Here is a 144,179-nt window from a genome sequence, read left to right on the forward strand (position 1 = left end):
TGAGCTATTGCTGTGGAAAATTAGTTTGCTTATTTGATGGAGGTAATTTGGACATTCTGAATTCTCCCTCTGTGTACCCAAACAGGCGCTGGAATATGGCCACGAGGGGTTTTTCACAGTATCTTCCTTGCAGTGTTAATGTAAGCCCACTTGTGACAATAAAGATTATTTTTAAAAAAGCATTGTGGAATGTCTGTGGCACTGCAGCCATGTTCTCTCGCTACTGGAATCACTGATCTCCAATATCCATGTTTTTCTCCCCATGATCAACCCAACACTATTACCATATCAGACAAGATGACAGTAGCATCACCTTCAAAGCAGGCTTTCCTGCTACTTTGCATACAGTGGCTGAACAGGATTTGAGCCACTTTGAAAACCAGTCTTGCACCTTGCAGCTGTTTTAGCCTTGAAAGCCCTGCTCGGTCAGCTAAGGTTTCTCCACCCCCCATTGGTTTAGGTTCCATGTGTATTTGGCTAATTTCCACTATAAATTACCCTGATATTGAAATTTGGGCAGCTACAGATGTTTTTCTGTAATTTCAAAGTCAAGATGTACCCAAAAAACATATTTTCATATGACCATATTTTCATCCCTAACTTGTGGAATACCATTGAGTAGTCACAAAGAAAAATATTTAGGCTTATTTGTCAGCCCTTTCATTATTTCTAAATATTCTCAACCTCAGAGCAGAGAGACACAAAATAGCATGGCTTCCCACAAAAGATTTCAATGATAAATTATTAATCAGCTAAATAAATTGATGTTTACTTGACGTGGTGACCTAGAAAATAATTATGACAGAAAACAGTGGTAGAATTCTTTTGAATTGCCAACTCACATCGGAAGCTTCTTAATGTTAATTTGCAAAATGACATGCAAACCTTCTCATTAACAAGAACTACACAATAACAAGAGTAACTGTCCCCGACTCCCAATAATTGGATATGGCATGGCAACAAAACCTTTTCATTTTTTGTAGTGATCTCTGGAGTTAATTTCTAATGTTAATTAATGGAAAGTGCACTGGTTTAGACTAAGCTGTTACTAAATTACGATACAAATGGTAGCCAGAGAAAATAATCTGCAATTATCATAATTTCTTTGAATTCTGCTTCCATTTTCCAGCAATTAACCTGTAATAACTTAAATGTCACAGATTTATGTTAAACATGCCTGAAATACAATTTAAATTGACATTTAAACTCTGACTGCAAACCTTTTGTCACTAATAGAGGTTGGGGTTCTGTTACGACACAGTGGGCAGATTCTCCATCCCGCCACATTGTTGTCTGGTGCGGTTCACCCCCCGCTGGCAGCCGGCCGCTGGGATTTCCTATTGTGGGCACCCCACGCCATTGGGAAATCCGCGATCATGATTACGCTGCCGGCGAAACAAAAGATCTCGCCGAAGGAGAATTCAGCCCAGAGTTTTAGTGGGTTAGGTTATGTTTTGCTGCGATATTTGGAGATGTCACACTTCCTTGATCCCTGAGTGAGATCAATAGATGATGGGTCGGATTCTCCATTCTTGAGACCAAGTTTTGACGCCGGAGCAGGATTCGGGGGCTTCAACAGCAGCAAAACTGCCGCCGCACCTGGACCAATTTACCGACTGTTAATCCCGCCACGGTTCCCACCTACTCCAGCTCAGGGATTTGATGGGACCTTGTGATGGATGTAGTGAGCCACCTACGGCTACTGTATATACTCACTGTTGTTGCTGTTACTGTTGCTGTTGAATTGTTGTGTTGATACTGATGTTGGCTCCGCCCCTCTGAGGAGGTATATAACCGGCCAATCTGAGACTGTCTCTCATTGCGGGAGAAGCTACAGGTTGTTACACATCTAGTTGATTAAAGCCACTGTTTTTGGTGCAAACTGTCTCGACTGAATTGATGGTCATCAATTTAATCAACTAATTTTTGTTTTCACAATAGACGCCGCTCTGAAACCCGATCGTCTTGAACTCGACCCGCAGGCAGCTGAAGCTACTGCTATCTTCGAGCATTGGCTCAGTTGCTTCGAGGCCTACCTCATCTCCTCAGCCGCCGTGATCTCCCCGGTACTCAAACAGCGTCTTCTCAACGCCCGGGTGAGCCACAGGATTTTTAGGCTAATCAGGGACGCGGCCTCGTACACGGAGGCAGTGGTGCTGCTCAAAGGACAGTTTGTGAGGCCAGTGAACGAGGTACTCACTTGATACCTCCTGACCACGCGCCGTCAGCGGCAGGGTGAGTCGCTGGCTGAATATCTGCGCAAAATGAGGGTACTCGTCCGGAGTTGTAACTGTCAGCTGGTCACGGCAGTACAGCACGCAGAGCTGTTGATCCGAAACACCTATGTGGCAGGAGTCAGGTCCAGCTACATTCGGCAACGGCTTCTCGGGAAAGGGTCCCTTGACCTCGAGGAGATGGTGAAACTAGCTACCTCGCTGGAAGTGGCCTTCCAGAGTAGGGAGGCCTTTCCATCCGACCACGCGGCATCCTCGGGGGCGTTGGAGGCGCAGCCATTGCCCGACCCGGGCGTGCCCCCTACCTGCACCGCGCGGCAGCCTGCCAGCTCCGGAGGGCCATATTGTTACTTCTGCGGGCAGAGCCAGCACACCAGGCAGCGTTGCTCAGCTCAAAACACGAACTGCAACGAGTGTGGCAAGAAAGGGCACTTTGCTAAGGTATGCCTAGGCCGACCTAAAGTCCAAAAATCAAAAGCCTGCCAGGCCCGGCCTGACGCTCACAGACCCCGCAGCGTGGCATCGTGCCTGCCCTCTTATAACGCGTTGTCCGCCTCGTGTGATCAGTGGGGGCAGCCATCTTGGTCGCTATCTTCGACGCTGCCCGCCACGTGTAACCGGTGGGGGCGCCATTTTGGCCGACATCCTTGATGCCGCCCGCCACGTGCATCTCATCGGGGCCGCCATGTCGGGACCATCCCGCCATTCCTGCTACCAGTCGCCCGCAACTCGGCTTGATTCAGCTCGACCAGTCCCGGCCTTATCACCTTCAAAACTCCATGATGACCGTCCGACTCAATGGACAGGAGACGTCGTGCCTCTTTGACTCCGGGAGCACAGATAGCTTTGTCCACCTGGATATGGTAAGGCGCTGTTCCCTCTGGGTCCTCCCCATCTCACAAACCATCTTCCTTGCTTCTGGATCACACTCCGTGCAGATTCGGGGGTATTGCATCACTAACCTTGCGATACAGGGCATCGAGTACACCGATTTCAAGCTTTACGTCCTCCCCCATCTCTGCGCCCCGCTGCTACTAGGTTTAGACTTTCAATGCAACCTCCGAAGCCTGACCTTAAAGTTCGGGGGGCCCCTGCCCCCTCTCAACATCTGCAGCCTCACAACCCTGAAGGTCGCCCCTTCCTCACTCTTCGCAATCCTCAACCAGACTGTAAGGTCGTCGCCACTCGGAGCAGATGGTACAGTGCTCAAGACAAGGCCTTCATCACGTCAGAGGTCCAGCGGCAGCTGAAGGAAGGGATCATTGAGGCCAGTAACAGCCCCTGGAGAGCACAAGTGGTGGTTGTCAGGACCGGGGAGAAGAACCGGTCGGTAGTTGACTACAGTCAGGTGATGAACCGGTACACGCTGCTTGATGCGTACCCTCTCCCCCGCATATCTGACATGGTCAATCAGGTTGCGCAGTATCGAGTCTTCTCTACAGTAGACTTGAAGGCCGCGTACCACCAGCTCCCTATCTGGCGGGAGGACCACCAAGACACTGCCTTTGAGGCAGATGGCCGTCTCTTCCATTTCCTCAGGGTCCCCTTCGGCGTCACCAACGGGGTTTCGGTCTTCCAACGAACGATGGACCGAATGGTCAACCAGTACGGGCTGCGGGACACGTTCCCGTACTTGAAGAATGTCACCATCTGCGGCCATGACCTGCAGGACCACGACGCCAACCTTCAAAAATTCCTCCGCACCGCCCAACTCCTTAATTTGACATGTAATAAGGGGAAATGCGTTTTCCGCACAACCCGGCTAGCTATCCTCGGCTATGACGTGGAAAATGGAGTCCTAGGGCCTGACCCCGACCGCATGCGCCCCCTCCTGCAGCTCCCCCCTTCCCCACTGCCCCAAGGCCCTGAAGAGATGCCTGGGGTTCTTTTCCTACTATGCCCAGTGGGTCCCCAATTACACGGACAAGGCCTGCCCACTTATTAAGTCCACCACTTTTCCCCTGATGGCTGAGGCCCGCCTAGCCTTCATCCGTATAAGAACCGACATTGCCAAGGCCACGATGCATGCTGTGGACGAATCCATCCCGTTCCAAGTGGAGCGCCATGCGCCAGACTTTGCCTTGGCAGCCACTCTTAACCAGGCAGGGAGGCCTGTCGCCTTTTTTCCCCGTACCCTCCATGCCTCCAAAATGCGTCACTCCTCTGTCTAAAAGGAGGCGCAAGCCATTGTGGAAACTGTGCGACACTGGAGGCATTACCTGGCCGGCAGGAGATTCACTCTCCTCACAGACCAACGGTCGGTTGCCTTCATGTTTAACAACACACAGCGGGGCAAAATTAAGAACGACAAGATTTTGCGGTGGAGGATCGAGCTCTCCACCTATAATTACGACATCTTGTATCGTCCTGGGAAGCTCAATGAGCCCCCAGATGCCCTGTCCCGCGGTATCTACGCCAATGCGCAAATAGATCGGTTACGGGCTATCTACAATGACCTCTGTCATCCGGGGGTCACCCGGCTTCTCCACTTCGTCAAGGCCCGCAACCTGCCCTACTCCACTGAGGAGGTCAGGGCCATGACCAGGGAGTGCAAACCGCACTTCTATCGGTCAGACAAGGCCCACCTGGTGGGCCCTTCCCGCCCCTTCGAACCCCTCGCCATGGATTTTAAAGAACCCCTCCCCTCCACTGAACGTAACGTGTACTTTCTCAATGTTGTTGATGAATACTCACGTTTTCCCTTTGCCATCCCATGCCCCCACATGACTTCTGCTACTGTCATCAAGGCCCTGTGCAGCATCTTCACCCTGTTTGGTTTCCCTACCTGCATACATAATGATCGGGGCACCTCTTTTATGAGTGATGAGCTGTGTCAGTACCTGCTCAGTAAGGGCATCGCCTCGAGCAGGACTATCAGCTACAACACCCTGGGAAACGGGCAGGTGGAGAGGGAGAATGCTACGGTCTGGAAGGCCGTCCTTCTGGCCCTGCGGTCTAGAAGTCTCCCAGTCTCCCACTGGCAGGTGGTCCTCCCTGATGCGCTCCACTCCATCCGGTCGCTCTTGGGTACTGCAACTAATGAGACCCCTCACGACCGGCTATTTGTCTTTCCCAGGACGTCGATCTCCAGGGTCTCGCTTCCAACCTGGCTAACAAAACCTGGGCCTGTCCTCCTCCAGAAACATGTGAGGAGCCATGAGGCAGACCCTCTGGTCGAGAGGGTCCAGCTCCCCCACGCGAGCCCTCAGTATGCTTACGTGGCACACTGTGACGGATGGCAGGACACAGCCTCCCTCCGGGATCTGGCTCTCCCGGGTACCCCCGCGCCCACCATCACTGCGCCTCTTCCGTCTACCTCCCCATCTACACCAACATCCCTCCCTGGGTCCATTAGCTCCGCCCCTGCACTGTCACCCTGTCCGGACCCTGTTGTGAGGACGACATGCTCCTGGAACCGAAGGCCTCGACACCTGTGCCCACACCGCAGCCGGAGCTGCGGCGTTCGCAGCGGACGATATGCGTTCCTGTGAGACTTAACCTATGAGCCCGCTTCACCCCAGCCGGACTTTTTTTTTTCTTAACAGGGGATGAATGTGGTGAGCCACGTATGGCTATTGTATTCACTCACTGTTGTTCTATTATTACTATTGTCATCGACATCCACTATTGTATATACTTACTGTTGTTGCTGTTACTGTTGCTGTTGAATTGTTATGTTGATACTGCTGTTGGCTCCGCCTTTGGCTCCGCCCCTCCGAGGAGGTATATAACCAGCCGATCTGAGACAGGGAAGAGGAGGTTGGCGCAGGGAGGGTAAGGGGGGAGTGGGGGTAGCTGTGAGGGTGGGATGAGATGTCCATGCCCCAGAACAGTCCCCCCAGTTGGTGAACCTGGAGGTAATCAGAGCATCCCGTGCGCACACTTTGTGTACCGTCCCGTATCTGCCCGGGCCATATGTCCTGCCTATCTTCAGACTCAACTGCATCCTCCTCATCGGACAAGCACTGACGTTCATCATAGAACATAGAACATACAGTGCAGAAGGAGGCCATTCGGCCCATCGAGTCTGCACCGAGCTAATTAAGCCCTCACTTCCACCCTATCCCCGTAACCCACTACCCCTCTTAACATTTTTGGTCACTAAGGGCAATTTAGAATGGCCAATCCACCTAACCTGCACATCTTTGGACTGTGGGAGGAAACCAGAGCACCGTCCTTCTCCTCCAGCACGTCGCTTCTCTGCTGCGCGATGTTGTAGAGGATGCAGCAGCCACCACGATGTGGGAGACTCTCCCGGTGCAAATCTGGACGGTCCTCCAGAGCAGTCCATCCACCTGAAGCACATTGTCAGGATGCCAAAGCACTGCTCGATTACACCCCTGGTCACGGCATGGGCATCGTTGTAGCAGGTCTTGCTGTCAGTCTGTGGCCTCTGGATAGTCCTCATCAGCCACAACCACAGTGGATAAAGTCTGTCGGCCACGAGGCAACCCCCTGGGGCGTGCCTAAAAGAAGCCAGGAACTGTTGAGTGTACCGGGATAAAGGCGTCGTACACACAGCTCAGGTATCGGACGTAGATGATCATGATGTGCATCAGATGGTCATAAACCAACTGCACGTTCATCGAGTGAACCCCTTTCGGTTTGTGTAGAGTGGCCTGTCATCTGCAAGTGCTCGTAGGGGGACAAGCATCCCATCGATCACCCCCTGGACCTGGGGCATCTTGGGGATTGCAGCAAACCCTGCTGCTCGAGCACCCTGGTGGGCCTGGTCCACATTGAAATAAATGTATTGTGCTGACTGGGCATGTAGGGCCTCCGTGACGGCGTAGATGCGCCTGTGCACCGAGCTCTGTGAGATTCCAGACAGGTCCCCACTTGGCACCTGGAAGGGCCCTGTGGCGTAGATGTTCAGGGCAACCGGCTCCTTAATGTGCAATCCCCCATTCCCGCGGTGTCAGATGTGCTATGATCCGTCAAATATGTTGCACTGTCCTCCTGATCAGCCAGAATCTTCCACAACATGCCTGGTCCGGCAGGTCCTCGAATGACAGGTGCTGCCGGTGCACATGAGGTCTCATGCGATCCTCCCTTTGCACCTTAATCCCAGCCAAGCTCATCTCAAAACTCCAAAACCTCGGACTTAGCGCCTCCCTCTGCAACTGGATCCTCAACTTCCTGACCCATAGACCACAATCAGTAAGAATAAACAACACCTGCTCCATGATTGTCCGCAATACTGGGGCCCCACAAGGCTGCGTACTTAGCCCCCACTATACTTCCTATACACACATGACTGCATGGCAAAATTTGGCTCCCACTCCATCTGCAAGTTTGCTGACGACACATTAGTAGTGGGTCGGATCTTGAACAACAATGAGTCAGAATACAGGAGGGAGATACACAACCCAGAGCAGTGGTGTAACAACACCAATCTCTCCCTCAACGTCAGCAAAACTAAAGAGCTGGAAGCAAAGTATTGTATACACTCCTGTCTGCATCAATGGTGCCGAGGTCCTAGTCCACTCACGTCGACGCTACCACCAAGAAAGCACAACAGCGCCTATGCTTTCTCTGGAAACTAAGGAAATTTGGCATGTCCACATTGACTCTTCCCAATTTTTACAGATGCACCATAGAAAGCATCCTATCGGGCTGCATCACAGCCTGGTATGGCAACTGCTCAGCCCAAGACCGTAAGAAACTACAGAGAGTCGTGAACACTGCCCAGTCCATCACGTGAACCTGGCTCCCATCCATTAACTCTGTCTACACCTCCCACTGCCTGGGAAAAGTGGGCAGCATAATCAAAGACCCCTCCCACCCGACTTACTCACTCTTCCAACTTCTTCCATCTAAGTGGTTAGCACAACCGCCTCACGGCACTGAGGTCCCAGGTTCGATCCCTGCTCTGGGTCACTGTCCGTGTGGGGTTTGCACATTCTCCCCGTGTCTGCGTGGGTTTCGCCCCCACAACCCAAAAATGTGCAGAGTAGGTGGATTGGCCACGCTAAATTGCCCCTTAATTGGAAAAAATAATTGGGTAATCTAAATTTATAAAAAAAAAACTTCTTTCATCGGGCAGGAGATTCAGAAGTCTGAGAACACGCACAAACAGACTCAAAAACAGCTTCTTCCCCACTGTTACCAGACTCCTCAACGACCCTCTTATGGACTGACCTGATTGATACTACACTCCTGTATGCTTCACCTGATGCCGGTGTTATGTAGTTACATTGTGTATTTATGTTTGCCCTATGTATTTTCTTTTCATGTACGGAATGATCTGTCTCAGCTGTACGCAGAACCAAAGAACAATAAACAAATCCAAATCCAATCCAGCTCCTTCTCGGCTGGTTGGGCGGCCGGCTCTTCATCCTCCCTGGCTGCGTCCTGTTCCTCTGGGACAGGCTCAGCTGCTTTATGGTCCTCCTCCTTGAGCAGCTCCAGCTCGTACAGCTGTAAGATATTCCCCAGGATGCGGCGACTAGAAGGAAGGCCACCATTGCTGGTTGCATTCCAATATCCATTTTTTGCAGCGGGAGAAAGGTCAATATGTTATGATGCGCACCCCATGCCCAACCAGGTCCAACCGGCTACACGATGGCACCGGATGACAGTGCGGACCCTGGCCCATCTCCTCCCTTAACCCCTCCCCCAATTCCACACTCTGGGCCACCTTGGTGCTCGGCACGGTGGGGGCCTCTGGTCCTCACGCCTCACGCCTATCCTGGTGCCCAGGGTATCATTGGCAGGCGCTGCCCTTGCCAGCGGTACACTCTGCAGCCCCCATCTGGCACCCCCCTGTAGGGGCTACTGAGTCCGTTGCCCTTGGGTGGGCCACGTGATGCCCCACCGGTGGGTGGCGGCCGGTTGCGGGGGTGTACGGCAGAGAGTGGGGTGCAGGGGTTGCTGGGGTGGGGATATCCATATGGCCTGTATCATTCTACACAACCACGGGCCAAGGTGGGTGGTCAGTATGGTGCACAACAAGGTGGCTGCCTTGTAGGCTGCGGCAATGGTAGTCCGTGCCTGGACACTCTGGTCCCTTGGGGGGTCACCTTGGCCCAACAGCCTGTCCGCTGGGCACCTCCCATCATCCCCCCCGCCCACCCATCACCTCCCTCCACAGCCCTGGCTTGGGCGATCCCCGCAGCCAGCCCGGCCAGTGCCAGCACCGGCAGGCCACAGTCGGGCTTCTGTGTGTCCTCCCTCCTCTCTCCTTCATCAGCCACGGCGCCTGTTTCCCCATTTCTAAAAGCACAAGTAATCCCCGCCATTGGGAATTCTCCCTGGCGGAGGCAGAACATGGCGGAGGCCCCGGAGAGTATTGGGTCAGGCCCATTAATGATATCCAAATGGTGTTTACTGTACGTGCAGAATGGAACGCATTGACGCCGCTGTCGAGGCCCTGGAGGATTCCGATTTGGCGTGAAACCGGCGCCAGCCACGATTTTGGCATCAAGACCGATTTTCCGCCAATCACCTTTCCCAATTTTGGCGTCGCCCGACGGAGTATCCCGCCCAGTATATCAGCAGTTTTCTCACTGGAAATAGTCGGAGCTTCTGTCTCCTGGTTTATCTTCATTTCGGGTTTTCTTTTTTAATGGGTGCACTGGTCCCTCTATTGCTCATTAACTGGACTGAGTCAGTGGTCCGAATCCACAATGGATTAAAGCACGCCCTATAGTTTTGCTGTTTCGTTAATTGTTCTGCCTTGGATTGCAGAACATCAGATAGGGCTTCATCAAACACAGCCGCCACAATGTGGCCTTGGATAAATGAATCCTTCAGAACCCAATTATCGTAATTATCAGCCAAATAACCAATACAGTTCACGGCTTCCTGAGCTGCCTGGTAAACCTTACCAGTTCTATAATAATGATCCTCCAAAGACTGAAATACAAATTGAGGGCCTTAATAACCTCTTCTTCGGTTGCTGTGCCCTCATTAACACCTGTTCTATTAATTCGTTTTGAAACGTATTTTTATTAAAATTTTTAACATGTCGCAAAACAAAAGCATTATACCCCTTAATGCAATAAACCCTGTGCCAATTGGCAATGGCAACACCCCTTCCCCACTCCAACTCACGCCCCTGGAGAAGACACCATAAGATACTCGCTTTTCCCCAAATTCAATTTATGGCCTGAAATGCCCCAAATCTCTGAAGCAGACCCATTATTTTCCCCACTGAAGAGCTTGGGTCTGAAATATATACAGCAGATCAACCCGTGTACAGAGAAATCCTGTGCTCTACCCCACTCACTATCCCTTTCCATAAATCCGAGCACCTCAGTGCAATGGCCGAGGGCTTTATTGCCTATGTGAACAGAAGGGGGGGGGGGGGGGACATGGGACATTTTTGCCTCATTCCCTGATGCAGTGGAAAGTACCCTGAATTCATATCATTCATTCACACACACGCCATCGGGTACCAGGTCCTATTAAAATGGTGTCTGCACTGCTGCCAATGGAATAGAGGAGTGCAATGACCTGTTCTTTTTCAGCATACTGTGCCATCCCCAAAGCAGTCCAGTACCTGTTGAATCTGCAATTCTAGCTTTGTGCGTGTCCCAACGTCATTGTGTACTGACATAATATTTTGGTCAGCGAGCGGCGTGAGATTTGGAAGTGAGCCCGCTAACAATTAAGCAAACAATTTAGCCTATTAAGGGGCCAATTGAACAGAATTGTATGTGGCCCATCTGTTTTTATGATTGGCAGAGGGGCCGATCGGCCAGGTGACCTTTTCCGTTTTGCTTCGACCTCAGTCCAGGGCGGGATCAGATGTCATGTGCGAAAAGAATCAGGCCTCGGAAAATCAGACGGACAATGGTTAAAAATAGAATAATGGCTAAAATTATTATAATATTTAAGTAACCAACTTGTTTCCCACAAAGAAATTGATTGGCCAAATCTTGTGCCATCTCCATTAAAACTGGGAGCGTACGGGTTCAAGGCAGGTTAGATTCCCCTTTTAGATTTCTTGTATTTTAACTTCTGACACCACACCAGCTTGATGTAATTCAGAGCCAAAATTCAGCTCATAACATACAAAAGCAAGGAGATGCGAAATGTTATTTCAGTTGCGGTTCAAGTATTGAGCACAGTTTCGGGCAGCCCATTATAGAAAGGATATAAAAATAACCCTCACCTGAATTAGAATATCCCACTTGGCCTGCTGTGGGGTGTAGCCTCCACCTACTAGCTGTGGAATTCTGTTGTTGGAGCAGAGTCCATGGCCGGGGTTCTCCGAGCCCGCGCCGCATCGGAGAATCGCTGATGACGCCGAAAATTCCCGCCATGCTGCTCCAATGCCGGGTCGCAATTCTCCGACGACTGGAGAATCAGCTCCAGTTGCGCGTGGCGTCGGCCGGGGGCTGTTGAAAGATGATTGCCAACTAGTCCCCGGTTTCTTGCAGATGGAATTCAGCTTCCTGAGAAGTGCCATCCAAGACACCACAGAGACATCCAAGGAATGCTCAACCTTGGACTGTTCAGCTGCACATCTTAATGACCCTGTGCATCTGGAGGAGCAAGCTTCAGCTACTTGTTTTCTGTGAACTGCTGGAGTATTATTCCATTCTGGTGCTATCCCGGTTAACTCTCTCCATCTCAGTTACTGGCACTCACCATGAATTAGCATTCACCGCTTCCTAATAATGCTTTCTTTGTCTCAGCTTCCATTTTTACAAATTACGCTTTTGTGAACGGACACTTTTTTTCCCTGCAATTGTTAAAAGGCAATATGTTGTGGAGATGTCAAATATATTAGCCATAGGCCCATCTATTTCTTAATTAATTTGACCTTGTTCATTGGATTCGAGGATGTGCCCAGACGACTGCAGGTGTCCTGCACATACTTAATTTATTTGGTCTTTATAGAATGGCTGACTAATCCAGACACGGTACAGTTGCTTGTACATTCCTAAGAAAAAAATATTAGATCCATATGCCATCTCCTGTCTTGAATGGCGAAAACCGCTGCAAAGAATTAATTCAGCAAGCTCCCAATTTAAAGAATATTGCAGTTCTTGGGAAATTAATTTAAACAGTTTTTCTTGCCATGCACAGCTTCACTAAAGGGCTTATATTAAAGTACGGGAGATATAGTACTGCTAGTATTTCCTCCTCTAATACTCCTGGAAAAAAAACCAGTAGGATGTGCTGACTATATATTTGGAGCTACTAATTTTTCGGAAAGGCACATCAGCTATTGTCGACATCAGTATTGATTTTCTCAACATTCGGCTTGATTTGTTTTCTGGGTTTGGTACATGTTGGAAAACATTGCAGCTCTCTTCCGGCAGAACCAAGTGTTGTTCTCTGTTTAATCTTGCGAAAGCCTAGGAGCCAGATAGTATTAAAGTTTCTTCTCTTTGTACAAAGGGTCTTTGTGTACCAACTATAATGCTGACTTTATTTTACCTTCCACGGGTGGCTTACCAGGAGAAAATGGGCCCTGTAGGTTTTTTTTAGTTGTGACTAAGGAGCTCGACTTGCTCACATTTCAACCAGACAGACATGTTGACTATTAACAACTCACTGAGCTGCATTATCCATGTGGCTTTGGAGAAGTTAGTGAGTCAACATGACCAGCTCTCCAAATCTTCAGTCAAAGAGAGTGAGCAGCGGTAATTGAGAAGTTTAATTTGCTTCTGGGAGATCGTCGGGGGATAAAAATGCTCTGGTTGACCTGTAAAAGGTTCAGTACTGTCAGAGGTTCTATCACCGCTATGAATTGTCATAATTTGTGCACCCATGGCAGTGCTCAAAGAACCAGAATTTATGGCAAAATCTATGTTCATATATCAAATATTCCTGGGGGAAATACAAAGGAAAAGGACAAAAGGCACAAAAAGTGTGCAAGGTGAGAAATGCACCTTTGACTGATCAAAAAAAAAACAACAAATATTAAAATAAAATAAGCCAGACAACATATTCAGCGTCCTCCACAGTGTTTACGCTCACACATAGGATATGTGCAAATCATTTATTTTTTTCTAACATTTTGTAAGTGTCTGAGTCCGCATCTATTTTCCTCTCAGTCTTTTCCGGACCCTAAAACAAGTCTGACTGAGAGGCTAGACAGCTGATCATCTGGAGCCATACACCAGGGAGCATGTGGCATTCCCCAATAGCTCCCCCATTCCTTTTCCACCTGCTCTGCTGGCGGCGGAGCCCTCCTGCAGCACGTAAATGTTGTTCTTGCACGCAGACATTTAAATGTAGCTTGTAAAGCCAATGTTATAGCAGCATACATTAGACTATAGGGTTTAACCTGGATTTGGTTATCACCATACAATTTCTTTAAACCTTCCTGTTCCCGGAAACCAACAGCATCGAAATGGAAAGCAAACACCAGAAACTGCTGGAAGTACTCTGTAGGTCTAGTAGCACGTGTGCAAAGGGAAATGGAGCTACGTTTTCAATCCTGTTCTGAGAAAGGCCACACAGACTTGAAACATTCTGTGCTGGATTCTCCGCTACCGGGATTCTCCGTTGTGCCAGCAGCGCACCACACCCGGGGATTTCCCGAGGGCGTGGGGTTGCCCACAATGGGAATCTCCATTGGCCTGCTGCCGAGACAGAGGGCGCGATTCTCCGCAAATGCGGAGAGTCGTGAAGGCTGCCGTGAAACTGGCCGTGTTTCACGGCAGCCTCCGCGCCCCCTCCCGGGACCCGATTCTGGTCCCAGGTCGGGGCTAGCAGCGAGGCCCCGTGAACCTTGGCATCGCAGGCTTAGCGAACTTCGCTAAGCCCGCGCGCCAAGGTTAACGGCGGCTGACGCAAACGATGATGTCAGCCGTGCATGCGCGGATTGGACGGCTCCAATCCGCGCATGCACGGATGACGTCATCACGCATATGCGTGAAACCCGCGCATGCGCGGGCCGGTATGCCCCTCAGCCGCCCCGCGGACTGATCCAGCGGAGCGGCGGAGGAACAAAGAGTGCGCGGGGTTCGGACCCGCTGCCCACCGATCGCGGGCCCATGCCACCCTTGGCACGGCCGTGGTGTGGCCGTGCCAATCGGTGGCATGGTTCTCCAGTTTTCACGAACTGCGATAGCAGGTGTGTTGGAGTTCGTGAAAATGGCCGTAAAGGCCTGGGAAATCGGCCCATCGGATAGGGGAGAATCGCTGTTCGCCGTAAAAAAACGGCGAGCAGCGATTCGTGTCGTGGGGAGGCCGTGGGGGGGGGGGGGGGGGAGAATAGCGGGAGGTCGTGAAAAATGTCGGGAAGGCCCTCCCGCTATTCTCTGACCCATTGTGGGGGGGGGGGGGCGAAGGATCGCGCCAAGAGAATCCCACTGCCGGTGGGGGCGCGCTGACGGAGAATCCTGCCCTCTGTTTCTCTCTCGAGGAGAGAGACCTGCTGGACCTGCTAAGTATTTCTAGAGTTTTTTTCTTTTTTATATCAGATTTCCAGCATTTGCCATACTTTGCTCAGAATGATCGACATTATCCTAGCTCTACCAGCCTTACATATTGAAATACACCCTCTGATCTCCTGATTACAGGCCCTTTCTGTGCTCCATCGTTGGTGTCAGAACCTTCAACAATCTTGGTTATTCACTCGAGAATACTTTCCCAAAGCATCTTTGCCTCTGATCTCTTCCCCCTACTTTGAAAACCTTTTTACAAATCTGTCTCTTAAATAATACCTATGTCCACCCTCCTCAATACTTTTATTACTGCCCTGTCCATTTTAACATCTGTGAATTACTTTGCAACATTTCCCACAGTAAAGATTCTATATAAATGCAAATTGTTGCCCTGAGGCATGTCATTGTTACAGTTTACTGTAGCTTAGAGTTTTTCAAACTTTTTTCCCAGGATCCACTATTACCAACTGGTACCCACACAGGCCGACCTTCGCGACCCACACCGGCAGACCATTGCGATCCACACCGGCAGACCATTGCGATCCACACCGGCAGACCATTGCGATCCACACCGGCAGACCATTGCGATCCACACCGGCAGACCATTGCGATCCGCACCGGCAGACCATTGCGATCCACACCGGCAGACCATTGCGATCCACACCGGCAGACCATTGCGATCCACACCGGCAGACCATTGCGATCTGCACCAGCAGACCATTGCGATCCACACCGGCAGACCATTGCGATCTGCACCGGCAGACCATTGCAATCCACACCGGCAGACCTTTGCAATCCACACCGGCAGACCTTCATGACCCACGCCGGCAGATCTTCATGACCCACGCCGGCAGATCTTCATGACCCACGCCGGCAGATCTTCATGACCCACGCCGGCAGATCTTCATGACCCACGCCGGCAGATCTTCATGACCCACGCCGGCAGATCTTCATGACCCACGCCGGCAGATCTTCATGATCCACGCCGGCAGATCTTCATGACCCACGCCGGCAGATCTTCATGACCCACGCCGGCAGATCTTCATGATCCACGCCGGCAGATCTTCATGACCCACACCGGCAGATCTTCATGACCCACGCCGGCAGATCTTCATGACCCACACCGGCAGATCTTCATGACCTACGCCGGCAGACCTTCGCGATCCATAGCATCCAACCTTCGAGACACAACATTTTTGCTTCCCTTTAATGCGACAGGTGAGCCTGCTTGGTCCTCATGATCCCTCTTGCTTCGTTATTCATTGTTACGTTTCTGCTATGGACTTATCAAAACTGTTTTAATTTTAACTCAATGGTAACTTGTAAAATGAAAACCTGGTTAGCTCTATGTTTATACAAACATAAGACTTAGGAGCAGCAGTAGGCCATTTGCCCCTTTGAGCCATGTAATGAGATCATGGCTGATCTGTTTGTGAGCGTGGCTAATCTGTGAGCTATGATTTAGCTGTGTAGCTGTGATCATGGCTGATCTAGCTGAGATCCAGCTGTGATCTAGCTGTGATCCACTGTGATCCAGCTGTGTTCTAGCTGTGATCTAGCTGTGTTCTAGCTGTGTGGTGGTATGATTAGCATAGCTGCCTGCCATTGGTGCAGAACACCGGCTTACCATTGGCCCTGGTCGGTCATGTGCCTCTCGACCGGTTGGTTGAGACCAGTCATGTGACGGCTCCCCGATTGGTCGAGAGGCTGAGTTAACCCCACCTCCAGGGCGGGGTATAAATACCCAGTACTCCCGACGGTCGTCCATATACTGTAATCGACCGCAGGGCTAACATCTAGCTGATTAAAGCCATACTTTTGTCCAGCAACTCATCTCTCGTCCAATTGATGGTACATCATTGTGTTCTAGCTGTGATCTAGCTGTGTTCTAGCTGTGATCTAGCTGATCTAGCTGTGATTCAGCTGTGATCTAGCTGTGTTCTAGCTGTGTTCTAACTGATCTAGCTGTGATCTAGCTGTGATCTAGCTGTGTTCTAGCTGTGTTCTAGTTGTGATCTAGCTGTGTTCTAGCTGTGTTCTAACTGATCTAGCTGTGATCTAGCTATGTTCTAGTTGTGATCTAGCTGTGTTCTAGCTGTGTTCTAACTGATCTAGCTGTGATCTAGCTGTGATCTAGCTGTGTTCTAGTTGTGATCTAGCTGTGATCTAGCTGTGTTCTAGCTGTGATCTAGCTGTGATCGAGCTGTGTTCTAGCTATGATCTAGCTGTGATCTAGCTGTGATCTAGCTGTGTTCTAGATGTGATCTAGCTGTGTTCTAGCTGTGATCTAGATGTGATCTAGCTGTGTTCTAGCTGTTATCTAGCTGATCTAGCTGTGATCTAGCTGTGTTCTAGCTGTGATCTCGCTGTGATTTAGCTGTGTCCTAGCTGTTATCTAGCTGATCTAGCTGTGATCTAGCTGTGTTCTAGCTGTGATCTAGCTGTGTTCCAGCTGTGAGCTAGCTGTGTTCTAGCTGTGATCTAGCTGTGTTCTAGCTGTGATCTAGCTGTGATTCAGCTGTGATCTAGCTGTGTTACAGCTGTGATCTAACTGTGATCTAGCTGTGATCTAGCTGTGACCTCGCTGTGATATAGTTGTGGTCTGAACTCCACTTTCCTGCCTGCCTCCATAACCCAAGTCCCTTGTTTATCAGAAATCTGACTCACTCTGTCTTCCATCACCCTGCCTCCTTTGTTTTCTGGGGAAGCCAATTCCACATTCTGTTTTTAAAATAACCTTCATTGTCACAAGTAACTTACATTAACACTGCAATGAAGTTACAGCGAAAATCCCCTCGTCGCCACACTCCGACGCCTGTTTGGGTAGATGGAGGGAGAATTCAGAATGTCCAAATTACCTATCAAGCATGTCTTTCGGGACTTGTGGGGGGAAACCGGAACACCCAGAGGTAAGCCACGCAGACACAGGGAGAACCTGCAGACTCCGCGCAGACAGTGACCCAAAATGGGACCCTGGTACTGTGAAGCAACAGTGCTAACCACTGTGATACAGTGCCTCCCGTACTAATGACCTTCTGAGTGAAAACAATTCTCCCCCTCCATCTTAAAGGGAGCACTCTTATTTGTAAACTGTGTCCCCAGGTTCTTGTCTCCATCATGAATGGAAACATCTTTCCAGTTACCGTCCTTGTCAAGTCCCCTCAAGTTTTTAAATGTTTCAATAAGATCACCTCTTATTCTTATAAACTCTAATAGGCCCAATCTGTTAAACCTTTCTTCATAGGATATGCTTTGTTCAATATATTCATTTATATAAGGGCCGGGATTCTCCCCCACCCAGCGGAGCGGGGGGACCCGGAGCCAAGGAATGGCGGGAAGCACTCCGGAATCCTCCACACCTTCAGGGGCTAGGCCCGCCCCGGAGTGGTTTGCGCCCCGCCAGCCGGCGGGGAAGGGGCTTGGCGCCACGCCAACCGGCGCCGAAGGACCTCCGCCGGCCGGCGTGAGTTGGCGCATGCTCAGGAGAGCCGGCGTGTGCTGGCGTCATCCCCGCGCATGCACAGAGGGCTTCCTTTCCGCACCGGCAATGGCAGACTGATACAGCCACCGATGCGGAAAAATATAGTGCCCCCACAGCACAGGCCCGCCCGCAGATCGGTGGGCCCCGATCGCAGGCCAGGTCATCGTGGGGGCAGTTCATGCACCCCCCCAAGAACCCCGGAGGCTGCCCGCGTTTCTGGTCCTGTCGGTAAGGACCTACTCTAATTTACGCCGGCAGGACTGGCAAAAACCGGGCAGTCACTCGGCCCATCGCGGGCCGCAGAACCGCCGGGGGGGGGGGGGGGCTGCTGCCAACGGTCCCCGAACAGCGCGGTGCGATTCCCGCCCCCGCCAAATCCTCGGCGCCAGAGAATTCGGCTGCCGGCGGGGACGCCGACCCCCGGCGATCCTCCGACCCGGCGGGGGCATCAGAGAATCCCACCCAAGATCTGTACAAATATACCTACTGTAAGGATAAAGATTTCCTCCCTGATTTATTCTCATTCTCTCTGCTGTGACAGTGACCACAAATCAATATTACTGGTTGTGAGTCACTGGGAATGTGAAGAACATTTAAAAATGCAAGATCATGTCTATTACTGTGCTGTTGTGTAATGTAAATAATGGTACTGGGCTGCACGAGAATTTGAATTCAGTTAAAGTAAACCCTGAAAGTGATAAGCTACGATCATACAAGAGACGATGAGATAAATCCTCCCATCCTGCCGGAGGTTGGGTTGGTGGCAGGAGGGAGCAGAGAGTCTAGCAGGAGCAAAAAGTCAGAAACCTGCCAGAATACAATCACGTTACAATTCTTCCAATGGCGGGTCGATCTTCTCGCTGGCTGGTGGCATAACATCATTTGCAATAACTTGCATCTCATGAATGCTCATTAAAACAGCTGTCCACTGGAATCCCGTCAGACCTTCTAATCTTGCTTCACGCCAGTGGGAAATCACGTAGGTCTGAAACCCAATTGGTAGAGTGGCGTAAATGAGGCAGCGTAAATGAGGCAATCTTCATTTTGCCAGAGACATTGAGGTAAATGCAATGCTGCCATAATACAGCATTGCTCCTGATGTGGATACCAATCTGCCGGGGCAGACTGGTTCCTGCCTCCATCTCTATGCTGAACTGGTTTCATGGACCCTGCTGTGTCACCGAGTTGGATCAGTACTGTGCCTGGGTACTACTGTAAAGGATCCCTTTCCTCCCAGTTCCAAACACCAACGCCTGCCTAGAGAGCACTGTGCTGTGGGACTCATGCAGCCACGGCAACAAAGAATCTGATGTTCGACCAGGGTACAGTACGAGGTGAGGGGAGTGGAGGGGGGACGGGGTACGTGGGGGAGGGGTGGTGGTGTTGTGGCCTGACAAAGACAAGCAAAGACCAGGGAGGCAATGTGGAAGGAGGGTTGTGCAAGGAGGGGGATGAGGGAAGGGAAAACACGAGGGGGCTAATGTACAAGGAGGGATGTGGGGGAGGGGCAAAGTCTCACTATGACAGGCAGAGGGGCAAGGAGGTGGATAAAGAGGACAAACATTGGAAGGTGGGGGGTAGACTGAGGAGAGGGAATCAGAGATCAACATGCCTGCATGAAACACAAACAGGGGGTCAAAGGACTAGCACATGTATTACTGGAAGGGGATGAACACAGACTGCAGATTATGAGGTGGATTATAAGGTGGATTATGTTGGTCTGGCACATTCGGGATGGTTTGCACAAACCCTAAACAGGCTGGGGCTACAGTGCTTTATGAAAGTTACTGTTGTCCATAGCCCTCTTTAGAAATGGGAACTAAGTCCAGACTTCTGTTTACGATCAGGGCTGGCATACAGGAGTCACAGAGTACAGACATTCCTGCTGTGAGATGGAACGGAGTCATAGATGATAGGCAGTCCAGTGGCTATGTGAACCTCACAGTCTGGAGTCAGAGAAAGGAGACAGTGCAGAAGAGGAGTGGGCATGCAGCAGGAGCAATCATTGGAAGCATAGTGCACCCTAGTGATATGCCATCAATAAACACACGACGAGTGAAGGAACATAACTGAGGCTTTCATACACTAAACAGCAAGCCTCCTGGCCTCTGGTCCCGAACTGGATCGGAGGCGGAGACTAGCCACCTTTATACATGAGCCCGAGGGGAGGAGCCACAGGCGGAGCCAACCAGGACAAGCCTAGGCATGTGACAACGCAATACAATGCAATACAATGGTTTACCACATTCACCCCCTGTTAAAAAAAAGAGTCCAGCGGGGGTGAAGTTGTCTTATAGGTCAAGTCTGTCAGGGGCCTTGACCTTCCGCTGTGATCGCCTCAGTCCCGGTGTGGTGTGGGCACCGGTGTCGAGACCTGCGCGTCTGGGAGCGTGTTGTCCTCTTCTTCACCCAGTTGTTGAGTCGTTGGAGGGGGGTGGGGGGCGGTGTATGGGCGGAGGTGGTGGTGATGGTCGCCGGTGGGCCTGTGGGTGCCAGTTCTTGAGGTAGGTGGGTAGAGGTGGGGGTAGATGCATTGGCATGGAGGAGCAGGATCTTCTCAACAACGTGGTCTGATTTATGGCTCCTTGCATGCTTCCGGAGGAGGACGGGCCCTGCGACTGTCAACCAGGATGGGTGCGAGACCCCGGAGGTGGGCTTCCTGGCAAAAGCAAACATACGTTCGTGAGGAATCTCATTGGTGGCAGTGCACAGGAGCGACCGGATGGAGTGGAGCGCATCGGAGAGGAACTCCTGCCAGCGGGAGACCGGGAGACTTCTAGACCGTAGGGCCAGGAGGACGGCCTTCCAGACCGTCGCGTTCTCCCTCTCCACCTGTCCGTTTCCCCAGGGGCTGTAGCTTGTCGTCCTGCTGGAGGCGATGCCCCTGCTGAGCAGGAACTGACGCAACTCGTCGCTCATGAAGGAGAATCCCCGATCACTATGGATGTAGGTGGGGTACCCGAACAAGACTGTGCAGGGCCTTGATAACGGAGGCAGAGGTCATGTCAGGGCACGGGATGGCAAAGGGAAATCTTGAGTATTCGTCAACGATGTTGAGGAAGTACACGTTACGATCCGTGGAGGGGCCCTTTGAAATTGATGCTTAGGTGCTCAAAGGGGCGAGAAGCCTTTACCAGGTGTGCTCTGTCTGGCCGATAGAAATGCGGTTTGCACTCCGCGCAGACCTGGCAGTCCCTGGTCACGGTCCTGACCTCCTCAATGGAGTAAGGCAGGTTGCGAGCCTTGATGAAGTGAAAAAAACGGGTGACCCCCGGGTGACAAAGGTGATTGCGGAGAGCCCGGAGTCGGTCTACTTGTGCGCTGGCACATGTATCACGGGATAGGGCATCTGGGGGCTCATTGAGCTTCCCAGGTCGATACAAGATATCGTAGTTGTAGGTGGAGAGCTCGATCATCCACCTCAGAAGCTTGTCATTCTTGATCTTGCCCCGTTGTGTCTTATTGAACATGAAGGCAACCGACCGTTGGTCAGTGAGGAGAGTGAATCGCCTGCCGGCCAGGTAATGCCTCCAATGTCGCACAGCTTCTACGATGGCTTGGGCATCCTTTTCGATGGACGAGTGTCGAATTTCAGAGGCATGGAGGGTACGGGAGAAGAAAATCACGGGCCTGCCTGCCTGGTTGAGGGTAGCAGCCAGAACAAAGTCCGACGCATCGCTCTCCACCTGGAATGGAATGGACTCGTCCACAGCGTGCATCGCGGCTTTAGCAATATCTGCCTTGATGCGATTGAAGGCCAGTCGGGCCCCAGCCATCAGGGGAGAAATGGAGGATTTGATAAGTGGACGGGCCTTGTCTGCATAATTGGGGACCCACTGGGCATAGTACAAGAAGAATCCCATGCATCTCTTCAGGGCCTTGGGGCAGTGGGGGAGGGGGAGTTCCAGGAGGGGACGCATGCGGTCGGGGTCGGGCCGTAGGACTGGGTGTTCCACGACGTAGCCGAGGATGGCTAGGCAGGTTGTGCGGAAAACGCATTTTTCCTTATTGTAGATGAGGTTCAGGAGTTTAGCGGTGTGGAGGGCATGCCGGAGGTTTTCATCATGGTCCTACTGGTCATTGCCACTGATAGTGACATTGTCTAAGTACGGGAAAGTGTCCCGCAGCCCGTACTGGTCAACCATTCGGTCCATTTCCCTTTGGAAGACCGAGACGCCGTTGGTGACGCCAAAGGAGACCCTGAGGAAGTGGTAGAGGCGGCCATCTGCCTCGAAGGCTGTGTATTGGCGGTCCTCCGGGCGGATAGGGAGCTGGTGGTACGCGGACAACTGTGGAGAAGACTCGATAATACGCAATCTGGTTGACCATGTCAGATATGCGGGGGAGGGGGTACGCATCGAGCTGCGTGTACCGGTTGATGGTCTGACTGTAGTCAATAACTATCCGATGCTTCGCCCAGTCTTGACGACCACCACTTGGGCTCTCCAGGGGACTGGTACTAACCTCAATGATCCCCTCTTGCAGGAGTCACTGGACCTCTGACCTGATGAAGGCCTTGTCCTGAGCACTGTAGCGTCTGCTTCTGGTAGCGACGGGCTTACAGTCCGGGGTGAGGTTTGCGAAGAGCGAGGGTGGGGTGACCTTAAGGGTCACGAGGCTACAGACGGTGAGGGGGTACAGGGGTCCACCGAACTTTAAATTAAGGCTTTGGAAGTGGCATTGGAAGTCGAGCCCCAGTAATAAGGCAGCGTAGAGATGGGGAAGGACGTAGAGTTTGATGTTAGCTCTACGCCTTGTACAGTAAGGGTCGCGACGCAGTACCCCCGGATTTCTACTTCATGGGATCCGGAAGCCAGGGAGATTTTCTGGGTCGCGGGTAAAATTGGGAGGTAGCAGCACCTTACTGTATCTGGGTGTACAAAGCAGTCTGTGCTCCCGGAGTCGAAAAGACAGGCCGTCTCGTGCCCATTGATCTGGATGGTCATCGTAGACTTCGTGAGGTGATGAGGCTGAGCATGATGGAGGCAAACTTCGGAAGGCGGTTAGTAGGCCGGTTGGAGGTAGCGGCGGCCAGCGTACGGTCAGGTGAACCTGGCTCCCGGGAGGCTGCAGAGTGGTCCCAAGATGGCGGCCCCCATGAGTTGCGCGTGGCGGGAGGCATTGGCGATGGCGTCCAAAATGGCGGGCCCCGTGGGTCGCACGTGGCGGGTGGAGAGCACACTTGCGTTAAAGGTGGCGGCCCCATGGTCACATGTGGCGGCCGAAATGGAAGATAGCGGCGTAGATGTCAGTGCCTACGGGAGGCACATGGCAGGTGGCGTGGCAGCTGGGGGCGGCCCCGACAGGCAGCAGGCAGCACTGCTGGGCCTAGAGGTTGTTGGAGGAGGTCGGGCCTGGCAGGCTTTTGCAAAGTGGCCCTTCCTCCCACACCCATTGCAAGTCGCGTTCCATGCAGGGCAGCGTTGTTTGGGGTGATTACCGTGGCCGCAAAAGTAGCACCTCGGGCTTCCGGCGTTGGCGGGCTGCTGCGCGGCACAGGCTTGCGTCGCACCAGGGTTGGATGATGGCGGCACCCACAAGGTCCACGAGGGTGCCGCGTGGTCGGAGGTATAGGCCTCCAGGTTCTGGGAGGCCACTTCCAGCGAGTTGGAGAGTTGCACTGTCTCTGGGAGGCTGAGTGTACCCCTTTCTAGTAATCGCTGGCGGATATAGTTTGATTTCATGCCTGCGACATAAGTGTCCCTGATCAGCAGCTCTGCGTGCTGGGTAACCAATACCGCCCAGTAGTCACAGTTCCGGCAGAGTACCCGCAGAGCACACAGGAATTCTGCTAGTGATTCCCCAGAGCGTTGTCGTCTCGTGTCAACGGGGTGCCTAGCATACACCTTGTTAACAGACTTCACATCTTGTCCCTTCAGCAGCATTATTGCCTCCGCATACGAGGGGACGTCCCTGATGAGAAGAAAGACTTGCGGGCTCACCCGTGCCTGGAGGATCTGCTGCTTCTGGAGGTCTGTGAAGTCTTCGGTGAAGGATGCGAGGTTCGCTTCGAAGCGGCTTAGCCAGTGCTTAAATATTTCCGTCGCGTCGGCTGCCTGTGGGTCCAGCTCCAGGTGATCAGGCTTGAGTGATGAGTTCATCTTAGTTTAGTGTATTAAGTTGATATGCCATCAATAAACACATGACGAGTGATGAATGTAACTGAGGCTTTAATACACTAAACAGCAAGCCTCCTTGCCTCTGATCCCGAACTGGATCGGAGGCGGAGACTAGCCAATTTTATACATAAGCCCAAGGGGAGGAGCCACAGGCGGAGCCAGTGGGACAATCCCAGGCATTTAACAACACAATACAATGCAATACAGTGGTTTACCACACCTAGCTGCAGGGTGGGGAATGGGCTGTGTGCTCCACAGGAACAACGCACAGCTTAGTGTGCAGGGCTGTCCTACAGTCAATGTCCCTGTGTGCGTCAGGCTCAGTACTGGACGGCAGAGGGTATGGTGATGGTCACAGGGGGAATCTGCAGCCCGTAGATAGAGAACACCTAATACAGGGGTGGGGGTAGAGCGGGTATGTGAAGCTGTCAGAGGGAGGGAACGCTTGTAAAGAATGGAGCACACAGTCTCCAGAAGGGATGGGTACAGATCTACGTGAGACATGAGAGCCTAGCAGGTGATGGGTTGCTGGGGGAGCGTCCACTACCCAGTTACAGGATCCAGTATTGGTGGAGGAAGTTGGAGAATAACAGGTTTCATCTCTGCCTGACTCCAGGTAAATCAGAGGCCTGCGGACAGTGAGGCATGCAGAGTTGAGCTCTGTCCTGTAATACAGGTGAAGCATCACTATCTCAATGCACAGACAAAATGGCGTCTTCCAAAATCGAAAATAAGGCCATAAGACCAAACGATGTAAAACCGAATTTGGCCAGTCGCCCCATCGAACCTGCTCCGCCATTTAATGAGATCATGACTGATCTGATTTGATAACTATCAACTCCACTTTCCCACCTTATACCCATAATGCTTGGTCCCTCGCTGATTAGAAATCTGACCATCGCAGCCTTGGACATGATTAATGATCCTGACTCTACAGCTCTCTGCGGTAAAGGATTCCACAGATTGACTACCCTCTGAGAGAAGGAATTCTTCCTCATTTATGCCTTAAATGGGCAGTTGTGAATGGGAGGGATATAATGAAGTGTGGGAGGGCCACTAAGCTGGCCTCTGAAGCTCCATCTTGAAATGCATACTCACTTGTTGGTACTGCAACAATAGACAGGGCCCAGGTCAATTACACAGGGCTCAGAGCCCGTTGGCCAGGAAGCAAAAGCAAGCAGATTTCTAAATTTGCACTTTGTGGTGAATCATAATCCTAGTAATTCACATTGTTTTATATGTGTTGTGTCTTTGTAAGCTCGGTATACGAGCAGTTGCGCGGCTCTGCCCATAGGGGAGAAGAGGAGTTTGTACTGGGCTCCACATTTGGCTCCGCCCATGGATCCGCCCATGGATCCGTCCATGGCTCCTCCCACTAACCGGAAGTATAAAGATCTGCAGTTATGAGCCTGCTGCCAGTTCATCCCGTCGCAGGCAGGCTCAGTTGTAAGACTATTAAAACCACTGTTCACTTCCAATCACGTGTCTTGTGAATTGATGGTCACATCACACTTTGAAACGGATAGGCACGACTAAAATGCCTCACGTCAAATTTGAAAAAGCTACATTGTGGAAGACAGGAATGCAGCTTTGGAGAGTGAAGGCTATAGTGAAATGGCACAGCTGCATCAATTCCGCCACCCCATCAGTGAAGGGGAGTCATAGGTTAATAATTAATGTCATTTGTGCAGCACAGTGGTGCAGTGGTTAGCACAGCTGCCTCACGGTGCCGAAGTCCCAGGTTCAATCCCGGCTCTGGGTCACTGTCCGTGTGGAGTTTGCACATTCTCCCCGTGTCTGCGTGGGTTTCACCCCCACAACCCAAAGATGTGCAGGGTAGGTGGATTGACCATGCTAAATTGCCCCTTAGTTGGAAAAAATGAATTGGGCACACTAAATTATAAAAAAACAACTAATGTCATTTATCAGTGACCAATCAGATTTCATTCATCACCATGAGCAACCAAAAGCTCACAATTATGCCAAGTCAATCAATGAGCAGAGGTCAGAGCCATAAGGTACCATGGAGAACACTGCAATCTAAGGTGCCAACGTCTCCCATAGGTCAAAAGCAAATTACTGTAGATGCTGGAATCTGAAACGAAAGGGAAAATGCTGGAAAACCTCAGCAAGTCTGGCAGCATTTGTAGGGAGAGAAAAGAGCTAATGTTTCAAGTCCGATGACTCTTTGTCAAATCGGACTCGAAACGTTAGCTCTTTTCTCTCCCATAGGTCTGTCACACATTTGTTTTCAGCACCGTTTAACCCACTCTCGTCTTCAACATCCCTTTTCAGAGAAAGTGAGAATGGATCCACTGGTCTCCGGGGAATTTATACAAATCCTCATTCAAGGCAGCGGGCGAAGGAGGCAAAGGTGTCTGCAGGTGCAGCTTCAGTAGAAGGCACTGCATGCGGAATGAGGTCAGGGGGGAGCATGAGCATCAACAGGATGCTGAGCAGCAGGGATGAGTGGCAACACAGAAGGTCTATAATCTATGAGTCTTTCTATAAATAAGCGAGAGGCAGTGCAAAGCAAGGCTGCGATCATCCAGAGATCTGGTTAGCCACATTTATTACATGCATTGAAAAGGTCTGAAGTTATGTGGAGTTGGAGGCTTCCCCCTACCAGTGGTTCTGTCAGTACCTCTGGGTATTCAGGGGCACCTCAGGGGCTGGTTTAGCTCACTCGGCTAAATCGCTGGCTTTTAAAGCAGACCAAGGCAGGCCAGCAGCACGGTTCAATTCCCGTACCAGCCTCCCCAGACAGGCGCCGGAATGTGGCGACTAGGGGCTTTTCACAGTCACTTCATTGAAGCCTACTCGTGACAATTTTCATTTCATTTCCAGGGAGCAACTAGGGACTTGTGCAGCATTTCACAGAGAACTGTAGAGGCTGGGACTTGAAGCATAGTCAAGACAGAGATAGACAGATTTTTAATCATTAAGGGAATGGACAGTTATGGGAATAAGGTGGGATGGTGGGGTTGAAGATTATCATATCAGATCATTCATGGTTTAACTGAATATCGGAGCGGACTCAGCGGGCGGAATGGACGACTTCTGCTCCTATATCTGATGGTCTTATGGCTATGCAGAGTGATGAGGCACTACTAGAGGGTGAACTAGAGGAGGAGGAGCCCTCCTCAGAAGATAAAGATGCTGGTAGACCTGGGGTATCCTGAGGGTCAACATGAGCACCCTGAGGAGGGGCGACGAGAGAGGCGAGCCCATAATACCTTCATGGCTGAAAGATTCCAAGAGGAGTAAAACAAATCCGATCACCAGGAGACATCTACCCTACCCTTCCACGCCGTTTTGTGACTTCTGATGGAATCGTCGAACCATTGTCGAGAGGACAGGCCCTGCATTCGTACTTGGCTCTTAAGAGCTCATGATTCACTAGGGTCAGGTTTTAGCTGTGGACATCAATGTGCTCACGCTGTCAACTAAGCTCAGCAAGGAAGAAGAGCGATGTGAGTATGGGCTAGATGTTTCCCACGCCATGTAAAGATGCAAATACTGCCATGATGGAAATACGGACCAGCGTCGGCCCCTCATGCTGAAGCGCAATTCGTTGGGAACTATTGATTATGAAACATAGAGGTGCAGAGGGACACATATCTGATGAATCCTCCTCAGCTATTGCTATCCCTTGAGGACTAAGGATCAAGTACTCACTCCTAATAAAGAATTACTTATCTCTGACAACACACAAGTACCCGGTACCAAGTGGCACAGGGGTTGATATCACATGAATGTTAATCTTAACAGGGGACACGCTGAATGTCAGAAAGTTTAAAACTCGGAAGAAGAGGATTGCAAAGATCCAAACCAAAACGCTTTCATCTGACCAATTCATTTGCAGACCCATGAAACGGTTTTTAAAAAAATGCAATTTGAGTGAGAGAGCACCATGACCCTGAGGTGACATCAAAACTTTTTAACTTTCTTAACCTTACCACTATGTCACTGGACTAGTATACCAGAGTCCCAGAGTGCTGCTCTGGGGACCCAGGTTCCACACAGCCCCCGACATCCACAGCAAGGGCACAGGCAACCTGTTGACTGCTATATCCGAATGCCTGTGGTGACGTGGCGGATGTCCTGTGGTTGAATGAGCCTGGGAGGAGCTTGGCCTCATTAAGGTCTCCTGCAAAGGGAGAAGCGCCCTCGGCGGCTTGCGCTGCTGCAGTTGGTGCAGGAATAGGTAGACGGTACTCTGAACAGATGAACAGCTTTGGAGTGGCCCCCGGGGTGCCTGGCTGATGCTCATCCTCCCTGTGGGTGTCAGAGGGCCCACGCCTGACTCCTGCAGGAGATGGGGAACCTGGAGAGGGGGTCAAGGTACCTCAACCCCGTGTGGCCCATATCCTGATGGTGCCCACCAGAGTGTGTGGCCATGGAATGCAGGGCCAAGCACAAATCCAGCAGGACGTCCTGGCCCAAGGTCTCCATGGTGGTTGCCAATCTTCCTATGGTGGCCTTGAGGCTCTCACATGTCAGAGCCAGAACATTAGACAGAATGTCGAGGGACTCCTCCATCGTGCACTCCACTCTAATGATTGATTGTCGAAGCTCTGCCCAATATTCCACTGCCTCCCTTTCCATCTCCACCAGTGAGCTGACAGCCACTTCCAGAGGCACATTGTCTGGCTGGGACTGATCTGGTGGCTGGTCTCCAGCATCTGTGTGAGTGTTGGCGATCTAGGCTGCCCATGACTTCGAGAAGGTGACCAAACAGGTGGATGAGGGTAAAGCAGTTGATGTGGTGTATATGGATTTCAGTAAAGCGTTTGATAAGGTTCCCCACGGTAGGCTATTGCAGAAAATACAGAGGCATGGGATTCAGGGTGATTTAGCAGTTTGGATCAGAAATTGGCTAGCTGATAGAAGACAAAGAGTGGTGGTTGATGGGAAATGCTCTGACTGGTGTCCAGTTACTAGTGGTGTGCCACAAGGATCTGTTTTGGGGCCGTTGCTGTTTGTCATTTTTATAAATGACCTGGAGGAGGGCGTAGAAGGATGGGTGAGTAAATTTGCAGATGACACTAAAGTCGGTGGAGTTGTGGACAGTGCAGAAGGATGTTACAAGTTACAGAGGGACATAGATAAGCTGCAGAGCTGGGCTGACAGGTGGAAAATGGATTTTAATGCAGAAAAGTGTGAGGTGATTCATTTTGGAAGGAATAACAGAAAGGCAGAGTACTGGGCTAATGGTAAGATTCTTGGTAGTGTGGACGAGCAGAGAGATCTCGGTGTCCATGTCCATAGATCCCTGAAAGTTGCCACCCAGGTTGAGAGGGTTGTTAAGAAGGCGTACGGTGTGTTAGCTTTTATTGGTAGAAGAATTGAGTTTCGGAGCCATGAGGTCATGTTGCAGTTGTACAAAACTCTGCTGCGGCCGCATTTGGAGTATTGTGTGCAGTTCTGGTCGCCACATTATAGGAAGGATGTGGAAGCATTGGAAAGGGTACAGAGGAGATTTACAAGAATGTTGCCTGGTATGGAGGGAAGATCATATGAGGAAAGGCTGAAGGACTTGAGGCTGTTTTCGTTAGAGAGAAGAAGGTTAAGATGTGACTTAATTGAGGCATACAAGATGATCAGAGGATTAGATAGGGTGGACAGTGAGAGCCTTTTTCCTCAGATGGTGATGTCCAGCACGAGGGGACATAGCTTTAAATTGAGGGGAGGTAGATATAGGACAGATGTCAGAGGTAGGTTCTTTACTCAGAGAGTAGTAAGGGTGTGGAATGCCCTGCCTGCAACAGTAGTGGACTTGCCAACACTAAACGCATTAAAATGGTCATTGGATAGGCATATGGACGAAAAGGGAATAGTGTAGAGGGACTTTAGAGGGGTTTCACAGGACGGCGCAACATCGTGGGCCGAAGGGCCTGTACTGCGCTGTAATGTTCTATGACTGCTGCGAGGATGTGTCAGTGAGATGTTCTCCAGACATTGAACCTGAGTCTAACCTTGGGTTTTGCCCCACCGAGGTGTGAGTCTGCGCTGGTAGAGGGTGTGGGTGAGTATTGTGATGGTTCTGCCTGAACCCCCTCATCCTCAGACATGCTCCAGGGACTCAGAGAACTGCTGGGCTGGCTGCTGCCCATGGTCTGCTGGTGCCTGAGAAATACAAAAGGATAGCATTAGTTCTTGAGCTGAAGTTTGTTCAGAGTACGCTGCACTCAGTGTGAACTGCAGGATTGAGTGAAGTGATGAGATTGCGATCCGTATCAGATTATAGGGGAGGCCAAGCTCTGCATTACTACAGGAGCGATCCCAGCCCAGTCCTCGCTGGAGAGCTCTGCAGCAGCCTCCTCAAACTCGGTGAGGCCGATGATCTTGCTGTCCTTGCCCTGTCTGGGCTCGCTCTCACTGGTTGTGCGCAGGTTTGGCCCGTATAGAGACAAAATAAAGAGATGTGATCAGAGGGGATGGAGCAGAGTTGGGTGTGGCACACAGAAGGGAAAGAGTGGTTGGATTATGAGCAACTAGACAGATGTGATGGTGATGTTGTGAAAGTCTTGTTGCGAGAGTAAGCGTTGTTTTATTTCCCCGTGACTAAAGGTGTGAGACCTGTGAAGAGAGTAGCCGTCTGAACACATGGTGCCACGCTGAGAATTTGACAGTAGAGGCAGCTGGGAGAGGGCTTACCCTGGCGGGGTGGATGACATCATTGATCTACTTGCTGCACTGGGTGGCGCTTCGTGGGCGGGTGGGAGTCGCGCTGACTTCCTGGACAACGGCCCCCCAGGCCGGAGAGGTGAGCTTAGTGTGCTTTCCCGAGTCATCCCTTAAGTAGGGGACATGCCTGTGTGGCCAGACACTCCGGATGAAGGCCTCGAGGTCTCTGGTGCTGAAATTTTCTACGGTTTGGAGAAGACAGGTGGGCTGGAGAAAGTACTATGAGTGTAATGGACTGGTATTTAAATATGGCACTGGCAGACGAATCAACTGCCAGCCTGCCGGGTGATTCAGAGTGGGTCTCCTTTGTGCATAATTAATAAGGTTCCATGCGCAGTATCTGGGCCTGGATTCTCCCCTACCCGGTGGGGAGGGGAGTCCCGGCGTGTTGGAATGGTGTGAACCACTCCGGCGTCAGGCCGCCCCAAAGGTGCGGAGGTCTCCGCACCTTTAGGGGCCAAGCCCTCACATTGAGTTGCTGGAGTGGTTCCCGCTCCGCCGTCTGGTGTGAACGGCCTTTGGCACCACGCCAGCCGGGGCTGAAAGGACTTCCGTGCATGCGCCGGAGCGTCAGGGGCTGCTGGCGTCATTCCGGCGCATGCGCAGGGGAGGGGGTCACTTCCGCCTCCGCCATGCTGACGACCATGGCGAAAGCGGAAGAAAAATGTGCCCCCACGGCACAGGCCCGCCCGCCGATCGGTGGGCCCCGATTGCAGGCCAGGCCACTGTGGGGGCACCACCCGGGGTTAGATCGCCCCCCCCACGCCCCCCCCCCCCCTCCAGGACCCCGGCGCCCGCCCGCACCGCCAATCCCGCCGGTAAGGTAGTGGTTTAATCCACGACGGCGGGAGAGGCTTGTCAGCGGCGGGACTTCGGCACATCGCGGGCCGGAGAATCGCCACGGGGGGGGGGGCCACCGACTGGCGCGGCGCGATACCCGCCCCCACTGAATCTCGGGGGGGGGGGGGGGGGGGTGGAGAATTCGGGACATGGCTGGGTGGGATTGACGCGGGGGGTCGGAGAATCCCGCCCCTGGTGCGGGATCCCATGTTTCTGGCCAGTGGGAAATGTGCAGTTGGAAATATGGAGAATTCTGCCCCATAGAAAAACCCAATTGTGTTATTACCCAATCTGTCCTGGGTGTGACTCCAGTTCCACATCAATGTACTTGATTCTTAATTTCACTGTATGAAAAACGATAGAACCATTAATGTGGTAAAATGCCACAAATAAATTGCAAAGAGCATTTTACAACAAAATTTGACACTGAACAACATAAAGTGATCGGGCAAATGACAGAGGTAGGTTCTGAGAAGTAATTTAAAGGGGAGCAGAAAGATTCAAGACGGGAACGCCAGAGCTTAGGACCTTGACAATAGAAAGCGTGGCCCTCAGTAGTGGACAGTTAAAGATGGGATGCTCAAGAGGCCCGAATTAGAGGAGTGCAGATCAATGTTTCCTTTGAGTTGTGTGACCCAAAAGTCCCCACACAGGCTGCACACAAGATGGCCCTCATGAACCCCTGTGTGTGTGTGTGGCTGCACCAAAGAAAGGTAAAGACATGGACACTTGACCAAATCATAGTGCAGAAGGAGGCCATTCAGCCCATTGATTCTGCACCGGCCCTTGGAAAGAGCACCCCACTTAAGTCGACGCTCACCCATCAACTCAGAAAAATATTTCTTGGAAGTTTGATGCAAACACCTTGGAATGTTGTGGGGCTAGAGAGTTCTACCAAGGTCAATGAGGGATTTGAAGCCAAGGATACAAATTCTAAGATTGAGGTACGGTCAACCAGGAACCTATCTAGGGAAGTGAATATGGGGGTGATTGGTGAAAGGAACTTGATACATGTTGGTTCACGGGCAGCAAAGTTCTGGACCACATCAAGAGGATAGAATGTGGGAGCTGGCCAGGAACATGTTGGAATAGTCAAGTCTAGAAGTAACAAATGTGTAGGTGAAGGTTTCAGCATCACATAGGCTAAGGCAGAGTCAGGTGCTGTTACAGAGGGGGAAAGAGATTGTCGTACTGACGGCGCAGATTTGGTTGAAAGTTCATCGTGTCGTCCAATTTCACAGCACGTTCAGCCTCTTGGGTAATTGCCAAGGAGAGAAATGGTGTGTGTGGCTATGGGCCAAAGGCCATTGCTTCAATCTTCCCAGTATTGAGCAGGAGGACATTTCTGCTCATCCAGGATCCGATATCAGACAAGCAGTGTGAACATTTATAGATAGTGGAGTGTTCAAGTGGTGGTGAGGTGGAGCTTGGATACCGTTTCTGGGGGCGGCAAGTAGTTGAGAAATAGGAGGGAACCAAGGATGGGTCTTTGGGGGCATCAGAGGTAATGGAGGGGGGAGTGGGAAGAGAGGAACTTGCAGCTGGGTGACGGAGGGAAGTTGTTGGAGGAGGATGGTGTGGTCGGCTGTGCCGAAGGTTTGAGGCCAGTCGAGGAGGATGAGGAGGGTAGATTTACCTTGGTCGCTGTCACACTGGATGCCATTTGTGATTCCGGTGCGAGGCCTTTCAGGACTGTGGCAGGGGCAGCGACCTGATTGGAGAGATTCAAACTTGGAATAGCAAATCACGCCACAGCAGCTCAAGTAAATATCAAACCACCACCTCCTCTGGGCAACCCGGGATGGGAAAAAAGTGCCAGTATTGCCAGTAACACCTACAAAATCGAGAACCAATATTAAAAAAAAACCCCTCAAACCCTCTAACAGCGTTAAAGATTGTTGGCAGACAATATAAATCAGTTTCTGCGATTTTGCTGAAGTCATCTATCAATTTTAAATGGAGCAAATGCATTCACTTAAAGAATTAAGCTACCTTGGCTGATGTAAAAATCAGTTAACAGTTCTGAAAAGTTTCAGGCCCGTGTGGCTGATTTATGGTAATATTTGTGGAAAGAATGCGTGAGAAACAGCAGATAGTTTGGTGATCATGGCAAACTGGGACATTTCTTTCACTATAATTCATAAATGCCGCAGGCAGGATTGAAAGAGGATGTGTAAATGGTCAGTTATTCTGTTTATTCTATGGGTGTGTGTGTGAGGCTTCTGGCGCAAACCTCAAATAGCTCTTTAAATAAATTCTGGGACATCTCAAGCTGTTGTTGACTCAAGTGTTATTTCAGACATATGAATTATCATTTTCTAAAACGTATTTACACATGTGGCACATAAACAGTCTAATGCAGCAAGATCACAGGTCTTGGCTGCATATATCATTGTGGTTTCTTTACAGAAGGAGGTCAGTGGTATGTACGGAGACTTTTGAAGGCAAGAATCCCACCCCACATACAGACAGCATTCATTCCTCTTTGACGCAGTGTTATAATGGCTGACCTGAACCTCACAGTTAACAGAGTGACAAACCAAACTCTTTAATATTTCTGCTGCCCTGCTGCCTTTAAGGGACGGTGGGTTAAGTACCAAATGGAAAAAGGAACTGAAGGATATGTTGATAGGATGAGACGACAGAAGACGAGGGAAGGCTTATTTGAGCATAAACACTGGCATCCACTTTTTGGGGTGAATAGTCTGTTTCTGTGCTGTCATTTCAATGTGATTCTATGTAAATTAGCAAGTTAAATTCCAACGGTTGTGGTCTGACTAAAAAGGGGAGGGCGGGGGAGGGGTGGGCGGCTTGCCTCCCCCAGGAAGCAAAGCCAGTTTGCCCCCTCGTACCCAAAACATGCTCGGCGGGGCATGTAAAATATTGCCCCATATCTGTAGCAGCAGGGCCCTGAATTTGTTCGATTTCCCAACCAAGCACTTTTTCACAACTTTCCTGGGCGAGTTCATTTTCATCTGAAGTGGAGTAAATTCTGGTGTTTAAGTGTAGCAAGCAGCTGAGGTCATGAGAAAATACCATGCAGAAGCATCCCAGCTTATGTACAGACAAGGGAGCAACTCAGGTTGGGTAATTAATGCTGACCTTGTCCACAACTCAAACTCAAAAATGCAGGGAGTCCTTTACATTTGATTCATTGAGGATGTCTTCGCCCTTGATCCGACGTGCCTCTTTTCCTGAACTGGGAGCAGACTCGCAGGCCAGCTGTTAGGAAATTTGGACATTCTGAATTCTCCCTCCGTGTACCCGGAACATGCGCCGGAAATGTGGCAAATAGAGGGCAGGATTCCCCATGCCGCGCCGTTTGGGAGAATTGCCTTTCCCGCTGGATTTTTGCGTGACACCGGTCCTACGCCGTTCTGCCATTCTACCAACCGGCGAGAACGGCGTTATCGGGTTCGGTGCCGTGCTGGCTGACGATGCGGGGGGGAGGAGTTGACCAGCCGGCGTTTTCGGCAGCAGTATGTTGTGCCGTCCATGGCTGGGGCTGGTAGGGGGGGGGGGGTTTGGGAAGGGTGCCATTATGCTTGGGGCGGGGGGGAGAACGAGGGCGTGGGGAAGGGTGCAGTCATGCTCGGGGGGGGGGGGGTGGGAGGAGGGGGGGGGGGGGGAGGGTGCCACCATACTCGGGAGGGGGAGGTGTTCGGAGCAGGGGGATCCATGTTCCAGGGGTGGTGGAGGAGGGGTGGGGGAAGGGTGATGCCATGCTCGGGGGTAGGGGGGGGATTCGGGGCAGGGGGCCTCCATGTTCCGGGGAGAGGGTTTTCCGCGGGGGCGACATGCCAGCTGGCCTGCCATGGCAGGGTGGTGGCGAAGCCACGCCCGCAAGTTGAGGTCATGCTGATGGGAAAAGGCCACTGGTGCTGCCATCCCGCGCGACTACACGCCTTGACCTTGGGTGCGCCCAACAGCACCCCCCCCCCCCCCCCCATCTCTGGGAAGTGTCAAGGCGACACACATGCCAGTCCCCGTGAGGGCATGGCCAGCCCCATGAGGCCTCGATAGTACCGTCACCGCATGTCCTTTGAGGACCTGCCAGACAGGGCTTGCAGGAGGAAACTCAGGATGAGCCGGGAAACCATCACCCATATCTGCCACCTCATGGCACACCTGGCACCACGTGGAACGGGGAGTTGACATGCTATCCCGGTGGCCGTGAAGATGTTAGTTACCCTCAACTTCTATGCGACGGGGTAGTTCCAGGTGCCGAGCGGGGACCGGTCCGGTATCTCCCAGGAATCGGTGGACTGGTGCATCCGAGCAATCACCGACGCCCTGTATGCAATCGCGGACCGGTACATCCAGTTCCCAGAGGACCGAGCCCACCAGGAAGCCCGGGCAGCGGGATTCGCCTCCGTGGTCAGGATACCAATGGTCCAGGGGGCAATTGATGGGATGCACGTCACCGTGCGTCCACCATCAGAGAACAGAAAGGGGACCTACTCCATGAACATTCAGGTGGCCTGCGACCACCACATGAAGATCATGCACGTGTGCGCCTAGTACCCGGCAGTGTGCATGATGCCTTTATACTGGCACAATCTTTCATCCCTGCCATGTTCGAGGGACACCCCCCCCCGGCTGAGGGGCTGGTTGCTGGGCGACAGGGGTTACCCGTTGCAGTCGTGGCTGATGACCTCTATACGGAGGCCACAGACCAACGCAGAGACCCGCTACAATGAGGCCCATGCAGCATCCAGGGGTGTGGTCAAGAGGTGCTTTGGCCTCTTGAAGATGCACTTCAGGTGCCTGGACTGCTCTGGAGGGGCCCTCCAGTACCATTCAGAGAGGGTCGTGCGCATCGTTGTTGTCTGCTGCGTCCTGCACAACATAGCCCAGCAGAGGGGCGATGTCCTGGAGGAGGAGCAGGCGGAGGCACAGGGGGAGCCCGATGAGGGCGATGCATCTCTACATGAGGAAGAGGAGGAGGAGGATGGGGGGGGGGGGGGGGGGGGGGCACAGGGGCGACTAGGGGCTTTTCACAGTAACTTCATTTGAAGCCTACTTGTGACAATAAGCGATTTTCATTCATTTCACAGACGCGACATGGGGGCTGGAAATGCCGGGATGGTGCACGACGCCATCGGCTTGGCGAACGAGCACGTGAGGCGTTTATCACTGCATGTTTCACCAACTAGGGGGGAGGGCCTTGCTGAGCTCTGCCCAGACGCACCACCCATCCCCCCCCCCCCCCACCTCCCGCACCATCCAAAAACCCTAGCTCCCAAACCACCACACGCACAGCACCCTACACCTGCGGCACAACGGGATGGTCTCACACAATTGCTTGTGGAAGCGGGTGTGATCAGTGCCATGTTGAATGATAATAACCCGCTCTGCGATGAGCTGTGAGCTCCGGATCATTAGACAATGTCTGATTCATGGCCACAGCTACACCCTCCACCTGGGTGGTCCCTGTGTGCGTCACGGACACTCAATCATATGGCCGTGTGGGGTAGCTGGCGTCGGTGTTCCGAAGACGACGCGGGGTTGGGGAGGTGGGAACACACACCCGGCCTCACCGTTGCATCGACCTTCGACCCCAGTGCCACTTGGTCCCCTTCACGACCCCCTCAGGCACTGGACATAGCACAGAAGCATCTACGTTTGGTGTAACAGTGACTTTAATCGTGACATTCACATAGAAGTGCCCTAGCCCCTATAACTAAGCTGTGCCCTGCACTCGTGCCAATTTACTATGTGTCAAATGTCTTTGCCTTACTGGCCCACCACTACGCCCAGATGCTACAGCAGGAGTGGAGGCGGACTGCTGAGACTCCTGACCTGCGACTTGCTCCCCGTCGGTGCGCGTTTCCTGGGGTCTCCTGGATTGAGCTGTGGACCGATGGACGTTGTCTCCAGCCCATGTGAGGGGCCCTGTCTGGTCTGTCCAACATCTGTTTGGCCGTCCTCTGTGCGTACTGTCCTGGCTCTCCATCCTCTGTCCGTCACTGTCCTGAATCCCCGTCCTCTGTCCGTCAGTGTCCTGGCTGTCCGTCCTCTCTTCATCCGTTTCATGGCCGTCAGTGTCCTGACTGTCCGTCCTCTGTTCATCACTGTCATTTGTGTCGGTCCTCTGTGCGTCCGTTTCCTGTGCCTCGGTTTTGGATGAGGCCCTCGTGTCCGTCTTCCTTCCCCTCCCTGAGGTGCGTCCCTGTGGGTGGCTGGACGTGGCCCTGGACGGCGGTGGCTTGTTTGAGATGTGCCGGGATGATCGCGGCTGGCCCTGAAATACACAATAAAGCATGTATCGTTAGACACGCGGAGTCGGGTGTGAGGGGGTGGAGGGGGCAGTGTGAGGGGGTGGAGTGTTGGGGATGGGTTAAAGGGTGGAGGGGGCACTGTGTGGGGGTGCAGTGTGAGGGGGGGAGGTGAGGGGCTGAGGGAGTGTAGTCAGGCAGGGAAGTCTCACTTGGTGCTGTGCCTCCGATCTGGCATGGCGCTACCTCCCGGGTGGCGGCTTCCCCAGCGAGGTCCAGAGCCGTCTGCTCATGAACGGTGAGGGGGTGCAGAACAGGTGATCCCCCTTCGTTTCTTTCACGCTCAAGATGGTTGTGGGCTGTCTTATCCTGTAGGAGGGTGAAAGCATCAGAGTTAGGCGGTCAGCAGCAATACGGGCAGATGTTGGCAACATTATGGCTGGGGGGGGGGGCACTGGGCACCACGCCACGGCACCTCGCAAGGGCGGTGTGGTGCCCATGTAGGTCGGGTGGAATGTGCTCCCCCCACCTCCTGCGTGGGCGGGGGAGGGGGGGGGGGCACGACACATGGTTGGGAGGGGAGGGAGGGGTGAGGTGTGGCACGGGGAAACTCTCAGAGTACTTCCCCTGGCTGCCCTTGTGAGGTCGTGGAGCGTCTTGCGGCACTGCTCTCCAGTACGTGGGGTGTGCCCCACAGCACTAACGGCGATGCCCACATCACTCCGGTTACGCCTGACTGTGCTGGCCGGGTGCCGGTGGCCATGTCATGGGCACAGGATCTCCCTCCGCTCTTCCACTGCGTCCAACAGTGTCTCGAGGTCATGGTCCCAGAACCTGGGTGTGGCATGGTGGGGTGCGGCTATCTCTCCTGTGTCAGGGCCTGTGTGCGGATCGCGCACATAAACTGACGCGGCGCCACATCATCCAGGCGTCGTGCGCTGACGACGCCGCTCTGATACCACGCCCACCGCGTTTCTCGTGGCGTCGCTGCTGGCCCCTTTTCGGGGCCTGAATCAATGCTGCCGGCGGCCCATTCGCATCGTTGTGAAATGCGACGCCATTCGCGACGGCACGGACACTCTGACGCGGCATCGGAGAATCCCGCCCGGGGCTGTTTACAGTAACTTCATTGCAGCGTTAATGTAAGCCGACTTGTGACAATAAAGGTTATTTTTATATATGGGTCTAACGTCCCGAGAGGGCAGTAGTGTTTTAAAGACGAGATATTTCTGGACACAAGGTCACTGTGTGGGGCTTGAGTGGGCTGCCATTAAAAAGATTGTGTCCAGCACATTGATGGTTGTTGCTCAAAATACACGAGACTTCAAGCTTTTCTATTACTGGATAGTGCTGAAAGCTTATGGTGGTGAGGAGATTCAGAGCTCAAGACCTTGACCAGGTGCCACACATGAAATGCTGAACCATTCTTTCACCTTTGGAAGTCAGAAAGCATTTACGAGAGATTCTTCCGAGGACAAATGCTGCAATCACTGGAAGGTCTAACAAGACACAAACCAACCCTTTCTTGATGGTTCAGATATAGCAGAAGGGACCACCAGTATTCTGTTAAAGTTGGCAGGTACAATATGGTGATATCTTTAACTTTGTGTAGTTTGGTGTCTAGCCCGAAAATAGTTGTCAGGAAACCATGTCAAATATTACACAGAATGTGACTATGTGTAAATTGGCCCAGAATCTGGGTTCTGGGAGAAATATTTTTGAAATCTGTCTCAATACTTTCACTTTTGTTTAATACTGTTTATTTGCAACAGGCTTGTTGTCTTTGGCATTAATTGGAATGTAAATAAGCCATTTTATCACTATTTTCTGCCCAGGCATATGTAAGGTATTTGCAAATTGATTTCTATGCAATCTCAATGACATTTCGGGAACCCGTAAAATTAAAAAGCTTGAGGGTGGCAGTTAAATGTCAGTTGTCAAGGTGTACAGATATTCAAACAAATGTCTAAACAACTGGTGATTCAGATTTTAAACAAGAATGCGCCGTATTCAGGTACCTGGAATCATCTCCAGTGTGCAAGGTTGCAGATATTATTTATTTTTCCAATAGATCTACAGTCCGTGATTGCTTTAGCCTTGACTCATGGAAAAGGGGACAAAGAACCATAACCCTTCACAGTCTCCAGACCTGACTTACTCAGACATTATACTCACTATGAAATATTTCCAAACGTGTGTAGTTGAAGAATGCCATTTTATTTTCATCAAAAGGGATGTGTGCGCTTGAATCCGTTTGAAATGCATAAATTTCTGAATTTACACAAAATCGCTTGGAATTAGAATTGGTTGCTTTGATCTTTAACACGGCAGTCTTTCAGCCTGTATAGGCTCAGATTTCATCCAACTCAGCTTTGCACCAAAACTATGGGTTTTGCATTTATGTCTCAAATAAAAGTAGTGGCGAGGAAACAATAATCAAAAGCCACGAAAACCATTTGCGTTTGAAATATTGTATTTGGATAATGTCACTTCTCCCAGCATACAGCTTCTTATTTAAATAAAATTGCATATTAATTTGGGGGGGAGGGGTCCAAATCATGGATTTTATAACTCTGTATTGACTTCTTTCTTTGGTAAGTTCAAGCGTAGCTCACTTAACACAAGATGGTGCTAAAGTTAAAACATGGATATATTTCAACTGATAATCTAGCCTGCCCAATAATGTTTGTTTTTGACCAGATGTCAAAAGAGCGTTCAGTGTCAGCCTAGCTGATCAATAACAAAATCAAAAACATGACTAAGAGTCAAGTTAAAGATTAGATTATAGGGTGATTCTATGACCTGACATTTTCAGCAGTGATGCATGTCTGGCTGGTTTAGCTCAGTTGGTCGGACAGCTGGTTCATGCTGTAGAGCAGGAACCAACAGCATGTATTCAATTCCTGTACTGGCCGACATTACCCATGCAGGTACCCTGCTTTCTCAACCTTGCCCCTCACCTGAGGTGTGGTGACCCTCAGGTTAGATCACCACCAGTTGGTTCTGCCCCTTAAATGGGACTTTACTTTATATCAAAGTTATGGAGTATGCGACACAAGAGTTTCTGCGTATTAATTTTATTCCACCATTAAGTGCAAACCTGTGATTTGGACGTGATCCTTGCAGATAACATCCACCACTGACTGTGATGAATTGTGGAAATTTCAACAACCTAATTTATATAGCATCTTTCTCATGATTGGCAGTGGACACTGGACAACAAGTAGGAAGTCTGAGTGAATGAGATTATTAGGAATGAGAGCCTGCAGGCGGTGAGGTGGTAGGGTATGGAGAGGGCAGACATGCCTGGCTCTGCCATGCCAACTCCTTTACCATGTGTTCCCATATTGGGGGCAACCCTTGCTCCTGCCTGTCTGCTCCACCGACCACCCACAACTCCCACTGACCGCAGAGGCTTCTGGTCTTGCGGCTTAAGGCTATTGCTCATAGGGAAGGGTGGGGTGCGGGGAGGTGGGCATGTCTGGGGGATAGGGCATGGGATTGGTGGTTGGCCCCCATCACGAAACAAAGAGCCAGAGGCATCATACTGGTTGTGGTGAGGGTATTTTACTGTTCCTCCTCCACATGTGCACCAGGTCCTGTTCGCCTGTGAGTTGGACAGTCTGCCGAGGCCCTCAGCCATGGCCGTCACCAACTGCGCGACATCTTGGACACTTTCACTCATGGTGCTGATATAGTGCACCAGGCTCTCCACTGTGGTTGCCACCCGAGCCCTGTTATCCTCGTGCCACGCATTTCCAGCGGCATCACCTGCGCTCATAGCCTCTGAGACTCCTCCAATTGGCTATGGACCTGCTGGAGTGTCGCTGACATCTCCCTCTGAATGTCCCGGCTGCTCCCTGATGTCTCCATCAGCTTCGAGAAATCTGTTCCACTGACTGGGACCCAGCTGGGTTGTGGGATCCAGCAGCCCTCTGACTCTTGTCTCGCTGGGGGTGTCCCTGACTCCACCTGATGTGTATCAGCGGCAGTGTGGTGCTCACTAGATTGTGCCCCAGAAGCCACTAAAGTTTTCCACCGAGTTGCATGTATCTGCATTGGTGGAAGTGGAGATGGCAGCTGTGATGCATCAACTATGGTATGCTCGGAGCTCTCCTCCGATGTAGTCTCATGGGAGACAGGGAAGGGGACCACCCAGGATGGGCCGGCGCAGTCGATTCACAGAATCATAGAATCTACAGTGCAGAAGGAGGACATTCGGCCCATCAAGTCTGCACCATCCCTTGGAAAGAGCACCCCACTTAATTCCACATCTCCACCCTATCTTCGTAACTCAGTAACCCCACCTAACCTTTTGGGCACTAGGGGGCAGTCTAGCATGGCCAATCCACCTAACCTGCATATCTTTGGGCTGTGGGTGGTGCCGGAGCACCCAGTCACGGGGAGAATGTGCAAACTCCACACAGACATCACTCGAGGCAGGAATTGAACCCCGGTCCCTGGCGCAGTGAACCGCAGTGCTAACCACTGTGCCACCATGTCGCCCGGTTGAAGGATCTGCGAGAGGAAGAACACGTGGTCAGTGGGCAGGATGGGTCAGTCTGTATGGCAAAAACAACTCACATGTGACAGTCCCTCTGGTGGAGCCCACAGGATCCTCACCTCTGGGGTGAGAACAAACCTCCCACCAACCTCTGCATTGGTGATCGCTCTGTCCGCAGCCATTCCGTAACATCCAGGGCCCATTCCTCGAATGTCATGAGAATTCTTGTGTCTGCCATCCCTCTGCTAATCTGGTCCCTTTCCTGGTCATCTTCGGAGAGCTTCTCCTGTGGAGATGCAGAGAGGGCATCATTAGTCACACGCGTGGGTCAGTGCTGGGGGCGGTGGTGAAGGGAGGGTTGGGGTGATGGGAGGGGTGTGTGAATGGTATGAATGGTGTATTGGGAGGGCAGGTGGAGGTTTGGGGGGGGGTTTCTGGTCGTGTTGGGGGTTCCAAATGTTCCGGGGGGGGGGGGGGGGGGGGGGGGGGAAGGGGGGGGGGTGCGGTTGTTGGTGTCAACTCACTCTCGCTGCCGGTGTAGGCCGTTGACCTTCTTGCGACACTGGAGACCAGTCCTCCTGGTCATACTGCCCGAGCTAATGGCCGCTGCCACTTTGTCCCAGGCAGCACTGGCTGCACTGCGGCTCACCGTCCGGGAACGTCAGGGAAACAGGACATCCCTCCTGACCTCCACTGCATTTCGGGACCTCCCCAGGTCTGCATCCCCGAATTGTGGGGCCAGTCATTGTGGCGCCATGGCTGCGAGCTGAGTGTGGTTGGCTATGCAAGTGCTGTTTAAGTGTTGCTCGACCTTGTTTTCTCAATAGGTGTAATGGTAGCACAGTGGTTAGCACTGTGGTTTCACAGCACCGAGGTCCTAGGTTCAATTTCCCGCTTAGGTCACTGCCTGTGTGGAGTCAGCACGTTCTCCCCGTGTCTACGTGGGTTTCCTCCGGGTGCTCCTGTTTCCTCCCACAAGTCCCAAAAGACGTTAGGTGAATCGGGCATTCTGAATTCCCTCTGTGTACCCGAACAGGCGCTGGAATGTGGCGACTAGGGGCTTTTCATAGTAACTTCATTGCAGTGTTAATGTAAGCCTGCTTGTGACACAATAAAGATGATTATTAGCGGGGTGCTGGCGAGCGCGGTCCCGGCGAATCGGCTGTCGAGCCTTCATTTGCGACATGAAGCCCCATGGGGCCTCGTTATTTGGGCCAAGTAATGTTGACTAACGCTCCCGATCTCGCCGGGCCGAGTGTCGGGAAGCTCGCACTTAGAAATCTTTCCGGAGAATCGCGTACTACAATTTCAATGGGAAACGAAAAAACCTTACAGGGAAATGGTTTAAATTGTGGCAATGCCAAGTTCCTACCCCAATACTAATGGATGTCCAGGAGAACCACCGCAGTTATTTTTATTCTTTCAGCGGATGTGGGCTTTGCTGCCTAGGTCAGCATTTCTATTCCCCAGCCCTAATTATCCCACATCAGCTTTGGACCGTTCTTGACCCTGCTGGACCTTCTTCATGATGTCCAGAATGACCAAGCTGAACTGCGTCCAGAGGCATGATCCTTGAGTAGGTCAGCTGGTGCCACCCCCATGGTTGCATGCAGTGTGTTCCTGTAGCTGACCATTTGGGTTTCCCACGTTCTGTTGGTCAGCTTCATCATCCCCCTCTTAAATTTTTGGCCCGTTGGTTCAGCCAGTCCATTTGAGGCCCGGTGATATGGGTGGAGCCCGTTCACGGCCACAAATGACTCGAACTCCACAATAGTGAAAGCGGCTCCGTTATCGGAGATCAGTATCTTCGGATACCATGTGTGCTGAAGGTGTAGCGCAGGCGATCCACCGTCGACCCTGCAGTCATTGACTGCATTCTGTGGATGGTGAGCCACTTCGAGAGTGCATCTACAATGATTAGGAACATCGATCCCCGAAAAGAAAGATAAAGTCTATGAGATGGTCTGCCCGGCCATTCCCAAAGGTGCAATAGCGCCGCTCATGGAGCTTTCTGGTGCTCCTGGCATGGCCCACTTTTGGGCCAGCTTCTCTGTATCTGTGTTGATGCCCAGCCACCAGAAGTAACTGTGGGCGAGCATCTTCATCTTGGACACCCTAGGTGTTTGTTGTGGAGATCCTGTAGCAAGGTGGCTTGCCCACCTTTTAGGACAACCACACTGGTCCCCCAAAGGATGACGCTGTCCTCCAGGTTGAGCTCTGGAATTTTGGAGGTGTACGACTTCAAATAGTCTGGTAACGCCCTGTGCTGTGCCTCATACAGCATTATGTGGCAGACCCAGGACAACTGTGGGTCCGTCTGAGTCCAACCCTTTATTCGGGCTGATGCCATTGATGATGAGTCCATAAAGTGGAGCGCAACAACCGCCTCCGTTGCGGAGGGGGACGTCGGTGGCCTTGTGAAGAGGGGGATGTGGCCTAACGCATCCACATGCGGGATCTTTGCGCCAGGGTCATGTTCCAGGCTGTACTCATATGCCTGCCCGCAGCGTTAGGGCCCAATGCTGGATCCTGGCAGATGCGATTAGGGGGAATTGTTCTGTCTTCTTTCAATAAGCCCAATAATGGTTGATGGTCAGTGTAGACCATGAAAGTGCGCTGCTGGTTTAGCACAGTGGACTAAACAGCTGGCTTGTAATGCAGAACAAGGCAGCAGTGCGGGTTTAATTCCCGTACCGGCCTCCCCGAACAGGCGCCGGAATGTGGCAACTAGGGGCTTTTCACAGTAACTTCATTGAAGCCTACTTGCGACAATAAGCAATTATTATTATTATTTAAACTTTTTGATGGAATTTACAGAGTCCAAAGACGACCGCCAACCCTTCCTTTTCAATCTGCTCATAATTGCACAGTGTTCAACTCTACCTCCACGTGAGCAAGGCTCAGCCTGACGCAACTAAAAGTGGTACATAGAGCCCACTTAACGAGAAACCGTATGAGTAGGTTCTTCCCGGAGGTGGAGGACAGATGTGAGAGGTGCCAAAGAGGCCCGGCCAACCACGCCCACATGTTCTGGTCTTGCCCCAGACTTGTGGAGTACTGGACAGCCTTCTTCGAGGCTATGTCCAAAGTGGTGGGGGTGAGGGTGGAGCCATGCCCGATACTGGCGGTCTTCGGGGTTTCAGACCAGCCAGATCTATTCCTGGGGAGGAGGGCGGACGCCCTTGCCTTTGCCTCCCTGATCGCCCGCCGTAGAATCCTGTTTGGCTGGCAGTCAGCAGCACCGCCCAGAGCTGCAGACTGGCTGTCCGACCTCTCGGATTCTCTCCAAATGGAGAAAATCAAATTCGCCATCCGAGGGTCGGACGACGGCTTCCACAGAATGTGGGAGCCATTCATGCAATTGTTCCGGGACCTGTTTGTGGCCAACGTACAAGAGGAAGAATAGTCGGGGGAAGGTAGCCGGCGGGGGGGGGGGGGTGGGGGGGGGGCTACGGGCTCGTTACAGGGGTTTGATGGCTAGCTAAGGCCCAAACCAAACTAAATAAATGCCAATAACCATGTTGGGGAATGTAAAATATGTATGCCGGCGAAAAGGGGGAGGCCACAGTTATTACTACGAAGATGCTCACCTGTAAATATATATGTTAATTTTTGCGTGTTCTTTTTTTTTCTCTCTCTAACAATTTGTAATTTGTTCAATATAAAACATGAAAACTGAATAAAAAACATTTATAAAAAAAAATAATTGCGCAGTGTCGGCGAGCGTGCAAGATGAGAATGGAAGAGATCGTTCTGATCCATCGGCCATGCAGTGGGTGAGGACTGCACCCACCCCATAAGGGGACGCATCAACAGCAGTGCCTTTGTAGTTTGGAGGACGACAGCTACCGTTTACCGCGTCGAATGCCCACTGTTAAAACGGTGTCCAGACTCACGGTTGACCCTTCTTTAGCAAGAGGTGGAGGGGACTGAGGAGGGTTGCCAGGTTCGGGATGAATTTCCCGTAATAATTCGCTAATCCGAGGACAGAGCGTAGTTTTGCGTGGCTGCCGGGGAGGGGGGCCTGTTTGATCATCCGCAGCTTGTCGTCTACCAGGTGCTACTCAGCACCCAAATAAATGACTTTGGGGTATGAAAAATACATTTATCCCACTGGAGGTGAACGCCCATCTGCTCAAAACGCTGGAGGACACCGGCCAGGTTCACCAGATGTTCCTGCTCAGATACCCTGGTGATAAGGACTTCGCCCAAGTAGATAGCCAACCTAAGTAACCCCCGCAGGATGTTCTCCATCACACGCTGGAAAATAGTACATGTGGACGAAACCCCAAATGGCAACCGGGTATATTTGTATAAACCCCTGTGGGTGTTCACAGTGATGGCATGGCAGCGGTCTTGGTGCAGTATTAACTGTAGATATACATGAATCATGTCCAGTTTTGTGAACGTTCATCCTCCACTCAGCTTTGCATAGAGGTCTTCGATACGGGAGTGGGGTATCTGTTCAAATGGGAAAATTGGTTCATTGTCACCTCATCGTCCCCACAGAGATGCACAGAACCATCTGATTTGAGTACTGGCACAACCGGGCGGCCCTTGGCAAATTGTCTGGGGTAGCCTTTTGGCCGCAATGTGTATGGGACTGGGTGGGCGTGGAGGTAATGAGGCAGTGCCTGTGGGTTTATGTTAATTTGGGCCCCTTCGATTGCCGCCAGTCCCTCTGCGAAGATCTTAGGGATCCTGGCCAGGACCCCCTCGGGGCCATATGGGTTCATGCAGCATACCTTCTGTCACCCGAGTTTCAAATGGCACAGACAGTCCCCACCCAGGAAATGTGGTCCCCCACTACAGACTACCACCAATGGCAGGTCAGCGGATAGGTGCCTATAAGTCACCGGTACCTGGGCAGTGCTCTCAACGTCTGTCTGGGTACACCTGCTCTGTGGATTTGTCTCTGTGCTCTACGGTTGCTCTGTGGTGACGGAGCCCATCTTTTGGGCGGGCATCCCACTGTAGGGTCTGCTGGTCCTTGGGCCAGGACGGATCATGGCGCCTTCTTCCAGAGTGCCTTAGATTCAATACCACCATCCCTTGAAGTTCTTGGACTCCCAGCTCCACGCTCTCGCGGGAGACGGCAATCTCAATTGCCCGCTTCAAAGTCAGCTGGGTTTCGGTCAGCAACTTTCTCAGTGTAGCGGCATCCTGTATGCCGCAGACAAAACAGTCATGTAGGAATTCGCACAGGGTAGGCTTGAACATGCAAGTCCCAGCAGTCTTCCTTAAACACGCCAAAAAATAGCTGTTTGATTCACCTTGGGCTTGGGTGGCCATGTGGAAGCAGAATCGGTGAACGATGAGTGGCGGTTTTGGATTTAAGTGGTTTTCTACCAAGGCTACCAAAGCTGCAAAAGATCGGGAGTCAGGCACGTCCAGGTGTGTCAAGCTTTTGATAAATGCATAAGTTGGCCCACCAACCGGCATTAGTCGGGTTGCAGTCTGCTGCTGATCTCCAATTATGGCGTTGGTCCAAAGAAAATATTGCATACGCTCTACATATTGAGTCCAATCATCTTAATCACATTGAAGGTCTCTAGCTTTCCTCTATGAGTCATTTCAGTGGATTGAGGTAAGGCTTCTTGCAGCCTAGATGAAGTGGTCCGCATGTGGAACACACGGTGCCAGTATCAACATCACTTCAGCCTCGTCGCCACTGTAAAATCCAACGGGCGAGAAGTACTCATAGGAAACACGATAGAATACAATGAAAGAGATTTGTTAAGATGCACTACTAAACTCCCATGCCCTGAAGGGTTGTCCTCTCTGACTTGCACCCAGGCCGGGGTTTTTACATTGTGGAGCCTTCCCTGATAAGGGGGAAGCTCTGCCCCAATTACCGGGGCGGGGGGGGGGGGGGGGGGAGGGTTCATACTCGTTACGAGTTAATGGGAATGGGATGGTGCACACTGCCTTACTTCCAGGGGGTCATTACATCAAACTTCTTCATTTACAAATAGACTAGCCCATCAAAACATGGGAATCTGGAGCTGCCGAGCTCCGTTGCCTTTATGGCCTGTCATTTTGGTTTTGTTTCAGTCTGAGGAACATTTTCATATTTTGAGCAGGAAAAGTAATTTCATTGGCTGTTTCCTGATTGCTGGAAAGAGTTGCTGTCAGAATCTTTCCATAGTCCCAGTGATATAGCTTATTTTGATTGGAGAATGACATAGTTGGCAGGCAGGACCACCTAAATGTACAACACCTTCTGACAAGCAGAGTGTCAAGGGACCCTTCAGGGACCCACAACTACGACAAAGCCCCCTTCTGAAGTCAGGTGTAACTCCACTCCTCCCCACCCACCTTAAGGTCTGGTCGCCAACGGACCTCTCTCCCTCACGCCAGGCCCTCCCCCCGATTGCCCCCTTCATGTTCCCCGCCAAACAAACTCTGAGGCCTCGCCACCTTCCCGGCCAGATCAGCAGCAGCAGCTGCAGGCCACCCTGTGCTATATTGATAACCTGGCTATGTTTTTACATTTGAGAGAGGGTGCTTCAAAATGGAGGTGCCCTCTCTTTTCCTTGCCTGAACGCATGCCAAGCTGGAGGACCTCCTCTTGGTCCTCCAACTTTGAGATGCTGCCTGCCTTCCACAATTGAATGACAAGCCTGTCCTGTAGCTAATCCGGGGAAGGTCTCTGGCCGGTAACTGGTTTCCCACACACTGCAGGTTTTGGCCGCCAGTTGACCCCGACCCTGGCGACCTGACCCAAAAGGCTAAATTCGGCTGGATATTTGTGGGGCAGGCAATTTATTAGCACTATCTGGGCACTCAGGGAAGGTCTAGCACATTGATGTTGATAAATATCTTTGACCTCTGTCTTTGAAAACAAGACTTCTTAAGAATCCACACAGGCACCCGTTGTCAGTCAGACATCAGAACATTTGCAAAAGAAGTCAATGGAATTCCTGTCCTGCAATAAGGAAGTTTAAATTTTTCCATTCAGTAAAGGACACACTGATATAGTGTGGCATTTGCACTCTTTTATATTTGTGATGATACATGGATTGCAGCTAAAGTGATTGTGCCAGGTAACTTTTGTCAGATTGTTTTTGCCGGCTGTGGAATAAAGCAGTTTACCAATCAAACCCACTGATGCCTCACCTGGTGTTAACTTGTCCACCTTCAGGAAGATTAAGGATTACATTAAAAAAAAAAATCTGTATTGTCACAAGTTGACTTACATTAACTCTGCAATGATGTTACTGTGAAATGCCCCATTCGCCACATTCCGGTGCCTGTTCGGGTACACAGAGGGAGAATTCAGAATGTCCAATTCACCTAACAGCACGTCTTTCGGGACTTGTGGGAGGAAACTGGAGCACCCGGAGGAAACTCACGCAGACACGGGGAGAACGCGCAGACTCCGCACAGACAGTGACCCAAGCCGGGAATCGAACCTGGGACCCTGGCACTGTGAAGCCACAGTGCTAACCACTGTGCTACCGTGCTGCCCATATATGCTCAGTAAATGGAAATCTGATTGAGTTTCCTTTCTCTCTAAGGACAAGTGGGACCTATTTCCTTTTTTTGGATATTATAATTTATTTCAATAGTCAATAGAAAGTAGAACTATATTATATGTCTGTGTGTGTCATTGACACAATGATTCCAAAATCCCAGTCAGTTGAGCATGTAAAACTGATGTTAATCTCCCATGCTAATCTCAGTTGGTCCACTATTTGTAGCATTAGGCAGCAGGGTTACTCCAGTGACAAACTCATTGCTCGCACCACCTTGTATTTAAATAGTGTCTATAAACAGAGTAAGACATCCCAAGATATGTTCAGCAATAGATTTGTTGCTTAAAGTTCTTGGTGCTAATTCTCTGTTGCACTCCCATTTCCCAGACATCAGGAAGAAGAATCTCTGAGGCTTCCACAAATCCACGGCCACCAGATGAGTTTTTTTATTTGTGTTTTGACAGTGGTCTAATCATCAGTCCGGAAAGGCTCCACTGTCCACCTGTGCTCGCCCCCTTCCATTCACCTGACAATGACCAACCCCAGATGGACTGTAAGCCGGGAACTGGCAAGTTGCCTTTTGGGGAATGATTGGTGTTGACAGTATACTGGTCCGATCCAGGTGACACAAGAAATCCACTATTGTGTGTTCCCCTCACCCATCGGTTTAGGTGCCAGCAGTGTTGCCCCAAAAAAGGCTATGGGTGGATTTCCAGAACTTTAGCTCCTGTCCTTCATCTAATGTTTGTCTGTGTGCAGTGGAGTTGGAGCAAATTGGAAGTGGAGGTGATGTCTGCTGCTGTGACACTGCACCATTCCCAGCCACCATACAACCACACAGCTGCAACATCCTACATGAACCTGCCGCCTTTCCTGCCTGAAGTCAGTCTGTGAGCAGGGAGGCCAGTTTGCAGAAGAATGTCTGAGCCTGACACGTACTGGCCATTGCAAAACAGAGGAGGCAAATGGATCCTCCCACTTTCCCCTGTTACAGATCATCTGTGCTGAAATCTACATTCATGCCTTTACCTCTCCGCTTGCCTGTTCCAATGCTCTCCTGTGTGGTCTTCTACATTTTACCTTTCATTAACCTGAAGTGATTCAAAACACTGCTGCCTGAGTTTCAACTCGCACCAAATCCGCTTCACCTATCGCAGACCTACGTTGGCTGCTGGCTAAGGTTCCCCATCCTCATTTTAAAATTCCTCCATGTTATTATCCCTCTCTTTATATTTCCTCCAGCCCTTCAAGATATCTGTGCTCCTCGACTTCTAGCCTCCTGTGCAATGTCGATTTTAACTGCTCCGCCATTGCTCAACTTTCAATTGTCTGGGCCACAAGCTCTGGAATTCCTTCCCTGCATCTCTCCACTATTCAAACTCACTTTCCTCCTTTAAAACACTCTTGAAGAACTACGGGCTGGATTCTCCATTTTCGGGACTATGTCCCCACGCCGTCGTGAAAGCTGGCGTCGAAGGGACACAGATTCATGGTTCTGCAGGGGGCTAACCGGCAGCGATCGCTGCCAAATGCTCCCCCCGCACTTCTGGGTCAGAGGCCGCTCATGCGAACGGCGGTGCCTCCAGCGGCCGTGCTGTACTCCATGGCGGACTCAGCCCATAGTCCTGGACCGTGGAAATAGTGCCCCGCATCGGCCACTTACCCGACCCGGACCGCCCGCACAAAATAACCCAAGTCCCGAATGAGGCCACCCTGCCCTTCGATTGGCCCTTCCCCGACTGTGGCGGCCATGGACTGAGTCTGCAGCCACCTCATGGGTACCTCGAATGGTGGGACCATGAGTGGTCCACGCCGTCGGGAATTTGGCTGGTTGGAGATGAAGAATAGTGGGCCTCAGCCAACTTTCGGGAGGTGGAGGATCGCGGAACTGGCACCGGTCCAGATTTCGTGGGGGAAAATGGATTCTCCGCCCCGGCGCCGAATGCGATTTCGGCTTCAGGCTGCGGAGAATCCAGCCCTGCGTCTTTGACCAAATATTTAGCAATTCTACATAATACCTATGGTAGGCCCTGCTGCCACTGTGTGATGGTGGTGGAGGGTGTGTATGCGACTCAATGTCGTACTTTGTTTCATAATGAGCTTGTGAAGCATCTTGGGATTGTGTAGTAAGTTAAAGATGCTAAATTAATATAAGTTGTTGTCATTGTTGTTGGATGTTGAAAATGGTCTGTATGGCAGAACTGAATGGTACTGCCTGAAACTTGTGGCTTTGGTGACGTTTTGGACCATGTAATAAGAAACCACATTGTATGTGGTCTGAAGGGAATGTCAAAACTGAGGAAACTACTGGTAGAAGCCAAACAGAAATAAGCTGGAGCTCTCAAAATAGAACCTGGGATGGAGACTGCTGCCAGGCACGTTAGCGAATTACATGCCACTAAGTTGAACAACTCCAGAGTAAACAGAATCACCCAACCATGTAAGAGCTGTGGCAAAAATAATCATCATCCGGATGTCTTTCACGAAGGTCAGATGCTATAACTACATGAAATCTGACCACTGAAAGTCCTCAATCTGGAAAGCTGTACATTTTATTTCATTCATTCATGGGATGTGGGCATCGCTGGCTAGGCTAGCATTATTGCCCATCCCTAATTGCCGTGTGCAGGCAATGGTGAGTCGCCTTCTTGAACTGCGGCAGTCCATGTGGTGTAGGTACATCCACAATGCTGTCAGGAAGGGAGTTCCAGGATTCTGATCCAGTAAAAGTGAACCAACGGCGATATATTCCCAAGTCAGAATGGTGAGTGGCTTGGAGGGGAACTTGCAAATGATATTTGTGGAGCCTCCTCCTTCATTGAGTTATTTAATTGTCCACCTCCATTCACTGCTAGATAAATGTATACCACAATAACTTCTGGATACAGAGGACTGCAGAGCTTAGCTCTGATCGGTTGGTTGTGGGATCTCTTCACTCTGTCACTTGCTGCTTCTGCTGCTTGGCATGCAAGCAGGCGTATGTTGTAGCTTCACCAGGTTGACACCTCATTTTTAGGTATGCGTAAGCTGTTTTCCTGGCCTGTCCTCCTACACTCTTCAGTGAGCCAGAGTTGAGTCCCTGGCTTGGTGGTAATGACACAGAGGGGATATGCTTGGCTATGAGTTTCCAGATTGTGGTTGCATACAATTCTGCTGCTGATGATCCATATCACCTTGTGGTTGCCCAGTGTTGCGTTGCTAGATGTGTATGAAATCTATCCTATTTAGCATGGTAGTAGTGCCACAATACAATCAATGCTTAACCTGAAGATGGTGCAGTAGTCACTCCTCCCGACTCTGTCATGGACAGATGCATCTGCAGCAGGCACGTTGGTGAGGTTGAGGTATGTTTTTCACTCTTGCCACCTGTCACAGACCCAGTTATGTCCTTTATTACTCAGCCAACTCGGTCAGTAGTGGTGCTACTGAGCCACTCTTGGTGATGGTAATTGAAGCTCCCCCATCCAGAGCATATTCTGCGGCCTTACTGCAAGTGGAGGAGTACTGATTCATCAGTTGAGGGAGGGGGCTGCACATGATAATCAGCAGGTGGTTTGATCCGATGCCATGAGACTTCATGTGTTCTGGAGTCAATGTTGAGGACTTCCAGGGTAACTACCTCCCGACTATATAACCACTGCACCAGCACCTCTGTTGGGTCTGACCTGCCCATGGGACATACCCAGGGAAAGTGATGATGGTAGGATATTGTCTGTAATGTATGATTCAGTGAGTATGACAATGTCAGGCTCTTGCCTGACTAATCTCCCAATATTTAACACTGGGCCGCACATGTTAATAAGGAGGACTTGGCCAGGTCAACATGGCTGACTTTGTCCTTTCTGGTGCCCAGGTAGTGGTCTGTAGGTTTCATTTCTTTTAGACCTTTTACAACTGCCTGATTTGGAAGGCTAGTTGGACAATGGTTTCATGGTCATCATTAGACTTTTAATTCCAGATGTTTTTTACTGAATTGAAATTTCATCAGATGCTGCGGTGGGATTTGAACCCTGGATCCACAGATCATTACCCTGCGTCTCTGAGTTACTAGTCCAGTGACAATGCCACAACACCACCAGCTCCCATTAATCTAGATGCTGCTGGGTTGAAGCCAGGAGGATGAAAATAAAGCTGAAAGCCAAGGAATCAATCGAATCACTCTATCCCACCTGCGCCCTAAAATATACAGCATCCATTACACTAAATCCAATGAGAGACTTGAGGAAGAGGATGGACCACATGATGGTAAGGATGAAGAAACAATGCATTTTATTGTATATTCCATTACAAGAAATGGGAAGAATAAAATAGTGATTCCCATCTGGATAGAGGGTATAACAGGTGAATTGTAACTAACAATAGGTATTATTTGATCTTGAAATATATGAAGGAATGTTTTAGTATAAATTGCTTTACAAAAAACCATTTTGCCTGGAAAATTATTCTGTATCTCCATTGTCAGTCCTCAGAAAATAGAAATCCAAGTGAAATTTGAAAAAAGATGAATCATTTGTTTACAAATTAAGAACAAAGCTTTCTCTCTGATGAGAGACTGAAGCTGCATAGCCTAAAACTGAACTGGGTCAGTATTCAGTAGTTCATTGCTCTCTGACACATGTGTGTCTGTTTTTAGCTGGCCAAGTTATCCATCTCCGGGGCTGTATCCCAGTGTCAGTGGTGGGCAGAGGGTTGACCAAGGCACTGTGAAAGTTCATATCTGACGCCATGAGTCAGCCTACTTTCTGGCCCTTCTACTGTATTCTTCTTGGAATCAAGGGCCAGTGTGTGCCAGAGGACCAGGGATTCATACTTCCATTATATTCCAGGAATATTTAATGGATTGAATCAACTGTAAAGTTGTATTGGCTGTGCCAGTTGGAGACAGGTTTGATGCTTCTTTCAATAATCCTGGAAGGAAACACTGCTGTCAGTCAGTGTGTTATTTTGCATGTTCTGCGATTTCCGTAGAGCCCGATAACTGTTAAAAATGAAATTCAACCTTGTAGTTAATAGCGGGAAAGGATGACACAAGATGATTACAAGACTTCCACTGAAATTGTGGCCAGCCCACCCCTCACATCCATCAAACAGAGCACCGCGGCAGGTTGCAACAGTGGTAACAGGTGTTTAATGAGAACGAATATATACAAATTTGTGCCCTAGCCCCAGTAACTAAATTGTTCCCTGCAGCCGCGCCAATTTAAGTAGTGTCTAACTTCCTGACCTTACAGGCCCAAATGTCTACGTCTAGGTGGTTTCCCCAGACGGTACAGCAGGAGTGGAGGCGGCATGCTGTGATTCCTGCCCTGCTACCTGGCGAATGTCTTCTGGGCCGACTGGGCCTGGATAGGCCAGGCTGCTGCTAGGCTGTCCTGGGTACAGTGATGTCACCCTGTTATGCCCACTGCCCACCAGATGCGCCAGGGACAAGGTGGTGGGGGGGGGGGGAGTCCCAGGTACTGCGGTGTGCCGACATCTACCCTGCGGGAGTCAACAGCACGGGCCCCATCACCTCCACCTCCCTCGGGGTGCCCAATGGCCCCGGGCTACTCCATGGAATGGGGGTGGGGTGTGAGGGGAGCTAACACCTGAGGATTCCCCGCCACCTGGCGCTGCCAGTCCTGGAGGACAACTCTTGTCTCGACCAAGGTCTGCACACTCATGGCCATGGAGCTCAGGGAGTGGGCCATTGCCGCCTGCAACTGTACCACCACCTTCTGGGTTTGTGTCACATCAGCCAGTGACTGCACCATCTCCCTCTTGGACTGAGCCACCTCCCTCTGTGTCTGTGCCACGTTGGCCAGTGCCTGGGCAATGTCACCGATATTCCCAGCCATGGCCTGCTGTGACTGGGCCAGGCTGAGGAGTGCCACTGTGATTCCAGGTGGCTCTGGGACATGGTCGCTTGTGAGGCGGCAACCCTGTCCTGGGCCATCGGCCACCGCCTGCACAGAGTGCCCCAGGCCTTGAACATGCTGATCCATAGTGAAAACCGTCATCCCCAATGCCTCCACCGTGGACAGCACCTGTGCGGTGTAGGCCTGGATGGCACGCATTGACGGCACCACTTCCTCCCGCTGCACATGGTTGGACTTCTCCAACTGCACACGCAGGTGCTAGATGTTCGCTGTCAACCCCTCATGCAGTCCCTGGCTCTGCGACAGCATATCCACTATGGATGGGCCTGTTCATCCCACAAGCACGAGGCCCATCTGGAGGGCAGCTGGTTCCTCAGGTCAGCCTGCCCTCCGACCGTTCATCCCCTCGGGTGTTCCTACCTCCACCTGCTGTACCGGAGCAGATGTATGGTGTGCACCAGATAATGTCCCAGGAGCCTCGTCACTAACACGTCCAACCGAGGTGAGTGTCTCTGGGATGGTGGTGGGGGTTGGAGGCAGCTTTGATGGAAAATCACTGTCATCCTCTGGAACGAGTGCCTCCGGCTGTGACATTGATTGGGGGTTGGGGACACCTGATGGACCCGCCCCATCTCCAGCAGGTCTTGTAAGACACAAGACAAGACGCATGATGAGACCGCGGGCCGAGGGGGAGTGGGGGTGGGTGTATGGGTGAGGCTGGAACATCCAAAGGAGACACCAATCAGAGGTCTGCTGGATCCCAGGACTCAGCTGGGTCCCAGTCAGATGCCAAGTAGTCAACTGTGAAATAACCAGTTAAGTGTTCTCATTTCCACTTTTTCATTGCAGAAAGCTCTTAACTGAGTTTGATGTGGTCCAGGAGCTGTCAATCATAGCTAAATGTTTATCAACATTGTGTTTAGTTTCACAGCTGACTACTTAAATAATAATGATCTTTATTCGTGTCACAAATAGGTTTACATTAATGCTGCAATGAAGTTACTGTGAAAAAGCCACCCAAGTGTAAAAGGAGATGAGTTAAACAATGCAGACAGCTGGAGGTGTGTGTAAGTTGGTCTATCACAGCCTAGTATAAGCAATTTGGCAGAGATATGAATGAAAGACTTGCAGATCAAAGATATGAGGGGATTTAAACCCAGCTGGCTGGTTTCCGCGTTCCAGGAATTTACACCTGCCCTGCCTCTGCGTGAGCCAGCAGGTATATTGTACAGTTAAGTTTCAAAGCTGTGATTTTTTTTTTCACTGCCTCTGACTGGACTGCTCTCTAGCTTCCAGGCAGAGGTCTCTCTTATGGGGGGTCTCTGGTGGGTATCTCTCTAATTGGGGGTTTCTCTGGTGGGATTCTCTATAATTGCGGTGTCACTGGTGCGTGTCTCTCTCAGGGGATGTCTCGGATGGGGGTCTCTGGTGGATGGGCAGCACGGTAGCACAAGTTGATAGCACTGTGGCTTCACAGCACCAGGTTCCCAGGTTTGATTCCCCGCTGGGTCACTGTCTGCGCGGAGTCTGCACATTCTCCCCGTGTGTGCGTGGGTTTCCTCCGGGTGTTCTGGTTTCCTCCCAAAGTCCAAAGATGTGCAGGTTAGGTGGATTAGCCATGCTAAATTGTCCTTAGTGTCCAAAAAAAAAAGGTTAGGAGGGGTTATCGGGTTACAGGGATAGGGTGAAAGTGAGGGCTTAAGTAGGTCGGTACAGACTCAATGGGCCAAATGGCCTCGTTCTGCATTGTATGCTCTATGTCGCTCATATTGGGCATCCATGGTGGGGGTCTCTGTATTTGCGGTTTCTCTGGTGCGGGTCTCTCTCAGGGGGCGTCTCGGATGGGGGTCTCATAAAGGGGGCCTTTGGTAGGTGGGGTGTCAGAATTGCAATGCGGGGGGCCCAGCAGCCTGACCTCACTATCAGACCATCTGCTGAAAATGGCAGCCCAATATTGGGATTCACGATACAATCCCTCGCAATTCCCGCCATGCATAAATTTGCATGGCAAAAGATTGCGAATCGCTTCTGGATTTGCTATCACAGCACGAGCAAAATGCAGTTGCGATTTATCTTCGACATGGGAACATAGCTTCCCAAATGGGGAATTCTGGCCTGGAACTCTTCACTTTCTATTCTAATGAAGAAGTTTATCATGTTCCCCAAAGGAGCCCACACAGGATTATTAATTAGCCCCTTCTCATTGCATAATACCAAATCCAGAATAGCATGTTCCCTCGTTGGTTGCTCAACATACCTGTCTAACAAACCATCTCATACACAATCCAGGAATTCATCCGCCAATTTGGTTTGCCCAACCTATATGCAGATTGAAGTCACCATGATCACTGTAGCACCCTTGTTGTATGCATATGTAATTTCCTGTTTAATGCCATCCCTTACCTTACCACTGCTGTTTGGAGGTTGAGAGGCAAATCCCACAAATGTTTTCCACCCTTTGTTGCTTTTTGATATTCACGATGAAACTTTTCAAACTTATTTATGATCTGAAAGACCTTTATAAAATCACCTTTCAAGTACCTCCTTTGTTGACAGAAAAGCCAAGTATCTGACATATATACATATGCTTACACAAATGGTGACAGTAGTCTTATGAATAATAGGAGCTTGAAATCTATAGCAGTATCACTATTAATACCATAAATTTAAAGTTTACGATGCAGATCTAGTGTTTCCTGGAGCAGTAAAAAGGCAGGACATAGGAAACATACTGACGAGGCATTTCTTTAGAGGCCAACCCACTCATAAATCAGGCCTTTGACCTCTGGCCTTGTGGTCCTTCTCTGCATTACTTTGAACGTTTTAATGTCTCTCTAATTTCTCAATAGCTAAAATTGCACTTAATCCGCACACGGTGGGGAGGCAGATTTGAATGTTGAATTTGAGTGTTAGCGTAAAATGACTGATAGCGATTTGGAAAAATGTTTTACATTCCTCAGTACCTTCATTTCCTTTGACTTAAATGAAAATAGAAATGAAAATCAGGAGACAAAGAAAATGAGCTGCCGATTCTTGGGAAACCCCATCGACCAGCCGGCGAAACGGAGAATCCCAAAGGCGAGCCACCCATAATACTTGCCTCGAGTTGGCACTTCTTCAAAGAAATCAAATAGGTTGGTCATGCTAGATTGTGTTGTCTTGTGACAATAAATATTGACACACAAATAAGCCTCACGTTTACTCTTGTTAATTAATTCCTTCATTTTACATGGGATTGAAGTAATTATAATAGATCTATATTTGTCTCTACCCATTTTTACATCTATTTTGAATTTGAGTACCATGTTATCTTCTTTTAATCTGCCTTTTCCACCTTGATGTCCACTGACTCCTTCTGATTAGCAATGTCTCCAGATACATCCTTGCAGGTTTCTACTGCATGAAGTTTGGTAAATGCCATCCAACCATTATTTTAAGTCCTTTTCAATTTACCTAGAGCTTCCATCTCATTACAAAACATTTTACCCACATTTCTATCTTGGGTGTTTCCCTCATGTATGCGCACTGTTCTGTTCCTATTTAAATATTAGTTCTCCTGGCTTGCTCAGTTTTGACAAAGGGCCCACAAGTCAGAACAGTAATTTATGTTTCCTGTTCCACGGATGCTGATTGGCCAGCTGTTTGCTTCCAGCACTTTCTGCTATTGTTTCAAATTTCCTCAGATATTAATCTCTTTTCATAAAAAGAATCATTTCTCGCCTCTACACTGTCCATCAGAAAGAAGAAACATTTCCCCCCGCCCTCCCCAACAACCACTGTTGTCACTTGTCAGATCAACGTTTACTGCCCTCATCAATTTAAGTTATCACACAGGCATGTCTAGATTTAATTGGTATTTATAGTAAGCATTCCTGTTGCAGGACAAAGGTTAGTCAGGAGAACAAAACAATTTATCCTCGTGACTCTTCAGCTGAAGCAGCCAAGTCTGTCTTGCGTGGATTTCTGAGTTGCTCTAATTGGCTTTCCTATTGACCTGGGCAGAATCAACTGTATGATAATAGACCCTTGGAGAATGAAACCATTTATTGTAATTTCGAATGGTTTCACTCAGTTAAAACGTGTTGGGCGAGATTCTCCCAAAACGGGAGAAATCGTAAAGCTGCCGTAAAACCCGGGCGGGTTATACGGCAGCGCGCCCCTTCCCGACGGGGGACCGATTCTGGTCCCCGGTCGGGGCTAGCAGCCCGACGCCGTAGGCTCCGGCAAGACGGGCTTAACGAAAATCGTTAAGCCCGCTTACCGGAGTTAGCGCCGGCTGACGCGTCATATGACGTCAGCCGCGCATGCGCAGTTTGGAAGACTCCAACCCGCGCATGCGCGGGTGACGTCATCGCGTTTTTGCGCGAAACCCGCGCATGCGCGGGCCGGGTTGCCCCTCAGCCGCCCCGCGAATGGATACTGCGGGGCGGCGGAAGGACAAGTAGTGCGCGGGCATCGGGCCCGCTGCCCGCGATCGGGCCCATGGCACCCTTGGCACGGCCGTGGTACTGCCGTGCCAATCGGTGCCATGGTTATAAAAAGCGAGTTAGTGACGCCGTTTTTACGAACGGCAAGACCAGGTGTGTTTGCCGTTCGTGAAAACGGCGGAAAGGGCTGGGACTTCGGCCCATCTAACAGCTGAGAATCGCTGCCGGCCGTAAAAAAACGGCGGCAGCGATTCGGGTCGTGACTTCGGCGGGGGGGGGTGGGAGAATAGCGGGAGGGCGGCAAAAATGTCGGGAAGGCCCTCCCGCTATTCTCCCACCCGTCGTGGGGGGCGGAGAATTTCGCCCGTTGTTTGTGATAGTGAATGCAGAATTACCGATCCGGGTGCCAAGTTTTCTGAATCATGGCAGGAAACTTACATTTGTCTGGAGTGGCACCAACCTGAGAAATGTTACAATCAACAACTAAATTCAGTCTGGTCTAAGGGTAATCAAAGACCATTTAGAGGGGCAGCACGGTGGCATAGTAGGTTAGCCCTGATGCCTCACGGCGCCGAGGTCCCAGGTTTGATCCCGGCTCTGGGTCACTGTCCGTGTGGAGTTTGCACATTCTCCCCATGTTTGCGTGGGTTTCACCCCCACAACCCAAAGATGTGCAGGGTAGGTGAGTTGGTCACGCTAAATTGCCCCTTAATTGGAAAAAATGAATTGGGTATACTAAATTTAAAAAAAAGAGACCATTTCGAGGACCTTATGAGGGAACTGTGATCCATATCATGATTGTGATTTTCTTTGTGATATGCCGGGACAGATAAGTTGAATAATGGGGTTTGATTTAAAATGCCAGTACTCCAAAAGAAAATAAATCTAATAGTATACATTATTTTGCCCCATTACAGATTAAGACGTTTAACGTGATGAAGATGCATTTCACATGCCTTGCTAATCGGGGTGATATGTTGTACAGCCGTCAGTACATAAGCCTTCATTTTAGCAGCAAAATACATTTTGTAGTACTAATTTCCTCCGCTATCTTCTTTGAAATAGAAGCAGATTTTAAAGCAAAGAATCACAGTGAATTTGCGAGGACATGAAGATGGGGCAGATGACTTTGAGCCTACGGAGCTTCTGGCCGAATCAGAAATATCAGAGCCAATCTGAGTAGAAAGTAACTTATTTGCCAGATTTGACAATCTCGCAGGTTTCGATGTTCCTTAACAAACGTAATATTAAACTAACTCCCAACGTTGAAATTCTGAGGCCTATTATATTAAAATAATGCCCACTTCCTCTTTCTCAAGGGCAACTAAAAGTTGGCAACAAATGGCGCCTAGCTCATATGCCAAGAATTAAAGTAACTAACTGAGGAGTCAATTTTGACACTTCATTCTTGCTGAGAACAAGGTTGGAGGCAGTAACTTACTCTGTTCTTGCCCTGACCTGGCCAATTGCAATTTTAATTTGCAGGAGGCGAAGACACCCCACCTAAAGCCAACATATATGAGAAATAGGAGATATGACAGGGGGTATGTATATGCTTGGGAAGAACAGGAGACATGAATAGATTTCTCGGTTTGTTGCAGATTAGCTGATAGAGAGTGCTGGCTATGATTGCTCAATAACTCCATTATTGTTGTATCATGTTTGTAGTAATCCATGGAAGGCAGGAGTTCCATCACCACGCAATATTTATTTACAATAACGATATTACAGGAGCAGCTACAAACAGTGCTGCTAGCAGTCCAGTCAACTTAAGGCTGGCTCACAAAGCCTACACGGGTGATTATATGGGCCCCCTCAATGAGCTATCATTGAGGGAGCTCATACTCCAATTGGCCAACCAATAAAGCCAATTGGAGTTCATTACAATGTTACTGCCATGGTGCTCGAAGACAAAATCTCTGCACTTGATTTCTCTCATCTGGCATTTCTTATGTTTCTATGCGGGTGTAGTCCTTCTTTAAATATCCATGTGGAGATGTCAGCACGGGACTGGGGTGGGCACAGTAAGAAATCTCACAGCACCAGGTTAAAGTCCAACAGGTTTATTTGAAATCACAAGCTTGGAAAATATTCAGACTGGAATCCAATGATATCAACGGGGTTTGACTATCATTTATACTCAGATGCTTCAGCAGGTGAGCAGTGGTAACTCCAACAGCCGCCACAGGGATTGTGTCTCCTCTGACCCGGGCATCTAGCTCTAACCCTGCCCAACCACCCCCATTACCCCAATTCCCCAAGTCTCCTGCTAAGGCCCTCTGATCCATTTACAATGAGCTGAGGGCTGTTTCTCTGGGTCCTTGGAGTTGGCCTCCAAGTAACTTAACTTTAATAACCAGGCTATTGCTTTCAAGCTCATTCAGTTGGGGAGCTGGAAAACGAATGCAAATGAAGTCTGTCTGCTAAAATCAGCTAGTCCTCCCAGTGTCTGTGCCTGGATGGGCCATCCAGTTGCTAAGCCATGCTCTTATCTGGGAATAAAACTCAACCATTATGTATTAATGTGGTGCACCTTAGACTGGGGAATCCACACTAAAGTCCGAGTCTCAGGTGACATTCACACTTGGCTTTTTAAGGGGGGGGGGGGGGGGGGGGCAGGTTGTCAGCGTTGGCCAGATCATGAGACACAGTACGGAACTGAAGCAAAAGCTCCCAGCCAATGGACAGGGGGGGGGGCGAAATTCAGCAGGGAGTTGATAAACTTCCAGTTTAAGTTGCACACTTCAGTTACCTTTACAGCTTGCTCATAAAGTGAGTTTTGGCAGAAAGTGTCAACACATTCATTGCTGCCTGGTCGTTCTCTCAGTTGGAGGTCAAGGCACAGAACTTGGGAGGCTATGGAAGGAAAAGAGGATAAAAATACATTTGAAGAAAGTTCAAAAACCACAATGTAATTTACTTAACAAATATACAGAGCAGACAGGGCATTGTACTGTTACAGTAAAAAAAAAAATCACAAGTATTTTTTTTAAACAGCAAAACCTTCCTGTGACTGAGTTCACCCTCCTGAGGACCAGAAGTTGTTTATTGTGGAATCAAACCAGAAAGTGCACCATAGCTCGGAATGGGAGGGATCAAAGGGTAAAGGTGTGCACTTCACATGAAGACAACACCTGGCGCCCTTTAATGAAGCAGGTTTCATAGAGTTTCATAGAATTTACAGTGCAGAAGGAGGCCATTCGGCCCATCGAGCCTGCAGCGGCCCCTACAAAGAGCAACCTACTCAAGCCCACATATCTACCCTATCCCCGCAACCCCCACTTAGCCTTTTTGGACACTAAGGGCAATTTATCATGGCCAATCCACCTAGCCCGCTCATCTTTGGACTGTGGGATGAAACCGGAGTACCCGGAGGAAACCCACACAGACACGGGGAGGACGTGCAGACTCCGCACAGACAGTGATTCATCCGGGAATTGAACCTGGGACCCTTGAGTTGTGAAACAATTGTGCTAACCACTATGCTACCATGCTGCCCACAGATCATACGATTCAGAATTTGATTTTGTTAGACCGGTAATAACTGATGTGATGCTGTGTTTAATTTACAAGCAGTGGATATCATTTGTTTTTAGATGTCTGATTTGCAGATTAAAAATCCTTCTCCTAGCATTTACAGCTCTGAATGTGAAGACGTTCTCCTTGGTCTCCCTGGCCTGGTTTTTCTCCCTTCCTCTTATAAGTGAGGTGGAGGGACCTTGATCATGAAACTAGAGTGGAAGGCCTGCATAGAGGACTGAAGGAATCCCAGCCCGGGTTCTCTGCACATCTCATGGTCTTTCTCAGCTGGTAAATGCTGCCAGAATAATGACAGGGGACACTGGATGTGTGTAGCAGGACAGTCACCAATTGAAGACAGATTATTGTTTAAGATCCGATCCACAGAATCTTACCTCCACAGATTCACCATCCTCTGGCTGAAGAAACTCCTTCTTAACTCAGTTTTAAAGCACCATCTCTTCAATCTGAGGCTGTGCCCTCAGTTTCTAGCCTCTCCTACAATTGGAAAGATCTTTTCCACATCCACTTTATCCAGGCCTCTCAGTATCCTGTAAGTTTCAATAAGATCCCCCCTCTTCCTTCTAAACTCCATCAAGTATAGGCCCAGAGTCCTCAACCGTTCTTCATACAACAAGCCCTTCATTCCAGGGATCATTCTTGTGAACCTCCTCTGGACCCTTTCCAAGGCTGGCACATCCTTCCTTAGGTACAAAGCCCAAAACTGCTCACAATACGCCCAATGGGCTCTAACCAGAGCCTTATACAGCCTCAGCAGTACATCCCTGCACTTGTATTCTAGCCCTCTCGACATGAATGCTAACATTACATTTGCCTTCCTAACTGTCGACAGAACCTGCATGTTAACCTTAAGAAAATCATGAACTAAGATTCCTAAGTCCCTTTATGCTTCAGATTTCTGATGCCTTTCCCAATTTAGAAACTAGTCTAGGCTTCTATTCTTCCTACCAAAGTGCATAACCACACACATTTCCACATTGTATTTCATCTGCCACTTCTTTGCCCACTCTCTCAGCCTGTCCCAGTCCTTCTGCAGCCTCCCCGCTTCTTCAACACTACCTGTCCCTCTACATACCCATGTATCGTAAGAAGTCTTACACCAGGTTAAAGTCCAACAGGTTTGTTTCAAATCACTAGCTTTTAGAGCACTGCTCCTTCATCAGGTGAATGAAGAGGTAGGTTCCAGAAACATATATATAGACAAAGTCAAAGTTGCAAAGACGATATTTTGAATGCGAGTCTTTGCAGGTAATTAAGTCATTACAGGTCCAAACAGAGCAACTGGAGAGACGGATAATCACAGGTTAAAGAGGTGTGAATTGTCTCAAGCTAGGACAGTCAGGAGGATTTTGCAAGCCCAGGCCAGATGGTGAGGGGGTGAATGTAAAGCGATGTGAATCCAAGGGGCGGAATTCTCCGCAGGGGGCCGAATTCGTGAAGGCCGTCGTGAACTCGGCCGAGGTTCACGACGGCCTTGGAGCCGGCTCCCCGCACCTAATTCACCCCCACCAGGGGGGCTAGGAGTGGGCCTCCGTCTTTCTCGGCAGCGACCTCGTCACGCCGAGAATATGAAGTCATCCGCGCATGCGCGGGTTGCCGGTTCCAACCCGCGTATGCGCGGTGGCCGTCTTTCTCCTCAGCCGTCCGGCAAGACGTGGCGGCTTGATCTTGCCGGGCGGCGGAGGGGAAAGAGTGCGTCTGATTTGGACGCTGACCCGACGATCGGTGGGCACCGATCGTGGGCCTGTCCCCTCCCGAGCACAGTCGTGGTGCTCCCGTCCCAATCGAGCCCCTAGATGCCCCAAACGGGCATCTGATGCCCGTTTCACGAATGCAGCAACCAGGTGTGTTTGCCGCCGTCGTGAAACGGGCGTGAAGGGCCGGCTGCTCGCCCCATCGGGCTCGGAGAATCGCCGTTCGCCGTGAAAAATGGCGAGCGGCAATATTTCCGAGCCCGGGGGGGGGGGGGGGAGAGTCGCGGGGGGTGCCAGGGGGGCGTAAAAAATGACGGTGGGCCCTCCCGCGATTCTCCCAGGCTGCGTGGGGAGCGGAGAATCGCACCCAAGGTCTCGGTTGAGGCTCATGCGTTATGTACTCTGGGATAACACAGGCTGCAACCGGATGCAGCTTTGACCAAAAGATACTCCAGACCTTGAAGTTCTATATGTGTTCAACTCTCTGCCATCCTAAGTGTGGTTACTCTGTCTGACTGGACCAGACCAGCTATTAGCCACGTGCTGGAGGTGTGATACTGTACATACACCTGGACTCAGTGGAAAGAGGTGGAGTGTGAGTGCCTCATGCCTTTTATAGTGAGATACCACCCCTGAATGTCCTGCCTGCTCATTGGCCATGTCCTGTTCTCTGTGTTCATTAGCTGCCTGTCTGTATATCATTATCTGCATGTTTGCATATCATGACAGAGGCCGTACTCATGTGTGTGGAACTTGGCTAGAAGTTTCTGCTCGGAGATTCTGTGTTGTCCCTCGTTCTGAAGGCTGCCTTGGAGAACGCTTACCCGAAGATCAGAGGCTGAATGCCTTTGACTGCTGAAGCGAACATTCCTGCCTGGCGATTGTCACGCAATATCCGTTCATCCATTGTTGCAGCGTCTGCATGGTATCGCCAATGTACCTGTGCATCATCTGCAAACTTTTTAAGAATAAATTTAGAGTACCCAATTATTTATTTATTTTCCAATTAAGGAGCAATTTAGCGTGGCCAATCCACCGAACCTGCACATCTTTGGGTTGTGGGGGTGAAACCCATGCAGACATGGGGAAAATGTGCAAAGTCCACACAGACAGTGATCCAGAGCCGGGATTGAACCTGGGTCCTCAGCGCTCTAGGCAGCAATGCTAACCACTGTTCCACGTGCCGCCCTCATCATCTGCAAACTTAGCAATAGTGCTTTCAGTTCCTTCTTCCAGATTGTTAATGTATATCTTGAATAGTTGTAGTCCCATCACTGACCCCTTGTGGAACCATTGTTCACTGGCTGCATTGTTCATTGTGAATAGCACAATCGCTTCACAGTTCCAGTGTCCCAGGTTCAATTCCGGCTTGGGTCACTGTCTGTGTGGAGTCTGCACATCCTCCCCGTTTGTGCGTGGGTTTCCTCCGGGTGCTCCGGTTTCCTCCCACAGTCCAAAGATGTGCAGGTTAGGTGAATTGGCCATGATAAATTGCCCTTAGTGTCTGAAATTGTCCTTAGTGTTGGGTGGGGTTACTGGTTTATGGGGATAGGGTGGAGGTGTTGACCTTGGGTAGGGTGCTCTTTCCAAGAGCCGGTGCAGACTCGATGGGCCGAATGGCCTCCTTCTGCACTGTAAATTCTATGAAATCTATGAAATCTTGAAAAAGACCTCTTTATCCTCACTCTCTACTTTCTGCTAGTCAGCTAACCCTCTATCCATGTCAGTACCTTGCCCCTGACATCACGGGTTCTTACCTTATTTAGCATCCACCTGCATGGCACCTTATCAAAGGACTTCTAGAAATCCAAATAGATCACATCCACTGGCTCTCCTTTGTCTAGCTTCCGTGTTACTTCTTCAGCGAATTCTAACAGATTTATCAGGCATGACATCCACTGGACAAAGATGTGCTGACTCCACCATTTCCGGCACTGCCACCCAGGCTCACCGGCCAAGGAACCTGGGTAGCATCGGAAGGGCCAGGGTACCACCCGGCCCAGAGCCCGACCACCTGGGGGTCTCAGCTGGCCTGGGAGATCGCCCCCGGTGCCATTACATCTGGTCCACATTTGTATGTACAGTGCTACATGGTGCCATGGTGAGGTCTCCGAGGTGCAGGCATTCATTCTCGGGCACAGATATATTTAAGAGAGCCTAACTGCTCACTTAAATGTGTAAACCTGCATATCGCCCAGTGAGAGCAGGATCAAGAGCACGAGATCTCGCAATATCTCGCTCGATCTCATGAAGAGTTCTGAGTGTCGTAAATCTTGCAAGATGCTTCTCGTGAGATTTAATGACCTCATCGTGCCACTGGGTTGGGCGCGATGAGGCAGTTGGATCACACCCACACCCTTGGATATTTAGATCACAGCCCTGATCCCCTTGCAGCCACTCCTCTGTGATGCCTACAACATCGTTCCTGCCAATTTCAATGTGCGCTACAAGCTCATTTACCTTGTTTCATATACTGCACCCCTTTTGGTACAACACCCTCAGTCCTGCATTGACCAGTCCCCTTCTCATAGTTGTCCCCTTATCTGCTTTGCCTGAAGTTAGATTCCTGCCGCTTTCCAATCTCTCTGTTCTGGAAACGTTACTCACCTCTCCTGAGCCCTTGGCCCCTTTAACTCGTTTAAAGTTCTCATCATTAACCTGCACTCTTACCTTCTTTAACTTTCATTTTCTAATTTTTCATGCAACTGAACCCTCCACCCCACTATTTAGTTGAAAGCCCTATGGCCCTATGACCCTTCATGTCTGTTTTCCAAGCTATGCCCCCAAACAATCCTGAATGCTATAGTGACAGTAAGAATTGTAAATAAACATTTTTTAAAAAGTCATTCATTGATAGCTTACCACTTTCTCAAAAAACTCCTCCTTACTGCAGACCAAAGTGTCAGTAATCCAGAACCCTTAAGTACCAGTAGCAGAAATTGCAAGCGCTTTAATCCTTTCTATCTTGTGTAAATAAACATTGTGAAGTTGACAGAAATGACCAGAGAGCAGGGGCTGTCAAAAAGGCTCAGGCCTTTCTTCGGGCTAATAAATCTTTGGGTTCTCAGGCACACCTCATGATGTATTCTTTGCTGAGACTTTAGTGTTCGCTGCTTCTATCCAGTGATAATGGGTGAATTGGCATGGAATTGCCGTAGCATGGCATGGGGCATGAGCAGCCAGAGGAATTATTTGGAGTGGAAGGGCGCATACCTTGGCCTCTGTGGCACGAGGTCAACCTTTTGAACTCAGCCTTCAAAGGCTTTCCTCATTCAGATTCTAGTTCATGACACCTCTGAGGGGACCGTGAACCCTGACTCTTTGGAAAAACTGGCCCAACTCCATGAAAATTGTGGCGACTCGGACATGCCTATCCCTGCAATGAAGTAGGCGAGGTCAGGAGTGCAGGCTGTGTGCTCGCACCTCAAATGAGTCTGCACCCTGAAAATGCATTCCCGAAAATCGAAACACCAGGATCGGGACCTGTTTACCATTTTTTTTTTCCTTTTTAAAATAAATTTAGTGTACCTAATTTATTTATTTTTCAATTAAAGGGGCAATTTAGCGTGGCCAATCTACCTACGATGCACATCTTTGAGATTGTGGGGGTGAGACCCATGCAGACATGGCGGGGGGGGGGGGGGGGTGGTGGGATGTGCATGGGGGGGGGGGAATGGGGAAGAAAGAGGGGTTTGAGGAAATGGGATTTGGACACAAGGTTGGGAGGGACGAAGTGGGAGGGTGTGGTGTGCTCAACAAAGGACACAGCCCCACCTTTTAATTAGTTGTGTTTAAAAATAGAGTTCTATCATTTTATGAGGGCCACGAAGAATCCAGCACAAGTTTGTCGAGTCAAACAGTAAGTAACTTTATTTACAACAACATACACGCACCAGCAGTTCACTACTGGTTCCCTATCTAGCCGGCACCACGCTGGCCAGCTCTATCATAACTGCAAAGCTAACGATTGTCCTGCACCCCTCCCCATCATCATTGGGGGAGCTCATAATCCCACAGAACCATGGGGTAAATAATTGTCCCCAGCCAATAGGATTCGGGCAGGTTATAACATAGCTCTAGCCCACCGATGCATGCCAACCAATTTATGGCATGGACAGCTTAATATTTGGGTCAATTGGCTTGTTAACGAGCTGAAATGTCCAAAAATTATTTGTTTAAAGATGGTGGGCGGGTGGCTGATCTCGGCATCCGCCTGCCTAATATTTTATTAGGACCGGGACAGGGGCGGGTGGCAAGGCATTGGCCTAACCAACCAACATATTTTATGTACCTCTCCACCCCTTATAACATGCCCAGTGGTAGGCAGTAAAATCCAGCCTGTTGTCTTTATTGATATCTACCAATAGTTCTTTTACTATTAAAGGATGATCTGATACCCTGTGTAACTGGAAGCAGAGTAACATAAGTTGTTTATAAATCATTACAAATACATTTTAAAAAATTACCTGATGGGATTTACCTAGTAGACTGTATCTGGTCCCCTAGTGGTGTAGCTGTACACAAATCTCTCTGTTGTCTTGTAGTTCTGGAAGCGTAAACAGGTTTAGTGGGCTAATCCTTGGCAGTCTTGGCTGACCACAGCCTGGAAATGGTCTATGAATTTATTGGATGTATCTTTTATGTTCCCATAGCAAATTTCTCTCTTCACAATTTTAACTAAGGCTTTATCCAGTTTATTTTGGATGGACTGGGTTACCCATTAAAACATTGCGAGCAGGAATTCGAAATAGCACATTTAGCTGAATGTACCATATAGTCACTGCTGCTGTTGAGTAACGAGGTAAAGCATTTGCAGAAACTTTGATCACTAAATTAATTTGTACATCTATAAATGATTGCTTGTATGACGGAAGGAAAAATTATTTATCAGAACAGTTGAAGCAAGTAGGTGTTTTCAGGCAATAATCTAGAAGAAATATTGGCCAGTGCCGACATTCAATGCTTGTTGGGTGTGTATATGCAAGATAATGTAGATACTCATGTATATGACTCACCTTTGTACATTCTGAAATGGTTGTTAAATGCAGGACATGCTTGTGCTTCCCCAACGTTTTAGTCCTACTGGGTGGATGGTCCTGCCAATGTTTGCTTTGAAGGTCAGCAAATTTCTGGCAATCTCTTTCCCTTCAGAAGTTCGCTTCAGGCAATTCTACTGTTCCTCTTTCATCCTTCAATATTTTGCCACATTGAGGAGACCACACCCAATTTTAAAACTGCAGCGTACCCGATTTGGCAGGGTGAATGCTTAGCTTTGACCCAATGATCTATAGCTTTCTGTCATGTGTTGCCTGTCTGTATTATTAAGATATTTGTTTCCTCATAGTTTAACTTTCATGAACCCCCGCTTTACTCTTCACTGGTTATTTTCAATGCCTTGTCGAATAATTAAAGAATGCAGACAGCAAAGGCCTTTGCCCAAATGGTTGGGTTTGGGAGAGGTAAATACATTACTCTAAACCATATAGAACTGGAAGATTTAAAGCTTGGGCTATGCTGTGCTTTGATCTAAGCTCGATTATGAAGCAATAAGTTTGGCCTCATTTCAGGTGTAGGGAAGACCCTCGCTCTTAGCCATATTTTCCCGGCCTTGGTGCAGGTGTATGAGCATAGATGTTGGATGGGGGACACAATGTGGTTTGACTGCATTGCCCCCATTTGGTAAAACAACCTGCTAATGCTCATTATTTAGGCCCAGACATGAAGAATAGCCACTTCGACAAGTGAGTACCAGCAAAGCTGAAACACTACCCTCGAATAAATACCATTATTTCTAGAAAGGGCGAGAGAATTATAATAATAATAATCTTTATTGTCACAGTTAGACTTACATTAACACTGCAATGAAGTTACTGTGAAAAGCCCTAGTCGCCACATTCCGGCGCCTGATTGGGTACACAGGGAGAATTCAGAATGTCGAAAGTACCTAACAGCATGGGCGAGATTCTCCGCAAATGCGGAGAATCGTAAAGGCTGCCATGGGACAGGCCGTGACCCACGGCAGCCTTCACGCCCACTTCTGGGGCCAATTCTCCCCCCCCGGGCGCGGTTAGGAGCACGGCCCCGTGCGTCACGGCGGCGCGGCCTTGATGACGGTCGTCAAGGCCGCACGTCAAGCGTCACGCTGGGTGATGCGGCCAATGACGTCAGCCGCGCATGCGCAGGTTGGACAACGCCAACCCGCGCACGCGCAGTTGGTGTCTTTTCCCTCAGCCGCACCGCAAGACATGGCGGCTTGATCTTGTGGGGCGGTGGAGGGAAAAGAGGCCCGCGATCGGTAGGCACCGATCGTGGGCCTATGCCCCCCTCGGCACGGCCGTGGTACTGCTGTGCCAATCGGGCCCCCAGATGCCCCAAACGGGCATCTGGCGCCCATTTCATGAGGGCAGCGAGCAGGTGTGTTTGCTGCCGTGTTGAAACGGGCATGAAGGCCCGGCCGCTCGGCCCATCGGCCTCGGAGAATCGCCGCTCGCCGTAAAAAACGGCGAGCGCCGATTCGTGGCGTGGGACGGGCGTGGGGGGGGGTAGAATAGCGGGAGGGCGTGAAAAATGTTGGGAGGCCCTCCCGCTATTCTCCCACCTGGCGTGGGGGGGTGGAAAATCGCGCGCCACATCTTTCGGGACTTGCGAGAGGAAACCGGGCACCCGGAGGAATCCCACGCAAACACGGGGAGAACCTGCAGACTCCGCACAGACAGTGACCTAAGCCAAAATCAAACCTGGGAGCCTGGCGCTGTGAAGCAACAGTGCTATCTACTGTGCTACCGTGCTGCCCAATTTAAGGTGTTGTGGAAGTTGTAAAGAGCGAGGAGAGCTTGATACTTTGAGGATATTCCTGTCTATTTTAATATCAGCAGTCATGATACAGTTGATTTTCTGACTCCCAGCAGTAACCTTTGGCCTCCAAGTGCTCATATTAGAAATTTGAGCTCAGATGGTGGTGCAAGTTCATTTTAGAACATATGCCCCCTGAAAATGACCCCTCATATCTGGCACACTGCTGGATTTTGTATTATTTTCTTAAATATTAGTAAAGTCCACTGTGGTTTGTTAATTTATTATTTTATTTTATTAGTGATGAACTGTTGTCACCATTTTGAGGGTTGGGTGCGGCCATGATACTGGATTGTAATCCGGAAAATGTGAGTTCATATCCCACCATTGCAATTTGAGAATTTAAATTATTACAAACCCAGACCAGACTCCAAAAACGTGACGAGGATACTGGACCTAAAGCCCAATATTTTAGTTTATTTGTAAGACTGTATGTAAAGAATGATTCGCTCCAGGACGGATTGCACGAAGAAATAGGGCTTGGTTATTTCTAAAACAAAATACAATATTGAACATTTTAACTTTATACCCAAAAAGAAACAACTTATAATTACCCCTTAGCCACTACTACTCAATTTTCCATTAAACAACAAGAAAATATACATGCAGCTCTCAATCTATCTTAATATGGAAGAATTGTGGACTCAGCATCAGGCAGATAGGGCAGCACGGTAGCACAGTGGCTAGCACTGCAGCTTCACAGCGCCAGGGTCCCAGGTTCGATTCCTGGCTACGTCACTGTCTGTGCGGAGTCTGCACGTTCTCTCTGTGTCTGTATGGGTTTCCTCCGGGTGCTCCGGTTTCCTCCCAGTAGTCCAGAAAGACATGCAGTTAGGTAATTTGGACATTCTGAATTCTCCCTCGGTGTACCCGAACAGGCACCGGAATGTGGTAACCAGGGGCTTTTCACAGTAACTTCATTGCAGCGTTAATGTAAGCCTACTTGTGACAGTAAAGATTATTATTTATTATCAAAAACTGTTCCCTAAATTTTTTCAAAATATTTCTCTGAAGCTTTTCAAACTGCACCACCCAGAAATGGGCTAATGGACTCATCTCCACAAGCTGAAAAACAAATTATCTCTGAAGGCTGTGAAGCACATTGGGCGAGATTCTCCCAAAACGGGAGAAATCGTAAAGCTGGCGTAAAACCCGGGCGGGTTTTACGGCAGCGCGCCCCTTCCCGACCGGGGACCGATTCTGGTCCCCGGTCGGGGCTAGCAGCCCGACGCCGTAGGCTCCGGCAAGACGGGCTTAACGAAAATCGTTAAGCCCGCTTGCCGGAGTTAGCGCCGGCTGACGCGTCATATGACGTCAGCCGCGCATGCGCAGTTTGGAAGACTCCAACCCGCGTATGCGCGGGTGACGTCATCGCGTTTTTGCGCGAAACCCGCGCATGCGCGGGCCGGGTTGCCCCTCACCCGCCCCGCGAATGGATACTGCGGGGCGGCGGAAGGACAAGTAGTGGGCGGGCATCGGGCCCGCTGCCCGCGATCGGTGCCCACCGATCGCGGGCCCATGGCACCCTTGGCACGGCCGTACCACGGCCGTGCCAATCGGTGCCATGGTTATTAATAGCGAGTTAGTCACGCCGTTTTTACGAACGGCAAGACCAGGTGTGTTTGCCGTTCGTAAAAACGGCGTAAAGGGCTGGGACTTCGGCCCATCTAACAGCTGAGAATCGCTGCCGGCCGTAAAAAAACGGCGGCAGCGATTCGGGTCGGGACTTCGGCGGGGGGGGGGGGAGAATAGCGGGAGGATGGCAAAAATGTCGGGAAGGCCCTCCCGCTATTCTCCCACCCGTCGTGGGGGGGGCGGAGAATTTCGCCCATTAACTCCCCAGGGACTTTCCAAGTCAAACTACAGTCCATTAGCCCAGACTGAAAAACATATTATTTTGCCAATTTTACCTTCTTGCTGCTAAAAGCACCCAAGCCCTGCAAAACAGAATTCTTAAAAAGAAAAACATGACCACTACAGTCAAACGCACTCTCACCCCAGGCTTTTAATCCTTGAATTGCCCAAAACTTTGAATCCAATATCCCTAAAGTCTTCCAGCCGTCACAAAATGCAGTTTAAAAAATCTGGAAATAAAAAGCTGATATCATTAAAAGTGTCGTGAATCTGTCAGGGTGCCATAAAGCATAATGGTCTGGGATTTTGTTCCAGAGCTCCGATCCTGGCTCTGGGCTGAATTCCAGGTTAGGGACCCAGAAAACCAGCAGCTTGACCCCAGAGATGATTTTCAAGGATGTGACCAATTAAGTGCTGACGGTGTAAGTGGATTAAAGAGAGAGCAGCTCAAAGGAACCTTCAGGAGTTCATTCGAAAAATAAAAATGGGACATTGCTGTCAGAGCATCATTGCTGAAGTGGAACTCTTCCACAAGTCTTTGTAGCTGTCATCGTCTTGCAATCGAGGGGGGGGGGGGAGGGGAGAGGGGGGGGGGGGGGGGGAGGTGGTGGTTAAGAATGATAGAGGAGCACCGGCCCTCACCCTGGTCCGCCACTGAGAATCCACCTCAATCCTTCGGCCACAACAAGAGGACCGATTGGAAAATTCTGGTTGGTGCCAGCACGGTGGCCCTTTATGGAGCTTGAGTGGCTGTATACCTGCCACTTCTGGGATTGTAGGTATCTCGCCCCCTCACCCCTATAAACACATTTTTGAAAATGATTCCCGGCTGGGAGAATGCCGGAAATCCAGTCAGTATGTGACCCCCAATACCTGGATATAGATATGAGGTGAGGTACTCTGGCCTCCCCATGGCATGTTTCTCAGTGGTGGGAGATGGCCTCCATTGGCTGGTGGTGGGAATTTCTCATCCCACCGCTGTCAATTGGATTTCCCATTGAATCCACCCCACACCGGCGGGAAACCCATGGCGGGGATGCACTATCGGCGGGACCGGAGAATCCCGTTGGCACGAACAGCTGGAAGATCTCGCCGGTGACCTTTCACAACATGCCCTCCTCATCCTCTCTCTTCTGCCAATTGCTCCTTCTCTCTAGTGCTTTCCTTGCTGTTCCTCCTTGTGCCCGAGCCCTGAAGGCAAGGTGAAAGATCAATAAAATCTTACTGAGTCCACATAAAGTGAACTTTCAGGATTGACAAAACACACAAAAAAAAATCCATGAATTCAGCTACCAACCTGAAGCGATAAACCAGCAATTAACCTGGCAGTACTTTTTGTAATACAGTGAGCTGTATTCACTGCCTGAAAGGGTGGTGTGAGCAATCCTAAAATGAAATTGGACACATCTTTGAAAAATAAACATTTTCAGGCTAAATGAACAAGGGAGTATCCTCGTTGGTTAACTTTATTTAATTGTTGGCACATGCACAAAGGGCCAAGATGCCTCCTTTTGAGCTGTGCCAGTCTCTGACATTGCTAATCTCTTTAAGTGTCTGTGGTGATAGGCCTACTGCTAGGAGTGTGTTTGGGCTGTAGTGAACGACGAATTGAGCCATTCCAAAGTGAAAAACAGGGCCTGTAAGAAACTTGGGACCCTAATTTGATAATACATTCTGACTTTTAAATAAGATCAAAAGTCCACAACCGATGACAGGCACCCAGCTTTTCCAATGTGGTGGATTCTGTACTTCTGTCTGGATAACTGCAGAACTTTGGAGCATTAGCAGCCCAGTGAGTTCTCAACAAATGGGCCCTGCAGAGTTGAATTCTATGCCATTGTTCGTACTGATTTTTATACTTTCTCTATTCTAATATATCCCCTTATAGAATCACTACAGTGCAGAAGGAGGCCATTTGCCCCATCGAGTCTGCACTGACCCTCCGAAAAGAGCGCTTTACCTAGGCCCACACCCCCACCCTGTAAATCCTCCTAATCATTTTGACACTAAGGGCAATTTAGCATGACCAATCCACCTAAACTGCACGGGCGGTATTCTCCGCGGCCCCAAAAATCGCGGAGGCCGTCGTGAACTCGGCCGAGGTTCACGACGGCCTCGGGGCCCGCTCCTGCACCTAATTCCTAATTCACCCCCCACCCCCCCCCGGGGGGGGGGGGCTAGGAGCAGGCCCCTATCGTTCCCGGCCGCGACCTCGGCTGCCGGAAATGACGCCCGAGCGGCGCTTCGCGGATTACATCAGCGCGCAGACAACACGAACCCGCGCATGCACGGTGCCGTCTTTCTCCACCGCCGCTCGGCAAGACGTGGCTGCTTGATCTTGCCGGGCGGCGGAGGGGAAAGAGTGCGTCCGTTTTGGACGCAGGCCCGACGATCGGTGGGCACCGATCACGGGCCTGTCCCCTCCGGAGCACAGTCGCGGTGCTCCCGTCCCAATCGGGCCCCTCGATGCCCCAAACGGGTATCCGGCGCCCGTTTCACGAATGCAGCGACCAGGTGTGGGTCGGCCGGCCGCTCGGCCCATCGGGTTCGGGGAATCGCCGTTCGCCATGAAAAACGGCGAGCGGCTATTTTTCCAAGCCTGGGGGGGGGGGGGGGGGGGGGGGGGGTGGAGAATCGCTAGGGGCGCCAGGGGGCATATAAAATGTCGTGAGGTCCTCCCACGATTCTCCCACGCCACGTGGGGAGCGGAGAATTCCGCCCCACATCTTTGGACTGTGGGAGGAAACCGGAGCACCCAGAGGGAACCCACCCGGACACGGGAGAACGTGCAGACTCGGAACAGACAGTGACCCAAGGTCAGAATCATGTCCAAGTCTCTGGCGCTGTAAGGCAGCAGTGCTAATCACTGAGCCACCCATAATATATCATCGACATTCTATCATACATGGTAATACAAATTATGTCATGTCAATCAGCACGTTACCATGACTAGAGAACAACATTAAGAACAAAAGTAACCATTGATTCTATGGAAACAAATTTGGAACCGACCTAACCATTGACCGTGAATCGAAAAATGAATCTGAAACAATTAACATCTTCGGAGAATTGAAACGGAGAGTTGAAACTGAGGGCTGTTGTTTTTGGAACCAACATCAAATGCTTAAAATTAACTTGGACATTTGTTCTTCTTCTGTGACACACCCTGTTATGGGAAGGCAGTCTAAAATTTGTTTTTTTAATGAATAAGCCTATTTTTAAATAGTTGCTGACAAGAAGCTAAGAAAGTTGTGGGTACTAAACAATTATTAAATGAGCAATATTGTGTACCATCACTTAGTGGGAATATGAAGACAACTAATTAGGCTGAACCCATTTCTTCCAGCATGTATTTCTCCTGTAGCCAATGAAACACTTCACTGGTATAAATTACAAGTAGCCAGATTCTCCGTACCTGAAAGTGTTAATGCCGGGGCAGGATTAGTGAACTTCTACAACGGCAAAAATGGTGCCACACCTGGACCAATTCAAGACCGTTGAGGGGAAAGCACCGGTGCCACAGAGAAGACAATCCATTCCAATGAGAAACGGCGCCATATTCACCGGATTCGGAATTAACACTCAGGAGGCTGACAAGCTGCAGCCGCGTATACACACTTCACTCCCCACACACACCAACCCAGCCAACAAGATGGCAGTGAGGAGAGTGGCACCCAGATTTGCGGACGCTGAACTGGAGACGATACTGGACGCCTTGGAGGAGAGACAGGCGACTTTGTACCCAGGAAGGAGGCTGCCAGCCACCGCCATTCGCTGGGCCTGGATGCAGGTGCAGAGGCCGTGGGCAACACCGTCTGGACCAGCCAGCAGTGCCAGAAAAAACTGCACAACCTCATCAGGGAGGCCAGGATGAGTAGGCAACACAGTGCCCCTGGAACTAACCCCTTTCCCACACACCCGTAACCCCCCCCCCCCCCCCCCCCCCCCACACCCATTGGACGGCCGAACCCCCACCCTGAGGTACATGGTTGGAGGGCCCGAGGAAAGGGCAGACCTGGGGCAGAGGTCGGCCTCAAGCGAGGAAGTAAAACCCCACTGAGTTGCGGTTCCCTCTGGCAGGTGTGTCACCCAGCCACCCCAACCCACCACCACCATCACACCCACGACCATCCTCACACCAACTCCACCTACATCATCCCCTCCCTACCAACACCACCCCTACGCCCATTCCCCACACTCCACCACCACCCTCACTACCCCCCCCCCCCCCCCCCCCCCCCCCCACCGGCCCGTGATGCAATGATGGGACTTTTCTTGTGCCTTGCAGGAGCTGCTGATGATGGGTGAGCCCTTCTGGTGTCCCTCGATCCCTACCCAAGCCACAGCTGGAACCCTGTGTGTTGTCCAGCGACAAGGACGTGAACGACACGGATGAAGCCATCGACCCACATCCAGAAATACCCAGGAGTTTGAGTACCGAGGCAGCTTGTGACATTGGGCACAGGTGTTTAATATGAACGGGGATGCTATAGGATCTAACCCCTGAAGCTTCCCCCGTCACCTGGCGCTGCCAGTCCTGGAGGCCCACTGTCATCTCGACCAGGGTCTGCATGCTCGCTGCTATGGAGCACAGGGACTGGACCACAGCATACTGCAACTATGCCACCACTGGGTCTGTGCCACATCAGCCTGTGACTGCGCTATCTCCCTCTGGGACTGGGCCACCTCCCGCTGGGAATGTGTCATGTCGGCCAGCACCTGGGCAATTCTGCCGACGCTCTCAGCCAAGGCCTGCTGTGACTGGGCCTCGCTCAGGAGCGCCACTGCAATTTCCAGGTGGCTCTAGGACATGGCTGCTTGTGATAGGTCTTCCCTGTCCCAGGCCTTGGCCACTGCCTGCACAGAGTGCCCCAGGTCTTGGTCATCTTGACCCGTGGCCGAAACCTTCGCCCCCAAGACTTCCACTGCTGTTTTCACCCGTGCGGTGTTGGTCTCATGCCCCCCTCCCCACCGCAGCCATCCCTGGGTTTTGGTGGGACTATGTGATGGAATGGCCATGGGTCGGATCCGCTGCTACTGCCAACCCAGGGCCGCACCCTGGTCGCGGCATAGGCACCATTGTATCAAATCACCGCATCGGTCTGTGGCCTCCGGATAGGCGTCATCAGCCACGACCGCAGAGGATAATCCCTGGCATCCAGGAGTCAACCCCCCAGCTGGGTGCCAAGGTGAGGCATGGTGCACACTGCCCCGGTATCAGGCACCGACGTGCATTATGTGCAGCTGATGGTCAGACACCAGCTGCACGTTCATCGAGTGGAACACCTTTTGGTTTGTGAAGACTGGTCTGTCATCTTTAAGTGTTCGTAGGATGACATGCATCCCATCGATCACCCCCTGGACCCAGGGCCTGTCGGCGATGACAGCAAACCCCACTGCCCGGGCATCCTGGTGGGCTCTTTCCACATTGAAATGGATGGATTGTGCTGAATGGGCACATAGGGTCCTCATGACGGTGCGGATGCACCTCTGCATTGAGATCTGTGAGATTACAGGCATGTCTCCACTCAGCTCCTGGAAGGACCCCGTGGCGTAAAGGTTCAGGGCGACTGTCACCTTGACGGTCACCGGGAGCAGTTAGCCTCCCCCATTCCCCCGCTGTGCCAGGTGTGCCATGATCCGGCAGATATTTTGCACTGTTCCCCTGCTCATCTGGAGTCTTCGACAGCATGCCCGGTCCGGCAGGTCCTTGAATGACAGGTGCTGCCGGTACACACGAGGACTCATGCGGCGCTTCCTTGGCACCTCCTCGGCCTGTTGGGCGGCTGGTACTCCACCCTCACCGGCTGCTTCCTATTCCTATGGGGCAGGCTCCACTATTGCAGGGTCATCCTCCTCGAACAGCTCCAGATCGTACAGCCGTAGGGCATCCCCCAGGGCTGCAGTCTACGTGGTATAGGTACCCCTACTGTGCTATTGGGGTGGAAGTTCCAGGGCTTTGACCCAGTGACAGTGAAGGAATGGTGATATATTTCCAAGTCAGGATAGTGACTGATTTGGAGGGGAACTTCCAAATATTCCCAGATATCTGCTACCCTTGCTTTCTGGATGGTAGTGGTCGTGGGTTTGGAAAGTGCTGTCCACGGACGTTTGATGAATCGCTGCAGTGCATCTTGTAGATGGTACAAACAGCTGCTACTGTTCATCAGTGGGGGAAGGATTCAATGTTTTGTGAAAGAAGGAGCAATCAAGCGGGCTGCTGTATGCTTAGTGGTTGGACTAACAGCAACACTTCATGGTACACGTGCAATAGGGTGGCCCCAGTGGACATCCAATTTTAGGTCGGACAGTCCAGTTTTTAGTTGACCTGTTACTTGGTCTGTCATATCCTGTATTTTGACCTGCAGTCCACTTACTTGAGTTAAGCACCGGCAGAAACTTCCATGGATTCCCAGCCCTCCTGCAGCAGCCTTAATGCAATGAGATGCAGGAGTTGGGTATGTTTTGATACTCTGTTCCCCCCCCCCCCACGCGGATGGCCGTTGTCTGTCACAATGGCGCGGAATCTCCAAATGGGGTGATGTTACTGCGAATATGATAACATCATACCGGTTTACATAGAATTTACAGTGCAGAAGGAGGCCATTCAGCCCATCGAGCCTGCACCGGCTCTTGGAAAGAGCAACCCACCCAAGGTCAACACCTCCACCCCATCCCCATAACACAGTAACCCCACCCAACATTAAGGGCAATTTTGGACACTAAGGACAATTTATCATGGCCAATCCACCTAACCTGCACATCTTTGGACTGTGGGAGGAAACCGGAGCACCTGGAGGAAACCCACGCACACACGGGGAGGATGTGCAGACTCTGCACAGACAGCGACCCAAGCCGGAATCGAACCTGGGACCCTGGAGCTGTGAAGCCACAGTGCTAACCACTTGTGCTACCGTGCTGCCCACAAGAGAAGGGGGAGGGGTCTATGTGCACAAATCATTGAAGGTGGCAGAGAAGTCGAGAAAGTGGTTAATAAAGCATAAAGGAGACTGGGCTTTGAGTGCAAAAGAAAAAGAGTTTTGATGCCCCTGTGGAAACATTGGGTCTGCCTCAACCAGAGTATTACATCCAATTTTAGTCACCGCACTTTAGGAACGGTGTGAAGGTATTAGAAAGGGTGCGGAAAAGACGCTGGAGATTAGTTCCAGGGATAAAGGAATTTAGGTATGTGGATAACGTGGCAAAATTGGGCTTGTTCTCCTTAATGAAGGGAAGTTGAGACTAGATTTGATAGAGGTATTGAAAATCATGAGGGGTCTAGAGAGAGTAGGCTAGGAGAAATAGCTTCCATGAGCAGAGAGGTTGAGAAGCAGAAGATACGGATAGAGCCAAAGGCGACAGGAGGAAACACCTTTTGCAGTGTGTGGTTAGGGTCTGGAATGCACAGCCTGAGAGAGTGGTGGAGGAAGATTCAATCACAATTTCAAAAGTGAATTGAATAGTTATCTGAAGAAAGTGGGATCAGCTGAGGTAATACAGAAAGTCCAGATGGACATGGCCACGCAGATACGATGGGCTGAAAGGCCTCTTTTTGTGCTGTTAAACTCTATGAGTCTGACAAAAACGCTCTACAACTGGGGCATCACTTCCATCCTTCGATATATCAACCCCACACTTTCCATTAGCTTCCCATTTTTCTCTCTCAATCTCTTGTACAATTACTTGTACAATTTTATGCATATAACCTGGACTTCCATTTGTCTTTTTATGGCCTCTTCTGTCAGCACAGCCAACTACACAGTTATATATTTCTGTATTGTTACATCTGTCTGTGGCTCCCCTCTATTTATGAGTCCACCACTTTAGACTGGTCTTTTCCCCAAAATGTTCTCCTTCACACTTCCCTTTACTGAATGCATAGGACCTCATAGATACATTCAGTAACTTCTTGGGTTTTTGGAACACAGGTTCGGTCACCTATCACATTGTTGCCAGTCATCCATGGGAAATTCTGATCTGCAAATGAGGCTTCAGACTGCTTTGGAGGGAAATGCCCTGTAAATTACCTGTTATATTCTCAAAACGGTTTCATCCCATATGTGCCCAACAGTAATGAGACAGAAGTTAAACTGGATACTGGGGAATCTAAACTAATTAAAGCCAGGGAGGTTTATTTGAAAAGAACATTCCTTACCAGAGATAAAATGGCCGGCATTAAGTACTATCTTGTTAGTGAGACAATATGTCATGTCCTATCTGTGTTTGTGTAGGATCCTCTGTTTAAGGAAGGTTGAATAGGAATTGAGCAAAAAATGAAAGTAAGAAAAGGGAATAAAGAGCATGATAGTGATTGCTCGTTAGTTTTGACATCTTCCAGAATCCCTATTTGACAATTAGAAATGATTGAAAGCAAAAGAATTGAATTCTTCAGACGTACATGCATCATCCAAATTGGTCAATTACACGGAAAGGCTTTCTTTCTTTGAATTTTGGAGAGAGTTTGGTACATCTCTCAACTGATTCCCTTTATCTCCTTCAGATGTTTCCCTTTGTTAGCTGGACACAGATCCACTTTGATTTTCTCCTCCAGTCGTAATCTTTACCAGATGGGTAACTTTCCAAGTGCAAGGTATATTCAACACAGATAACAAGAGATTTTCTAAATGAAACTGTACCGCTGTATCTGTCAGCGAGAGAGACAGAGATAAGTGTGTGATTTAACTGCATATGCACCTTACTTGAGGTAAAAATGAAGCCAACAGCTATCTCAGATAGAGTCACTCCCGCATAAGGTGGAATCAGTCACAACAAAGGACCAGAGTTGAACGAAAAGTATAAATCAACACGAAGCATGTGGGGGGGGGGGGGGGGGGGGGGGGGGGGAGGGAAGTGGGAGGGTCGGTCTGGTCCCCAATATGTACCAACCACCGATTTGCCCCGGGGAAGATGGACGGCGGGTTTTTGAGTGTGGCGGAGGGCGGGGGTGGGAAGGATGGGCGACTTGTTCCTGGAAGGGAGCTTTGCGAACATGAGGGCGCTGGAGGAGAAGTTCAGGCTGGCGAGGGCGAATTACTTTCGGTACTTGCAAGTGCGGGATTTCATATGTGGACAGGTCCCGTCCTTTCCACGGCTTCCACCAAGGGGGATCCAGGACAGGGTAGTTTTCAGGGGCGAGGTGGGACAGGGGAGAGTCTCGGATATTTATAACGAGCTTATGGGAGCAGAGGACACAGGGACCGAGGAACTGAAACTGAAGTGGGAGGAGGAGCTTGGTGGGGAGTTGGAGGGAGGCGTATGGGCAGACGCTCTGAGGAGGGTAAATGCAACCCCAACATGTGCCAGGCTCGGCCTGATTCAGTTAAAGGTAGTTCGCTGGGCCCACATGACGGTGGCCTGGATGAGCAAATTCTTTGGGCTGGAGGACAAGTGCGCTAGATGTGGGGGAGGACCAGCGAACCATGTCCACATGTTGTGGACGTGTCCAAAACTTAGGGGATACTGGCAGGGATTTGCGGACGTCATATCCCGGGTACTGAAAACAAAGATGGCGATGAGTCCAGAGGTGGCGATTTTTGGGGGCCGGAGGACCTGGGAGTCCAGGAGGGGATAGAGGCCGATGTTGTGGCCTTTGCTTCCCTGATAGCCCGGCGACGAATACTGTTGGCCTGGAGAGACTCAAAGACCTCAAGGACCGAAGTATGGCTGTCGGACATGGCAAGCTTTCTCGGCTTGGAAAAAAATCAAGTTTGCCTTACGAGGATCACTATCGGGGTTCGCCCGGAGGTGACAACCATTCATCGACTTCTTCGCGGGGAACTGATCGTCAGCGGGGGGGGGGGTAGAATAGTGCAGAGTAGGGGGGAAGGATATGCGAGTCTATTTGCGAGAAAGGAACTGTTATTTGCACCATGTTTTTGTAATTGGTATTTGCTCACTAATGTATTGTTACTGTTTACAATGCCAAAAAATACCTCAATAAAATTGTCTTTTAGAAAAAAAGAAATCTAAGGATTTCATCCTAATTTAATATCATCACTTTTCATGGGTCTCAGATGATGATGTTACATATAATTGACAATAATCATGTTAATGCTGAATTATGGTGACGCTGCTGCATTACTTTTATAACCCCTGATTCATTTTGTTAAGTAACCTCACCTATTAAATATTTTGGTATTCAAATTTCTGGATTATTCTGTTTGTAACTATTTATATATGCGAATTGATTGCAAGATCAATGTTTAAATTTAGGTAGTGATAACTGTAATCTCATAGTTAATGTATAATTGTCAGCGCATGCCATGTTTTTTTTAAATTAAGAGCAACCAATTATTTTTATTTACATATATAAATGATTTGGAAGAGAATGTAGGAGGCATGGCTATTAAGTTTGCTGATGACACCAAGATTGGTGGCATAGTGGAAAGTGAAGAAAGTTATATAAGATTGCAACAGGATCTTGACCAATTGGGCCAGTGGGCAGATGAATGGCAGATGGAGTTTAAATTGGATAAATGTCAGGTGGTGCATTTTGGTAGATCAAATCAGGACAGGACCTTGTCAGTTAATGGTAGGGAGTTGGGGAGAGTTACAGAACAAAGAGATCTAGACGTACAGGTTCTTAGCTCCTTGAAGGTGGAGTTGCAGGTGGACAGGGTGGTGAAGAAGGCATTCAGCATGCAAGGTTTGATTGGTCAGAATATTGAATACAGGAGTTGGGATGCCTTGTTGAAGTGTAAAAGACATTAGTAAGTTCTGGTCACTCTATTATAGGAAGGATATTGTTAAACTGGAAAGAGTGCAGAAGAGATTTACGAGGATGCTACCAGGACTTGATGGTCTGAGCTATTAGGAGAGGCTGGATAGGCTGGGAATTTTTTTCCTGGAGTGTAGGAGGATTAGGGGTGAACTTATAGAGGTCTATAAAATAATGAGGGGCATAGATAAGATAGATAGTTAACATTTTTTCCCAAGGGTAGAGGAGTCTAGAACTAGAGGGCATAGGTTTGAGGTGAGAGGGGAGAGATACAAGAGAGACCAGAGGGGAAATTTCCTCACACAGAGGGTGGTGAGCATCTGGAACGGGATGCCAGCGGCAGTGATAGAGGCGGGTACAATTTTTTCCTTTTAAAAAAAGTTAGACAGTTACAAGGGCAGGGTGGGTATAGAGGGATATGGGCCAAATGCGGGCAAATAGGACGAGCCTAGTGATAGAAACTGAGCAACATGGACAAGCTGGGCCAAAGGGCCTGTTTCCATGCTGCAAACATCTATGACTCTATGACAATTAAGGGGCAATTTCATAGAATTTACAGTGCAGAAGGAGGCCATTCGGCCCATCGAGTCTGCACCAGCTGTTGGAAAGAGCACCCCATCCAAAGTCAGCACCTCCACTCTATCCCCATAACCCAGTAACCCCACCCAACACTAAGGGCAATTTTGGACACTAAGGGGAATTTATCATGGCCAATCCACCTAACCTGCACATCTTTGGACTGTGGGAGGAAACAGGAGCACCCGGAGGAAACCTACGCAAACACGGGAAGGATGTGCAGACTCCGCACAGACAGTGATCCGAGCCGGAATTTAGCGTGGCCAATTCACCTACCATCCATATCTTTGGGTTGTGGGGGCGAAACCCACGCAAACACGGGGAGAATGTGGTGCAAACTCCACACGGACAGTGACCCAGGGCCAGGATCGAACCTGGGACCTCGGCGCTGTACGTTTGCAGTGAGTGCATGCCATGTGGTCTGACTTCTTCGTTCATCGTTTACTCATTCATTCAATAACTTTTGTGTGTCATAACTGAGGGCTGGTGAGGTAAGTTCAGGTAAGTTCCATCTTAACTAGACGATGAAGGCAATTTGGTTAGTTAAATTTAGGCAGCACTTACCTCCAGGTTTAAGTTGGACTGGAAACCTTGGGTGGTGAATTTGTGAGGGGTTAGACTGAGGGGTTAAGGATTTGTCTGGTTCTTTTACTTCTAATTGTTGAGATTACTTTAGAGTTTGCTCACTTGGGTCAATATACAGAATATTGTCTAATGCTTCTTATATGCTCAAGCTAGAGTACAGAAAATAAGTAAATTAGCATATTTTTAACTTGATTATATTAACCATCATGTCCTGCCTTGAGTAGTAAACTTGCTGATGGAAGAAAGTTTTTAAAGTTAAACTTGCAGAATTGTGATAAGGCAGTGAAACTAAACAAAGGCTATTAGAAATAGTGCAGGCTAAGAAGAGACACTCGTGTTTGGGTAGATCTTGGAGACTTAGATAGGATGGAGCCTCGCGGTCTAGCATTCATTCTATAAACATCTTTATCTGGAAGGTTGAGAACTGCAACTTCACATGATGAAAATTTACTGAAAGGAAGCTGAAAAAAAAATGGACAACTTTTTAAATTTGTTCGAACCCAGTGGTTTAACCAAAAATCTCAGGATAAGATTGGTTACTGTGATTTTAAAAGAAGCTTGAGGAGGCCTTGTGGCACAGTGGGAGCGTCCTTCTCACCAGACCAGAAGCTCCAAGTTCGAGTCCAGCGCTAACACTTGTTTGGTCATGGAAGGAGTGTTCGTAACGCGGGTTAACAGGCTGATAATCAGCTCAGGAATCCTTCCAGTGTGGGTGTAGAGATATGCTGAATAAAAAATAGAAGCTTCATAAGACAATATGGCCTGTCAATATAGTAACCCAGGTCCGTCTCAAGAGAGGAGTAAGCGTTTGAACACACTGGTGACATTTTCTGCAGTCGTGCAGTTGCAATACATCAGCGTGAAGGAAAAAGTCAGCCAAGTGTTGGAAGGAGAATCGACACTCACCAGGGGCTGCACACTTTGGCTAAAAAAAAACTTGACTGGAAACACGATCTGAGCATTCCGATGCCAAATATTGGTGAAGCATTAATTTGCTGTAATGAAGCAGTGTTTTTTTACCTTGTTTTAAGAACATAAGAACTAGGAGCAGTAGTAGGCCATCTGGCTCCGCCATTCAATGAGATCATGGCTGATCTTTTGTGGACCCAGCTCCACTTTCCGGCCCGAATACCATAACCCTTAATCCTTTTATTGTTCAAAATATTTTCTCTTATTTCCCAAACTATTAAATCAGCAATTATTTTTGGAGATCATGGGTGGGATTCACCATTTCTGAAACTTAGGGCGGGATTCTCCAGCTACTAGCTGCGTGTTACTCGGCGGCACGCCTTTGCCGGCAGCTGGATTCCCCGTTCTTGCAACCTGCCGATCGGATTTTCAATTGTGGCCACCCCACGCTGCCAGGAAACCAGCGGGCGTGGATGTGCTACCAGTGGAACGGAGAAACCAGCTGGCGGAGAATTCCGCCCTAAGTATTCACGCGGGACTGAATCGGTGGATTTGTACGACAACTAAATTGGCGGTGGCGACGGAGCAATTAATGAGCTGTAAATGGGCTAGCACCGGCGTTGCGTGATTCGAATGAAAACCGGTGCCTGATTCGCCGGGTCGGGACTGACACTCGAGAGGCTGACAAGCTGCAGCCACATATTAGCACTTCACTCCCCACACACGCTCATCCCGAACCAACAAGATGGCAGCACAGTGAGCAACACCCCGGTTTGCGGACACAGAGCTTGAGACTTTGCTGGACGCCGTGGGGGAGAGGTGGGCCACTCTGTTCCCCAGGGTGGGAAGGAGGTTGCCACTTGCCACTGTACACTGGGCCTGGGCGCAGGTGGTAGAGGCTGTGAGTGTCCTGGGCCCCACCACCAGGACTGGACAGCAGTGCATGAAGAAGCTGGGTTGGCTAGGGTGAGTAGGCAGTGCTGAGTCTCTGACATCAACCTCCATCCCACACACCTCTAACCCTCCCCTACCTGGAGGGTGACCGAACCCCACCCGCCAGCAGTATGCACATTCCCCATCTTGCACTACATGTGGGTTTGAGTGGGGTGATCATTGCTCGGCACAACGTCGAGGGCCGAAGGGTCTGTTCTGTGCTGTACTGTTCTATGTTCTATGTTCTATGCCAGCACCCATACTGCCTGCCATGGCTGGGTGCCTTGTTCACAAAGGCCACCAGCTGCCCACCTCCTGTGCTGCCTATGTCCGATGTCTAATACTGTGAATTTTCTGTCTCCACCCCTCAGAACAAAATATTTGTACTCGGCTTTGCTTTGTTGCCCATTATTTTGTTTATGCCTTTCCACAGCCGACGAGAGTCTGTGTCCTTAGTCTGTGACTCTAGCTTAGTCTGGTATTATCTCTTGGCTTCCCTGATGGCTTTGCGGAGGTCGTACCTGGATTTCTTGTACAGGTCAGGGTCGCCAGCCTTAAACGTCCCAGACCTGGGCTGGGATTCTCCCTTCCGGGGACTAAGTCCCCACACCGGTGAGAAAGCGGGCGCCAACGACTCCGGCATCAATGGTCCCCCCAAGGTGAGAAATTCTCACATGTCCAGGGGTCTAGGTGGATGTTGGAGGGGTTGGTGCTGCTCCAACCAGCGCTGAAGGGACTGCACGAGTTCACGCATGAGCGGAACGGAAGTCATGATCTCGCGCATGCGCGGAACCGGCTGTCGTATTTTGGCTTACGCACGGGGGGGGTTCTCTTCTCCGCGCCGGCCATGGCGGAGCCCTACAGGGGCCTGCGTGGCAGGAAGAAGTGCCCCCACGGAACAGGCCCACTCCGATCGCGGGCCAGGCCACAGTGGGGGTCCTCCCGGGGTCGGATCCCTATGTGCCCCCCACCGCCCCCCCGAGGACTGCTCCTGCCGACTTACCTGCCAGGTCCCATCGTGCAGGCCCATCCCACCCTGGCGGGACTGGACAAAAACTGACAGCCCATCGGGGCCCGGAGAATTGCCGGGGGGGCTGCCAACAGCCACCGACTGGCGTGGCATGACTCCTGCCCCTGCGCGAAATACGGCGCTGGAGAATACGGCAGCTGGTGTCGGGGTGGCGGGGCGGGATTCGTGCCCCCCCCCCCGGGAATTCTCCAACCCGGCGGGGGGGGGTCAGAGAATCCCGGCTCTGGTCTTCAGTAGGGAGTAAATCTCCCTCCACTTGCAGAACGTACATACTATCTTCTTTGGCATGCAATCTTCTACACACTTGCTGATGAAGTCTGTGACGGTGGTGGCATACTCGATTAGGTTGGCCGCTGAGTTCCTGAATATGGACCAGTCCACTGACTCCAAGCAGTCACGTAGGAGTTCTTTTGTTGCCTTTGACCAGCATTGCACAACCTTCTTAACAGGATTTTCTAACTTAAGTTTCTGCTTGAATGACGGGAAGAGCACTGTCTTATGGTCCAATTTTCTGAAGTGCGGTCAGGGGATGGATCGGTAGGCATCCTTGATGTTTGTGTAGCGGTGGTTGAGGATGTTGGTGCCCCTGGTAGGACAGGAGATGTGTAGGTGGAAGTTTGGCAGTACTTCCTCGGGTTGACCGAGGAGAGAGCAGTCACCAGGTTGGCCTGTGGCAGAGGTGAGGATCCACTGCTCCTTCACCCAAATAACCTGTCTCAAGTGTGTCGTTCATGTCAGACAAAATGATCCTTCCCTCTCACTGACCACACATGTCCATGTTCTTGCAGGATCTCCATCTGATCTGGTGTTGTACCACAACCCCTCCGCCGCCACCTAATAGAACACCTTGGAGGAGAGCTCCGAGGAGACCACCGATGAGGTGTCACAGCTGTCACCCCACCGTCCACCAATGCAGAGACACACATCTTGGTGGGCGACAGTAGTGGACAGGCTTTTGGGGCACAACAATGGTGAGCACGACATAGTTCTTATGCACACAAGATGGAGGCAGGAACATCCAAAGGAGGCAGCAGTGGGAGGTCTGCTGGGTCCCAGTATTCAGATGCTGAGCCTGTGAACAAGGTTCTCCCAGAGCTGATGTAGATGCTAGGACACGGACATGAGATTCAGGAGGGGATGTCAGCGACATTCTGGCAAGTCCACAGCCAATTGGAGGAGTCCCAAAGGCTACGGGCACAGGTGATGATGTCAACACCGCTAGGGTGGCGACTGCAGTGGAAAACTGGGAGGACGATGTCCGCATCTTGAGTGGTGGTGTCCGAGACATGGCTCAGTCTGTGATGACCGTGGCTGAGGGCCTCAACATCATATCCCAGTTGCTGACGGGCATGTCCCAGATGCAGGTGGACATTGCTGAGGCACTCCAGAGCGTGGCCCAGTCACTGAGGACCATTGCTGAGGGTGTCAACACCATGGTGCAGACAATAGGAAGCAGCCACAGCTGGCAGAATCAGATGACTGAGGCCTCTGGAGTGAGCCCCAGCTGCCCCTCCATCCCACGGAAGCCCCCAGGCCTTATGGGCACTGTCGGGGGGAGGGGGGTGGGGGGGAGGAAATGCTGGAGGTAATTCCGAGGTCACCAACCAAGGAAACAAAGCCGATCTCAGGTTCGTTTGAATCTAACACCTGCGCATCTCAAGGGCAACAGGCAGAACAGGATGGCGTGGCGACGCTTGAGACACCGGCAAATTGGCTGGGGCCCTCTGGCTCCAGGGCTGCAGAGGATATCTGCCAAGGGCATCAAAGGCCACAAGGTGTGAAAAGCAGCAGGTTGGCTCCACCTCTGATGTGCATCCTGGGGACACACCTAGAGGTAGCAGTAGACCGCGTAAGAACAAAAAAATTGAGAATCACCGATTGAGCATTGGGGGGGGGGGGGGGGGGGGTCACTATCTGTAGCCAGTGGAAATGGAAATGTCAACATCAATGGTGCCAAGGTGGAGATGGTTGATAGCTTCAAATTCCGAGCTGTGCACATCATCAACAATCTATCCTGGTCCACTCATGTCGACGCTACTACCAAGAAAGCACAGCAGCGCCTATATTTCCTCAGAAAACTAAGGAAATTCGGCATGTCCACATTGACTCTTACCAATTTTTACAGATGCACCAGAGAAAGCATCCTATCTTGCTGCATCATAGCCTGGTGTGGCAAGTGCTCGACCCAAGACCGTAAGAAACTCATGTCTGAAGGAGAGACATGAACACAGCCCAGTCCATCACAAAAACCCATGAATCCGCCTCCAATCCATTGACTATGTCTGTACCTCCCGCTGCCTTGGGAAAGTGAGCTTCCATAATAAGACCACTCCCAACTGAGCTATTCTCTTTTCCTACCCTTTCCGTCAGGCAGGAGATATAAAAGTCTGAGAACACGAACTAACAAGTTCAAAAACAGCTTCCTCCCCACTGTTACCAGACTTCTGAATGACCCTCTTATGGACTGAACTGGTCTCTCCACGCATCTTCTCTACTGAGTAGTACTACACTTTGTATGCCTCAACTGATGTCTGTGTCTATGTATTTACATTGTGTATTTATCGTTTGTCCTATGTTTTTTTCATATATGGAACGATTTGTCTGGACTGTACACAGAACAATACTTTTCACTGTTCCTCAGTGTGGTGATATGCATCACTGTAAATAAACAAGGGGTTAATGTAAATGCATGTAGACTAGCTAGACACGAGAGGGAACACTAGAGACATGACACACAGACACTCAACCAATAGGTCAGTAAGATAGGACACGACCAATGGGCATTCAAGACACACACAGAGGTGACACTACCACAGGAAGGCATTACACCAACCCATATATAAGGACACAGCACACATGATCTTCCTCTTTCCAGTGGAGACACTTAGTGAGTACAGAGAGGGTTGATTTGAAACACATCACACCCACCACGTGGTTTGTAGCAGACTGGTTCGTCAGCCTGAGTAGCTATAGCAGGATTAACAGGAGAGTCGAATGCAAGTAGGAGAATCGCTAACAGTTTAATAAATGTGTTAAAGCTATCTCCAAGTCTGAACCTTCCTTTGTCAGAGTGCACATCAAGGAAGCAGCTTATGCTTCGTCAAGAGCGTAACTAAACACTCAGTACATGTGACAATAAATCAACTCAAAATGTCAAATTTCACGATTAAAACATGTTATACCTGATACATGTGAAGCCTCTGTCAAGTTAATCTTCACAGTGGGCCTGCCTGCACCCCCACCTCATTTTGCCCTCTGCTCCCCCCAACCCCACCCCGCCTGGCCACAGTGGTCCAAGATCAAACACCTCTGATGCAGACCCCGTTCAGAGGATGGTGTGAGCGTGTTGTCAGCAGAAAGACAGGAGCCTGACTTTGACATAAACTGAGCAGCACCAGAGCTCTCTTCGCAGTCGGTTATCATCACTGTCCTGCTTTGTATATTGACCCGCTGACAGTGCTGACGCAGGCCTGCAATCAATGGGAGATGTAACACAGCCCCTTGGAGGGTGGAACAGGGTGCTCAGGGAAGGGGTGATGTGGCGGAGGTGGGGAATGGATGGGAGGGGGAAGGGGAAATTAGGAAATGTTGGGAGAGGGTCAAATAATGGAAATGGGGGGAATCGGGAAAAGGGAGGAAGAGAGGGCAGCACGGTGGCTCAGTGGTTAGCACTGCAGCCTCGTGGCGCTGAGGTCCCAGGTTCGGTTCCGGCTCTGGGCCACTGTCCGTGTGGAGTTTGCACATTCTCCCCATGTTTTCATGGGTTTCACCCCCACAACCCAAAAGATGTGCAGGGTAGGTGGATTGGCCACGCTGACTTGCCCCTTAATTGGAAAAATGAATTTTTTCATTATTCACTATTTTCATTTTTCATCTTAAATTTTTAAAAAAAGGGAGGAGGGCGGAAGGTGGGAAAAGGGGGTGGGGAATTAGGGAAAGGAGGGAAATGGGGGAGAGGGGTGAGAGAAGGAGGGAAATTGGGGAGAGGAAGGAATGGGGTAGGGGTCATTGAAGAGGGAAGGCTGAATTAGGAAGGAGGGAGGGAAATTGTGGGGGGTGAGGTGAGCTGACAGACAACAGCATCATCCTATGATAATCTGGTGAGGATGAGGGCCTCCATGGTCCTCCGGGGATGTCGGCCCTTTGCCTCTGCCTATCCTCCACCCTCCGGCTCTTCCTGTGGCTCCTCCCTGGGCTCGCCCTCCAGCCCTTCCTGGTCCACCTTATCCTCCTCCTCGATAATAAATGCAGGAAATTAGAAATTACATTTCTCTTGTAAAATTTCATTTGCTTTTGATGATTCAGCCAACGATGATGCAGGTTGTATTGATTTACATCCACCTCCCCTTCCCCCACCTCCAGCCGCTCAGGGTGGGGATCTAGTAGTTCCAGAGAAACTGCTGGAAGCCCTCTATCAATATTCAAATCAGCCTGACTCGGGGCAGAACAGGTTGGAACCTTTGTGCAGTTCCAACAGAAGCACCGTTCCATCAGAAAGTCCGGGCGCGATTTACCGCCCTCATTGCACCCGGCTTGGTGTCATGAAGCTTGCAAGGGGCCTCACGCGAGATTGGCGATGCTCAAGATGTCTCGCGTGATTCAACCGAACCTTGCGAGATTCCCACGCTGGATGAGATCCAGTTCAGCATATTTAAATAATCCATTAAGTTCACTTAAATATGCATGCATCGGATTCTCTGGCCCCCCGGGAACTAGCGGCCTCCCCAGTGAGACCTCAACCAGGTGCCATTTGACTGATCCACACAAATGTACACCAGGCGTAATAACACCTGGGGAGGTTTCCCAGGCCATTGGAGACACTTGGGTGCTCGGGCTTGCCCTCTGGCACTGGGCACCTTGGCACTGCCACTCTCCAACTTGGCACTGCCACCCTCACAGCTTGGCACTGCCACCCTGCTACTTATAGGGTGCTGTGGTGTCAAGTTGCCAGGGTGGCACTGCCAAGGGTCAGGTCTGAGGGGGGGCCATGTCCATAAAAGGGGGGAAGGGGGCTATAAAGGGTGGGGGGAAGGTTGAAGGGCAGGTACGAAGGTGTCTCATAAAGGTTGGGGGGGGGGTTGAATGGTGGGGACTGAAAAGGGAGGGGTCCAGAAGGAGGGGTGGGGAGGCCTGAAATTGGGGTGTCCTTCACTTGGGGGGGGGCGCGGTAATGCCCTGTGTGCGGTGGTGGGGGGGGGGGGGTGACATTACCCTTGGGTGGGGGTGTGGGAGACCCTTGAGCATATTCAGAGATCAGGCCTCACCTTCAAAATGGCGACCCAATCTCTGAGGAGCCGGTCTGGCCGGTGAGTTCAGCACCAGTGATGAAAATATTTCTCAGGGCATGATTTAATGGAAATGAAACAGAATCCTGGGTCGAACACATTTTGCCGGGTGTTTCCCGGGACGGAAAGCGCCCAGAACGACCCCGTGGGACTCTGCTTCATTTCTGGGCTCCGGCAAGGAATGCCCCGCTGAGTGCACTTAGTCGCGTTTCCTGCATTGATGAACACCGCTCCCAGTGCAGGAAGAGATTGGGGCTCCTTTTAATGTTTCGCCCCAATCTCTATACCCCCCCCCCCCCACCACAGCCCGCCATACCCCCCAGTGCCCCAACAAGGAGATCATCAAGCCGCCTGCACCCCACCTCATAGGGGAAGGGCACCCCCCAGGCCCGATCTCCGGTATGGGCAATTTGCCAGCGGGATACCCTGGCAGTGCCCCTGCCACCCTGGCAATTCGAGCCAAGCACCCTAACACCAAGAGGGTTGTACCCAGGTGGCACTGCCAGAGTGCCAGGCTGGCAGTGCCACAGTGCCCGGATGTCATCTGGGGTGCCAGGGTACCACCCTGTCCAGGGCTCAGCCACCCAGGGGCCTCAGATTGCCTGAGAAACTCCCGAGAGCCAGTATGCCTGGTCCACACCTGTAGAAAGCAGTGTTAAAAGGTGCCCGCTCAGGTTCTCCGAGGTGAGGCTATTCGATCCCAGGCGCTGGGTATATCCGGCACAGACATATTTAAGTGAGACAACTGCTCACTTGAATATACCAATCTGGGTTCTGACCTCAATGGTCGGGATCCAAGTCACGACGCCTCATGAGATCTTGTTAGATCTCGTGAGGCACAACGAAGCCAGTAAATCTCGCGACAGGCCGCTCGCGAGATTCATCGGCCTCGCCGCATCCCGAGTCGGGTGAGGCTGATAAATCGCACCCTAAATGTGGGCTAGACGGGGGAGAAACTCTTCAAGACCCCAAAAAATGACTACGTGTGAGTAAATACTGGTGTGGTCCTCACCCAAAAAGCTAGCGGGAAACACCCCGTCAAGCTTGCCCAAGATGACACTTTTTGGTTAAGTCGCGCCCTCCATCCATTGAACTTAACGTACCTCCATTTGTATTCTTTATGTACAAGTACATCCATTGCACCTGGTCTAAGTGCATCACTGCTCGTTTTGAACCGACAGTTTTTGTTCTGTTCGAGCAGAGACTCGCAATAAATCAAAATGGAGATCAATTTAATTACAAAACAATGGTTGCCATGGGATTTAATGCAGCATCAATGGGAGAAGGCATTCCGCACACAAGCACTCAGGTTGCTGTTAACATCCAAAGATCAACTTTAAAAACGGGACTGCAATACTTAAAAATGTACATCAGATGTTGCATAACAATTACCAAATGGAAAATAAAGGCATTACCTCTGGGATGACTCTGCTTATCTAAGAATCTGTTTTTGAGATTATGTCAAGCACTGTATGGAAACAATTGAATGCGTAGCTCTGAGACTATTCAGAAGGAAATGTTTTGAATGGCACCTTTTCAGCCATTTGTATACTGAGTCCGCAGTGCAGTTTGGTGACAGGCAAAATATTCGCCTGGAACATTGTGAATGTTTTCTTTCAATTTTCCACTCTCCAACCATGAGACTAGTTCTGATCAAGATAAATAGTGCAAGGGTAATTTTAATGAGTAAAAATGGAACTTAATTGGCATTGCTGGAAGTAGCATCCTTAATCTTATGTTTGCTGCACAATAACCAACCAATTACAAAAATACCAAATGAAAAGTATAATTTTGAACAGTATGTGAATCAGAACCCCGGGAATCCTTCATTAGAATCTCGCTTCCAAAAGATTTTAGTGCCTGGCTGCTTTTCCACAGACCTGCTGTGTGACTGATGAGTCACAAGGAATGAGTTTATACCGGCTATATAAACAGTGTAATGAATATTATTACCAGTAGTACAATGGAACGTGCCTAATTGGAACCGCTTGACTGAAGCTCAGAAATTGCGATGCAGCAGGGATTTCCGTAAAGTGGGAAGTAACAAAAGCCGCAAAATTCTAGGCCGAGCAGATGCATAACTAACTTGATTTGCGTCAACTTCAAATCACATCTTGCAGCAAAGGTGAATGGTCCAACACATTTAAAATTATATCTAGAATTGTGAGCACGTATAACATTTAAAAATGAAAGAAAAATGATTGCGTCTTTTTTTTAGCATTGTGAAGAATTCTGTGATTTATCTTTGGTGGCGATCAGAAGTCATCCATTTTGTACTTTCCCTTTATCAAAATAACTTTTTACTTGCTAAATTGACATAGAATGCGCACTGCATATTATGTCCCTCTTTAACTTGGCAACTTCCAGCTCTGGCACACCTCCACTTAAATCTACAGCTACCTCTTTGACTGATCGCTTCAGAAAGTGTGATGAATGGTATCGGTAACTGCTGTAACTGTACCTTGTCTTTAATACATTGGCCCTTTAAGACCGAGCTTGGAACCCTGGGGGACTCCGCCCCCAGGAAACATTATATAAGGTGATGCTCACTGGTCAGCATGCTGTGACCACACTTCTCGGCAGCAGTCCGGCTCTCTGGTAATTAAAGCCTTTGAATTACCAATCTTCTCTCCTGTGTTGTAATTGAGGGTATCTCAATTTAATTACCAGACACATCAAGATGGACAGCGCTCTAAAGCCGGAGAAACTCAACCTAGACGCTCGGTCGCCGGAGGCCCCAGAAATTCTTAAGTATTGGCTCCGGTGTTTTGAGGCCTATCTAAACTCCTCAGAGACTGAAGTCGATGGCGCTCGCAAGCTGAGCTTACTACATGCCCGGGTGGGCCACCGACTCTCCTCCATGATCGAGAACTCTATGACATACAAAACTGCGGTCGATATACTAAAGAAACGCTTCGTAAAGCCGATTAATGAGGTACACGCCAGACATTTGCTCTCGACCTGCAGCCAGCGCTCCAGGGAAACTCTAGACGAATATGTGGAGAGACTCACTGCGCTCGCGAGGAACTGCAATCATAAAGAAGTGACGGCAGAAGTCCACATGAACTTACATATTCGTGATGCCTTTGTGTCCGGTATCAGGTCCTCGTACATCCGGCAGCGGCTCCTAGAAGATGGGCAAAGGATCTCCAAGGCACGGTAACCCTCGTCTCTAGAAACGGCCCACCGTAACCTCCGTACATACTCCACGGACCTTGCGTACCCCTCTCGATCCCCTCCAGACTCGGCCACGCTACAGGCCTGCGCCGCGCGGCGATCTGCTCACTTCGGGGGTTCCCCATGCTATTTCTGTGGGCAAGGCCAGCACCCACGTCAGCGTTGCCCGGCCCACTCCGCGATATGCAACGACTGGGGGAAGAAGGGGCACTTCGCTAAAGTCTGCCTGGCTGGGCCCAAAGGCCGCAAACAAAAGCCTCACCAGGCCCAGAAATCAAGCTCCTGTCCTCACATGCCCCGCAATGCGGCCGCGCGGCGGCCGGACACGCCTACTTCCGACGCGTCATCGACCTCGTGCGAGTCATGGGGCGGCCATCTTGGCGGCAGCCATCTTCGAATCCCGACACGTGCGAACGACGGCGGTGGACATTTTGTGACTCCAGGCGGCCATTTTGTGAGTCCGACTTAACCAAGGACTCTGACTACCCGCAACTAGGAGCGATCACGCTCGATCAATCGCAGCCAAAGCACCTGCAGAACTCAATGATGCGGGTACAAATCAACGGCCACAACACTCCCTGCCTATTCGACTCCAGACTACCCGGGCCCTCAACCTCACATATAACAAAGAGAAATGCGTGTTCCACACAACCCGGCTAGCCATCCTCGGCTACGTTGTGGAAAACGGGGTCCTAGGCCCAGACTCCGACCGCATGCGTCCCCTTAAGGAGCTCCCCCGTAGCCTCAAGGGACTCAAACGGTGCTTGGGGCTTTTCTCCTATTACGCCCAGTGGGTCCCCAGATATGCGGACAAAGCCTGCCCACTCATTAAGACCACGGTTTTTCCCTTGACGGCTGAGGCCCAGTCGGCTTTCAGCCGTATCAAGACCGACATCATCAAGGCCGCCATGCACGCGGTGGACGAAGCCATTCCCTTCCAGGTAGAAAGCGACGCATCAGACGTCGCCCTGGCTGCTACCCTCAACCAGGCTGGCAGACCAGTAGCGTTCTTCTCCCGAACCCTCACCGCCTCGAAAATTCGGCACTCTGCAGTCGAGAAGGAGGCACAAGCCATAGTGGAGGCCGTGCGGCACTGGAGGCACTACCTAGCCGGTAGGAGGTTCACCCTCATCACCGACCAATGGTCGGTCGCCTTTATGTTCGATAACGCACAACGGGGCAAAATAAAGAACGACAAGATTCTGAGGTGGAGGATAGAGCTCTCCACCTATACGTACGATATTAAATATCGCCCGGGGAAGCTCAACAAGTCCCCAGATGCCCTGTCTTGCGGCACGTGCGCCAATGCGCAAAAAGACCGCCTGAGAGCCATCCACGATGACCTCTGCCACCCGGGGGTCACCCGTCTTGCCCACTTCATCAAGTCCCGCAACCTACCATACTCCACAGAGGAGGTCAAGGCCATGACTAAGGTATGCCAGATCTGTGCGGAGTGCAAACCGCACTTCTATCGACCAGACAGGGCCCGCCTGATAAAGGCCTCTGGGCCCTTTGAGCGACTAAGCGTGGACTTCAAAGGCCCCCCCCCCCCCCAATCCACCAACCGCAACATCTGTTTCCTCACCGTCATCGATGAGTTCTCCCGCTTCCATTTTGCAGTCCCCTGCCCCGATATGACCTTGGCCTCCGTGATCAAGGCACCGCACAGCATCTTCACACTGTTTGGTTTCCCCGCTTATATCGACAGCAGCCGGGGTACATCGTTCATGAGCGATGAGCTGCGTCGATATCTGCTCAGCAAGGGCATGGCCTCGAGCAGAATGACGAGCTATAACCCGCGGGGAAACGGGCAAGTGGAGAGGGCGAACGCAACAGTTTGGAAGGCTGTCCTTCTAGACCTACGGTCAAGGAGTCTCCCAATCGCCCGCTGGCAGGTGGTCCTACCCGATGCCCTACATTCCATTAGGTCGCTCCTCTGTACGGCCACGAACGAGACCCCTCACAATCGTTTGTTTGTCTTCCCCAGGAAGTCCACCTCTGGGGTCTCGCTTCCACGCTGGCTGACGGCTCCGGGACCAGCCCTACTCCGGATACACGTGAGGAGCCATAAAACAGATCCGATAGACGAGAGGGTCCAATTGCTACACGCAAACCCTCAATATACCTACGTAGAGCAACCCGACGGCAGGCAGGACACTGTTTCCCTGTGAGACCTGGCACCCGTCAGCTTCCCCACCGACCCCCCCCTCCTACCGACGCTCCCCTCCACACACCAACTGCCGACTCCAACAGCGCCCCCCCCCCCCATAGCGCCCCCTGCCCCCCAGTCGGCGCCGGAACCAATCACCCTAGTCACCCCAGATACCCTCCCCCACTCCAAAACGGGCAAAGGCTCAGTCAACTGTGCTCCCGGATATACCATCACCGAAACCGACCGTATCCAAGGTACCACCACTGGAGTGGAGAAGGTCAGCACGAACGGTCAGACCACCCAAAAGACTGAACTTATAACTCCACTTTCACCCCCGACGGACTATGTGTTTTTTTCAACAGGGGGTGAATGTGATGAATGGTATCGGTATAACTGCTGTAACTGTATCTTGCCTTTATTACATTGGCCCTTTAAGACCGGGCTTGGAACGCTGGGGGACTCCGCCTCTGGCTCCGCCCCCAGGAAACGGTATATAAGGTGATGCTCACTGGTCAGCATGCTGTGACCACACTTCTCGGCAGCTGTCCGGTTCTCTGGTAATTAAAGCCTTTTAATTGCCAATCTTCTCTCCTGAGTCGTAATTGAGGGTATTTCAGAAAGGAAGAGACTTCTGCATCAATCATCTCTCCGCAGGCGGCACGGTCACCAAAACTGAAACAAAAAAGATCAAACTCTGCCTCACTTAAACCACCACAAATTTCTACATCAGCCTTTTCATCTTCAATTGGGTCTTCATTTTCCTTGCCAGAAACCAAACTGCTGCCTCTGAAGCAGCAACTGATACAGCTGGAAGTTGCAGCATTTCCAAACTCCAGTGGATGAGTTCATAACATCCAATACGTTGCACTTTTTCAGAACCTGTGAATTGCCAGTTTGCTCAGTGTAAGAGCGAAACCATTTTGCACTGGACTTGTTGCTTGTAGTGTTGGTCTGTGTGCCTTGGTCTGGGTGCTGGATGAGATAATTGTTGCTCGGTGGTAAAAACAGGACCGTCAAATTATGTCAAGTGGCATTATTCACCAAAAGCACCACATGTTTGCCCATTGCCCCAACCTGGCATTGAAAGCCTCAAGTTCAAAAGTGAAATGTCCCAGTGAAATGCAATCTCCACATACCACACCTCCATGCAAATGGGAATTTTAATAAATTATATTGCAATAAAATGAGTTTTTCCACAATTGGAAGTAAGCTGGAAAAGAAAAGGGAATTTAGCGACATTGCGTTAAAATAATGAGTTGCAAAATATTGGGCATTGCTGTACTGGCGTTAGCCTCAAAATGTGCATCTGGGTAGATTAAACAGACCACAGGCGCAATTCAGCAGACCACTGTTAAAGATTGCTTTCGGGTGCATGTACCGGGGTGTTTCTTGGCACTTTGTCATTTTCATAGAATCATAGAAAAGTTATAGCACAGAAGGAGGCCATTCCGCCTATCTTGTCTGTGCCAACTGGAAGACACCTAGGTGTCCTTTCTAATCCCATCTTCCTGCAGCTGGCCCATAGCCCTGTGTCTTACAGCACTTAAGGTGCAGATCCAGGTACTTTATAAAAGAGTTAGAGTTTCTGCCTCCACCACCAACTCGGGCAGCAAATTCCAGACTCGCACTACCCTCTGAGTAAAGAAGTTCTTCCTCATGTCACCTCTACACCTTTTGGGGCTTGGGGAGTTTCTCCCCACCAAGGCCACACTTAAGAGGGATTTCCTGCCGGTGGGCTGATCTTGCCAGCAGGAACGGCTGTTCTCTCGATCACGTGACGTTCCACCAGCAGGGCTGAATTACTGAACCGTACAACACCCCTCCCCCTTTATTTCCTTAGTACAAGTGGTAACTTTTCTTGGCGGTTCAACAACAGACCCAATTAAACATGAGATACATTACCTTGCACCATTATTCCGTTTCATACACATACACACTTAAAAAGACCGTCTCTTAGGTGGATGTCTACTTCTTTTGGGTTGTAGATGACAATCTGGAGCCTTGCTACTCAAGGCCTTTGAAGTGTCTTATTTTTCTTCTGTTGGAAGCATTTCCTGCGACGTTACTTCAGTGTGAATCTCCATCGGTGTTGAAGATTCCTCAGAAACAGAGGGCGGGATTTACTGACTGTTCATACCGCCAGGAAATTCAGGTTCCATGCCAGCGTACGGGTTTTCTGGTGGCGAGGGGTGCTGACAATAGGAAAGCCCGTTTACAATGGCAGGAGCGGTAGATCCTGCTGGTAGTCAGCCTCCCCTGCTGAAAAACACGGACTGGTGGTTAATCCCGCCCCAAATCGAAAATTGTCTCTTCTGTTTGGTCTCTGTTCAGAAGTATTACTGCTCAGATTTTCCGATGGAAATACTTCTTGAGAAGTTTCAGTGATTTCACCTTGTGAAACTAGCAGCTGGTCTGTAAGTCGTCTACAAATTCTCTCATCATCCGTCTGTGCGGTATATGACAGAGGACCAATTTTTGCCAGGATAACTGCAGGTACCCATTCCTCATTATTCTCATCTTCGCTGTGTCAAAGTACTGAGTGACAAATTGGCGACTAGCTTGGAAATCTTTGGCACAGATAATCCTATTCAAAGCTTCAGCGCGGGAGGTTGCTACCGTTGATAAATTTGCCAGAAATTATTACCACCACACCTTCTTGTTGGAAAATATTTTTGTTGGCATATGTTTGAATTAGAGAGCGCAATCTAACGAAAAGAAAAAGAGTTGTTGTGCGTGGGATTAGCAGGGTTGTTCCCGGCGCTTGTAGCGACAGGAACGACCCCACTATAGAACATACAACATTACAGCGCAGTACAGGCCCTTCGGCCCACAATGTTGCACCGTCCTGTGAAACCCCTCTAAAGCCCATCTACACTATTCCCTTATCGTCCATATGCCTATCCAATGACCATTTAAATGCGTTTAGTGTTGGTGCGTCCACTACTGTTGCAGGCAGGGCATTCCATGCCCTTACTACTCTCTGAGTAAAGAACCTACCTCTGACATCTGTCCTATATCTATCTCCCCTCAATTTAAAGCTATGCCCCCTCGTGCTGGACATCACCATCCGAGGAAAAAGGCTCTCACTGTCCACCCTATCTAATCCTCTGATCATCTTGTATGCCTCAATTAAGTCCCCTCTTAATCTTCTTCTCTCTAACAAAAACAGCCTCAAGTCCTTCAGCCTTTCCTCATATGATCTTCCCTCCATACCAGGCAACATCCTTGTAAATCTCCTCTGCACCCTTTCCAATGCTTCCACATCCTTCCTATAATGTGGCGACCAGAACTGCACGCGATACTCCAACTATTGAATGGCATTTCTTCGGGCCACAGCTAGGAACGCCAAGGCCACACTCAGTCGCATTTCCTGCACTGAGGAGTACTGCTCACCAGTGCATGAAGAGATCAGGGCACAATTTTTGAATGGCGCTCTACACGTTTGTACAACAACAGTGGATCGGATGTCAAATACCAACGAGTCAGAATACAGGAGGGAGATAGAGAACCTAGTGGAGTGGGGCAGCGACAACAATCTATCCCTCAATGTCAGCAAAACTAAAGAGCTGGTCATTGACTTCAGGAAGCATAGTACTGTACATACACCTGTCAGCATCAACAGGGCCCAGGTGGCGATGGTTGACAGCTTCAGATTCCTAGGTGTGCACATCACCAAAAATCTGTCCTGGTCCACCCACGTCGACGCCAACACCAAGAAAGCACAACAGCGCCTATGCTTCCTCAGGAAACTAAGGAAATTTGGCATGTCCACATTAACTCTTACCAACTTTTACAGATGCACCATAGAAAGCATCCTATCTGGCTGCATAACAGCCTGGTATGGCAACTGCTCGGCCCAAGACTGCAAAAAACTTCAGAGAGTCGTGAACACAGCCCAACCCATCACACGAACCTGCCTCCCATCCATTAACTCCATCTATACCTCCCACTGCCTGGGGAGAGCGGGCAGCATAATCAAAGATCCCTTCCACACAGCTTAATCACTCTTCCAACTTCTTCCAATGGGCAGCACGGTAGCACAGTGGTTAGCACAGTTGCTTCACAGCTCCAGGGTCTCAGGTTCGATTCCCGGCTTGGGTCACTGTGCGGAGTCTGCACGTTCTCCCCGTGTCTGCGTGGGTTTCCTCCGGGTGCTCCAGTTTCCTCCCATTGTCCAAAGATGTGCAGGTTAGGTGGATTGGCCGTGATAAATTGCCCTTAGTGTCCAAAACGGTTAGGTGGGGTTACTGGGTTACGGGGATAGGGTGGAGGCATGGGCTTAAGTAGAGTGCTCTTTCCAAGGGCCGGTGCAGACTCGATGGGTCAAATGGCCTCCTTCTGTATTGCAAATTCTATGATTCCATTGGGCAGGAGATACAAAAGTCTGAGAACACCCACAAACAGATTGAAAAACAGCTTCGTCTGCGCTGTTACCAGACTCCTAAACGACCTTCTTATGGACTGATCTGATTAATACTACACTCCTGTATGCTTCACCCGATGCCGGTGTCTATGTAGTTGCATTGTGTACCTTGTGTTGCTCCATTAAGTATTTTCATTTTATTTAATTTTATTTTCATGTACTTAATGATCTGTTTGAGCTGCTCGCAGAAAAATACTTTTCACTGTACCGCGGTACACGTGACAATAAACAAATCCAATCCAATCCCTCGACCCTCCAAAACGACCACCCCAACACCTAATGCCCCACTCACCTGTCGGGGGCTCCTTGAGCCCCCCCACCTTCCACATATGGGCAGAGCACTCCCGGGCCCAATCCACATTGCAAGCAAAATGACACCTGTGCACCTTGGCACTGTATCCTGGCACCGTGGCAGTGCCCTTGTCAGACTGGTAGTGCCACCAGGGCACCCTGGCAGTGCCAAAGTGGTACCTGGGCAGCACTGCTAGAGTGCCAGGCTGGCAGTGCCACAGTGCCCAGGTAGCATCAGACGTGCTAGGGTGCCCCCTTGCCCAGAATCCAACCACCTGGGGGCTTCCGATGGGAAAAGCTCCGCAGGTGCCATTCACCTGGTCCTCATTTGTGCGGGCTGGGGTCACCTTGGCAACATCGGTAGATTCTGGCTAGATCAGTAGGCATAGTTAAATGAGGAGTTAAGCTCAGTTAACTATGCAAGTCAATGGGCGGGGACCATTTTGCAACATCGAGCGAGATCCCACGGGGTGTAACGACCATCGGGAATCCCGGAAGAGGCCTCTCGTGGGATCTACCGACCATGTCCCGCCTTCATTCCGGCATGACGCGACCGGTAAATTGCACTCAGAATGTGACAATAGCTGTAGTTTATTAAATGCAAACATTTTCCATATTGCAAGGAGGCCTATTCATGGGGATGTAGTTGGTGGGGGGAGGGGGGGGGGGGATCTGGAAGGCAGGGAAGGAATGAAATCAGTCTTGGTAGTATGACAAAAGGAGGAGTAATAAATTCACAGTCGTTTTACATCCCAATTCATTTTTGAAGTCAATGGAATGAGGTGTAAAATAGGCCACCACCAATTATACTCATCCATTTTGCACAAGTACTGAAAATCCCTTTCAGTCTAACATGATAAATTATTTTGTTATTTTGTTGCACCAGATCGGCGCTGATCAAGGTGATGCCTGCTGATGCTGAGGCCTGAACATCCTCAGTATCATGCATCCAATGTCAGCATCAGACCAAGTTTGATGCAGTGTAAAGCTCCCCCATCCTTTTGCCCAAAGCTGTGCCTCAATGCTAGTGGGACTTGCTTCCATTTCTCAGAACAGTTAGTCATTAATCCTTCATTGTGAGACTGCCAATTCAAAGCTGACTGAAAGATGGTTTTTCAGCACAGTTTTCAGCCCATGGGGACTGTGCAATGACTGCCCAGATTCACATAGGATCCTTACAACCAACAAACAGAGCAGACTTTAATCTTACCTGGAATCAAAGCCAAGCTCCAGAACTGAAAGCCCGTAGCTAACCCAATGCGCCAGTGTAAGAAACTGTTTCTCAACTGAGTTAACATCTTGGACACAACTTGCACTTTTGAAATGTTTTAAATATGGCATGAGATGCAAATTGTTGCAAATGATTTACATCACCGTGCTGGAGCAAAAAAACCATTACTCTCCATCACCGTTCCAGAGAAATTGTTGCATTTTCCTGAAAATATGACTGAGCCTTGCCACAGAGCAGCAACGCTGTTATTTCACGGTTGTGCCAGTTAACGGGATAATTTATGGTTTTCCACTTTGAAACCAATTAGCAATCAGTAATAACTATTTCGCACATGTGACATAAAACATGCAACCAGGGTGGAAGTTAAGTCGGGGAAAATTAAAATGGAAGTAAATCCTTCACAGAAATGCAGAAGGAAATGCAACTAAATGCTAGTAAAATTAAATAAACTGATGTTAAAGTGCTTTACTGGACATGCATGTCACTGAGAGAGAACAGATGGGCCAGTAATTGGTTGGCAAAGCAAGAAATATTTCTGACCAGCTGCGAGGAAGATCATCAAATTTGATTTGTTGTGAATTTCTATAAAATATCTGGCTTTCATATATAGGCAGCAGCTGCCTCCACTTCCTGAATTTCAGGAGGAAAATGCCGTGCAGGACATGGTCGCTTCCTGAAGTATATATCTCTTGCTCCATAGACAAAACCAAGACTTTTCTGCACGTAATTTGATGATATTTTAGTCAACTTTTTTTGAATAGCACGCTGCAACTTCAGAGTTTTACTCACCAATAAAATCATTAAGCTAGGGAAATGGACTATTGGTCCTTGCGTGAAGTCTGAGGGGAAAAAATTCAACACACAAACATTCCACATGAGATGCCACACACTCCACCAAATTCTAATCCACATGTGTGCGACATTTGGCTGGATTTATCAGCGTGTTCTGACACTGAAACTTTTATCGCACATTATTCACACAACAAACACGTTGAAAATTGTTAGAATATTCATGAGGTCACTGATTTCCATATGGTGACTGCTCCGATTTCACTAAGTTCCAATAGTGTGAGAGCTGCTCGGTATCGATCCGTGCGAGCTGGTCAGATCGCGGGAGAGGCTGAAATCGGGATCCCCGCCGAGCACTGATTGGTTTCCGATCTAAACGGCCTGCTCCCGTTGGTGGGTTCCGGATCCTGCGTAGATGGGATCTCCATATCATTACATACAGGACTGATGTCATGTCAAAAGGCCTCTTGAGATCTAACTGGCTCCCCAGCGGGAGGACATGCGGGCGGCCTTTAGCACACCTAATTAAAAACGGGAAACTGGCAAAATGGCTGCTGAGGGGATCGGAGGAGGTGATCAACCATCTTCAAAATCAGGCATGCAGCTCGGGGCTCTGGAGCACTCGGGAAGGGGAGGGAATCCCCTGGTGGGGTGTGCCTTGTCGGGGATGGGTGGGTGGGGGGGGTGAGGGGCTTAGCACCCATGGGTCCCACAGGCCACCTCCCGCGTAGTGTACAGCCTCAACAGGGGCAACTTCAGCTGTTTCCTGTCTGTCCCACCGAACACCCTGAGCTGAGCCCTGCCTGTGGTAATATGGTGCAGGTCACTTTAACTCCCACTGAGCGTGATCAGCCACTGGCTGCCAGCTGAAAGCTATTGCCAATAGGGAATTAGTGTGGTAGTATGACTTGGGGTATTACGGTACCTCAGAGGTGAGCTGCTATTGGTGCAGAGGACTCGCTGCCTATTGGCCCGGGTAAGTCATGTGCTTATCAGCCGATTGGCTGAGAGGTAGGTAGCTTCGCCTACAAGGCGGGATATACGAACCCGTGTTCCCCGGCAGTCGGCCATTCTTCTGTACGTCTGCTGCCGGGCTCACATCTTGTGCATTAAAGCCTTTTGTTTGGATCACATCTTCGTTTCGTGTCCAGTTGGTGCATCAATTAGCAGAGATGGTTACATGAGCACTTCAAGGCTCTGGAGTGGAATCACATGGGTACATATGCCACATCTCACGTGAGTGATATTGCCTAGCATCCCAATCAAACTGTGAGGTCTCAACACTTATCATAGAATCATAGGATATTTACAGTCCAGAAGGAGGCCATTGAGTCTGCACCAGCCCTTCAAACAAGCACTCTACCTATGTCCCCTCCCCTGTCCACCCCGCCCTATCCTGGTAACCCCATAACCTAACCTACACATCCCTGGACACCAAGGAACAATTTAGCATGGCCAATCCATCTAACCTGCACATCTTTGGATGGTGGAGGAAACTCGAGCGCCCAGAGGAAACCCACATAGGGAGAAAATGCAAACTCCACACAGATAGTCACTCAAGGCTGGAATTGAATCCGGGTTTCTGGCACTGTGAGGCAGCAGTGCTGACCACTGTACAACCGTGCTGCCCTGAACCCTGGAGATGTCAACACCACAGAGACAGCAACCAACAATCAAACACCTAAGAGCTGAGCGAGCAGAGACTGAGTGTAAAACTGAGCCCTGTCCAAGTAATCTTCCCAGCAGGTGTCTGGGATCAAGGATGATCTGAGGTCCTGTGTCTGGAGCACCGCCGTGGCTGGGGGGTGCATATGCAGGGAGGGTCCCCGAGCATAAACGGTTCGTTAGATAGCACCCTGAGAGAAGGCGGGGATCATAAGTCTGGGGGAGGCTTGGAGGCTTGGAGGTTGTGGGGGGCGGTATTGAGGGTCCCGGGATGGAAGCCATAACTGATTGTCGCTTTCTCACCCTCACCAATTCCTTCCAGATATCACATTATGGATGGTATTGTAGACTTCGCAGCAGCTGAACCCGTGGCGCTGGTGACAGTCCGGACGGCCAGACGGTGGAGAAGCTGAATGCAGCAACGTTAATGGAGGCTCGAGGCGGTAGCCGATGGGCAGGGGCCCGGCCCACACCTTGAGGACCCGGCAGCCCATCAGACCTGGGAGGGACCCAGTGGGGGAGGCCAGTGATGACCCAAGGTGTACAGGCATCTTTGGTTATTTGAGGAGATTATGGGACAGCAACAAAGGGAAGGTGCGGCACCAGGTGCCATGTTGTTGTGGACTTGGCACTATGTGGAGGAGGAGGAAACCCGCTGCCGGTGGCCATGAACGTCACCACAGCCCTTAAGTTCTATGCTTCGGGTTCATTCCAGGGCTCAAGCTGGGAATTGTGTGGCATTTCCCAACCTACAGCCCACAAGTGCATCCGTGAAGTTACAGATGCCATGTATTCCCAGGCATTGGATGATATAAATGTGGAGCTGGACCAAGCCCATCAGGATGCCCGGACAGCAGGATTCTCCACCATCGCCGGGATACTCCAGGTCCAGGCGGTAATCGATGGCACGTATGTCATCTTGCACACACCGGGGCAACAGGGAGTGCCCTTCATTAATAGGAAGGGGTTTCACTCCCTGAATGTTCAACTCATGTGAGACAACCGCATCCGGATCGGTGCTATGTCTTTTCGTCCGACGTCATTTCGTCCAACAACACTTCGTCCACGTCTTTTGGTCCAACGTCTTTTTGTCCGCCCGTCTTTTGGTCCAACGTCACTTCGTCCAATTATCCAATTACAAATTAACTCCGTATAAAACCATTCAATTGATAAAATGCAAGTCCAATACAGCAAGTGAATTTAGTTGCTAAAATGCAAGTAATTGATAAAATGCAAGTAAAATGCAAGTTGAAAAATGCAGTTTATAAATCTTAAAATGCAGTTTAAAAATCTAAAAGTTTACTAATAATTTTTTTTGTCTAACACTTTTTGTAACTTGACTTTTTGTAACTTGTAGCACTCCACTCCACTCCCCACATTAACTTTTTATGCAATAAAGGATTTTTATTACCGGTCTCTTTCCTTTAACGAGCCTCGTTAAAGGATAGATATTATCGTTCTCTTTCTTAATTCGCCCATCCCGAAAAAGCAAAGTTCATTGTGTCAACGAAGAGTAAAAGGAAAGTAGCTGATGGAAATAACTATATCTACGATTTTCATTCGAGCAGTCCAAACCTAGGAAAAGAATACTGGAGATGTGAGAAAAGAAGGCTATGTTCAGTGCGGATTCACACGGTAACGGAAAACAATGAGCCGAAAATTATTTATTTCTCTAATGAGCACCTTCATCCAGCTGATGTTGATTCGTTAAATGCTAGAAAAGCAGTTGCAGAAATAAAGCATGAAGCAGTGGAAAACATAGCAGCAAGTTCGCGTAGCATACTAGCGGCCAAGTTTACGCAGCTATCAGAAAATACCTGCTCTCAACTCCCTAGGTTACCCGTCGTCTCAAGAACTATTCAAAGGTGCCGAAAAAAAATTCTGGATTTCCCGCTAATCCAGCGGCTAGACACGGTTCTGAAATAACTGAAAAATATTGTAGACTTGACAATGGCGAACAGTTTCTGAGATACGATTCGGGCGCCGAGGTTCAACAGCACTTACTAGTATTCGCATCAGAAAGTGCTCTTCAGGATTTAGCATCATATCGTCATTGGGCATGCGATGGGACATTCAAGATTGTGTCACAACAGTGGTTTCAACTGTTCTGCATTCATGTACAAGTTAAAGGAAGCAGCTTTCCACGGGTCTTTGCATTACTGCCGAATAAAAGAAAGCAGACATACGAATTATTCTTTGACCAATTGAAAATTATGCAACCTAATGCAGATCCGATTGATATCATGGCAGATTTCGAAGTTGCAGTTCACAAGGCAATTGATTCATCATTCCTTAATTCATCTGTCGTGGCATGTTTGTTTCATTTGAGACAATCTGTGTTTCGAAAAATTACCGATTTAGGCCTCAAAGAAAAATACAATACAGACTCTGAATTCTGCCTTAAAATTCGATGTTTTTCAGCATTAGCTTTCCTCCCCGTTGAAGATGTCGAAGAGGCTTATGAAGATTTGATAGACGATGAAGAAATATCTGCTGAATTCATCGTTTACTTCGACTTGACTTACATAGGCATTGTGAGAGGACGTGGTGCCAGACGAAGGAGAGAAACACCTACATTCCCGACAGCTGTATGGAATGTTAATCAGCGTGTTCTAGAAGATCTACCGAGAACAAATAATGCTGCTGAGGGGTTTCATTCTGCCATAAAGCGTTCGGCGGGTGAAGCTCATTTGAATATCTGGAGGTTAATCAAAACTCTGAAGGAAGAGGAAGGGTTCATAATAGGCAAAAAGGCTCAAATTCTTCAGGGAGATCAGTCGACTTCATGTACGCAATATAAGAAAATAACTGAACGCCTCAAAAAATTGATTTCTTGAGGAATGTTGCTTACAATTTACATCAATTTTAAGTAATTTCGGGAATTTTAAGTAATTAGATTTTTTAACTGCATTTTTAGATTTTTAAACTGCATTTTTCAACTTGCATTTTACTTGCATTTTATCAATTACTTGCATTTTAGCAATTAAATTCACTTGCTGTACTGTACTTGTATTTTATCAATTAAATGGTTTTATACGGAGTTAATTTGTAATTGGATAATTGGACGAAGTGACGTTGGACCAAAAGACGGGCGGACAAAAAGACGTTGGACCAAAAGACGTGGACGAAGTGTCGTTGGACGAAGTGACGTCGGACGAAAAGACGCGACACGTCCGGATCATGTATGTGTGTGCACCCTCTGCAGGAAGCGTGCATGACAGCTACATCCCAGGACACTTGGTGATCCCCGGCATCTTCAAGGACCACCCCAGGATGACGGGTTGGCTCTTGGGAGATAAGGGGTATCCACTGAGATCCTGGTTGATGACGGCAGTGCGAAAGCCGGACAATCGGCATAGCGAGGCTCATGTTGCCACCCATGTTGTCATTGAGCGGTGCATTGGACTGCTCAAAATTCAGTTCCGCTCTAGTGGAGGACTGCAGTACACCGCCCCCTCCACTTTGAGGTGGTCTGCTGAGCCCTCCACAAACTGGCACAGCAGCAGGGTGACGTGTTGGAGGTGGAGGAGGAGAGACCCAGGGCATCCCGGCGATGGCAGAGAATCCTGCTGCAAGGCAGCCTGGTGGGCTTCATCCAGCTCCACATTTATATAGTCCAATGCCCGGGGATATAGGGCATCTGCGATTTCATGGATGCCCTTGTGTCCTTGCTGAGCAGGAGGGCGAGGAGGAGCTGGACCAAGAGGGGCTGCAGGGCAAGCCCGGGGAGGATCTGCAGGACCAGCGGGAGGATGGAGTCGAGATGAGGGTCCGGCATGTGTGCTGTCTGGGGTTTGCTCGGAGGGAATGGTTTAGGAGTTGCTCCCCCTCATTAGCGGGGAGCTGCTGGTCGCAGTCCATGTGAATCAGCTGGCAGGATTCACGGCCATTGCCGCCGTGAAGCCTGTGGGCTATCGTTATGGCTCTAAATGACGTTAGATACCATGGGGCGGGATTCTCCGAAAACCGGCGTGATGGCCGGGACCCGGCGCCGAAAATGGCGCAGATCACTCCGGTGTCGGGCCCCCTCAAATGTCGCAAAGTCTCCGGGCCCAAATGGGCTAGCAGTGGTGTGGCACCATTCGCGACGGCGTCACCCGCCGTGGACACAGCACAAAAGACAGTCCCGCCCCCGGGAAGACCCGCAAAGATGGCCGGCCGCCGTGCAGCCCCGAGGTTCCAGGAGCACGACATCGAGGCGCTCCTGGACGCAGTACAGGAGAGGACGGAGGCCCTGTACCCCAGACATGGCCGCAGGGTCACCCCACGGCTCAGCCGGCGCCTGTGGAGGGAGGTGGCAGAGGCCGTCAGCGCTGTGGCTGCGACACCGAGGACAGGCACCCAGTGCCAAAAGAAGGTCAACGACCTTGTCAGGGCAGCCAGGGTGAGTACCTCCCCCCCCCGATGTGCGGCAAACCCCCAGGTACAACCAACCCTAACGCTAACCCAAACCTAACCCTAATGTGCTGAGCACCTCTGCCAATATATGCGCAACCGCTGTTATGCAGTCATATACCTGTCTAACACTGTTGCCCTTTACTCCTGCCACCCACCCGCCCACCCCCCACAGGAGAAATGTGCACACAACAACAGGGAGCGTGAGAGGACTGAAGGGGGCCCAGCTTATGAGAGACCACTCACCGTCCATGAGGAAAGGGCCCTGGAACTGGCAGGTGGACCTGAGGACCGGGAGGTTGCCGATGCAGAGGTCGGGGGCCCACCATCAAGTGAGCCACCCACGGCCCTTCCCCCTCCCCCATATCCCCCATATCCCCCCTCCCCCCATATGTCCCATATCCCCCCTCCCTATATCCCCCCTCCCTCATATCCCCTCTCCCCCATATCCCCAATATTCCCCCTCCCCCATATCCCCCTCCCCATATCCCCCCTCCCCCATATCCCCCTCCCCCCATATGTCCCATATCCCCCCTCACCCATATCCCCCCTCCCCCATATCCCCCTCCCCCATATCCCCAATATACCCCCTCCCCCATATCCCCAATATCCCCCCCCATCCCCAATATCCCCCCTCCCCCATTTCCCCCATATCCCCCCTTCCGCATTTCCCCCGATCACCGCCCGCATGTCTAACCATGCATGCTGTACTGTGTATTGCACGACCAAACGTCGAGGCACCCGTCCCCGAGGATGCCGACTGCCCTCAGGATGCCCCAGGGTAGCCACGTGTATATAGAATGTACAGTGCAGAATGAGGCCATTCGGCCCATCGAGTCTGCACCGGCTCCCGGAAAGAGCACCCTACCCAAGGTCAACACCTCCACCCTATCCCCATAACCCAGTAACCCCACCCAACACTAAGGGCAATTTTAGACACTAAGGGCAATTTATCATGGCCAATCCACCTAACCTGCACATCTTTTGACTGTGGGAGGAAACCGGAGCACCCGGAGGAAACCCACGCACACACGGGGAGGATGGAGCTGTGAAGCGATTGTGCTATCCACAATGCTACCGTGCTGCCCATGAGAGGGAGATACCCAGCCCCTCTGGTGTGCGACACCCGCACGCCCCCCAGGGCGGCCACAAGAGAGGGAGAGACCTGGAGCACCATGGAGATGACGCCCCCGTCTCGTGCGGGTGCGGCGACACAGGCGTGTGATACCCAGCGACAAGGGGAGCAGCCACATGTCCCCGTCGCAGCCGAGTCAGGACACTCCTACCCAGAAGCTTGGTGGTCTTGGGAAGGGGATGCCAGGCTATCTGGGCGGGCTAGTTAATGGGAGCACAGTGGGCAGGTGGTTAGGTGGTTGGTGCAGAGGAGGGAGATGGGATTGTTGTTTGGCTTTGCGGGGGGGGGGGGAGGAGCTGCTGACAAGGTTGTGGTTGTTGTGGCACAGCGGGAAATGGAGTGATGACTGTGGACTTCCGAGGGCGGGCCTGGAAGGTTGCATGACATAGGCCAGGGGCTGGTCCAAAAAGGGATATGGGTTGATCGGCAGGGGAGGGTTCATATGGAACCAGGCTGGTGAAATGGAACGTGAGGGAGCTGAATGGGCCGATCAAACGGTCATCTGTGTTCGCGCACCTGAGAAGTCTGAAGGTGGACATGGCCTTTTTACGAGAGACACACTTAAAGATAGGGGATCAGACAATGCTGAGGAAAGGATGGATGGGTCGGCTATTTCATTCGGGACTGGACATGAAGGCGAGGGGGGTGGCCGTGTTGATAAACAAGCAGGTGGCATTCGAGGTGGGGAACATTGTGGCAGATTTGGGAGGGGGGAGGACCGTGAAGGTGAGTGGGAAGCTGGAGGGGATGATAGTGATTTTGGTGAATGCTTATGGCCCAAACTGGGACGATATGGAGTTTATGAGATGGGTGCTGGGGAAGATTCCTGACCTGGACTTGCACCGGTTGATCATGGGGGTAGATTTTTAACGCGCCCATTGAGCCATGTTTGGACCGGTCGAGTCCGAGATTGGAGAAGGTATCGGTGTCGGCAAAGGAGCTGAAGGGGTTCATGGAAAAGATGGGGGTGGGAGGAGGGGGGGGGGGGGGGGCAGGGGGGGTGGGGGTGGGGGGGGGGTGTATCCATGGAGGTTTGGGTTAGGAGGCAAAGGAATGTTCATACTTTTCTCATAAAGTGGGTTGTTCACTAATTTAAATAAATTATTTTATCTCTTCATGTGCCCATTAACAATTGTAAAGTTTCTTTTTAACTTTCTTTTCTACCTTGGTTATTAAAGTGTTTTCCACCTGCTGTTCTGCCCACCCCACATTTTTCAGTATACAGTTTTATATTTAAAGATTATGACAATGAGAGAGCATTTGTATATATAAACTGCAAAAAAAATAGAGTCTTGAGTTTTACAGCACAGAAAGAGGCCTTTCGCCACATGGTGTCTGCACCGGCCATCAAACAACTATCTTCTAATCTCATTTCCCAGCCCTGGGTCCATAACCTTGTACGCTATGGTGTTTCAAGTATCTAAATGCTTATTAAATGTCGTGAGGGTTCCCACCTCTACCACCCTTTCAGACAGTGAGTTCCAGTTTCCCACCACCCTCTGGGTGAAAACAGTAACTTCATTGCAGTGTGAATGTAACCTTACTTGTGACAATCATAAAGATTATTATTATCTCCTGCCCCTGACCTTAAATCTATGCTCTCTGGTTACTGACTCCTTTACTGAGGCGTAAAACTTCTTATCTATCCTATCTATGCCCCTCACAATTTTGTACACCTCAATCAGGTCCGGCCTCAAACTCTCTGCTCCAAGGAGAAGAACCCCAGCCTAACCAGTCTCTCTTCATAGCTGAAATACTCCAGCCCAGGCATCGGATGCCTCTTTTCAATTCATTTTTCTCTGCTCTTTTCGTAACTCTTTTCCATTTCTCGGTCCCTCTAATTGAATCATAATTTTGGCTATTTCCTTTTATTCTTTGTATTTGATTGTCTTTATTCTTCATGTTTTTTTTTCAGCATACCCTCTCTCAGTCTAACCCTTCTTCACAAGCATGAATTTGAAAGTTCGCGTTGTCAGGCTTGAGGAACGTAAGCAAGTCAGCCAAGGTGTTAGCCCATAAAGAAAAGCAGATGGGATGGCCATTTTATGAGTCTCCAAACTATTATTTTGTATTTGGATTGTATTTCAGTAGTCCAAGATATTTTTCCTTCATTCATGGGATATAGACATCATTAGCTGGCCCAGCAGCACATTCCTAATTTCCCTTGAGGCATTGCTGTAGATTTGGAGGCATTTAGGCAAGGGTATGACAATGTTTCACAGTTATCGTTAGACTTCTAATTCCAGATTTCTATTTCAATTTCACCATCTACTGTGGTGGGATTCAAACGCGGGCCCCCAGAACATCTGGATTATTACTCCAGTGATAATACCATTACGCCACTGTCTCTCCTACACAATGTGTCAGTAAATAGTGTATGGAAAGACCATTGTCTGTCATCAGCAGTATTTTTCTCTGGGCAGAATTTTATCTTCCCCCATCAATGGGTTTGTAGGCATGAGGGAGCTCTTCAGATGGCTATCCCACTGAACTATTGCCCACCACAACCTCTTCACAAATTGATGTTGGGATGGGGGAGGCCAGGCTCAGCCCATCCTCCCCATTGCAATTGGGCCCGTAAGTGGCCAATTAAAGACTACATTAGGGCTGTTTCCTGTCCAGCTGATGAGAGAATGCAGTGCTTTGCAGGTAATAGGGCATATCTTTAGCCCCAGCGTTCTGGATATCAGTAGAGCTTGGTACATGCAAATAATCAACCCACCAGCAGGTCAGGGATTAAGTAGTGCAATTTAATTCAGCCCTCACAAATTAAGGTACATTAGAGCAAAGTATAATTTCTGTGATCAAAATAGGGCTGCGGCCTGCCAGACAGCAGAGGATAGGACATAAAACAGCAAAGGTGATGTATCAGCAGCTTACTCTGCCTCGAATCTGTTAGCTACCAGATTGTCCCAGGCCTCTCTGCCATGTTGTACCCTTGCAGTAGCCTCTGCATGTGGCTCTGTGACATCCTAACTCTTGTCACGATCACCCCCTTCACCTTCACCATTGTCCGACGAGGCATCTTGTTCCATCAGGCAAGATATCACCTTGTAGTGTGAAGTTGTGCAGGGCGCAACAGAAAACGATGATCAAAGACAATTTTTGTGGTGAGCATTGGAAGGCCCTGCCTGAGCGGTCCAAACATCTGAGCCTCATCCTGAGATGACCTACCATTTGCTCAACCATGGACCTTGTGGAGGCATGTGTATCACTGTAGCTGTCTTCAACAGCACTCTGCAGATGGAGAACTGGCGCCATCAGCCAAGACTTCAGGCGGCTGACCTTGTGCCCAATGAGTTAGCCATGCAATCACTGGGGTTTTTCAAAAACCTGTGGCACCCAGGGAGTGTATCAGAATGTAGGCATTGTGAGAGCTCACTGGGAACTGAACACAAAAATGTAGGATTTACGTTCAGTGAACGCATATCATAGAATGATCATAGAATTTACAGTGCAGAAGGAGGCCATTCGGCCCAATGAGTCTGCACCAACTCTTGGAAAGAGCACCTGACATAAGCCCACACTTCCACCCTAGCCCCTTACCCCAGCTAACCTTTTTTTATGGACACCAAGGGCAATTTATCATGGCCAATCCACCTAACCTGCACATCTTTGGACTGTGGGAGGAAACCGGAGCACCAGGAGGAAACCCAGACAGACACGGGGAGAACGTGCAGACTCTGCGCAGGCAGTGACCCAAGCCGGGAATCAAACCTGGACCCTGGAGCTGTGAAACAACTGTGCTGACCACAGTGCTACCATGCTGTCCATCAGCTGCATGTTCAAAGAGTGGAAACCTTTCCTTTTGATGAAGTGACTAGCTGATGCTAACAAATTCTCATGGCCACATGTGGGCTGTCAATAGCCCGTTGCATTCGTGGAAAAACTGAATGTTGAAAATCTCAGTGTTCTGGAAGGCTGGCTTTCGGGATGCAGAAGGAATCGGACACATTGGTGCGCTCTCCTGAACAGAACATCTCCCATTTGCGCTTATGTGCTGCTGACTGGGAAATGCCGCACAGTTCTCCAAGAGAGCCCTGAAGGAACCACTGAAAAGAAGATTAGGATGGCGGTGACCTTTAATTCCATGGGCATGGGATTGCCTCCAAGTCCTTGCGGCTGAGGAACTCATGGAGAATCTAGCAGATGGGAGCTACCATAATCCGGAAAACCTGCAGTTGTCTCTGGCATTGTCTTTGGCTTATCTGTAGATAGTTGCAGTCTGGCCATTGGTCACCAGCATCATTGATGTTCCGCTGTCTCTTGCTTCTCAGGCTGTAGCTCCTCCTGGCTTGGTGAAAACCTCCATTGGTCCCTCCTTCTCATCTGGACATGAGTCAGTGGGGTTGCCTGAAGCCTGCATCATGTAGCCTTCAGTGGATCTATGAATGAATTGCAGTTGTCAATCTAGTGACCATCTTGTTTTTATATTTCCCTCGTTCTCAGAACCAACATGCCAGTGCCAAGCCCTGTACCTGGTCTCTGCCCAGACATGGCATCTTCTGCTCACCTCCCAGGTGGAGGGCATCCTGGAGGTTCAGAGATGAGCGTCCATCCTGTTGATACAAAACTGTGAATGGAGACATTGCTGTTTGACCGAGGCGCGGACAGAATGTTCCTTCGGATACTATTCAGCTTGTCTCCATTATTCTCAAGACTCTGTAGAGGGACCATTGCATCATAGAAAGAATCACATCCTTCATCATCCATGATGATTCACCTGAGAGGATGGAGATTTGGAGAAAGGACTTTGCTGCCATCCACCAGCAGTGTCCCTTGGAGGTATTCACCTCCCTCCCTCCCTCCCTGCCCCTGGCGGTAGCAAGTCACAAGTCACACACAATGAATAGTAGCTCCAGACCATGATGGGATCTTACTGGCATATGATTCAGTAGCCATGGAGCAATGCTGATTTATAGGGTATTGGAACCTCAAGATCATAAGCCAGATGAGCCTGGTTCTCCATCGAATGGAAAAATAATGAATAGTGTCCCCCTCACTTGGCCCAGAAACAATACATTAACCCATCCCACCTGTTCTGAGACCCCCTCCCATAGAAACATAGAATTTATTAGTATAGAAGGAGCCCATTCGGCCTATCGCGTCTGCACCGGCCCTTGGAAAGAGCACCCCACTTAAGCCCATGCCTCTACCCTATCCGCGTAACCCAGCAACCCCATCTAATCTTTTTTGGGCACTAAGGGCAATTTAGCGCGGCCAATCCACCTAACCTGCACATCTTTGGACTGTGAGAGGAAACCGGAGCACCCGGAGGAAACCCACGCAGACACGGGGAGAACGTGCAGACTCCCCACAAACAGTGAACCAAGCTGGGAATCGAACCTGGGACCCTGGAGCTGTGAAAGAACTGTGCTAACCATGCTCCCATCTTGAATGCTTGAGAGATTTTACAAACTGCAACAACATTGAGAGGTTCAGCGTACTGCATGTGAGATTTGTGAATGCTTCAATCCTCCCCCTGTTACACTTGTCATTCCTTTCCCTCTTGTAACCATTGTGCCTCTCCGTCCCTTCCCTGCCGTTGTCCTAGACTCATTTATTATTTACATCAACATTCCTGCTCTCCATTTGTTCCCTTCAATGTTGATGTATCCATGTCCTTCCCGATTCTGACCCCTCTCATTCCTATGGTCAGCTGCACCATGACTTTCTGAGCACTTCCCTCATGAGATCATCCACAATACACCCCCCTATGAGCCTTGCATTTCCGCCCTACCAGATTCGACACCATCCTTTGACTATCCTCTGAGCTCCAGTCCCCTCCTTCAAACAGGTAGGACCAAATTCAAGAACTAGTGGATCAGACCTTTTTGACACATTTTTCTATGAAACTTACTTCCCAGGCAGGCATTCCACCACCGTAAAATAGGACCAAGATATGTGTGACATTTACCCTTCTGACATTCTCTTGCACCTTTCTAAACATGCCCCTGTCAGTCTTGCTTCCTTCCTTGAACAGCCTTCCATCCTTTCTTGCTGGTCCTCCCTCCCCTGTCCAGCCTCAGCTCTAACCTTTCTCGCTGGTCCTCCATCTCCCTGTCCAGCCTCAACATCACGCTTTCCTGCTAGTCCTACCTCCCCCGTCCAGCTCCTGCTCTGCCCTTCCCCGTTGGTCCTCGCTTCTGTGCCCAGCCTTGCTCCACCCTTCCCCATTGGTCCTGCCTCACCTCTCCAACCTCTGCTCCACCCTTCCTCCCTTATCCTCCCTCCCTGTCCAGCCTCAGCTCCACCCTTCCCCGTTGGTCCTGCCTTCCTGTCCAGCTCCTGTTCCCCCCCCCCCCCCCCCCCCCCCATCAGCTGTAAGGACAAGGAGAGAAATCATGGGCCCTGGTATTTCTCCTGTTTCTGAACCCCTTATGCCATACCTCCCCCCCCCCCCACACCCCCCCCCCCCCACCTCTGCCCCCATCACTATTTACCCCGGCAGCCTCTGCTGAGTACCTTGCTTTGTGTCCTATAGAGTTGAGTAGTGCAGCACAGAGGGAAATCTTTCAACCCATCATATCTCTGTCAGTTTTTCTGAAGAGAAATCCAGTCAGTCCAATGAGCCCGCCCCCACCCACTCTTTCCCTATAATTTTCTTTCTCCAAGTAATTATCCAATTTCCTTTTCAACATATATTTGTATCTGTACCCACCACAACATCAGGGAGGGAGTGCATTCCAAGCCTTAACCACTTTTCATATAAACTTTTTTTGACATGTTACCATTGGCTCTTTTGAATGAAGTTTAAATGAAGTTAAATCTGGGCTATCTGATTGTTGATCCATTAGAAACAGTATTGATTTATTCAGTTTTTAAAAGTTCATTTACGGGATGTGAACGTCGCTGGTTAGGCCAGCATTTATTTCCCATTCCTAATTACCCTTCAGAAGGTGGTAGTGAGCTGCCTTCTTGAACCATTGCAGTCCTTGAGGTGCAGGTACACCCACTGTGCTGGGAATGTCAGGATTTTAACCATGTGGCAGTGAAGGAATGGAGATATATTTCCATGTCTAAGTGCTGGCTAAGGAACCGTGGTGGGTTACTGCGGTGCATCTGCAGTACACATGGCTGCGACTGTGTGTCGGTGGTGGAGGGAGCGAATGTTTGTGGAATGGGTAGCAATCAAACCGACTTCTTGAGTGTTGTTGGAACTGCACTCATTCAGGCAAGTGGAGAGTATTTCGTCACACTCCTGACTTGTGCCTTGTAGATGGTGGGGGCTTTGGGGGGGCCGGGAGGTGAGTTACTCACCGCAGGATTCCCAGCCTCTGACCTGCTCTTGCAGCCACAGTATTAATATGGCTAGTTCAGTTAATTTTCTGGTCAATGGTAACCCCAGGATGTTGATTGTGAGGGATTCAGCGATGGTAATGTCTTTGAATGTCAAGGGCAATGGCTAGATGATCCCTTGTTAGACTTGGTCATTGCCTGGCACTTGTGTGGTGCGAATGTTACTTGCCCTTTATCACTTTATATGCCTCCATCGAATCCCCTCAGGCTTCTTGGTTCTCAGGAGAACAACCCCACATACTCTTTAATCCCTCATGCCTGGAGCCATTCCAGTAAATCTCCCTTGAACCTTCTGCAAAGCCTTCACACTCTCCAGGTTCCCAGAATTGGAAACTATAGTCATAATGGGATTGAACTACTTCTATATAGGTTCAGCGAATCTTTGTGGCTTTTGTACATTGTGCATCCATTTCTGAAGCCCATCAAAAGCTTGGTTTAAGTATAATGTACTTTACTACCATATCTTTGCCAGATAATTATGCGCAACTTGATATGATGCAACCAGTTCTGCTTTTTTGAACCTAGCCTTGAGCAACATCCGGACAGCAACATTAAAAAGACTTGAAACTCACAAGCACCACAAACAAGAATCGCATGTACAAGTGAGAATATCTTTAACTAACAGTGACAACTTCGATTGGTACAGGACTCCTGGTTTCACTTCCAATTTTATAAATGGCAAAACCTTCCAACAAGGTAGCATTAATCAATTAATCTAACAATCATGTACCATTTCTGTCCATGGTTTTATTAACTGAGAAAATACACTTTGTATTGAGTGATGAATATTTTCTCATTTTAAATTGAAACAAACTGCACTTACAAATGCCCAACATCGAGTATATTATAGCAAATTTACAGATGCTGAAAATCTGAAACATAAATAGAAAATGCTGGAAATATTCAGCAGGCCAGGTAGCATCTGTTGAGAGAGAAACAGAGTTAAGGCTTCAGGTCTATGACTGTTACTAGTTCTGATGATATGACACTGACCTCTGTTTAGCTTGGTACAGATACTGCCAGATGTGCTGAGCATTTTCACCATTTCCCATTTCTATTGGTGCAAACATAATGAGTGGGATTCTCCGGCTCGCCAGATGAGTTTTCCGGCATTGGGCGCCTCCGCCAGCAACGAGTTTCTCTGTTCCTGCAGCCGGCCAATGGGGTTTCCCACTGTGGCCTCCTCACGCCATTGGGAAACCCGCAGGTGTGGGTGCACTACCGGCAGAGGTGAGGATCCTGCCGACGGAGAATTCTGCTGAATTTCTTTTGCCAACCCTCCAAAAAGCAATCAGACTTCTTGTGAGCCTCTCATTCCCCTTCAGCAAGAATTCCAGCAGCAGCTGCTGGTGACCTGATTTGGCACAACATCAAACCAGAAATAAAAGTTTAAGCTATGAAGAAAACATGACCAACTTGTTGAGCAAAACAAAAATCAATGTCGAAGCAATAAATTGATCATTTAAAATAATGATAATTTAATAAAAATGATGCTTAAAAAGTTCCATGCAGCAGAACTAACTAATAAAACTTATTTTGCATTTTTGCTTATGAAGCAGAGCTAGAGAGATAGGCTATAAAGCCCATGTCCTGGTGATCAGGAAAGGGGGAGAGAGGGGGCCAGGCTGAGTTAAGGAATTGTTTAACTATTACTGACCTACCATTCACCTCTGGTGGTACACACTCCACAGGCCCCTTTGGCTTGAGGGAGGAGTTCAAAGGCAGGACCACTGACTTGAGGGAAGAGAGGTTGGGAAGCGGCAGAGTCCTGGCATTGGCTTGATTGAGGACTCAGGAGAGGTTGGGAAGGGCATTGAGGGAGGAAGTTGGAAGAGCATTCTGGGGCAAACTATATGTAGAGGTACCTAGGCATTACCTTACCTTGCACCCGAGTAGCCTCCAGCTGGGTGCGAAGTGAAGAAAATACCTGACAATGCCGTACTGGTAGAAATCCCTGAACACCCTTCTGTTGTCTTTGTAATGGTCGCCAATTGACCGCCTTTCTCAAGAATTTGAAGGTATAATTGCTAGAGTCTCGTGGAAGGAGCTGGGGAACACCACCCACCCCTTCGTACTGCCACCCATGGGTGGCAGATTTCGAACTTTCTAGCAGGTAGCTGAAATTGCACATGTTGGACTTATATCCGTTTAGCATTGTTAATCAGGTTTCCTCACTGACCCTGCAAACTTCAAGTAGGGTCAACTCCACAAGATGAAACTGAGGGATCACAACTTGAGGAATTCCACAATTGCTGTCTCATAGATTAACAAACCCCTTGTTTAATATAATGTAAGCTCTAATCCTGTGCATATAGTTATCAGTGCACAAAAAGATTATTGAAAAGAAGTGGCCATTAATCTCAAGGTTGAAGTATTAGATTACCCCTTCATCTTGAAGTGAATACAGCCAAACATGAGAACTGTTTCTATTGGGCGAAAGCCAAAATAACTAGCTAGTTCTGATCTTCTGATTGTGGGCAATGTCTAAAAATGTATATTTGCCGATTTTTAATTATGTAAGGCAGTCTTGGCACAGATGGTTGACTTTCTTTGCCCAAAAACACTGCCAGTCAATGGATTCTGGTTACTCATAATTAAATCTGTCTTTGCAACATCATATATATTGCCATCTGTCGTCGTGCTTGAAGTTTATTCTGGACTCACTCCAGAAATAATTGGGTGGACTGTGAACAATTATAAATCTACCTCAGCTTCCCTTGGATTCTAGCCATGCACTAATGATTTTAAGAAGAGGATAAATGATCTATTTTGGAAGATAGAATTGTTGGATGCGATGTTTTCTATTCAGATCCAGCTCACTAGGAGGACAAGCCCACATGTTCAAGTGGACGGTGGTTTTTTGACTTCAATGCAGAGTAAAAATAGGTGTGTTAAAAAAACAACAATATGCCCGATCCTGTCAGATTCGCAATGGGTGGGTTAAGTTCAAATGGCCCCCAACTGTGGCTTTAAAATGTCACTGTTTTTCTCCCAGCCTCTGGGTGTAACTCCCGATTGAGGTTTCCAGATCTAACACGAGGTAAATGATTGCCACAAGCAGTTATTTGCTTTCTTTTGGCCCCAAAATTCTTGTGATGCATTTCTGTTGGTTATCATAGAATCCCATCCAATGCTGCTCTTCATAGGATTACTAAGGATATACGGCACAGAAACAGGTCATTCAGCCCAACCAGTCCATGCTGGTCTTTATTCTCTATTTAAATACCTCTAGTAGGTCACCCTTCAGTCATCTTTTTTCTCAAAAGAGGTCTAGCCTGTCAATCCTTACCTGATATATCTACACGTATTTCTGGTATCATCTTTGTAAATCTTTTCTGCACTCCCTCATATGCCTCAATTGTAATAATATGGTGCTCAAAACAGCTTGCAGTTCTCTAAACGTGGTCCAGCCAGGTTTTGATACATGTTTAACATAACTTCCCTGCTCTTCAATTCTCTGCATAACTTCTCTCCTTTTCCTCACAGCGCTGAGGATCCGCATTCGATCTCGGCCCCGGGTCATAGTCTATGTGGAGTTTGCACATTCTCCCCGTGTCTGCGAGGGTCTCACTCCACAACCCAAAGATGTGTGGGTTAGGTGGATTGGCTAAATAATAATAATATTTATTGTCACAAGTAGGCTTACATTAACACTGCAATGATGTTACTGTGAAAAGCCCCTAGTGCCACATTCCGGCGCCTGTTTGGGTACACGGAGGGAGAATTCAGAATATCTAATTCACCTAACAGCACTTCTTTCGGGACTTGTGGGAGGAAACCAGAGTCTCTGGAGGAAACCCACGCAGACACAGGGAGAACGTGCAGACCCCACACAGATAGTGACCCAAGCCGGGAATCGAACCTGGAACCCTGGAGCTGTGAAGCAACAGTGCTACCCACTGTGCTACCGTGCTGCCCACAATTGCCCCTTAATTGGAAAATGTAATAAAGAACTTCCCTCCTTTTCAATTCTATTCGTAAAGGATAAAGTATTCTTAAGATATATGAGCATGATTTAGGAGTCTAAGTACAGAAAGCACCAAAAGTACAAGTGCAAATGTACAAAGGTTATGAGCAGCGTGGTGGCACAGTGGTTAGCACTGCTGCATCACAGCCCCAGGATCCCCGGTGCAATTCTGGCCTCGGGTGACTGTGTGCAGTGTTATATTACTCTCTTTGCTTCGTAATCCAGAATGGTCTGATGGTGTGATTATAAAGAAATGAATGAAATGAAATGAAAATCGCTTATTGTCACCAGTAGACTTCAATGAAGTTACTGTGAAAAGATCGGGAACTCGGCCCATCGGAGGCAGAGAAAGATCACCAATCTTTAACTTTAAGCAAACTGATTTATTGAATAACAATTAAATTATATTGAATTTTCACACTCCACAGAACTGTAACTATTAATAAAGTAATCTATGTTTAAATTACACTTCTATCTACTCTTAACTATGCTGTGATCTATCTCTCTGTGCTGCACATACTAACTGAATTATACCCAAGATTCCCTGAGTTCTTATATACACACTGGTAACTGGTAGTGCTCTCTAGTGTTGGTATTACACTGAGATGTAATAATTAACCCTTTACTTGTATGCATATATATATATCATTACATGGTGTTTGCACTTTCTCCTCATGTATTCCTGGGTTTCCTCCGAGTGCTCCGGTTTCCTCCCACAGTCCAAAGGTGTGCAGGTTAGGTGGATTGGCCATGCTAAATTGTCCCTTAATGTCCCAAAGGTTACATAGAACATAGAACATAAAACATACAGCGCATAAGGAGGCCATTTGGCCCATCAAGTCTGCACCGACCCACTTAAGCCCTCACTTCCACCCTATTCCCATAACCCAATAACCTGCTCCTACCTACTTTGGACACTAACCAATTCACTAACCTGCATGTCTTTGGACTGTGGTACTGTGTTATGGGGATAGGGTGGAGGCATGGGCTTAAGCAGGGTGCTCTTTCCAAGGGCCAGTGCAGAATCGATGGTTCTATGATTATTTAAAAAGGCTGATGGGACGTTAGAATTGCAGAATGCTAACAGCACATAAGGAGGTCACTCAGCCCATCGAGCCTGTACAGGTTTTCTGCAATTGAGGGTCAACACGAGTAAAGTTTGTGAGATTATGCGAGATTGCAGGTGCCAGCTGTGACTTATTGACGTTACTCTTCCCTCTGCACCAGAGGGTTGCAAGGTCAAGAGCCACTCCAGGGACTTGCTCATGTAATCTTAGCTGAGACTTTGGTGCAGTACTGAAGCTGGAACTGTAATGTTGGAGATGTTCTGCGTGCTGCCTTTCAGATAAGACTTTAAATTGAGGTATCTGCCCTGTCAGATGGATGTAAAGATCCCTTGCCGCTATCTGAGGTAGTGTCCCTGTTAATAATTATCATTCAATAATTATCACAAATTGTAATAACAACTGCCCCTGTGCACGTCTCCAGCATCTTTAATACTGTCTGGCTCAGAAGTTTAAAAAAAGTAGCTTCGGTGATTTATTAACACATCTAATCATATTCAATTATGCTGATTTTATTAATCTAATGGAGTCAAAATGGCAGCTCCACGAATGGCAAATTAAAGATGACTCCAGTTCTTCAATTTAATTGTCTGTAATCTCACATGGACAATAGTGTTGCACTGCCAGTCAGAATAGTGTGGCAATGAATAAGTCTTTGGAGTAGAAAGTGACTGCCCATCTTTATAGAAAATATACCAGTAATTGCTTTGCAGCTGGAAGCTTAGTAACGACCTGCTATTAAATAATGACAATGGTTTGTGCCAGAGAAATCCAACAACAGTAATTTGTATTCCTGTATTTTTGTTTAAAGTGTTGCTGGGACGTGGGCAATATTGTAAAGTCACTTTTCCCAACTACACCGCAGGGCATTAAGAGTCCATAAAAAGGGTTGCATTTTACAGGGTGTGCACGTTGATCAGTTCCCGAGAAGGGAACAGACCAGCTTTTAAAAAGTCTGCTTCACAGAAATAACATGCTTGGGGTGGGCTATTCAGCATGAGGGTCGGATCTCCGGCCCCCCCTCAGTGGACGGAATGTCCCCCTCGGGGGGCTGCCGGACAATCAGATTGGCTGGCAGCTCTAGCAGCCCTGACAGTGCCAGAGCTCAGTTGTGGGCCCTGCTGGGATTGCGAAGAGGCACAGGAAGAAGAGCAATGACTATCAGAGACAGGTAAGTCCCCGAGCTTTCAGGGTGGGGTGGGATGCAAGAGTCCAGGGAGAGGTAGGGGAGGGGAAGAGGGGGGGGTTGCAGTTAGGGTCCAGGTTCTCGAGGGCATGTGGCGAGGAATAAAGTGAGGGTACTGATGGGGAGGGCAGGAGAGGGGAGTGCCACTGATGTGCACAGGGCACCCCTAGATTGATGTGCTCCCCCTTCACACCTTTTTACAGAAGTCCATTCAGAAATGGCAGTCACGCTCTGGCCCAGCTGTCACGCCCCAGCATTTTACGGCAATGGAAGTGGATTGAGGACTTTAATTGGCAAACAATTGGGCAGTTAAGTGCTTCAATAGGCCTCAGGGCCTGTGGCTATATTATGGAGAACAGGTTGAGGGTGAGTGAGAAGGAGATTGGCTGGGAACCTAACATATTTTACATTCCCACCCTCACCAACAATACACCCATCCAAGTGCTGTAAAACCCAACCCATATTGTGGGATTGGACTCACATATCAGCCAGACTGTGTAGGGGCAGTAAGTTTCCTTCCCTAATGCTAGGTTTTTATAGCAATCATTCATTGTCTTTTTTCTAATGTCATCTCTCAAAATGACTTGAATCCAAATTCACCCCTTGTGAAGGTGCGATTTGAATTTCACCGACGAGATTCTCGTGTTTGCTAGCGGCAGGAGGCGGCACTCCGTTGGCCAGTGGCAGAATATCCAGGTCTCACAGCTGCCAATGGGATTTACCATTGATTCGCCCCATGGGGGGGGGGGGGCCTGCCGTCGGCAGCACAGCACGATCCCACCGGCACAAACAGCCATCGTGCCCATCTATTCGGTGGCTAACCCCTTGGTTTGAAGGACATATCATGATGCTCCATGGAGAGGAAAAAGGCCAGACTATGGACTTCCATGGGAGAATGCAGAGGGCAAGTTTGTTCCGAAGCATTTTTGTGAAAATTCTTTGAAAGGTGTGGTTAATTGGAAGTTCCTCACCCCAGGAAATTCCTTTCACGAGCAAGGAGCTTCAATTACGAAAAGAGGAAGATTGAAAGGAAGGCCCTCCCACCCTAGCTGCGTTGTAACTATTTTAGAACAAATTCTAATACTATCTTCAGCCTTTATGTTTCAGTGCAGGTTGCCAGATGGAACATTCACTTTCTCTTTTTAGATTGTGCCTGTTAAATCTGTCTTTAACTCCTCCATCAGTTTGTCACCCTGTGAAGTTTCGCTAGTTTTTAACATATTAGGTCTGAGGAGGTGGGTGATTCTGCGAAGGCTGCTTTTATTGACTATCTCTAGTTACCCCGAGAAGATGGTTGACTGCTGCAGTCCTTGTGGTGAAGGTATTCCCACATTGGTGAAGGAATAGTGATATGTGTCCAAATCAGGGCCGGGATTCTCCCCTGCCCGGCGGGACGGGGGGTCCCGGCGTACTGGAGTGACAAGAACCACTCCGGCGTTGGGCCTCCCCAAAGGTGCGGAATTCTCCGCACCTTTAGGGGCGAGGCCCGCGCCGGAGTGGCTCCCGCTTCACCGACCGCGGCAACGGTCTTTGGCGCCCTGCCAACCGGTGTCGGGGCTGGCCGAAAGGCCTTCGCTGGTCGGCGTGAGTCCGCGCATGCGCCAGAGCGTCAGCGGCCGTTGACGTCACCCCGGCACATGCGCGGTGGAGGGGGTCTCTACCGCCTCCGCCATGGTGGAGGCCTTGGCGGCGACGGAAGAAAAAGAGTGCCGCCATGGCACAGGCCCGCCCGCCGATCGGTGGGCCCCAATCGCGCGCCAGGCCACCGTGGGGGCACCCCCGGGTTCAGATCACCCCGCCCCCCCAGGACCCCGGGGCCCGCTCGCGCCGCCTGCTCCCGCCGGCACCAGAGGTGGTTTAAACCACGTCGGCGGGAGAGGCCTGACAGCGGCGGGACTTCGGCCCATCACGGGCCGGAGAAACGCCGCGGGGGGCCCGCCGATCGGCGGGGCCTGATTCCCACTTCCGGCGGTTCCTGGATGGCGGAGAATTCCGGCCACGGCGGGGGCGGGATTTACGAAGGTCTCAGACGATTCCCCGACCCTGCGGGGGGTTGTTGAATTCCGCCCCAGGTCCGCGTGTAACTTGGAGGGGAACTTGGAGGTGATTGAAGTCTAATATTGCTTCTCTTCTCATTCTCAGTGGTTTATGTCACAGGAGAAATAAATGCTGTTGAAGGATCTTTGGTGAGTCGCTGTGCTGCATCTTGTAGGTTGTACAAACTTTAGTGCAGCAATGGCAGGGCTGTAAAACGTCCACTATCCCATGGCTATAAGAGGAACAGAGCTGAACTTTGAGCCACCACAGACCGAGCTGGCTGAGTCCTAAAGGACCTAGCTGTTAGACTGGGTCTGTGACAGATGGTGAGGGAACCAATAAGTGGGGAAAACATACTAGACCTCATCCTCACCAACCTGCCTGCCCTGTCCATGACAGTATCAGTCGGTGACCACCGGACAGTCCTTGTGGCGACAAAGTCCTATCTTCATATTGAGGAAACCGTCCATCGTATTGTGTGGCACTACCACTGTGCTAAATGAGATAGACTTCAGAATGGATCCAGCAACTCAAAACTGGGCATCCATGAGGCGCTGTGGGCCATCAGTAGCAGCAGAATTGTACTCAGCCGCAATCCGTAACCTCTTGGCATATCCTCCACTCTACCATTACCACCAATCTAGGAGATCAACTCTGATTCAATGAAGAGTGCAGGAGAGCATGCCAGGAGCAGCGCCAGACATATTGAAAAATGAAGTGTCGACCTGGTGAAGCTATAACGCAGGACTATTTGCACGCCAAGCAACATAACCAGCAAGAGATAGACAGAGTTAAGCGATCCAACAACCAACGGATCAGATCTAAGCCCTGCAATCCTGCCACATCCAGTCGTGAAAGGTGGTGAACAATTAAACAACTCACTGGAGGAGGTGGCTTCACAAATATCCTCATCCTCAATGATGGAGGAGCCCAGCACATCTGAGCAAAAGACCAGGCTGAGGCATTTGCAAAAATCTTCTGCAGGAAGTGCCGTAGATGATCCATTCTGGTCTCCTCCAGGAGCAGCATCACAAACGCCAGCCGGCGGGACGGGAACCACTCCAGCGCAGGCCTAGACCCTCAGGTGAGGGCTTGGCTCCCAAAGGTGCAGAGAAATCCGCACCTTTGGGGTGGCCCGACGCTGGAGTGGTTCACCACCCCGTCCCGCCGGGTAGGGGAGAATCCAGCCCCTGGTCTCAACAGAAAGTCCATAAAGGCACTTCTCTCTGACAATTTTCACCCTCCTCCTTCTGTAATAAGTGACAAAAACAATTTCTGTGATATTGGAACATTTCGCAGACAGCAGCTTGGAGGTGCATTATGCAGCTCTGAGGTCCTTAGCAGAAATCTGAGTTGTATTATTTCTGAGATGCCAGTTTAATTTTCGTTCCGGCTATCACGCAGTAGTTATTTGTAAAAGCGAACTGTTTTGGAAAGTGAATTCATAGCTCCAAAACTCTATCCATATTCCGTGCCAGTCCCTTTGCATTTCAAGTATGCTGCATGAATGTTCCCATATCATATGTGGCATTACGCAGCAAACAAAATGAGGAATTTTAATCACTGGCATGGCTGAATAAAGTGGATACAAATGAATCTGTTTCATTGGGCTCCCCTTTCTCATACTGCATTTCATGTGTAGGAATAGATGACCGAATGTTTAAACCATGATGTTTAATTCATAGAAGTAGCCATCATGACTTTAACAGAGCAACCAAACATAATTCCTTTCCCAATATCTTTCTGGGTTTTCCTCTGGTTTAAATATTCATCTACTTTTCCCCTAAAAAAAAACATCAGAATTTCCTCCCCACCTTCTTTGCTTCTGCAAACTGTCCTCGCACCTCATGTACCTCTCCATAGTACTAAAGTTCTCCATCCCTGACATCAGTAAGTACACTTTCTATAACTTTGATATGTTTTGATAGCAGGGGTTCAAAAAGCTTATGGGGGAGGATTCTCCATCCCGCCGGATCAGTTTTCTGTTGTGGCGCACCGCTGCCAGCAGCGGGATTCTCCGTCCCGCCAGCTGGCCAATGCGGTTTTCCATTGTGGGCAGCCCTACGCCGTCGGGAAATCCCCAGGCGGGGTGTGCTACCGGCGCAATGGAGAGTTGCTCCAGCAGAGAATGCAGCCCCATAAGTTCAGAGGCAGGCAAGCCAGAAAGCTTGCGTTACAGCCCAACCTGCCAGTCAGCCGGCATGTTGCCACCTCTGCCAAAATATCACTGAGGCTGCTTGTGGGGCTGTGGTACGTCCCCTCTAGTGATGCATAGTCATGGAGGCCTATTAAAGTGCCGACTGAGCGTACACTTCACATGCTGCCAGGGCCCTCTGCTGAGGCTGAATCCTGGCAGCTGGATGAAGGCAACCTTCCCACAACAGGTGGCAGTGATGCCTGTGTAATTGCCTACCCACACCTCACTACCCTGGCGTCGGGCATGCCAGAGGACCAGATGCCAGAGGACCAGATCTGCAGCCACAGGTCGTCATGTGGAGGGGGCGGGGGATCCCCATTCACAATGATAGCCTGCCATCTGTGGCCATACAACACTTTGAAACCTCCTTGAATTTCAGAGGGTGCCTCAATGTTTAGGTATCCTCTCAACCTCCCATCTACACCAGTCACAGCCGCCTTTTACCAGCAAGTCTGCCGGCTGCCCGGAACCTCATGTGCGCTCTCTCAGTCGTGTCTGTTTTCCATCCTTAATTGGACAATGGCCCCAGAGGCAGCCTCTCAGTTGGCCACTTCCTCCAAAACATTCCACTGGCTCCCAACTGGCGATATTTCCAGATTCCTAACCTGCATTTCATCCCAGTGGTGGACTGGGGAACCGGAAATGAAAATCCAATCTTACGCCTTCACTAATAAAAGCAAAATTGGCGATAGAAATGGTACTTTTCAGAGAACTCTCCCACACTGCCATTGTAACCTAATCAAAAACTCAATGGAAACCGTAAAATTATAGGCCCAGATTGTTGTTTATACCAGGGTCCCATCTTTGATCCAGCTTAGAATGTTGGGACTGTAATGTATGTGAATCTTGAAGAAGACACTTCATAGGATTCCGAGAGGAAGGCCCAATGGCAGACGAGTATGCAGATCATATCACCACAGTAACATATTCCCGTCGATCACCCCCTGGATCCGGGACATCCCATCGATGACGGAGAATCCCGCTGCCCGGGCACCCTGGTGGGCTCAGTCCACATTGGAATGGATGTATTGAGCACTTGGGCATATAGGGCTTGTGTAATGGCTCGAATGCATCTGTGCACCGAGGTCTGTGAGATCTGGACAGACCCCCACTCGGCGACTGGAAGGTCCCCGTGGAATAGACGTTCAGGGTGCCCGTCACCTTGACAGTCACCAGGAGTGGTGTCCTCCCCCAAATCCCCTTGGTACCAGGTGTGCCATGATTGGGCGGATATGTTACGCTCTCTCCCTGCTCAGCCAGATTCTCCGATGGCACGCCTGATCCGTCAGGTCCTTGAATGACAGATGTGCTGGTACACACGAGGCCTCATGTGCCGCCTACGTGGCACATCCTCCCCCTCGGCCTGTTGTGTGGCTGGCTCTCCATCCTCACCAGCTGCCTCCTGTCCCACTGTGGCATGCTCCGCTGTTGCAGCTTCCTCCTCCTCAAGCAGCGCTAGCTCGCAAAGCCACAGGGCATCCCCTAGGGCTGCGTCGACTAGCAAGAAGGCCACCATTGCTGGTTGTATTCCAATATCCATTGTCCGCAGCGGGTGAAAGGCCATCATGGTATCATAGTGCGACCCCTGTGCCCAACCAGGTCCATTGGGCTACATGGTGGCTCCAGTTGGCACTGCGGGCTCTGCCTCCGCATGTTTCCCCCCCCCCCCCCCCCCCGCCCCCCATCCCCGCACCCCTGGCTCCATTGATGGCAGGCACCATGGGGGCCTCTAGCCCTGGTGCCCGTCCCTGGTGCCAGTGTTACCGTCAGCTGGCACTGACCTTGCCAGCGGTACGCTCAGCGGCTCATGCCTGCCACCTCCATAGGGGCTACAGTGGGGCATTTTCCTGGGTGGGCCGCCTGATGCCCCACCGGTGAGTGGTGGCCGAGTGGTGGGAGTATGGCGGAGGATGGCATGCGGGAGTGGCGGCATCCATACGGCAGTGTCACTCTGCAGAAGCAGAGGCCAAGGTGGGTGGTCAGTGGGGTGCCTTGCAGGCCGCAGCAATGGTGGTCCATGACTGGACACCGCCCCAGGCCTGTAGGAGGTTACTCTGGCCACTCGGCCTGTTCCCCCCTAACCCCTCCCGCCACGGCCCTGACAGGGCCCCCTCCCCACCCCAGCCAGCCCGGCCAGTGTCCGGCCCGACAGCCCACAGTCGTGCCTCTCCGTGTTCTCCCCTCTCTCCTCTGTCCTCCCCTCTCTCTCCCTCATCAGCCACGATGATTTTTAAAAGCAGAAGTGAACCACGCCATCGGGAACTCGGCCCATCGGAGGCAGAGAATATTGGGTCGGGCCTGCTAATGATAAGCAAACCATGTCTACTGTACATGCGTTCCGGCATGCATTGACGGCGTTGTCGAGGTGACGGAGAATTGCGATTTGGCGTCAACTCGGCGCCTGATGCAATTTTGGCATCGGAACCTATTTTCTGCCCAATCGCGTTTCACAATTTCAGCGTCAGCCAGCGGAGAATCCAGCCTCATTTATTTCACAAGTCTGAAAGCTGTCAAAAGAATAAACTAACCCATACTTGTGCCATTCCATATATAAATATATATAATGAGCTATGTGTCTGTGTTGGTGATAGAATTTCAATCTTGCACTATGATCTTGCTGTATGCACACATTGTACAGTGCATCTAGTTCAGTTAGAGGTGAAGATCTGTGTTACCTGTGAACTAAACTCTGTTGCATTGCAATATTGAGTGGAAGATCTCTTCTGGTTCACTGTTAGTTGTGAAGTTATTTATAAAACGTTTTTTGAGTTTTGTTACATACAGTGAACAGAGGAAGTTTCTGTGATAAACGTTGCAACATTTCCTCCTTCAAGTTTAACTGAGAAGGTTTGACGAATGAACCCCAAGCAGTGAAGCTTGTGCCTTTATTAACTCAAAAGCTCAGATTCATTGTACTTTCCATCTCAAAGCTTCTAACTATTCCATTCATTTGCAGAACTGTAATTCTAGGTTTACGAGACATGCCTTTTTAAGTTATTCAACCACAAATCCACATAACATGACTATTACATGGATAATTAAACCTGAGAGCTTAAGTTCGATCACAAATAATTATATGCAGGAAGTGCTGGTTTATACCTGGAGCTTTGAAACATATTGGTATAATTAACAAGACAATTATTCAAAATAATTGGCATTTTCCCCAATCATTAATATTTCCTTCAAATGCTGCTATGAAAACAAAAATCTGCCAACTATAGTTAGCATAAATGCTTCACAGCTCCAGGGTCCCAGGTTCGATTCCCGGCTGGGTCACTGTCTGTGTGGAGTCTGCACGTCCTCCCCCTGTGTGCGTGGGTTTCCTCCGGGTGCTCCGGTTTCCTCCCACAGTCCAAAGATGTGCGGGTTAGGTGGATTGGCCATGCTAAATTGCCCGTAGTGTCCTAATAAAAGTAGGGTTAAGGGGGAGGTTTTTGGGTTACGGGTATAGGGTGGATACGTGGGTTTGATGATCATGGCTCGGCACAACATTGAGGGCCGAAGGGCCTGTTCTGTGCTGTACTGTTCTATGTTCTATGTTCTATGCTATCGTCATTCAGTTTGATTTTTTTCAAGTTCAGGCTTTCTAATTAGTGATTTAACTTTTTAATTGCTACATCTAATTGTGACAGCATTCGCAAGGGTTGTCAATTGTGGAGATTCGCCAGGAATTTTACTTGCCGATGTACTCAAACAGTTTAAGATAGGAAGCCTTGCATATTGGAAAAAAGAACCCTCCGGAAGTCAGCGCTAATAAGTTCCAGTTCTGAAGATATTTGGGTGTATAGTGTTCAAATTCCCCAGACTACCTGATCTTGCTGTTCTGGCATGCCAGGTTGAACTCATATTTGGCAGAGCTGAGGCAGTGTGTATTTGATCAAATAGCAGTTTGTACTGGCACCCTGTGTGAAAGCACAAAGAAAATGAAAGTCCCAGCTATGTATGACTTCTACCAGACCATTCAAAGCATGAGAAACCACCAAGGAATTCTCTCTTCCCTGATGGATTTGGGCAACCTGCTGACAAATCCTGAGTAAAGGTAAAGAGGCGAGATGCCAATTAAAATGGTCAGGACAGCAGCAAACTGCACTAGCAGATTTCTGAGTGCTGAAAGCTCACTTTGTCTTGTGAGGAAAACCTTCCCACTGCAAAATGGCACCCATCTCATACCTGACTCCAGATAAAATGGCGCCCATCTCATACCTGACTCCAGATAAAATGGCGCCCATCTCATACCTGACTCCAGATAAACAAAGGTTACTCATCGTGTACGCTTTTACAATTAGACAGATATTCATGAATCAGACACTATCGCTATGCACTTTGAAGAAATTCTGCTTAACTGTGAGACAACTTGAAGCTTCTAATCTTGTCAAATTATGAAAGTAGGGATGAGTTTTTAAAAAAATATGTGATAAGACAGCAAGTGTAACCCAGTGTTATTTAAGTGCATATTGAAGTAAAATCCCTGCGGCTGGATTCCCTGTTCCTGAGACTAAGTGTTGACGCCAGGGCAGGATTCATGGAGTTCTATGACAGTAAAACTGATGCCGCACTGAACCGATTCAGTGACCTTTGCGGGGCTAGCACCAGTGCCAAGTGGAAGACAGTCGACTCCAATGAGAAACGATACAGGATTCGTCGGGTTCCACAATTGACACTCAAGAGGCTGACAAGCTGCAGCTGCATACACACACTTCGCTCCCCACACACATCATCCCAGCCAACAAGGTGGTAATGAGGAGAGCGGATGCCGAGCTTGGGATGCTGCTGGATTACATGGAGGAGAGGCAGGCCACCCGATACTAAAGCCCTGGAAGGAGGCCGCCAGCCGCTGCTGTTTGCCGTACATGGGGGCAGGTGGCAGAGGCAGTAAGTGCAGTGAGCTACACCACCCGGGACGGCCAGCAGTGTCTAACCTCCTCAGGGCAGCCAGGGAAAGTAGGCAGCACTGTGCCCCTGGCACCAACCCCTATCCTACGCACCTGTAACTCCCATTCCCCCACCTAGAGGACAGCCGAAACCCCTGCACCACATGCTGGCACCCATATTGGCCGCCATGGCTGGGTGCTCTGGCCACTGAAGCCACCAGCTACCCAGCCCCTGGACTGCATGCGAGCTCTGGCTAACATTGTATATTTTCTGTTTCCTCCCCCGCTGCCAGGAGAAGGCTGCCCATAACCGCCGGGGGTGGGAGAAGACCGCTGGACCTATGGCTCCTTGCCATTGCAGAGCAATGGGTCCTGGACGTGGGAGGTGGGCCCGAGAAAAAGGCAGTTGCCAGACTGGAGATCGGCCTTGGCCTCGGAAGTAAGACCCCGCTGAGCCTGTGCGGAGTCTGCACTTTCTCCCTATGTCTGCGTGGGATTCCTCCGGGTGCTCTGGTTTCCTCCCACAATCCAAAGATGTTGGGTTGGGTGGATTGGCCATGATAAATTGCCCTTTAGTGTCCATAAAGGTTCGGTTACGTTACGTGGATAGGGTGGAAGTACGGACTTAAGTGGGGTGCTCTTTCCAAGGGCCGGTGCAGACTCAATGGGCCGAATGACCTCCTTCTACACTGTAAATTCTATGATTCTATGAGTTGCGGTTCCTGTGGCAAGTGTGTCATCCAACATCACCCTCACACCCACACCACCTTCACCCCCACACCACCACACCATCCTCACCCCCACACCACCACACCATCCTCACCCCCACACAACCCTCACCACCCCACCACCCTCACCACCACACCACCCTCACCCCCACACCACCCTCACACCCACACCACCCTCACCCCCACACAACCCTCACCACCACACCACCCTCACCACCACACCACCCTCACCCCCACACAACCCTCACCACCACACCACCCTCACCACCACACCACCCTCACCACCACACCACCCTCACACCCACACCACCCTCACCCCCACACAACCCTCACCACCACACCACCCTCACCACCACACCACCCTCACCCCCACACCACCCTCACACCCACACCACCCTCACCCCCACACAACCCTCACCACCCCACCACCCTCACCACCACACCACCCTCACCCCCACACCACCCTCACACCCACACCACCCTCACCCCCACACAACCCTCACCACCACACCACCCTCACCACCACACCACCCTCACCCCCACACAACCCTCACCACCACACCACCCTCACACCCACACCACCCTCACCCCCACACCACCACACCACCACACCACCCTCACCACCACACCACCCTCACCCCCACACAACCCTCACCACCACACCACCCTCACCACCACACCACCCTCACCCCCACACCACCACACCACCCTCACCCCCACACAACCCTCACCCCCACACCACCACACCACCCTCACCCCCACACCACCCTCACCCCCACACCACCCTCACCCCCACACAACCCTCACCCCCACACCACCACACCACCCCCACACCACCCTCACCACCACACCACCCTCACCCCCACACCACCCTCACCCCCACCCTCACCACCACACCACCCTCACCCCCACACAACCCTCACCACCACACCACCCTCACCCCCACACCATCCTCACCACCACACCACCCTCACCCCCACACCACCCTCACCCCCACACCACCCTCACCACCACACCACCCTCACCCCCACACCACCCTCACACCCACACCATCCTCACACCCACACCATCCTCACCCCCACACAACCCTCACCACCACACCACCCTCACCCCCACACCACCCTCACCCCCACCTTCACCCCCACACAACCCTCACCACCACACCACCCTCACCCCCACACCACCCTCACCCCCACCCTCACCCCCACACCACCCTCACCCCCACACCACCCTCACCACCACACCACCCTCACCCCCACACCATCCTCATCACCACACCACCCTCACCACCACCCTCACCCCCACACCACCCTCACCCCCACACAACCCTCACCACCACACCACCCTCACCCCCACACCACCCTCACCCCCACACAACCCTCACCCCCACACCACCCTCACCACCACACCACCCTCACCCCCACACAACCCTCACCACCACACCACCCTCACCCCCACACCACCCTCACCCCCACCCTCACCCCCACACCACCCTCACCCCCACACCACCCTCACCACCACACCACCCTCACCCCCACACCACCCTCACCCCCACACAACCCTCACCCCCACACCACCCTCACCACCACACCACCCTCACCCCCACACAACCCTCACCACCACACCACCCTCACACCCACACCACCCTCACCCCCACACAACCCTCACCCCCACACCACCCTCACCCCCACCCTCACCACCACACCACCCTCACCCCCACCCTCACCCCCACACCACCCTCATCACCACACCACCCTCACCACCACACCACCCTCACCCCCACACCACCCTCACCCCCACACCACCCTCACCCCCACCCTCACCACCACACCACCCTCACCACCACACCACCCTCACCACCACACCACCCTCACCCCCACACCACCCTCACACCCACACCACCCTCACCCCCACACAACCCTCACCACCACACAACCCTCACCACCACACCACCCTCACCCCCACACAACCCTCACCACCACACCACCCTCACACCCACACCACCCTCACCACCACACCACCCTCACCACCACACCACCCTCACCCCCACACAACCCTCACCACCACACCACCACACCACCCTCACCCCCACACAACCCTCACCACCACACCACCCTCACCCCCACACCACCCTCACCCCCACACCACCCTCACCACCACACCACCCTCACCCCCACACCACCCTCACCCCCACACCACCCTCACCACCACACCACCCTCACCCCCACACCACCCTCACCACCACACCACCCTCACCACCACACCACCCTCACCCCCACCCTCACCCCCACACCACCCTCACCCCCATACCACCCTCACCCCCACACTACCCTCACTCCCATACCACCACACACACCCCCCCCCCCCCCCACCCCCACCCGGCCCGCGGTATAATCAATTACCCTGTCTTGTGTCTTGCAGAACCTGCCGGTGATGGGGCAGATATCTTTCTGGTGTTCCCGCCCTAGCCATGGCCAAAGCCAGAGCTCCGGGTGCCAAGGGGCAATGAGGATGACACCGACACGGAGGGGAGTCATCACTCTGACACCCAGGACAACCCGGAGCTCGGGATGGTTGATGACACTGACTTCCCGTGACATCTGCCTCCAACACCCTTCACCAGTCCAGAGACACTCACCTCGGTTGGGAACCTTTGTAAAGAGCTCCTGGGACACTATCTGGTGCGCACCACACAGCTGCTCCGATAGGAAGGGTGGTGGTAGGAACTCCCAAGGGGGCTGGCGGTCGGAGGGTGGGCCGACCAACCCCAGAGACTAGGAGGGGTGTGGAGACCAGGAGGAAGGCCCATTGCTGGTTGTATTCCAATATCCACTGTCTGCAGGGGGTGAAAGGCCAACAAGTGTCATGCTCCTCGTGTGCGATGTGGGAGCTCAGGGACACGTCCACTGTCCCTGGCTCCTTCACGTGCAAGAAGTGTGTTCAGTTGCAGCTCTTGTTAGACCGCTTGACGGCTCTGGAGCTGCGGATGGACTCACTTTGGAGCATCCGCAATGCTGAGGAGGTCGTGGATAGCACGTTTAGCGAGTTGATCACACCGCAGGTGAAGGTTACTGAGGGAGATAGAAAATGGGTGACCAAAAGAAAGAGCAAGAGTAGGAAGGCAGTGCAGGTGTCCCCTGCGGTCATCTCCCTGCAAAACAGATATACCGCTTTGGATACTGTTGAGGGAGATGGCTCACCAGGGGAAGGCAGCAGCAGCCAGGTTCATGGCACCGTGGCAGGCTCTGCTGCACAGCAGGGCAGGAAGAAAAATGGCAGGGCTATAGTGATAGGGGACTCGATCGTAAGGGGAATAGACAGGCGGTTCTGTGGACGCAATCGAGACTCCAGGATGGTATGTTGCCTCCCTGGTGCAAGGGTCAAGGATGTCTCGGAGCGGCTGCAGGACATTCTGGGGAGGGAGGGTGAACAGCCAGCTGTCGTGGTGCACATAGGCACCAACGATATAGTTAAAAAACGGGATGAGGTCCTACAAGCGGAATTCAGGGAGTTAGGAGTTAAACTAAAAAGTAGGACCTCAAAGGTAGTAATCTCAGGATTGCTACCAGTGCCACGAGCTAGTCAGAGTAGGAATGTCAGGATAGATAGGATGAATGCGTGGCTCAAGAGATGGTGCAAGAGGGAGGGATTCAAATTCCTGGGGCATTGGGACCGGTTCTGGGGGAGGTGGGACCAGTACAAACCGGACGGTCTGCACCTGGGCAGGACTGGAACCGATGTCCTAGGGGGGGGGTGTTTTCTAGAGCTGTTGGGGAGGGTTTAAACTAATGTGGCAGGGGGATGGGAACTGATGCAGGAAGTTGGAAGGTAGTAAAACAGGGACAGAAGCAAAAGGAAGTAAGGGGAAAAGTGCAAGGCGGAGAAGACATAGTCAAAAATCTAAAAGGGCGACAGTACAAGGTACAGTGACTGAGGGGAGCTCAGTGAATAGGCCCAGTAATAACAAAAGGAATAAAACTGGAGATGTTAAGTTTCAAAACAGAGGTAAAAAAACCAACATAAGTGTACTTTACCTGAATGCTCGTAGTATTCGGAATAAAGTAAATGAGTTGATGGCACAAATCATCGTAAATGACTATGATTTAGTGGCCATTACTGAAACATGGTTAAAGGATGGTCACGACTGGGAGTTAAATATCCGAGGGTATCAAACTATTCGGAAGGACAGAGTGGATGGTAAGGGAGGCGGTGTTGCTCTGTTATTTAAGGATGACATCCGGGCAATAGTTTTTTTTTATAAATTTAGATTACCCAATTATTTTTTCCAATTAAGGGGCAATTTAGCGTGGCCAATCCACCTACACTGCACATTTTTGGGTTGTGGGGCAAAACCCACGCAGACACGGGGAGAATATGCAAACTCCACACGGACAGTGACCCAGAGCCGGGATCGAACCTGGGACCTCAGCGCCGTGAGGCGGTTGTGCTAACCACTAGGCCACCGTGCTGCCCTCATCCGGGCAATAGTAAGGGATGACATCGGTGCTATGGAGGATAAGGTTGAATCCATTTGGGTGGAAATCAGGAATAGTAAGGCGAAAAAGTCACTGATAGGAGTAGTCTATCGGCCACCAAATAGTAACGATATGGTGGGGCAGGCAATAAACAAAGAAATAACTGATGCATGTAGAAATGGTACAGCAGTTATCATGGGGGATTTTAATCTACATGTCGATTGGTTTAACCAGGTCGGTCAAGGCAACCTTGAGGAGGAGTTTATAGAATGTATCCGCGATAGTTTCCTAGAACAGTATGTAATGGAACCTACGAGGGAACAAGCGGTCCTAGATCTTGTCCTGTGTAATGAGACAGGATTGATTCATGATCTCATAGTTAGGGATCCTCTCGGAAGGAGCGATCACAATATGGTGGAATTTAAAATACAGATGGAGGGTGAGAAAGTAAAATCAAATACTAGTGTTTTGTGTTTAAACAAAGGAGATTACAAGGGGATGAGAGAAGAACTAGCTAAGGTAGACTGGGAGCTAAGACTTTATGGTGGAACAGTTGAGGAACAGTGGAGAACCTTCCAAGCGATTTTTCACAGTGCTCAGCAAAGGTTTATACCAACAAAAAGGAAGGACAGAAGAAAGAGGGAAAATCGACCGTGGATATCTAAGGAAATAAGGGAGAGTATCAAATTGAAGGAAAAAGCATATAAAGTGGCAAAGATTGCTGGGAGATTAGAGGACTGGGAAATCTTTAGGGGGCAACAGAAAGCTATTAAAAAAGCTATAAAGAAGAGTAAGATAGAGTATGAGAGTAAACTTGCTCAGAATATAAAAACAGACAGTAAAAGTTTTTACAAATATATAAGACAAAAAAGAGTGGCTAAGGTAAATATTGGTCCTTTAGAGGATACGAAGGGAGTTTTAATAATGGGAAATGAGGAAATGGCTGAGGAACTGAACAGGTTTTTTGGGTCGGTCTTCACAGTGGAAGACACAAATAATATGCCAGCGACTGATAGAAATGAGGCTATGACAGGTGAGGACCTTGAGAGGATTGTTATCACTAAGGAGGGAGTGATGGGCAAGCTAATGGGGCTAAAGGTAGACAAGTCTCCTGGCCCTGATGGAATGCATCCCAGAGTGCTAAAAGAGATGGCTAGAGAAATTGCAGATGCACTAGTGATAATTTACCGAAATTCACTAGACTCTGGGGTGGTCCTGGTGGATTAGAAATTAGCAAACGTGACGCCACTGTTTAAAAAAGGAGGTAGGCAGAAAGCAGGAAATTATAGGCCAGTGAGCTTAACTTCGGTAGTAGGGAAGATGCTGGAATCTATCATCAAGGAAGAAATTGCGAGGCATCTGGATAGAAATTATCCCATTGGGCAGACGCAGCATGGGTTCGTAAAGGGCAGGTCATGCCTAACTAATTTAGTGGAATTTTTTGAGGACATTACCAGTGCAGTAGATAACGGGGAGCCGATAGATGTGGTATATCTGGATTTCCAGAAAGCCTTTGACAAGGTGCCACACAAAAGGTTGCTGCATAAGTAAAGATGCATGGCATTAAAGGTAAAGTAGTAGCATGGATAGAGGATTGGTTAATTAATAGAAAGCAAAGAGTTGGGATAAATTGGTTTTTCTCTGGTTGGCAATCAGTAGCTAGTGGTGTCCCTTAGGATCCGTGTTGGGCCCACAATTGTTCACAATTTACATCGATGATTTGGAGTTGGGGACCAAGGGCAATGTGTCCAAGTTTACAGATGACACTAAGATGAGTGGTAAAACGAAAAGTGCAGAGGATACTGGAAGTCTGCAGAGGGATTTGGATAGGTTAAGTGAATGGGCTAGGGTCTGGCAGATGGAATACAATGTTGACAAATGTGAGGTTATCCATTTTGGTAGGAATAACAGCAAACGGGATTATTACTTAAATGATAAAATATTAAAGCATGCCGCAGTTCAGAGAGACTTGGGTGTGCTAGTGCATGAGTCACAGAAGGTTGGTTTACAGGTGCAGCAAGTAATTAAGAAGGCAAATGGAATTTTGTCCTTCTTTGCCAAAGGGATGGAGTTTAAGACTAGGGAGGTTATGTTGCAATTGTATAAGGTGTTAGTGCGGCCACACCTGGAGTATTGTGTTCAGTTTTGGTCTCCTTACTTGAGAAAGGACGTACTGGCGCTGGAGGGTGTGCAGAGGAGATTCACTAGGTTAATCCCAGAGCTGAAGGGGTTGGATTATGAGGAGAGGTTGAGTAGACTGGGACTGTACTCGTTGGAATTTAGAAGGATGAGGGAGGATCTTACAGAAACTTTTAATGTTATGAAGGGAATAGATAGGATAGATGCGGGCAGGTTGTTTCCACTGGCGGGTGACAGCAGAACTAGGGGACATAGCCTCAAAATAAGGGGAACTAGATTTAGGACTGATTTTAGGCGGAACTTCTTCACCCAAAGCGTTGTGAATCTATGGAATTCCTTGCCCAGTGAAGCAGTTGAGGCTCCTTCATTACATGTTTTTAAGGTAAAGATAGATAGTTTTTTGAAGAATAAAGGGATTAAGGGTTATGGTGTTCGGGCCGGAAAGTGGAGCTGAGTCCACAAAAGATCAGCCATTATCTCATTGAATGGCGGAGCAGGCTCGAGGGGCCAGATGGCCTACTCCTGCTCCTAGTTCTTATGTTCTTATATGTTCTTATGTTCTTATGTTAAGTTAGCATGGTGCGAACCCCATGCTCAAACAGGTCCAGTGGGCTATATGGTGCCCACGGTTAGTACTGCGGACTCTGCCCCCGCATTTCTACCCTCTGCCCATCCCCTCACCTCTGGCCCCATCGGTGCTCGGCATAGTTGGGTCCTCTGGCCCAGGCACCCTTCCCTGCTGCTAGAGGTACAGTTGGCTGGTGCTGCTCATTCCTGTTATATG

General features: G+C 50.1%; 1 protein-coding gene across 3 annotated transcripts; it reads right to left on the reverse strand.

Moving 5' to 3' along the window:
• Positions 1 to 37,393: 37,393 nt before the first annotated feature.
• Positions 37,394 to 95,366, reverse strand: LOC119966802. 3 transcript variants are annotated; one of them, XR_005460836.1, is made up of 4 exons: positions 95,278 to 95,366; positions 69,900 to 69,979; positions 62,952 to 63,055; positions 37,394 to 37,958 (listed from the first exon to the last, which is right to left on the reverse strand). XR_005460836.1 is itself a non-coding variant. In XM_038798784.1 (3 exons), the coding sequence occupies exons 1-3, from the start codon at positions 95,330 to 95,332 to the stop codon at positions 37,398 to 37,400; spliced, it is 720 nt and encodes a 239-aa protein (XP_038654712.1). In that variant the 5' UTR covers positions 95,333 to 95,366; the 3' UTR covers positions 37,394 to 37,397. The 3 variants fall into 3 exon arrangements, 1 of the variants encoding a protein (XP_038654712.1); XR_005460837.1 differs by lacking the exon at positions 37,394 to 37,958 and adding an exon at positions 54,556 to 54,892; XM_038798784.1 differs by lacking the exon at positions 69,900 to 69,979.
• Between the last annotated feature and the right edge of the window lie 48,813 nt (positions 95,367 to 144,179).

This window comes from Scyliorhinus canicula, chromosome 6 (genome assembly GCF_902713615.1).
Source record: "Scyliorhinus canicula chromosome 6, sScyCan1.1, whole genome shotgun sequence".
Taxonomy (NCBI): Eukaryota; Metazoa; Chordata; class Chondrichthyes; order Carcharhiniformes; family Scyliorhinidae; genus Scyliorhinus; species Scyliorhinus canicula.

Bases quoted from the DNA above. Each gene is read 5' to 3' on its own strand.
- LOC119966802 (XM_038798784.1), bottom strand. From the start codon at position 95,332: ATGCACTTAGACCAGGTGCAATGGATGTACTTGTACATAAAGAATACA. The intron at 63,056-95,277 runs GTACGTTAAGTT...TTCCTTCCATAG, and splicing joins CATAAAGAATACAAATGGAG to CCTCCCAAGTTCTGTGCCTT. The intron at 37,959-62,951 runs GTAACTGAAGTG...TGTGTATTTCAG, and splicing joins TTTATGAGCAAGCTGTAAAG to GGCCAGCCGCGATCATCCCG.